The sequence below is a fragment of the Sturnira hondurensis genome, unplaced genomic scaffold (genome assembly GCF_014824575.4).
Source record: "Sturnira hondurensis isolate 20B ecotype Veracruz unplaced genomic scaffold, ASM1482457v3 Scaffold0006713, whole genome shotgun sequence".
Lineage (NCBI taxonomy): Eukaryota > Metazoa > Chordata > Mammalia > Chiroptera > Phyllostomidae > Sturnira > Sturnira hondurensis.
This window is the reverse complement of record NW_028079344.1, coordinates 1,402,459-1,543,887: the sequence shown is the minus strand read 5'-3', so window position 1 is coordinate 1,543,887 and position 141,429 is coordinate 1,402,459. Positions and strand designations below refer to the sequence as shown.

At 39.6% G+C, this 141,429-nt stretch overlaps 1 protein-coding gene across 1 annotated transcript; it reads left to right on the top strand.

The window, feature by feature from the left end:
• Nucleotides 1-28,467: 28,467 nt before the first annotated feature.
• Nucleotides 28,468-95,393, top strand: AKAIN1 (A-kinase anchor inhibitor 1). The gene is made up of 2 exons (XM_037050369.1): nucleotides 28,468-28,635; nucleotides 93,751-95,393. Exons 1-2 carry the CDS (start codon nucleotides 28,620-28,622, stop codon nucleotides 93,942-93,944), a joined length of 210 nt encoding a protein of 69 aa, XP_036906264.1. The 5' UTR covers nucleotides 28,468-28,619; the 3' UTR covers nucleotides 93,945-95,393.
• The last annotated feature ends 46,036 nt before the right edge of the window (nucleotides 95,394-141,429 follow it).

The window sequence follows — 141,429 nt, the reverse complement described above, 5'->3', positions numbered from 1 at the left end:
CTTGTGAATTTCTTGTAGGGGGTAGTGCTAGTCAGGTTCATGGGATAGTTGGGGAAATAACTCCCACCCCTAAGCCACACAATTCAGTCACTGACACTCCTTGAGCTTGCTCAGACCTCTGTACCACAGCCCAGACAGCTGACTTTTTAGCAGGACAGCAGCTTTGCAGGGTAGGTCCACGGGAGATCAGAGGGTGGGGTTATCACATTCCCACAGGCTGAAGCTGTATGGAGGGGTGTGCTCTACTGAAGGAAGATGGCATCTGTGGTGTGGCACAGTGACTCAGCACAGGGGGTCCCAGCTATTGTTCCCTCCTTCTTTTCAATGCATTTCTTTAAGGCACAGATTTTTGTGGAGAAAACTATTGCATAGATTTTTGGATTTAAACCAAGTCACAAGTTGATATTTCATAAGTAACATCTGCTTTTATGGCTATTGCTACTACTGCTTCTAATTGCTGTTCATTGAGCAAGCATTGTACTTTGTCATTTGTTATATCATTTAATTTTTTCCAAAAGCTATGTATTCAGTATTAATTTTTTCATTTTAGCACTTAGAAAATAGAAGCTCAGTAATATGCCCAGATTCTCATACCTAGATATCGAAAACCACATCTGTTGTCTTCCTAACTTTTCTTTCCCCTATTCCTCATAAGCTTTCTATAGTTTGTCATATGAACTCAAATTGTATTTTCAATTGCATTTGTATTAGGTGATAAAATGATCAGCAAATGCTCATCCAAAATGTAAGGATATTATCCTAAAGATAAGATAAACCATGTATATTGCTTTTCTTAAGCATAGACTCTCCTATAGAAAGTTGATAAAATATACATTGATTTAGAAAAAAAATAGAATATAATACTAATGTTTTCTTTGGCTTGGCATTAAAGGTTCAAATTAAAACCTAATCTTTGGGGACTTCCGGCCAAGACGGAGGCATAGGTAGACACATTGTGCCTCCTTGCACAACCAAAGTTAAGAACAACAAAAATTTAGAAATAAAAAAACAACCAGAACTGACAGAAAATTGAACTGTACAAAAGCCTGACAAACATTCATCCAGACTGGTAAGAGGGGCAGAGTCGGTGGCTGGTGCAGAGGGGTCACGGCCGGAAAAAGAGATGGCTGGCAGACCCCGGGCCCAGAGAAGCAATGAGCAGACCCAGTGAGGCATGGTCACATATTCTTGTGCAGAAAAACCAGGTGAAAACAGGAACAAGACAGATCGTGCAACCCAGGGCCCCAGCACCAGGAAATAAAGCTCAAGAGCACTGATTGAAAACACCTGTGGGGGTTGAGCTGGTTGATGGGAGAGACTCCCAGCCTTGCAGGAGAGTATATTGGAGATACCCACAGGGTCCTAGAATGTAAACAAGCCCACCCACCTGGGAACCAGCATGAGAAGAGCCAAATTTGCTTGTGGGAAGTGGCAGAAGGGACTGAAATTCCAGAAAGAGCGGAGCAAGCATCATTGTTTCCTCTCTGACCCCACATAGGCCTCACAACTCAGGGACTGTGTTGCCCTGCCCTGGTGAACACCTTAGCCTCTGCTCCTAACTACATAATAGGAGCAAAAAGACAAAAAAAAAGTGGCTCAAACAGAAGAACAGATCAAAGCCCCAGAGCCAATATTTTTAAGGGACCAAGAGAGAGCCAACCTATTAGATGCAGAGTTCAAAGCACTGGTGATCAGGATGCTCACAGAATTGGTTGACTTTAGTTGCAAATTAGATGAAAAAATGAAGGCTACACTAAGGGAAATGAAGGAAAATGCACAGGGAACCAATAGTGATGGAAAGAAAACTGGGACTCAAATCCATGCAGTGGACCAGAAGGAAGGAAGAAACAACTAAACAGAAAACAATAAAGAAACTCGAATTCAGAAAAATGAGGAGAGGCTTAGGAAACTCCAGGACATCTTTAAACATTCCAACATGTGAATTATAGGGGTACCAGAAGGGGAAGAGGAAGAGCAACAAGTGGAAAGGTTATTTGAACAAATAATAAAAGAGAACTTCCCCAGTCTGGCAAAGGAAATAGACTTCCAGGAAGTCCAGGAAGCTCAGAGAGTTCCAAAGAAATTGGACCCAAGAAAGAACATACCAAGACACATCATAATTACATTATCCAAGATTAAAATGAAGGAGAGAATTCTAGAAGCAACAAGAGACTGTCCACTTTGAGGGGACAGTCACCTACAAAGGAGCTCCTATCAGACTGTCAGCTGATTTCTCAGAAGAGACCTTACAGGCAAGAAAGGGCTGGAAAGAAGTATTCTAAATCATGAAATCCAAAGACCTACATCCAAGATTGCTCTATCCAGCTAAGCTTTTATTTAAAATGGAAGGGCAGATAAAGTGCTTCTCAGATAAGGTCAAATTTAAGGAGTTCATCATCACCAAGCCCTTATTATATGAAATGTTAAAGGGATTTATCTAAGAAAAAGAAGATAAAAAATATGAACAGTAAAAAGACAGCAAACTCACAGTTATTAACAACCACACCTGAAATAAAAGCAAACTAAGCAGACAGCTAGATCAGGAGCAGAGCCACAGAAAAGGAGATCACATGGAAGGTTAGCAACAGGGGAGTGGGAGGAGGCAAGGGGGGGAATGTACAGAGAATAAGTAGCATAGATGGTAGGGAGAAAATAGACAGGGGAAGGCAAGAATAGTATGGGAAATATAGAAGCTAAAGAACTTGTGACACATGGACATGAACTAAAGGGGGGAATGTGGGTGGGAGGGGGTATGCAGGGTGGAGGGGAGTGAAGGGGGGAAATGGGACAACTATAATAGCATAATCAATAAAATATATTAAAAATAAAATAAAATCTAATATTTGGAATAAATTATATCATCTTAGAAGTGAGCAAATATTTCCATAATTCCTAAAGTGGACCCAGAACCACAGATTGTGAGGGGCATGAAACAAGGTCCATACAGAGTTTCTAGAAACTGAAGTTCTTGCCATGGAAATGGGATTTAGACCTGAGGAGAGTGAGATGAACAATGGGGGAGTACTTGGTTAAGGGCCTGTGTCCCCAGACGCAGTGAGGACTTAGTCAGTGTTTCTAGAACACTTAGTCAGTGTCCCCAGAGCAGCCATAGCCTGGTCTCCAGCAGGTGGGAGCAGTGTGATCTGGGGTGTCTACAAAGGGGATCTGAAGAACAAATAGGCTGTGTTCTATTAGTTTCTCTATGACTACTGTTCTAATTTTTGTGTTGAATGCTTACTGCATGTATTTTGTTGTATGTTTACATATTACAGTTCCTCATCATTTAAAGAGCCAGAGGTAAGTGTGTAATAGGGTAGTTCTTGGCATATAATAGGTACTCAAGAAAATATCTGTGGAGGTTCTGGGAGGAAGATGGCAGAGGTGCGAATGGAAGTCACACAAACCTCCCAGGACCAATCTGGAATTACAACTGAATTGTGGAGAAATCATCTGGAATAAGCAACTGAGCAATAGCAAGAGAGAAACCTTATAACCTAGGACAGTCAGAAGAATTAGCTTCAGCACAACCTGACTGGTAAGGAGTGTGGTGGAGACTCAAGAAGGCTGGCTGGGCACCCACAGGTGGCAGAGCTGGAGGGATAATTAAATGGTTGGTTGGATCCCCTGAGAAGTATGTGGTCTAAACCCTAAGCTGGGATTCCTAGCCCAGAGCATCAGATCCCAGAAAGTACAGATAACAACCAGTGGCAAAAAATGGCAGGGCTGCTCTCTGCCAGAGACAGATGGCTGGAGACTCAAAGAGCTATTTAAAGGGACAACACACAAATTTACATTTGTAGGCACTTATTCAGGGCTCAGGTAAAGGTAGAGGGGGGCTGAGTGAGCTGGAGGTGCCTGAGGAGAGACTAGAGATGGAAGCCTTGGAGAGAGAACTGAGAGAGTAGATGCCAGGATCCTGATGCTGAGTCATCATCCCTATGGCAACAGCCATCCTGCTCAGGCAGGCCACTCCCTGAGTGGCAGCAGCCTGAGAGGAAGTAATAGCCCTGACCCCAGCAGTTGTTCTGCCCCATGCTACAGTGCTTAAACCTGACTGCTGAGTGCAGAGTGACCAGATTAACAATGAAAGAGCCACCCACAGACAGTAGATCCCTGGAAGTCTCGAACTGTCTGTCTAAGATCAGATGGGGTCAACATCTGACATTACCAGAGGCGGATCCAGAAAGAAAAAAACAGTGGTAAATACTAGAGACTATCAAGACAAAATCCACTGTGGTGTTCTCCATGATTTGTGATATTTTCTTTCCTGCATAGCTTTTTAACATTCATTTCTTGACCACCAAGTTTATGCGTACTATATCACTAGATTTTATACCACACTTTATTTCAATTCACATACCTTGCTCTCCCTTCTCTTACCCCATTTTACCTTCTTTCCTCTCATTGTTTTTATTTCAGATTTTGTTTTATCGTTTGCTACAACCTGTTTTTATTCTGCACTTTTACTATTTCTTCTCTGTCTAGACACATGAAACCAATTTTCTAGTCAATGGTCATCTCACATCCTTTTTCCCTGCTCTTAACAAACCTGTGTTTTCTTTCCATCTTTAGCAATCTTTGCTAGTTGGTTGTGGGTAGGGTAGATGTGGCAGTTTTTTTTTATTTTATCCCTGGATTTTCATTAATTTTGTATTTCAAATTTCAAAATTTGCTGGCCTCTTTTCTTTTTTTCTCAGATTGTTAATTTTGCCCTGTCTTAGCCTGTTTTTTTCTTTTATTTCTCTTTCATCCTGCCCTTTTATTTTTCTTTATTCTCCTTTTTTCTTTTTCTTTTCATATCAAATTTTAATTTTTCCCTGTCTTACTCTGGTTTTTGTTTCTCGCTCTTAGTATTTCCTCACCCACTATCATTTCAATATCACTTCCCATTCCTCTAGGCATCTCTTAAGCTTTCTGTGTTTCTTTTTTCCTTCTTATTCCCATACTGCCTAAATTAATTTTAGCTCACTGGTTGTTTATGGTGCTGTAGTGGATCTTTCCTTCCAATTTGGCTCCTATATTCTTATTATTTATTTACTTTTTTCCTTTCTTTTTCTTTCTTTTCTCTCTTTATTTTCTTTTAATTTCTGATTAAGCCTAATAGTATATACTTCTCTTCTCATACTTCATTCCACATTCTTCATTCCCTTTTTTATTCATGACATAAATTTTACTTCCTCTCTTCGCATTGTTTTGACTACTAATGTTTATTAGTGCTCCTCCCTGTACCCTCTTCAAATCATTTTTCTTGCGTCATCTCATATCTGCTCTCTTTCCTTATAATATTCTTAGTCTCTTTATACTCTTATTGGTACTGGTTCATTTGCTGTTGATAGTGAGATCAAGGAGGGGAGTTATTTGTGTGTGTGTGGTTTGTTTCCTGGGCTGTGTGGTTTTGTTCTGATAACATCTGCACAACAGCACACAAGATGTAGTAGACAGAGTGACCCTCAGTCAGTGAGCTGGAGGGAAGGACCCATCAAAGAATGATCCAACAATCAATCAAAAGCCAATTACATCCATAGAGCCAACATAAATGGCATAAAGGGCATCCCAAGAGCATCAAGTTCAGATCAAGGAGACGGCACCACTGAATCTGACAAGTCTCCTACTATAGAAATTTACACCATAAAGTCAGGAAGTCGAAACAGATCTATTTAAGAAGCAGAGCAAACAAGAAGAGTCTCACAAACAAGGGGAAGACAAAACAACAACAACAACCTTCCATCAAAAGGAAAGGAGGAATACTCAGGGTGCTAAATGAAATAGAGGCAAGTCAACTATCAAAAATATTGAGTTCAAAACAGTGGTTATAGGCAGGACAATGAGCTCAGGGTCTGGGTTCTGGGCCACATGCCCACTGAGGGGCGTGCAAGAGGAAACTGATTGATGTATCTCTTACACATTGATGTTTCCCTCTCTCCCTTCCATCTCTCTAAAAGTAAATAAAATCTTTTAAATAGACACTAATTTTCATTATGTTTAGATATAAATGAGTTATTTTTAAAGAATATGATAATAATGTGATTATGTTTAAATATTTAAATCCTAAATCCTTAATTTTTAGAGATACATACTGAAGCAATTTCAAGTGAAATGATGTATTTGAGGTGGATTTTAAAGTATCCCAAGGTGGGAGGGTTGGGGGTATAGATCCAAGTGTAGATGAAACAAGATTTGCTATAAGTTGATATACATTGACACCAGGTAAGGGAAACATGGGAAGTGGAATTTATGATGGTATCTATTCTACTTCTTTATATGTTTGGCAATTCCATAATGCAAATTTAAAAAATATATACATATATAATTTATTTTTTTGAAAGACTTAATTTACTTTTGGAGAGAGGGGAAGGGTGGGAGAAAGAGAGGAAGAGAAATATCAATGTGTGAAAGATACATTGATTAGTTTCCTCTCACACATCTCCAACTGTGGACCTGGCCCACAACCCAGGCATGTGCCCTGGCTGGGAATTGAATCAGTGACCTTTTGGTTCCCAGGCCAGCACTCAGTCCACTGAGCCACACTAGCCAGGGCCATATATAATTTCTAATAGTATACATACACGCATGCATGCACACAGAGAAATATACTGTGTAACAAAAGATGTGTGTGTCAGAGACAATGCTAGTATTCAACAAGCCCTATTTTATTTATATAAACTATTTTTTAAAATCAAACTAGTTGATTGCATTCATTAAAAAATTCATTTTTACTCCATAAATACTTAAAAATATCTATAATTTTACTATATGCTAAGAAAATGCTGGGCATTCTGTTGAGGTTCTCAGAGTTGCTGAAGGAAACAAGTAGATAATTACTATCCAGTGCAATACTAGCAATGATAGTGATAAACACAGGGATTCTTGGGAGACAGGAGGGCATCTAATCCTATAAGATTGTAGAAAGCTTCCAGAAGGGGGCCTGGGTATTTTCTGGAAGAATAAGTAGAAATTAGCTAAGTGAAGTCAAAATATGAGTAGGTGATTATAGGCAGGAGGAAAAATGTGAAGATATTATTCTAGGAACATCAGGGAATAACATTTGTGGCAGGAAACCAGGTAGTTTAATTTTGCAGGAACATGAAATACAAGGCAGGAAGTAGTGAGATATAAAGTTAGACAGTAGATGAGGCCAGATCAAATGTGTAGGACAATTTAGAAGTTACTTGGATCTGTTGCCTTATAGACAATGTGGCATTATCAAAAGTTTTAATTTTTTCTTTGGAGAGGAGTGACATAGTTAATGCATTCAGTGTTGTATTCTCTCCCAGTAACTCTGGTAATTATGTGATAAATCAAGGGTTAGTTGAAAAAAGGGCCCACCAGCTGTTTTTTGAAACAAAGTTACTGTCATTTATATTCTGAGACTATGTTGAGCAATTGTGAAAGACGAACATAAAGGAAATGAATATAAATAAGCAGGTGAATATAAAAACATGAGACCAGGAGACCAGTTACAAATACTATTGCTGATAGTCCATGTGGAAAATAATGAGAGTTTGATTAGGCAAGGGTGTAGAAATGGAAAGTAGTTGGTAAACTTATGAAATATTTAGAAAATAAAGTCAGCCAAGTTAAGGGGCACTTGTAGACTTCCAGCATAGATGAGAAAGCAATTGAGAGAGACAGAGTGATATTACAGGAGAATGTTAAAATGGGAGGAAAGATGACAAACTTTTAGATAAAGTGTGTCTAAGGTACCCTACCTCCATTCACCTTTCCCCTCATTCATGAACCTCAGAAACGAAGTTCTAAGATTTGGGATTGGGATTAGGGTGGCTGTTGCATTATGGTAATTACAAAATTATTCCGTGGTTTGTTTTCAAAGATAGGCCAAAATATCCCCAAATCAAACATAACCCCATCTCATCCTCATTCTACATTGCCTCTTCCCAAGTAGACATCAGGTGACATCTGAAACCTCAACTCTGTTGCAATAAAGTCATCTGCTTCTTTGGACTGAATAATTCCCTCATCAAAGAAGTTGAAACTGTTTTAGCCTATATCCTCATGTTCTGGCCTTTGGGTGGGTTCATTGGTCATTGTCCTCCTTGTACCACACGTATGGTGAAGCCCAACCATTGCCTTTCGTGTTTATGAGAAAAGGAAACGTCACTTGGGAGATAGGAGAGCAAGATCAGCAATCAGTCCTGCGTAGGTTTTTTGTCTTTCTTACTTGAGGTTAAATTCTGGCTCTATCATTTCCTGACTGTGTGATCTTTGCAAAGCTACTTAGTGTCTCTAGGCCTCATTTTCCTAGTCTCTAGAAGTAGAACAATAACAGCACTTACCTCAGGAATAAATAAGATAAAAAGAATTTAGCATGGAGCTTGAGATAGTCATTTGACATGTGTTTATTAAATGACTGCTGTATAACTAAGACCATGCTATGTACTATGAATATTGTGATAATGAAACAGGCACAGTTTCTGCCCTTATGGAAATAACAGTGTAGCACCAAACAGGTAATTTGACATTAAACAGGTAATTAAACAAGTAACTAAAATAGCAAATTGTGGAAAGTGATGTAAAGGAAGTGAATCTAGGATGCTGGCAGAGGATAAATGGTGCATGTGTATGGGGGGTGATGGAGGGGTTGGATATACTAAGGTTAGTTAGACAGAAAAACATCTCTCAGAGGAGTAATAGTTAAACTTAGACTTGGATGAGAGAGGCAGCTATGCAGACCGGAAGGAGTGGCATTTCAGGTAGCCAGAATTGCTGCGGGCATGTATGAAACAAGCACTCAAAAATGTTAGTAAAGCTGGTAGAGATTCATACACTACACCCTCCGATGGGAAAAAACAAGATTTTTTAAAACAACTAATGTTATCTTTTTTCATTTTGTCTGATAGCAAAAAACTCAATTTAGTAACTTCTAGGCAGAATTAGTTAAAACAATTGATTATTTGGTCATTTCAGAAAACTCTTGAGTAAAATTTAGAATTTTAAATACTAGCTAATACAGGATTTCTACTTTGCACCTTTCCCCTGAGGTGGTTGTGTCTAGATTCAAGGGGTGGGGACAGTATCCAGTTTGCAGACACTAGCTGTGCCCTGGCAGTTATTAAGGTGTACTGTTCTTTGCTTTTGATACTTGATCTGATCCATCATCTTAGATGGCCATGTCTCATTCATCATGGCCTCTGGTGCATCTGGAGCTTTCCTTATTTTGACCTCAAGACCTATACTGGCTATGTGTCCAAGCCTTTCTATGTATATGAGAATTCTATGCATTGTAAGGGATGCAGAGGTGGACTCCAAGTTCATTTGCCCAGACATTTCATTACATTATTGCAATTTTATCCCTCTGATATCAGCCTGGAAATTTTCATGAGGCTCAAGGTCTTTCTGAGCTATATATACCCTTGGAAGTACTGAGTGAACTCAAAAAGAATCTAGAGGACTTGCTAGAAATTAATGATAGAGATTTATTCAAGTGTCTTAGAGTTTTCAAATTGGGAACACAGCTAGGCAAAAAACCAGAAGCATTCCAAAGAAAAAAGAAAAGTTGAAAGTTCTTATAGCAAAAAGTTCATTCTTGAGTCCTACATTCTTAGCCCTAGGATTGGTTCAGGATGGTTATCAGTCAGATGTCAGGCAGTCAGGATGAACCACCAGGATGCCAGGTGGTCCTGAAGATGGGTGCCAGGAGGTCTGGTCATGTCCGGTGATAGATAATCTGAATAATGGATGTCCGGTGGATGTACTTGTGAGTCCTTCAGGGAGTAATTAGATGTATACTCAGGCACTGAAGAAGGACTGGAAGTTAAAAAAATGTTTAAGTTCTCAGGCTAATTAGAACAAGAATGAAGTCTCTCCTCATGCGTCAACATTTCTAATGTTAATAATTTTAGCAGCTTAGTTAAAATAATTCTATTTTATATATTCTCTGTTGAGGATAAGTAAGAGGCCACTTATTAAGCCTGATAAGCTCAGAGGAGGCCTGCACAAATGACTTACAAACTCAGACACTGAAATTAACCACACAGGGTGGTTTCAACATAACAATTCTTAACTAAAAGTGGGACATGGTGGGTAGTCATGTGCTAGGCCTGTAGCTTTCTTGACAAAGGTTAGTCTTTACCTTTGAAATTGTCTGTTGCCTTTGTGCATCTAAGATAACATAGCTTCGAAAGGTCAGAGTTATTTTCTTTTTCAGACCCCTCAGTGTACAAACACAGACACCAGAGCACTAGACTACATTGTTATCTTGTTGCCCACATACCATCTCTATGTGCTGTAACTGTTAACTATCCTGTGTCCACCAGTGTAAAGGAAGTATTGTTATAGAACCTCATCTATGCTGTTCAGTAGCAGTTGTGGGGTTTAATTGCCTGCCACCAAGAAGTGTGACTCTCAACGAAAGAGTTTGGTGAAAAAGGAGCTGTTTACTTAAAGGCTATACAGATTTAGAACAATGGCAGATATCTGCTCCACCCAAGGACGCATAGTCCTGCCCTCCTTTGCCAAACCAGGCCAGTTTCAGCATATACCAGTCACTGATCTTTCAGAAAAGCAGGACTCTGCAGCTCAGCTGTCCCGGTCACAGGTCAGCTCCCAGCATCTCTCATGAGTCCAGGTAGCTAGGCAGGTCCCATGCAGCACCCCCAGCTCTGCCGCCATTTCTTCTTTTTTTTCCACTCCAGACCACATGGCTCCTTCCTGACTCCTGATGGACCTCTTCTCTTACACTCTAGACCTCTTGGCAGACCCCATTTTCCTTTAGCCCACCCTCATTTAAATGCTTGGCCCAGAACTTCCTGAGTCACCTTGTAAGAGCTGCCAGACTGCCCTAATAACCTAAGGCGCCAAGGAAGGTTAGAGGAACTGGGGAATGGAGATAAAGAGCCTGCTTAATCTTAAGGCGTTAATGACAGTTGCTCACCACTCAGGTTTGCCCGCCAACAAGAGCCCCCACCAATCAAAACCTCTGCCTTTGTTCAATCGAGCCAATAGCTAACCGCTACATCTGCTTCTGTATCCCCAGCTTGCTTGCCTGCTCTTATAAAAACCCAACAGTCTGTAAGCCAGGCGCGACTTCCATTTTGGCGGCTCTGCGTAGCCGCGGGACTGCGGTCTCATGTGGGAAGTTCGCCCCTGCGCAGGTTAAAACTTGGCCAATAAATATACCATCAAGTTGCTCTCAGTTTCTGTGGACTCCTTTCACTCGCAATTTGCATATAACAACCTCATATCTGTCCCCTTCTATGATGTGTCATTTTTGCCAGTTCCCCTGTATCTTTTATCTTCCTTTGGATGCCATCTTTAGTCAGGGCAAAAGTTCCCAGCCATGCATGGACATCTGGAGTGGGCATCTGCCCCTCTGCCTCTCGTGCACATACTAGATAAGGTCCCCCAGCTATATCACAGTCACATACACAATTTGCCCTAAGTGGCAGCCCTCTTCCCTTCAGGAAGGCATGGCTATTAATTTGCCTTTGTTATTCAATGTATCTTAAATGCCGTACCATCTACTGTTCTCTCAATCAAGGATTGTGGGGGTTTTCTCCTGTTTTGGGGGGGCCTTAATTTACCACCAGTGATTTCTGTGTAAGCCCATAAGTATCCTCCTTTGATTCTGTGGACACAAACAAGGGGCCACATACTAAACCTGACAAGCTCATGGGAGGCCAGCATGACAGCCTGACAAGCTCAGAGACTGAGAGAAACCACATAGGATCGTGCGAACATAAAACTTCATAACTAAAAGTGGGGGATAGCAGGTAGTCATGCCACAGGCCAGTATCTTCCTTGACAAAGGTCAGCCTTTGCCTTAAGGGGCAAAAGCCTATTGTCTTTTTGCATCTGTGATAACATAGCTTTGGAATGTCAGAGTAATTCCCTTTTTTGCCCCCAGATTCCTCTGGGCACAATCTTCCACCAGAGCCCCAGAGCTCCTCATGGTTATCTTGTTGTCCAAACACCATCTCTCTGTGCTGTAAATATTACTTGTTAACTATCTTATACCCACCAATATAAAAGAAATATATGCCTATCATTTTACTCTTTAATCTCAGAGATTTTCCCAGTTTTGCTTTCTCCCACCTCCATAATCTACCTCTGGTGAATTTTATATAACCCCCTTATGTCTTCTCCTTTGATTGTAACATGAAAAATGAATTGCAAAACTACCATTCTCTGGAGCGTTTTCTCGATCCCTTGACATTTTGCTTCTGGGCAATTGTTGTGTTTGTCTCAGATAAACTCTTGTAAGGCTTTTTCTTAGCCTGGGTGTTCTTTCCTGGACACTATCTTTACTCTTCCGTCAGAAGTTAGGTGAAATCTTGTGATTTATCCAGATTCATCCAGGTTCTCAGTCATTTCCCCATGGACCCACCTCTCCGTGGGCTGGCCAAGGTTGGGACATACCATTTTATAGTCTTTTTTGGAGGCTCTGCTAAATCTATTGTCTTATCTATTCCAATTAAAAACAAAAATCTAACCACCAAGTCCAGAAAGAGTTTTCAAAGAAAATGAAACAAATGCAAAGTACTTCCTTGGGGGTGGAAAAACTGGCTATGCATTTACTGGCTTTTCTCTGCAACTCTTAGTAATTTAATGTTGAGGCTAGGACTCAAAAAACTTTTTGTCCTTCTGCTCTTGTAGTTCATTAAAAGCCTTGGTCAGGGCACATGCCAGGGTTGCAGGCCAGGTCCCCAGTAGGGGGTGCATGAAAGGCAACCACACATTGATGTTTCTCTTCCGCTCTTTCTCCTTCCTTTCCTATGTCTAAAAATAAATAAATAAAATCTTTAAAAAAATGAATAAAAGCCCTGGCTTCCAAGACTGCTTTCTGTTTTGCATTTCAAGCACTTATTTTAAAACTCAAATGTCAAGATTCAGCTTTGTGCCTACCTTTATGACATAAAATGGTATACAAATCAACTACTAACTCTGAAAACCATCAATTTCCAAATGTGATCATGCTACTTCAGCGTTATTAGCTTATTAAAATATCTTTAAGCTATTTCTCTTTAGATTTACCTAGGAACATCTCTCCCTGACACACCCCCTGATGGAAGCCAAGCTGTATGTTTCATTATCTGCACCTCTTTGTCTACCCCAAATCCAGGATGACTGCAACGGACCTGACACTTCACTCTCAGGGTTCTTTAACTTCCTTTTTGCTAATCGTTTAGCAGTCACTCACAGGCACACTCTCAAGACCCTGTTGTTATCTAGCAGGGCTCCAGAGTTCAACTCTCAGACTCAGAAATCCTGCCTGCAGTCCTGCTAGCTCTCTTCACTTCTCTGTGCTTGTGGAGCTAGTCTTTCAACCCCACAACTTCTTGTCCAGAATGGTCTCTAATTTTCATCTTTTTAAAGTTCCTCATGGCTTAATTTCTCTCCCTTCTCCACTTGGATCTCATTGGTTTAGTAGCATTCTTTATCTGTTAAAGGAAAACTCCAACAATCATAAATTTTAAAAACATGTTTACTCAATACTAGGTTTACTCAATGATTCATTTATAGGGCAGTATCCAGTCTAACAGAGAGAAACAAGCTCTCAAGAGCTGTATTATGCATGAGTTTTTTTTTTAATAGAACAAAGTGATCAGGTAAAGGAAGTTATAGGGGGCATTTGCTGATTGGGTAAAGCAGGTTTACTTTCCTTAAAGGGAGTGAAGGGAAGTCTTGAAGCTGGGTCTGGTAACTCCTCCTGGGCAAGCAAGCTCTGATTGGTTGACTTAGGCGTTCCTTTTCCAGGAGAGCTGAGCATAGAAACTTAGGTAAATTTCGGTTTGCTGATGTGGTGGTGACTTAGCAGGTGTGACCCCATCTTTAGCTTTAGTTGGTTTAGTACACCTGCATCCTCACTTTATGTGACCACACCACTTGGTACTTCTGTGGATAAATATTTGCAGGCCTCAGATGGGTCTATCCACCTTCCACTTTCTGATCATTTTCCTGTTTCTTTTTTATACTAGGCTTTAAACTAGTTAAGAGTAATGTGTGTCATATGACTGAATTTCCAGTGTATATTACTGTTCTTAGTATTGATCCCCTGATCAATAAATGCTTGTTGAATAAATTAATGAGGCAAAAGGCAATGTGTATTTTTATCTTAGTTTTAAACATTTTACAAATATTTTTAGTTCTTGAAATATTCTATTTTAGGATATTCTCACTCATATTTCTATTTATTAGAAATATCAGATTGTTACAAACTGATTTTTAGATTAGCTTTATAGCAGTATTAATTTACAAAGTAAAACGTATTCATTATAAGTATATAGCTCGATGAGTTTTAACACATGTATACACCCACATAACCACCACTAACAGGAAAGATACAGAAAAATTCCATCATCCATAAAAGTTCATTTGTGTCCCTTTTCAGTCAGTCCCAATACACTTCCTCATATCCCCAAGCTCCAGTCAACTACTGATCTGCTTTCTGTCAGTATAGCTTCTTTAGCCTTTTCTAGAGTTGAATCTTTTTTCAAAAAAGATTTTATTTATTTATCTTTAGAGAGGAAGGGAAGGAGAGAAAGAGAGAAACACCAATGTATGGTTGCCTCTCATGAGTCCCCTAATGGGAACTGGCCTGCAACCCAGGCATGTGCCCTGACTGGGAATCGAACCGCGATCGTGTGGTTCGCAGGCCCGTACTCAATCCACTGAGCTACACCAGCCAGGGCCTTTTCTAGAGTTTAATAAAAATGAAATTATATAGTATGTACTCTATTGTACCTGGCTTCTTTTTCTCACTAAGTTTTTGAAGTTTATGTGTTGCTTCTATATGCCACACTTTGAATAGCCATAAAATATAAGTGGACCTGAGGATATTTTTTTTACTTCTGGCTATGATGAATAAAGTTATTGTCAATGTTCATGCAAAAGTCTTTGTGTAAACACAGCTTTCATTTCTTTTGTATAACCATCTAGGAACGAAATGGATGGGTCTTAGGGTAAGTATATATTTAATGTTATAAGAAACTATTGAACTATTTTCCAAAATGGTTGTAACATGCTACATTCTTATCAGCAATGTACGAAAGTCTAGTTGTTCTACTAGAATGAAAAAATACTTGACATTTTTAGGCCTGTTAATTATCTCCATTCTACTGGGTATGTAATGATACCTCACTGTGGTTGAAATCTAAAATATTCTGATGACTAATGTTGAGAAATCTTTATGTACTTATAGGTCACTAGTAATATATTCCTTTTGTGAAGTGCTTGTTTCAACATTTTGGCAAGTTGGGTCAAAGACCCAACCCCTCAGTTGGGTCTTACTGAGTTGCAAGAGTTATGGATATATATGTTAGATATACATATTATAAATAGTTTCTCCTAGTCTGTAGCTGGCATTATCATTTTCTTAGCAGCATTTTGCAAATAGCAAAAAATTTTATTTTGATGAAGTCCCATTTATCATTTATTTTCTTTTGTGATTCATGCTTTTGTGTCTTATCTAAAAAGTCTTCACTTACTCTAAGTTTTCAAAGAATCTCTCTTATGTTATAAGGTCAGTTTTAAAGTTGGTTAAGAACTAACCAATGAGTCAGTATTGCTATGAGTTTAGCTATCATGGTTTGAAGAGTAATACTTCTGATAGCAAAATCCCTATATAGTATACTGTTCACTCAATCAACTGTGAACTGATCACTTCAACAGAGATGAAGCTCTTTGAACAATATTTTAAAATTAATAAGCATCAGATCTAAGATGTCAGAGGAGTAAGTGGAAGCTACACTAATTTCTTACTAGGACCAATCTGGAATGGCAACCCAGTTGTAGAGAAAGCATCCTGAATAACCAATGGGACACTAGTTGGACAAGGCTTATAATCAACAACAGACAATCAACAACAGACTCTCTTAACAGAGAGTTTAGAGTAATGATTATAAGGATATTCAACAGTGTTAAAAATGACATAGAAACCATAAAAAAGAACCACTTGGAAATACAGAATGCAATATCTGAAATAAATAATACAGGAGAAGGAAGAAACAGTAGGTTAGATGAAGCATAGGACTGAATCAGTGATTTGGAAAACAAGGTAGAAAAAAAAGTACCCAGACAGAGCAGCAAAAATAAAAAAGAATTTAAAAACACAAGGAGAGATAAGAAACATTTTGGACAGCATAAAGCCTAACAACATCACATCATGGGAATACCACAAGGAGAAGAGTGAGCAAGGGATTGAGAACTTATTTGAAGAAATGACTGAAAACTTCTTATCTGGTGAAGGAAAAAGACACACAAGTCTAGGAAGTGCAGAGTTCCAAACAAGTTGGACCCAAAGAAACCTACACGAAGACACATTATAGTTAAAAGAACAAGGTTTAAAGACAAGGAGAGAATCCTAAAAGCTGCAAGAGAAAAGCAGGTAGTTACATACAAGGGAGAACCAATAAGACTGTCATTTGATTCCTGAACAGAAACATTTCAGGCCAGAAGGGACTGGTGTGAAATATTCAACATGATGAAAAGAAGGGCCTACCATGAAGTCTACCTTACTCAGCAAGGCTATCATTTAAAATCAAAGGAGAGCCCTGGCTGGTGTGGCTTGGTGATTTAGTGCTGACTTGCAAACAAATGGGTCACCGGTTTGATTCCCAGTCAGGACATATATCTGGATAGTGGGCTAGGTCCCCAATAGGTGGTGCCTGAGAGGCAGCCCCACGCTGATATTTCTCTCTCTTGCTTCCTCCCTTCCATTTATTTTCTCTATAAATAAATAAATAAATAAATCCTTAAAGACAATTAAAAAAACAAAGGATAAATAAGAAACTTCTCAGACAAATAAAGCTAAAGAATATTGTGAACACCAAACCAGTACTGCAACAATATTAAAGGGCTTGCTAGAAGAAGAAGAGGAAGAGGAAGAGGAAGAGGAAGAAGAAGAGGAAGAAGAGGAAGAAGAAGAATAGGAGGAAGGAAAAGCAGAGGAAAATAGTATAACAATAAAATGCCACTAAATACATATCTATCAATAATCATCTTAAATGCAAATGGCTTAAATGTTCCAGACAAGAGAAATAGGGTAGCTAAATGGATAAGAAAACAAGACCCATATAATATATGCTGCCACCAAAAGATCTATCTCATATTGAAAGATACACATAAACTAAAAGTAAAGGGATGGAAAAAGATATTGCATACAAATGGAAAAGAAACAAAAGCTGGGGTAGCAGTACTTTATCTGATGAAAGTAGACTTTAAAAGCAAGAAACAAGGAAGAAAATTACATAATGATGAAAGGGAAAATCCCACAACAGAATATAAGCCTAGTAAATATTTATGCACCCAACACACTAGCACCTAAATGTGGGCATTTTAGCGCCCCATTGAGTTCAATGGATAGATCTTCTAGAGGAAAAAACAACAAGGAGAGTGCAGCCTTAAATGAGACACTAGATCAAATGTATTTAATTAATATTTTCAGAGCATTTCATCCCAAAGCAGCAGAATATATACACTTATCAAATGCACATGGAATGTTGTCTAGGATAGACCACAGGTTAGGACACAAAACAAGACTCAATAAATTAAAGAAGATTGAAATCATATCATGCACCTTCTCTGACCACAATGCTATAAAACTAGAAATCAATCAGAAGAACAACACTGAAAAACATGCAAAGACATGGAAGCTAAATAACATATTATTAAACAATTAATGAGTCAACAATGAGATCTAGGAAGAAATCAAAAGAGACTTTGAAACAAATGAAAATGAGGACACAGCAATGCAAAATCTGTGGGACACTACAAGGCAACCCTTAGGGAGAAATTCATAGTATTACAGGTCTATATGAAAAGATAAAAATAGAAAAGAAAGAAAAAGATAAAATAAACAATCTAACTTCACACTTAACGAAACTTGAAAAAGAAAAACAAAAAAAGCCCAAAGTGAATAGAAGGAAGGAAATATTAAATACGAGAAAGAAGGAATTAGGGTCTATAAAATGATACAAAAAATCAATGAATCCAAGACATGGTTCTTTGAAAAGGTAAACAAGATTGAAAAACCTTTAACTAGACTCATCATGAAAAAAAGAGAAAGGACCCAATTAAGTAAAATCAGAAATGAAAGAAGAGAAATAATAACTGACACCAAAGAAACACAAAGGATTGTAAGAAAACATTATGAACAACTATATGTTAGCCAACTGGATAACCTGGATGAAATGGATAAATTCCTAGAACATAGAGACTTCCAAAAATAAATCAGGAAGAATCAGAGAATCTGAATAGACAGATTATACCTAGTAAAATTGATGCAGTAATCAAAAAACTCTCAACAAACAAAACCTCTGGGACAGATGTCTTCACAGATGAATTTTTCAAAACATTTTGAGACTAAATAACACCTCCCCTTCTCAAACTACTTCACAGAATTTGAGAGGAGGGTAGACTCCCAAACTCATTTTATGAGACCAGCATTATCCTAATTCCAAAACCAGATAAAGAACACTACAAAGGAAGAAAATTATATGCCACTATCCCTGATGAAAAAGATGCTAAAATCCTTAACAAAATAAAAACCAGATCCAGCAATACCTTTAAAAGATCATACACCATATAAGTGGGATTATTTCCAGGGATGCAGGTTGGTACAATATTCACAAATCAATAAATATGATACACCACATAAACAAAATGAAGGATAAAATATGTCATCACATTAATAGATGTAGAGAAAGCATCTGATAAAATCTAGCACCGGTTTATGGTAACTGTCAGCAAAGTGAGATTTGAGGTAACATACCTAAACACGATAAAGGGCATATATGACAAACCTATTGCCAGCATCAAACTCAATGGGTAAAACTGATACAGGGTGCAGCCAAGGGGTGGGGGGGAGCAGAAAAGATTTGGAATGGTGTCCAGAACTCAAAGTGTACAGGAATATTGGAGGAAATATTAAGATGTCCTCTCCTGCCCCCCCCCCCCCCCCCCCCCCCNTGGAGCAGGGCCATTGAGAGCTGTTTTGCATAGCAACAGTTTTGCAGCTAACCTCTGGAGTGGTCATTTAACATATCTATAACCTTTAACTGGTTTCATAGATATGTTAAATAGCTGTGGCCAAGTTTTGGGTGAGGGAGAAGTGAGTGGCTGCTACCCAGGATGGAACCCGGGGGCTGCTTCTCTGGGAGAGTGCCTGTGTGAGAGCCATGTGGCTTTAGCAGAGTGAGGACCCCCTCTTGGCCAGGTGAGGGGGGAAGCCACGCTGTTTTGGAAAGATGTAGACACCTGTAGCCATTAGGGGGGAAGACCACGCAGCTTTGCCAGAATGGAGATCCCTGCGGCTAGGTGAAGAAGAAAGACGCACTTTGGTGGAGTGCGACTTTGGTAGAAGAGGCCCACGCGGCTTTGGGGTGCTCCCTTTGGCTGAGTGGCCTGGAAACCAGGAGAGACTGACTGGAACTTGATACAAAGAACTCTTGCCAGTGGAAGGTGCTGCATGACTTTGGATTAGTTGGAAATCTTGCCTGGACAGGCAGGCGACACAGCTCACAGTGCCAGCAACCTGAAAAAGGGACGTATGCTCTTTTCCTGATTTAAGGTACCCGGAGTTCGGACAGTGGGAGAAGGGAGTGCTGTGTGTGTGTGTGTGTGTGTGTGTGTAGGTGTATACCCTTAAAGACTGATATTTTAATGAAGGCACTAGGCCTGAATAGCATTAAATAAACATTTTGTTTCCTTTTCACAAATCTCTGGCATTGAGAGATGTCTTTCCAATTGTCGGTGGACAGAAGAGCCCAATAGATATTAGTATACTGTCCTTGGGAGGGGCCCCTGTTTTCTGAAGCAGTTTTTGGCATCCCTGGGCCAAGTATTGCCCCCCCCTCGGGCCCTTGTTCGGTAACAAAACTACAAGTGTTCCCCTTAAGACTGGGAACAAGACAGGGATGTGTGCTTTCACCTCTCTTATTCAACATAGTTCTGGGATTCCTAGTCACAGCAATCAAACCAGAAGAAATAAAAGGCATACAAATGGGTATGGAAGAAGTAAAACGGTCATTATTTGCAGATGACATGATCCTGTATATAGAGAAACCCAAGGATTCCACCAAGAAACTAATAGATCTGCTGAACGAATTCAGCAAAGTAGCAGGATACAAAATTAATATTCAGAAGTCAGTTGTATTTTTGTATGCCAATAATGAACTAACTGAAAGAAAAATTAAGAAAACAATCCTATTCACAATTGCTACAAAAAGAATAAAATATCTAGGAATAAACCTAAACAAGGATGTAAAATACCTGTATTCTGTGGGTGCAACTTTCTTCACAAATCCCCCCGTGTGCCATGGATGAGAGTAAATATGACCAAGACATGATGTGATCTGCTTAGGGAGGAGAAGTGGCTGTTTTCCCAGAGGGAAAAGGCTGTGGGCAGTTGCCAGTTTCTCCAAGGAGAAAAAGGACCCGAGCCCCCTCCTCCAGGGCTTGTATTGGGTTCTAATACACAGGAATGCAGGGCGGCAAGGATCAAACAGTAGATAACATTTCAAAGAAATCTGAGGACTTAGTCAGAGTCTGTCCAGAACAGAGTTTTAGGGTTTCTTGCTCAAACCCTTAACATATGAATGAAAGCACTCAGCAGAGCAGATTACACAGGTTTATCAGGAAGTGTTTGTGATGCCAGATTTTCCCCAGGACATCCTCTAGCAAGGCACGGAGCTGAAGCTGTCCCCATCAGGTATTCAGGCTTAAGGGGATTAGGGCCAGGAAATGCTTCTCCCATAGAACTTGGGGGCTAGGGCTTTGTCAAAGCTGGGGGCGGGAGTGAGACACCATTCTGGAGACCATTCCAAATCTTTTCTGTCCATTGCTCTTTGTTGCACCCCCCAAGTCCTTCCATGAAGGCCTCCCAAGTGATCATCTGGTATAGGTTGCTTCCCCACTGTGAGGGGTCTAACCTGTCATTGACTTCCTACCAAGCTTTGGGGGCAGGGACAAGCTTTGTCTCCTGCAGCTGGCATTCCAAAGGTTGTCCCTTTCCCTTAGCCAGAAGGGGTAGAGATACAATTTCTAGAACGAGGCAGAGCGGTCTACAACAGTATTCAGAAAATTATAAGACACTGAAGAAAGAAATAGAAGAAGATACAAACAGGTGGAAGCCTACCAGGTTCATGGATAGGAAGAATTAACACCATTGAAATGACCATATTATTCAAAACAATCTATAGATTCAATGCAATTCCTACCAAGATTTCAAGATGTATTTTTCAGAAAGCTAGAACAAGTATTTAAAAAATTTATGTGTAACCACAAAAGGCCATATATAGCAACAGTGATCTTGAGAAAGAAAAACAAATTTGGAGGAATCATGCTGCCTAATATCAAACTATACTATAAGGCCATAGTAATCAAAACAGCATGTTACTGTCATAAAAACATCAGCCACATAGATCAATGGAACAGAAGGAGAGCCAAGAAATAAACTCACACATTTATAGTTAATTAATATTTGACAGATGAAGCAAGAACATACAATAAGCTAAAGAGAGTTTAGTTAATAAATGGTGTTGGGAAAATTGGACAAATGTGCAGAAAAATGAAACTACCTTATTACATCACACACAAGAATAAATTCAAAATGGATCAGATTTAAATGTGCAACCTGTAACCATAAAAATTGTAGTAGAAAACATAGGTGGGAAATCTTGAAAATTGCTTGTAGCACTATTTTATTAGATATATCTCCCAGGTAAAAGAAATAAACAAATAAACAAATGGGACTAAATCAAACTAAAACATTTTTACACAACAAAGGAAATCTTCAACAAAAATATAAACACAATCCTCAGAATGGGAGAACATCTCACCAATACATCTGATAGTTATTAATATCCAAATTTTATAAAGAACTTCCAAAACTCAATACACACACACACACACACACACACACACACACACACAAAACCCAATTAAAAAATGGGCAAAGGACCCGAATAGACACTTATGCAAAGAAGACATACAGATGGCCAATAGAGATATGAAAAAGACTCTGAACATCACTAATCATCTGAGAAATGCCAATTAAAAGCACAACGAGATATCATCTCATAGCTGTCAGAATGGCTATCATAAATAAATTAACAACAAGTGCTGTCAAGGAGGGGAGAAAGGGGAACTCATTTACACTGTTGGTAGGAATGCTCATTGGTGCAGCCACCATGGAAAGCAGTATGGAGATGCCTCAGAAAAATTAAGAATGGGTCTGCTTTTATCCAATTAAAAAATGGGCAAAGGACTTGAACAGACACTCCGCCAAGGAGGACATACAGAGGATCCAGAGACACATGAAAAGATGCTCGATATCACTAGCTATCAGAGAGATGCAAATCAAAACCACAATGAGATATCACTTAACACCAGTCAGAATGGCTACCATGAACAAAAAACAAACAACAAGTGTTGGAGAGGTTGTAGGGAAAAGGGGACTCTAGTTCACTGTTGCTGGGATTGCAGACTGGTACAACCACTATGGAAAGCAGTATGGAATTTTCGAAGAAAACTAAAAATGAACGTGCCTTTTGACCCAGCAATTCCACTGCTAGGAGTATATCCTAAGAACCCTGAAACACCAATCCAAAAGAACCTATGCACCCTGATGTTCATAGCAGTACAATTTATGATAGCCAAGAGTTGGAAGCAGCCTAGATGCCCATCGGTAAATGACTGCTTCAAAAAACTATGGTACATTTACACAATGGAATTCTATGCTGCAGAAAGGAAGAAGGAGCTCCTACCCTTTGCAACATCATGGATGGAACTGGAAAGCATTATGCTGAGCGACATAAGCCAGGCAGTGAAAGACAAATACCATATGATATCACTTTAACAGGAATCTAAACAACAAAACAAACAAGCAAGCAAAATGTAACCAAAGACACTGAAATACAGAATGTGCTGACAGGGTCCAGAGGGGAGGGGAGAGAATCACAGGGGAAAAAGGGAAGGACTCACATGAACAAGTATAAAGGACATATGGACAATAACTAAGGTGGGGGGCAGAGATGGGAGGAAGGTGGGGAGCACTGGGGGGTGGGGCAGGGCTGGGAATACAAGAAAGAAAACTGTATTTGAACAAGAGTTAAATAAAAAAAAAGATTCATCAGCCCTGGCCAGGTGGCTCAGTTGGTTAGAGCACTGTCCTAATGTGCTAAAGTTGTGGGTTCTATCCCTAGTCAGGGCACATACAAGAATCAAGCAATGAATGCATAAATGAGTGGAACAGCAAATCAATGTTTCTTTCTCACTCTCCCTTCCTTTCTCTATAAAAATCAATAAATTAAAAAAAATCCTTTAAATAAAAGATTCATCATTCAAGGTTCTTAGCCAACCTATTCTGAAAGTTAATAAGTGTCTTTTTCCAACCTGCTGCACATACTCTGCTGCCTGTGAAGTTGTCCTGAATGAAAATCTTTTCAATAGAAATTGACAATGAAAATGGTGGAAACATTTTCAACATGTGACTAGAGAATCTCCTAATCTATGACATTGGCCAGATAATTTCATGTGACTTGTCACTGGCCAGTGGAGTGACATAATTATAGATTTGTTGTCTCTGCCTTGTTTTGCTCTGTGAAAGATGAGCAGAGATGACACCAGAGTTCGGTTTTCAAATCCCACACTGATTTAAATATAAATGCAGATATAATGTTTTATAGTTGAAAAGGACCTTAGCAATCAACGAAGGATAGACTTGAGACCCAGCCAGGTAACACAATTTGCCCCCAGTTACAAAGACAGAGTATCAAGCTGAGACACAGGTGAAGATTTCCTGGGTCTTAGCCCAGTGCATTCCCAGCACACCATGAAGGCATCAGAATTTGTTTTAATGGTGTGAAGTAAATACGAAAGTATTACATTGTAATTGTCAAGAGTCTTTGTGTACTTCCATAGAACATGTTTTCCAAATGATTTTGGAAGCTTAAGTTAACACCGGCTGCTTTTAAATAAACGAAAACATTATTATTCTTAAAAAAAAAAGAATGGGTCTGCTTTTTGACCCACCTATCCCACTTCTGAGAATATATCCGAAGGATCCAAAACACTAGTTAAAAAGAACATAAGCACCCCTATGTTCATTGCAGCATTATACACAATCACCAAGATATGCAAAAAGCCCAAGTGCCCATCAGTAGATGAGTGGATACAACAACTATGGGATGTTTACACAATGGAATACTACTCTGCCATATAAAAGAACAAAATTTTGCCTTTTGTGAGAATATGGATGGATCTGGAGAACATTATACTAAGTGGAATAAGCCAGTCAGAGGAAGACAAATACCACATGATTTTACTCATATGTAGAATCTAATGAACAAACTGAACTAACAAGGAAAAGGGGGACAGACCCAGATGGAGAGCAGGATGACAGCTGGTAAGGGGGAGGAGAGGTTAGGGGATGGAGGGGTTGAGCTAAAAGGAAGAAGAACTCATGAACATGGACAATAGTGGGTGATTGCTACCTCAGGGGTTATAAAGTGACTAAATGGTAATGGAAAAATATACAGTAAAATTTAAATAAAAAACTAGTAATTATTTCTAAAAGTGACAATTAAATTTATTCTCAAATACACAGCTCAAGTGAGCAGAAAATGAGAACACCCAATTTCTCATTTTGGAGTGTATTGAGGCTTTCCTATTTGTCAATATACTTTTTTAAAAAGTTTGTCATTCTTATTTTCTTTGTTGTTTTGTTTAAAAAATAGTTTTGAGTCTCTGAGAAAGCTACTTTTTGTGTTTTGTATCTTCATTTCTTTATATATTCTCATCCCTGACAACTTTTCCTATTTCCCACCTCTTTTCTTTCCCCTTCCCACATCCTTTTCCTTTCTCTTTTTACTTCTCTCTTTACCTCTCCTCTTTCCAGTCTATTTTTTCTCATTGATTTTCTCTTCTAAAATGACTTCGTGAAAAACCTATACATATATAAACAGATACTTTTATGCATTCAGAATTTACTGAGTAAAGTTTTATACCATCTACTCACAATTTTGAAGATAAGTTGAAAGTTGAGTTGAATGCTCTATGCTTCTTAAAAACTAACCAGGTAGGTTTTAAATTGAATTTTGTCTTTAACGGATTCTCTCTCTACTACCATCTAGTAGAATCAACAATTTACTTGATGATTTGGGAGAACTGTTATTAAGTATTCTTTCTTTTTTTAAGAAAAAGAAAAAATATGTATTTTTTAGAGAGGGGAAGGGAGGGAGAAAGGGAGCGAAGCATCAATGTGTAGTTGCCTTTTGTGTGCCCCATCCTGGGGGCCTGGCCAGCAACCCAGGCTTGTGCCTTGACTGGGAATCCAAGTGGAGACACTTTGGTTCACAGACCAGTGCTCAGTCCACTGAGCCACACCAGCCAGGTCTGTATTTTTTTCAATAAGGAAGTTTTGCTGATGTTCCCTTTCAGAAAATATGGCTCTTTAACAGTCCATTTAAAAATATCTTGCAAGTTTCATAAACTGCTTTGTAAAATAAAACTTACAAAGATATTGTACCCTACTCTTTAAGCCTGCAAAAATTCTTTAATATTTCCCATTGCTTTTCTTAATGCAGCAAAGTCATTATTTTTATTCTCCTTCCCTACTTACCCCATCATTTGTCTACATTTTTTAGAAATTTTCATTTCCTTCTCTCCATATATTTTTTACTCTATGTCTTTACAAATGGGATAGCACAAAGATTAGTTTTTCAGTGTCTTCTTTATTATCTTATTAGTTTTTCAATATCTTCCTTATATCTTAATGTAAATTGAACATGTACATTTGAACATTTACATTAACATATAAAAATCTCATAGCATTGCTAGGGTATTTAAACTAAAACAACAGAATAATAACTTCAGTAGTAGTAAGACATGGAGATAACATTGTTGAATGTACAACTGACTTACGAAATAACTGCAAAATAAAATATCATTAAAGTTTCTTGGTGTTATTGGGGATAAAATTAATTGCTCTTACTAAAATATAAATAAGCAAAAACTGAATAAGGAGTATTGAATATTATCCTTTGTCTGGGTAGCTGTGGTGTTTTGGCTAGAGAAAATGAAGAGATGATGGGAGAAAGCGATAATGGAAGGAAGAATGTTGGAGAAGAGGTGAGGATGGGCCTGGCAGAGTTTTCTCTTCTGTCTTGACCTGTTGAATTGGTTTTTACATGACCTCCTATTGCCACAGCAGGTGAATCAAAGGAGCTCTGGGACCATTTTTAGGCTTTTTTTTCTTTCTCCTGCTCTCTAGCTTGAGAGTCTATGGAAATCCTTCTGGGTTCCTTCCTTATATAAAAGTTAGAACTATGTGCTCTGAGGTTGCAAAGAGAAGTTACTATTTTATTTCTGAATGTTGGTGAATCTAATGCATTCCTACTCAAAATACAGTCTGTGGACCAGCAGCATCTGCTGCGGGGACATCGCCTGGGAGCAGGTTGGACATGCAGAATCTCAGGCCCCACTCTTCTCTACTGAACTATAATCTGCGTTTTAACAAGATTTTCACGGGATTCACGTGCACATTAATGTTTGAGAAATACTGATTTAAAATATCCCTATACGATTTTATTTATTCCCAGGGTGCCAGTAATTTCCTGGACTGAGTTTAATTGAGGTTGTGCTTGCTCTTAATTAATCCACAATCACATTAAATGCCAACAACAAACATTAGAGGTACATTAATCCTTATATTAGATGATGCAGTGAAATAATTTATCCAAGATAACATAACCAGTACGTAGTGAAGAAGTTATACATGAGTCTGATTAGTTTCCAAGTCTCCTTTTTCTCTACACTCTGTTGCTTTTTCTTGAACTTATTCATAAGTGATTGTTTATGCATTAGGAGAATAAAATCCATTACAAAATAAACATTGTTAAGGAGAGCCTTATTGAGTATATTAAAACAAAGAAATCTGTCATTCATTAAAAGATTATTTCAACTAGTCTTTCATACTTATGATAATAATGCAAATAAGACAGAATGAAGCCTCATTGGTCTCTGGCTTTGGTGTAACTTGGGGAAATGAGAGGACTGCATCCTGTATACCCACTCTGCAACCTGCCCATCAACTGACTTGCATCTTCTTGCTGCTGAGACAGGTCCCATCTGTTCAAGCCTCTGTTGAGCCAGGTGCTAAGAACAGTACTGATTGTGTTATGTTGAGGCTGTCCATATGTCTTCATGCAAACCATAGTTCAAGAGCTGTAAAGCTATCTGCATTCTCATCAGATTATTTTGAACAAAGTCAATGCCAATAGGCTATTTGAATGCTTTATATTTTTAAAAGAATGTAGAATTTATGGCCACCAACCAAATTATTAAGAAAAAATATTTTTTTCAGAACAGCTATACTTTACAGGGAGATGAGCAAGTGAAGAAACTCTATAAAACACTGGAGATGGCCCTGATCATACTTTGTTCTTGAAGAACTCCATTCAGCTGCAAAAACAGGATTAAACCCAAAGCAACTGACATCTGCTTTGAGGCTAGAGGTTGTAGCTCCACTTTAGCTCTGTGGTTGTAACCTAGATGGACTTGTTTCAAGCTGGTTAACAGCCAGTGGGGGTTGTCTGTACTGCACAAGAATTCCTCGGGGAACTAGACAGTGCTTTAAAATGAGCAATGGATTAGAAGCATGAAGTGAGTGTGGGGCATGTCCCAGTACCTTAGAGTAGAACTGGATGTACACATGATGGACACAATTTTCAGTCAGGTAAAAGCTAACTGTGAGGGAAGCAGTAATATTTCTTGATAGGTTTCGGGCCTGTTTTCACACTTCGAGGGACTCTTGGCTCATCCTTTCTTAGGGAGTGTGAGTTTGTCAGTGGAGGAGAGCAGCCTCACCAAGGTCTTTCCTTTTGGCTGTTGGGCCCTGCTTTCTCTGAAGTGATGACCTTAGGGCATCCAAGCTTAGGGGCTTTTAGAGCCGGATTGGCTGCCTGGTAGGGGGCCTGATAGCCGCGTCCTCTCTAGGCTCCACAGTCACCCTGTCCTTCCCTACTGCTGTCTTTCTGACATTAGCACTAAGCTGGGACTCTGGGGTGAGGGAGGAGTCCCGAGCCCCCAAAACTGATTAACTTGGAGGTCCCACCCCTTTGTTCAGATGCAGCCCAACTCAGAGTACTCAACCTCGAGAGTAAAGCTTTTTGCATTAAAAAAAAAATAGGAGGGGGACAAACCCATTCTAAATGTCAGTCCAGTATCCACAGGGGCTAGCGACAGCAGGTAATTAGAAGCAATTAGCTGTCCGCCTGCCGGGAAGTCGGGCAATTACCTTTTTCTCTCTTCCTCTTCCGTCCTTTTTTCTCCCGTAGTAGCAGTAGAAGTGCTTTGCTCTGTAAGCAGCTATGTACGCTGAGTTGGCATAGGAATGAGGGATGAATTGAGCAGGGATTCCGTCTCCTCCTCCTGTCGCTGCAGTGGCCGCCGGCGGAGCAGTGCATTGTGGAGGCTGAGCGCGCCACAGCAGCTGGAGCTGCGGCCCTGGGATCGCGCGGCGGGGAGCTGTCCGAGGTGCTGACCGCCCCGACCCGCGCCTGGCGCGCGCACCTGCACCGGACCCCTCCAAATCCTAGCCTTCCTCCACACCCCGTCTGTCTGTCTGCCTTTCTTTACCTAGGGCGTAACGGCTGGAGGAAATCATGGTGTTCGCTCCAGGTACACCTGCACCTTGCTTTTTCACCAGGTGTCCGGGCGGGGAGCGGGTAAGAGGGGGTAGAAAGTAGGGAGGGAAGGCCTTTACCTTACGGCCGATCTGCGCGTTTCGGAGTTACGGTCTGTGAGGGAGGAGGGGGTGATTGCCGCTGTGCGGAGTCTTCGTCCCTCTCCCCAGTCCTACCCCATCTGTCCTCTAACAGTCTCCACACCGTCCTGTCGCTGCTCTTCCCACTTAGCTCCTCTACATCCCATCTGAGCTCAGGCACCTTGAGAACGGGCACCTTTGCCAGCCGCACAGGCGCCTACGCGGGCTGGAGGGTGGAGACATGGGGCGAAGAGTAGTGGGCTTCGGGCTAGTTCAGCGGCAATCTCCTTCACCGCCACTTTCCCCTCTACTAAAGTGGCAAACTGATCCGGTTTCTCCTGACCTCCTGAGTGGAGAAGTGGGTGAAGCCCAAGAGAGTGGGCCGAAGGGCCGAAGAGCGATACTCCTTAAGGAATTAGACCTGAAACTCCCGCGGGCCGGCCGAAGGCTGCAGCACAGAGGCTGCTACTGCGGCGCAGTTGGTAGTTGCAGTCTTTCTGGAGCTGGCAGTGAAAGACTTTGGTCTCTTCGGTGCTATCTGTGGCTACAAGTTGGGGAAGTCAGATCTGTCTGCATTTGACTGGCTTACCAGTGTGTGCGTGTGTGTATGAAGACATGGATGTGTGTTTCAGATGAGGTTAGGGGGGAGTTAGGGAACAGCTGGAAAAGCATGGTCATTGTTAATATATTGAGGTCGTTCTAGGGGTAGATACAAAGTCTTTCCCCCCCTTCTCTTAAATTCCAACCCCCGCTTTCATTAAGAACTGCTGTGGGGAAAAAAGAAGAGTAAGGGAAAGAGTAGAGGGGCCTAGAACCCTTTACTGTGTGTCATGCTTTAATTTGAAAGGTTGTTTTGCATTTGCTGTGGCCATGGACCTCAGCTGGTTGAGGAGGAAAGGTATTTTTGAAAAGGAAAAAATTGAGTCTGGGCTTCAGAAAATTCAGTCAGGGAAACTTGAACAGAGGAAGTTGCATCCCCTCCCCTACACATTACGATGCTAGCTGGGGAAGCAGTAATGTGTTTCTGTCAGTTTTGACACTCACCACAAGCTGTGTGACTCAGAAGAATGAATGCCTTAGAGAAAAGCCAATGAGCTCTATCACTGCCCCCCAAATAATTCAAAGGAATAAATTGTTCTGCATAGTGGGGGACATTCAATCAACATGGCATCAGTGAAGCTGGAAAACAACAGTTCTTTGATGTGCATCTAAACTATTTAACACTTGCACTTTTACGCCCTTAAAATGAGTATTTTATATTTCAATTATTCTCTGAAGTAAACAATATTATATCTATTTTACTACTTCCAGGGAAGAGGCTGATTCCAGAAAGTTTTGCCAGCCTCAGCTAGAGTTTTCTGACCTCAGATTCTATCTTTCCTCCTATCTCTTAGAGCCCATCTTCCTGAAAAGAAAAAAAAAAAAAAAACACTAGTTCTAGAGGCACCTCCTTTTTTGTTCAAGGTCAGATGAAGCCAAGGGGAAGTGTCCTTCTATTTCCAAAGTGGGGAATGGGCTGGTGTTGTCCAGAGTGAACACTGTTGGGTGATGTTAATGCAGCATTTTCTAAAAGCATTATTGTGGGTGAAAGCCTNAGATTCTATATCTTTCCTCCTATCTCTTAGAGCCCATCTTCCTGAAAAGAAAAAAAAAACAAACACTAGTTCTAGAGGTGCCTCCTTTTTTGTTCAAGGTCAGATGAAGCCAAGGGGAAGTGTCCTTCTATTTCCAAAGTGGGGAATGGGCTGGTGTTGTCCAGAGTGAACACTGTTGGGTGATGTTAATGCAGCATTTTCTAAAAGCATTATTGTGGGTGAAAGCCTGTGCAATGAGCAGCAGGAAATTTCTGGAGTTGACTGATTTGGCTTAAGCAGATTGCTCTTTGGATGGTGCTTTACTTTTCCATTTTTCTTCTAAGTTTTGCATTAGTTCTTTTTTTTTCTTTAGGGAAAGTAGAAGTTATGAATAACGGTCAGACATGGCATAAATTTTACCTAGATATGTGAAAAATCTTTTGAGTCATTTCTTCATTATTGAGTTTCTCTTGAAAAATCATAAACATTTGGGGCCAATAGAAACAGGGTGCTAAAATATGTCAACTTATCTTCTCATCTACTGATCATATCTTTCCTAACTCATACACTGATATTACTTGAAATAAAATCAGAACAATTTGAACTTTCCCAGCTTTTCAGCTTTACAATCTCACTTCTAGAACTGTTGCTCTTCTAGATCTTTATAATCTGGGGTATCTAGATATTTTGTAGTAGTCCAGGGAAATATCCCCCAGCTCTTTCTCCAAGCCAGTTTAATGTTCAGGAAAGAAGGGAACAGATGAATGTGTTATGATCACTCCAAAATTCATAAAATGTGTTTGATGATCCAAGATAAATAAAACAACAGACCAACTATGAGCTATTTATAAAATTGGGTCAGTGAGTACTGTGCTTTTCAAAACCTACTGTAGCTTTTCAAAATTTGATAAGGGAAATAAGAATCCTGAGGTTTAGTTCAGGCTTTCCCTAGGTGGATTGGCCACCCTTTGAATAGTCTGCTGACTTTTTGCTTACATTAAAGGTAGAAGTAAAAAGTGACAGATTCATGGAGCAAGTTTCATGATGTACAGATGTACAATGGAATGAGAAAGGGATAAAATGGGGCTTTATATAACTCTAGCTAGGATTCACTCATCATAAATTATAACATATTCTTACATTGTCTAATTTTAGTTTACAAATTGTAAACTATAGGGATTAGGCAGAGTCTTTGATGGTTTCTCACTTTACATAGGGCAGACAATTTGATTCTATACTTTCCGCCTTCTTATACCATTCCTAGACTTTGTAATTTAGGAGGATTTTAATTTCATGCACCCTAATTTTTAAAACCCTTAACGGTGAAAGTCTATGAATAATAATCATTTAAGGACTCAGTTAATGTGAGCCTATCACTCATTTCTTCTTTCTTCTGAAAGAATTATACAAAATTAATAATAGTTAAAAGAGGAGTAAAGTATAAATATATTAATTTCTATATAAGTATAATATATTTCTAAATACTGGGTTAACTAAATTAAGCTGGGGCACATGGCTGAGGTAAAAAGGCCAAAATGAGGTTCCTTGCTTTCTTTTTCCAAGTTTCTTATCTACTCCTCCTCATTCCTTCCCCTCAAACTGAAGGTGGCATCTTTCTTTCTGGAGAAATATGAGGACATTAGAAACATACCACAGTAGCCAAAGGAAAGCAGATGACATAACCAATATGGAAAAATTTTTTGGCTCCTGTACATATTACTAAACTGACTCCAGCTACTTAGTCTGTGGTTGTAACAAAAGCTTCCATTTGGGAGGGACAAAAAGTTCTACGAAAAAACATCTGGACTTCTTCCCACTTTGTGCTCAGTTTTGTGGGGAATTCTTAGCAATTTGGAAAAGTCAAAGTGAAAGAAAGGAGAAAGACCACTAGATGTTGGTGTTGAAAGTAAAGAAGTCTACAAGAGCATGTGAGGGCAAATCTTGGCGTATTGCAGGAAGAAGAAGGATATGTTCAGAAATGCAAATGTCTTTTCAGTGCCATGTTTCACCCAAAGAATTCCAGACTGAACAATCTAATTAGCAACTCTTGCTCCCTAGAGGAAGAGCTAGCAAAGAACAGAGTGTGCGGTGGAGAGTGTGGACAGAGTTTTCCTTATTCCTGGACCATTCCCAACTTCTTCCAGTGACTGGTATACACTTCAGGGATTAATGCATCTCCTGTGGATGGACCTAATACATTTTAACTTGTTTGGATTGTCTTCAGGTATGATGTATTGTCTATAAAAAGGTCTTTCTTCTCCTGCACAGGAATTAGGCAGGGTATTATAGTGAGGATATCATGGGGAATAAAAAGAGTGTAATTGTGAGCAATCAGATGGCAATCACCTTGACTTCTAAGATTAAAATTAAAAAAATTTAGCAACAATAGTTAGAGAGCTATCAAAAATATTTAACAAAATATTTACTACATGATAGTTGTAGCTTTTATTTTATATAAACTAATTCCTGACAAATCAATTAATAAGTTATATAGCAGACTATCTATCTTATCTCTAAGGTTCACAATCTTCCCACCCAAAAAGTTGTCTTCTGTTGGCATAAATTTTTTTATTTTTATTAAGTTATTATGAAAAAATTACATACAATTAAATTTACTTTTTGATGAACAATTCTAGGAATTTCAACACATATATAGAGTTGTGTAATGACTATAGAACAATTCCATTGCTCCCCCAAAATTATATCCAGTTGCCTCTTTGTAGTCAAACTGTTCCCCCTCTACCTCTATCCCTCCATTACTACTGATCTGTTTTTCATTCCTATATATTTGCCTTTTCCAGAATGCCATGTAAGTGTAATCATGCAGCATGTAACCTTTTGAGACTGGCTTATTTCACTCAGTATAATGCCATTGAGGTTCCACCTATGTTGTTGCACGTATCAAGTGTTCATTCCTTTTTGTTGCTGAGTAGTATCCCATTGTATGCATGTGCCCATAATCATTTATCCCTTTCCCCATCAAAAAACATTTAAGTTATTTTCAATTTTTGGTGATTATGGATAAAGCTGTGATAAACACTCCTGTACACGTGTGTATGGACATAGGTTCTCATAAGTCTAGGTTAAATACCTAGCCCTAGTAATACTGAATCTGAGCTCTACTGTTCTTCAGAAGGACTGTTTCATTTTGCATTACTACCACCAGCAACGTATGAGAGCTGCAGCTGCTCTGCATCCTTCTCCTTCTGATAACAGAGTCATGGTATTTATTGTCACTTTAATTTGCACTTCTCTAATGACTAAGTGGTTTTGGTAGTTTTCTTTTAGGTGCTTATTTGCTACATGCATATCTTCTTTGGTAAGATGTTTTTTCAAGTCTTTTGCCCATTTGGCGGGGGAGGTATTTGTTTTTTCATTGTTGAATTTTGAGAGTTCTTTATGTATTCTGGATACAAATCTGTTGTTGGATGTGTGATTTTAATGCCGTGGAATTTATCCTCTTTTCTTTTATAAATTTTGCTTTTGATGTTATATGTAAGAACCTTTTACATGACCCAAATCAGGGAAATTTTCTCCCATGTTTTCTTCTAAAAGTTTCATAATTTTACATTTAGATCTAATCATGGGATTCGTTGCCCACCCTCATGACTTCATCTAAATGTAATTGTTTCTTAAAAGCCCCAACTTCTAATATCATCACATTGGAGGTTAGGGTTTCAACATAGCAGTTTTGGAGGGACACAAATATTTAGTATATAATAATTTGATTTTTGGATATGGTGTGAATTGTAGGTCCAGTTTAATTTTTTTTGGTAAATGAATGTCCAATTGTTCTAATACCATTTGTGGAAAAGATATTATTTCTCCATTAAATATCTTTTGCACCTTGTTAAATATTAATTGGCTATTGTGTAGGTCTATTTTTTAAATTTTTATTCTATTTCATTCATCTACATGCCTGTCCTTCCACTAATACCACATATATTGATCACTATAGTTTTATAGTAGGCCTTAAAAACAAGCAGTGAGAATATCTCAACCACATTCTTCTCTTTCAAAATTGTTTTAGCTATTGTAGTTCCTTTGCCTTTACACATAAATTTTAGAATCAGCTTGCCTATATCTACATAAATCCTGCTAAGATTTTGATTGGAATTTCATGAGCTCTATTGATTGGTTCCTGGGGAATCAATATCTTAACTATGTTTAGTCTTCAATCCATGAACATGATATGTCTCTGTTTAGGTCTTTTTGATTTCTTTCATCAGTATTTTGTAGTTTTTAGATTCTAGATCTGATATATATTGATAGATTTATACTTAGTATTGCTTTTGGGTAAAGCTACTACAAATGGCATTAAAAATTCAATTTTCAAAAACTAATTGGTAGTATATAAATATGATTGATTTTTACATGTTGACCTTATTTCTTATGATCATGCTTAGTTTTTGCATTAGTAGCTATTTTGCAATAGCTACGTAGTTTTGTAGTAGCTATTTTAAAGATTTCTTAGAAGTTTTTATGTAGGCAATCATGTTGTCTGAAAAACAAGGATCATTTTATTCCTTTTGCAGTTTTCTGGATTTTTTGCATTGACTAAGGCTTCTAGTACATTAGTAAATAGAAATAGTGAGAGTGGACATTTTTGTCTTGTTCCAATCTTAGGGGAAATCATGCAGTCTTTTTCACCATGAGGTATGATGTCAGCTGTAGGATTTTTTGTACATGTTCTTTACTGTGACAAAGAAGACACTTTCTAGTTCTAGTATGTTGCTAGTTCTTTTTTTTTAACTCATCTATACATGTTGGGTATTGTCAAATGCTTTTTCTCCTTGTAATGATATGATCATGTGGGTTTTCTTCACTAGATGGATAATATGGTGAATTACAGTGATTGATTTGAATGTTAAACTAGCCTTACATTCCTGATATTATATCACTTGGTCATGATATTCCTTTCATACACTAAAGGATTGAATTTGTTAATAATTTGTTGAAGATTTTTTTGGTCAATATCCATGAGAGAGACTGGTCTATAGTTTGTTTTTTCCTGTACCATGTTTGTTCAGTTTTGATATCAGTGTAATGCTGTCCTCATAAATGAGATGGTAAGTGTTCCTTCCTCTTTGACTTTCTGGAAGAGATGGTGTAGAATGGAATAATTTTTTCCCCTTAAATGTTTGGTATGATTTATCAGTGAAACCATCTGGGACTAGAGTTTTCTTTGTAGAGAGCTCTTTAAGCATGAATTCAATCTGTTTAATTGACCATTTTGATTTAAAGGTTTAATAGAACCATTTCGTTTATCTTGGGTGAGTTTTGGTGTTATTTTTAAGGAATCAGTTTATTTCATCTAATTTATTGAATTTATATGAATAAATTTATAATATCCTTTTATCATCTGTTTAATATGTGTGGGGTCTACGGTAATATCACATTTTTGTTTCTGATACTTGTTATTGTGTTACTTCCTTTTTTTGTTAGTTTGGCTACAGTTTTGTCAAATTTTTTTGTACTTTCAAAGAAAAGTCTTGGTTTCTTTGATCTTCTTTATTCCTTTTCTTGTTTCAATGTCATTGATTTCTGCTCTTTATAATATTTTTCTTTNTGAATTCAATTTGTTTAATTGACCATTTTGATTTAATGGTTTAATAGAACCATTTCGTTTATCTTGGGTGAGTTTTGGTGTGATTTTTAAGGAATCAGTTTATTTCATCTAATTTATTGAATTTATATGAATAAATTTATAATATCCTTTTATCATCTGTTTAATATGTGTGGGGTCTACAGTAATATCACATTTTTGTTTCTGATACTTGTTATTGTGTTACTTCCTTTTTTTGTTAGTTTGGCTACAGTTTTGTCAAATTTTTTTGTACTTTCAAAGAAAAGTCTTGGTTTCTTTGATCTTCTTTATTCCTTTTCTTGTTTCAATGTCATTGATTTCTGCTCTTTATAATTTTTTTCTTTTTACTTTCTTTAATTTTATTTTGCTCTTCTTATTCTAGACTTAAGACTAAATTTAGATTGTTTATTTTAGATCTTTCACTAATATAAACATTTTGTGTTATAAATTCCATCTAAGCATTGCTTTAGTGTATCTTACCAATTTTAATATATTTTTATTGTCATTTAGTACAAAATATTTTATGATTTTCTTGATATTTCCTCTTTTTCCTAATAATTATTTAGAGGTATGTTGTTTAATTTTCAGTTATTTGGGGGGAATTCTCAACATATCAATGTTATTGATTCTAGTTCAACTTTTCTCTCTTTTTAAAAATTGAATTTATTAGGGTGACATTAGTTAACAAAACCATAACAGTTTTCAACTATACAACTCTATAACATCATCTGCATGTGTTACACCCAAAGTCAAGTTTCTTTTTGTCCCCATTTATCCCTGCTTTGCTGTCTCCCATCTTTTCCAACCCCATTTCTGACAATTACCATACTGTTGTGTGTGTCTGTTTTTATTTTTTTGCTTAATCTCTTCACTTTTTTACCCAGCCCTTTACCCCCACCCTGCACAGCTGTCTGTCTGTTCTATGCATCTATGAGTCTGTTTCTATTTTGTTTGTTCATTTTATTCATTAGACTCATGCATAAGTAAAATGACACAGTCTTTTTCTTTCTCCAAATGACTTATTTCACTGAGCATAATACTCTCCAGGTTCATCTATGCTGTCACAAAGAGTAAGATTTCTTTTTTATGGCCAAGTAGTATTCCATTGTGTAAATGAACCACATATTTTTTTATCCACACATCTACTAATGGGCACTCGGGCTGCTTTGAGATCTTGGCTGTTGTAAATAAGGCTGCAATGAACAGAAGGGTGCATATATTCTTTCAAATTAGTGTTTTGGGGTTCTTCAGGTATGTTCCCAGAAGTAGAACCATTGGGACATACGGTAGTTTCATTTTTAATTTTTTGAGGTAGCTCCATACTGCTTTCCTAAGTTGCTGCACCAATCTGCATTCCCACTGAGAGTGCACAAGGATTCCCTTTTCTCCACATCCTGTACTTGCTGTTTGTTGATTTACTGATGATAGTCATTCTAGCAGGTGTGAGGTGATATCTCATTGTGGTTTTAATTTGTACTTCTCTATTGATTAGTGATGTTAATCATCTTTTCATTTATCTACTGGCATCTCTATGTCCTATTTGGCAAGTGTCTATTCAAGTCACCTACCCATTTTTTAATTAGATTATTTGCTTTTCTGGTGTTTCATTTTATAAATTCTTTATAAATTTTGGGATATTAACCCCCTGTCAGATATATCATTGGTGAATGTTTTCTCATTCAGTGGGTAGTCTTTTCATTTGGTTGGTGGTTCCCTTTGCTGTCAAAAAGCTTTTTGGTTTGATGTAGTCCAATTTATTTATTTTTTATTGTGTTTCCTTTGCCAGAGGAGGTGTATGTAAATATTGTTGTGAGAATTGTATGATATTTTACTGCCTATGTTTTATTCTAGAATTTTTATGGATTTAAGTGTAACATTTAAGTTTCTAATTCATTTTGAGTTTATTCTTGTGTATGGTGTAAGAAAGTGGCCTAGTTTCATGTTTTTGCATATTTTTTCCAATATTCCCAACATCATTTATTGAACAGACTGTCTTTATCCTGTTTGTGTTCTCATCTCCTCTGTCAAGTAATGTTAATTGACCATGGGGCATAGGTATATTTTTGTGCTGTCTATTCTGTTCCATTGATCTATATGTCTGTTTTTTATGCAAGTACCATGCTACTGCTTTGTGGTATAATTTCATATCAGGGGGAGTGATATCTCCAAGTTTGTTCCTCCTGTTGTTGTTTGATGTCTTTTATGGTTCTATATAAATATTTGGAATATTTGTTCTAGTTTTGTTAGATATGCCATTGGCATTTTAATAGGAATTGTGTTGAATCTATAGATTGCTTTGGATAGTATGGACATTTTAATGATGTTAATTCTTTCAGTCTATGAACATGATAATATATTTTCACTTATTTGTATCTTTCTCAATTTCTTTTTTTAGTATCCTATAATTTTCTGTTTGCAAGTTTTTTACTTTCTTGGTTAAATTTATTTATGGGTATTTCATTTTTTTGATGCAATTGTAAATAGGAGTCTTTTCCTAGTTTCTCTTTCTGATAATTCACTATTGGTGTATTAAAATGCCACCAATTTCTGAATAATAATTTTGTATCCTGCTACTTTATTAAATTCATCGATCAGTTCTAGGAGTTTTTTGTAGAGTCCTTAGGGTTTTCTATGTACAATATTGTGTCATCTGCAAATAATGACACTTTTACTTCTTTTCCAATTCAGATGCTTTTTAATTTCTCTTGTTTGATTGCTGTGGCTAGAACTTCCAGTACTGTGTTAAATAAGAGTAGTGAAAGCCAGCCAATATGCCTGCCTTGTTCCTGATCTTAAAAAAATGATTTTTGTTTTTCTTTTTTGTTCTTGTTATTCCTTCCACCCCAACAATTTCTACCTCCCATCTTCAATCCTACCCTCTTTGGCTTTGTCCATATATCATTTATAAATGTTCCTGAAACTCCTTCCCCCATTTCTCCTGTTATTCCCTCCCACCTCCCCTCTAGTTACTGTCAGTTTGTTTTTAATTTCAATGTTTCTGGTTATATTTTGCTTGTTTGTTTGTTTTGTTGATTAGGTTCCACTTATAGATGAGATCATATGGTATTTGTTTTTCACCTCCTGGCTTATTTCACTTAACAAAATGCTCTCTAGTTCCATCCATGCTATCACAAAGGTAGGAGTTCTTTCTTTCTTTCTTTCTTTCTTTCTTTCTTTCTTTCTTTCTTTCTCTCTCTCTCTCTCTCTCTCCTTCCTTCCTTCCTTCCTTCCTTCCTTCCTTCCTTCCTTCCTTCCTTCCTTCCTTCCTTCCTTCCTTCCTTCTTTCTTCTTTCTGCTGTGTAGTAGCACTATAATTTAGCTATAAATTCAGTTTGGGACCAGAAGCAAGTGAGCACAACTTCCACCCACTCTTCAGCCACTTGGAATCCTGATCTGACTATTCTTATTACCCAAATGAAGGAACTTTAGTGCTAGTTTGAGGAGAGACATCCTCCACAGCCTGCACACTTCCCTTCCCAGCAACAGTGAGATTCTGGAATTAGGGGCATCAGATCCACTAAAAGCAAGCTAGATTCAGTTGATTGGTATCTCTGGTATTTCAGCCAGTGTTATCCTAGATCTTAGGGAAGCATAGTCCAGTTGTGGAGCTGGCAAGTCTAAAATCAGTAAGGATGCCAACAGTGTGGAAACCCACACAGGGCTGCTATGTTAAAATCTTGTAGTAGAATAATTTCAGTTTTTCCCATTGAGTATGATGTTAGTTGTGGGTTTGTCATATATGACCTCTGTTATATTGAGATATGTTCTCTCTGTTCCCATTTTCCTGAGAGTTTTTTTTTTCCTGAGAGTTTTTAAATCATAAATACTGGATTTTATCAAATGTTTTTTCTGCACTTATTGATATAATCATGTGATTTTTTTATCCCTCATTTTGTTTATGGGGTGTATCATGATTGTTGATTTGCAAATATTGTACCAACCTGCATCCCTGAAATAAATCCTACTTATCATGGTGTGTAATCTTTTAAAGCCATTGCTGGATCTGGTTTTCTACTATTTTCTTGAGGATTTTAGCATCTATGTTCATCAGGGATCGTGGCATATAAATTTCTTTCTTTGTAGTCTCTTTATCTGGTTTTGGAATTAGGATAATGCTGATCTCATTAAATGAGCTAGAGAGTCTTCTCTCTTCATGACTTATTTTGGAATAATTTGAACAGAACAGGTGCTAATTCTTTGAATGTTTGGTAAAATTCACCTGTGAAACCATATTGTCCAGGACTTTTACTTGTCGAGAGTATTTTTGATTACTGCTTCAATTTCAGTAGTTGTTATCAGTCTATTTAGATTTTCTGGTTCTTCTTTTTTTAATTGTTATTCTTACAGTTGTCCCAATTTCCCCCCTCTCCTCATTATTCTTGATTACTTTTAAAAAACTGTATATTTCTAGGAATTTATCTATTTTGCCCACGTTGTCCTATTTATTGACATATAGTTGTTCATTACATTTTCTTTCCTTTGTATTTCTGTAGTGTCCATTGTTACTTCTTTTTCATTTTGATTTCATTTATTTGGGTCCTCTCTCTTTGTCCTTGATGAGTATGATGAAATGTTTGTTAATTTTGTTTATCTTTTTATTTCAAGGAAACAGCTCTTGGACTCATTGATGTTTTGAACTGTTTTTTAGTCTCTATGTCATTTATTCCTGCTCTAATCTTTATTATTCCCTTCTTTCTACTTATTCTGGGCCTTGTTTACTGTTCTTTTTCTAGTTCTTATAGGTGTAGAGTTCTATTGTTTATTTGGGATTTTTTTGTTTGTTTCTTGTGGTAGGTCTACAATACTATGAATTTCAGTTTTAGGACTTCTTTTGCTGTGTCCCATAGATATTTAGTTGTTGTGTTTTCATTTTCATATCTTATGGTAACTTTTGATTTCTTTCTTGATCCCATTGTTAACCCATTCATCAGTTTAGTAATACTTTATATACCCTTCATGACTTTATTTTTAATTTTTTTTCTTGTGGTTGGTTTCTAGTTTCATACCACTGTGCTACAGATGAAGAGAAGATGCTTGATATGATTTCAGTCTTCTTGATTTTATTTTGATTTTTTCTGTGTCCTAACATGTGATCTATCTTAGAGAATATTCCATGTGCATTTGGAAAAATGTGTATTCTACTGCTTTAGAATAAAACATTCTGTGAATATTTAATTTATTCCATCTTCTCTAGTTTGTTATTTAATGTCACTCTTGCCTTATTAATTTTTTGTCTGGGAGATCTATCCACTGATATCAATGAGGTGTTAAAATCCCCTACTATGACTATAGTACTTTTGATCTCTCCCTTTGTGTCCACCAAGATTCTCTTTATATATTTAGGTGCTACTATATTTGGGTGCATATATATTTACAAGGGTTGTATCCTTTTGTTGGGTCGATCTCTTTAGTACTGTCTAAAGACCTTTTTTTTTTGGTCTCTGTTATGCTCTTTGTTTTGAAGTCCATTTTGTCTGATATAAGTATTGCTACCCCAGCTTTTAAAAATTTTTTCATTTGCATGAAGCATTTTTTTATCTCTTCACTTTCAGTATGTTTGTATTTTTTGTTCTGAGGTGGGTGTCTTGTAGATATTGGTCATATTTTCTTAACCATTTAGCTACCCTACACCTTTTGATTGGAGCATTTAATCTGTTTATGTTTAAGATTATTATTGATAGGTATTTATTGATATTTTAGTTTATACTTTTGTCCTCCTCCTCCTCCTTCTTCTTTCTTCTTGCAGGCCCTTTAAAATTTCTTGTAATACTGGTTTCATGGTAATTAACTCCTTTAGCTATTTTTTGGGGGGTCTGGGAAGCTCTATATTTTGCTTTCAATTCTAAATGATAATCTTGCTGTATAAATTAGTCTTAGTTGTAGGTCCCTGATTTGTATCACTTTGAATGATGTGTGCCAATTCCTTCTGGTGAAAAAAATTATGTTGAGAAATCAGCTGACAGTCTTATGGAAGCTCCTGTATAGGTAACTAACTGCTTTTCTCTTGATGTTTTAAAGATTTTCTCTTTATCATTAACCTTTGCCATTTTAGTTATGATGTGTCTTGGTTTAGGTCCTTTTTCAGTTCATCTTGTTTGGGACTTTCTGTGCCGCTTGGACTTGGGTGTCTTTTTCCTCCACCAGCTTAGGAAAGTTTTTGGCCATTATTTCTTCAAAAAGGCTCTCAATCCCATGCTTACTTTCTTCTCTTTCTGGTACCCCTCTGATGCAGATAGTGTTATGCTTGTTGTTTTCCCAGAAGTCTTTACACTTTCCTCATTTTAGAAAAAGTATTTTTTCTTTTTGTTGTTCTACTTGGGTGTTTTCTATAATCTTGTCCTATAAATCACTAATTCAGTCCTCTGCTATACCTAACTTGCTGTCGATTCTTTCCAATGTATTCTTCATTTCAGATATTGTATTAATCATTTTGACTGTTTTTATGGTTTCTATGTCATTTCTAATGTTTAATATTTCTTTAAGTCCTCACTGGGATCATCAATTCTTCCCCTAAGTCTGTTGAGTGTTCTACAACCATTGTTTTAAACTCTGCATCAGGTATCTTGCTTGCTTCCATCTCATTTAATTAGTTTTCTGGAGATTTCTCTTATTCTTTCATTTGAGTCATATTTATTTGTCTCCCCATTTTGTCTGTCTTTTTGTGTTTGTCTGTTTTTCTTTCTGTATTATGTAGATCTGCTACGACTCCCAATCTTTTTATGATGACAGTATTATGTGGGCGTCTTGTGAGGCTCAGTGGTGCAATTTTCCAGATCCCCTGAGGTAAATGCTCCAGGAATGTTTACTTTTGTGGGTCATAATCACTCTCCTGTTATAGTTGAGTCTTGAATACTGTTGGCTCTATCATGGGTGAAGTTAATACACAGGCTGGCTGAGTATAAGGATAGATCTTGATCATCAGGTATGAATCACTATGCAGGGGCTGTTCTCTTCAGTGGAGCTGTTCCCAGCATGGTCTGTGCTTGCCAAAATATCCCTTTGGGTATACTGCCTGTGTGGCTAGCTGGATAATGCTCTTGTGTAGTTTGAAATCCACCTCTGGTTGTGCTGGTTTTGTGTCAATTTTGGTATAAGTCAGTAAGAGATGCTAGCTATAACTGGTCTTGGGCTACCTGTCTCAAGCTACCACACTATTCACTGTTTGTGGCTACATCTACTGGGCCTGTATGTGCATGGGAGTGGCCAGCTGTGCATAGGGTTTGGCTTCCTGCAGCTCTGAGATAGGGGCAGATCAAAACAAGTTTCAAGGTTCCCTGAGGTCTGCCTCTACTTGTTGGCTACTCTGCTACCCCCTCAGTTTGTCTGGTCTTCTTCCAGAGCTTTCCAAAGAAAAACTGTAGAGTGAATGGAGGCTGGCATGACCCACAGACCCTTCCACAAGGTGTGAGCTCAGTATGGTGGAGCAACCTTGGTCAGGAGGATGGGGCTAGTGGGTTTCCTTTTGGTCGGGCATTCAATGGGGAAAAAGTGGCTCCTACTCCAGAGCTACACCACCTAGTCTTTGCCAAAGTCTCCAACTCTAGCTCCCCAGGAGGAATGCACCATATGTTCAAATTGCGTGCAGACAGCTTCCCCCACTGTAGGAGCAAGCTCAGCAGGGTGAAGCCACCAGGACTCAGGAGAACAGATTGAAAGAGTTTCCCATTTGGGGTGATGCCAGCAAAGCCTGCAGGAGTGGGTCAAGCAGATTCCTTCCCCTTTTCTCTGCAGCTGCATAATCCAGTGCCTGTCTGAGTCCTGGACAAGAGCTTCCCAGAGATCTGCTTTGAAGTTCCCAGAACTCAACAGCGTGCTCTTCCCACTGTGGAAATGAGCCCAGCGGGTGGGGCCACCAGGCCTTGGAAATAGAGATCATAAGGGTCTCCCATTGGAGATGGTGCTAGCTGACCTGCAGGAGGGGGTCAAGACTGGCTCCTATTTCATATTCACAGAGCTTAATGACTGTCTGAGTGTCCACCTAGAGCTTCTCTCAGAAAAGAACACTCAAAAGTCCCTGTTGGGTGCAGCCAACATAACTTTCTGTAGGACTCGATCTTGGCATGGTAATGTTGTCAGTAGTTGGAGGTCTGCACTAGTGCACTCCCCAGTCTATTGCTGTAAGAATAAGTGTGTTCAATTCTGGGAAGATGGCACCTGAGGGGGGGTGGGATAGGGACTCAGGACAGGGACCTCAGTAGCTGAACCTCCAGATATCTCCTTGGGGCCGCACCACTCAAATCTTCTCTTTATGATCCCTGTGTGCTTTGAGTCACCTTCCCTTTACTGGAGCTCCGGGTGAGTGCCTGGGAGCAAGACCCTGTGTGCTGGCCCTTCAAAAGAGCACCTGGTTTTTTAGAGGTGCTCTCCTTTTCCAGGCAGACAGAATGCTTGCTGTCTGCAGGCTCCTCTTCCCAACCCTGGTGCTCTGAGTTGGGGATCCCAGCATGAGGTTGAGACCTCACACTTCTCAGGAGGGACTTTTGAAGATGAGATATCTTTTCATCTTCTCATTCACCACATGTGAGTGTAGGGTCCAGCCCTCACCACATCTTTGCCCTTCTTACCAGTCTCTATGGAGCTAATTTTGTGAATCCTTGGTTATAATACTCCATTCAGCTGTTCTTCAGTTGAGTATTCAGGCTGATTGCTATAAAATTTTGCTGTAAATCTTGTTTGGCACCAGGAGGATATGAGTGTAGCACCCACCTATTCCACATCCATCTTACAATCTGAGTTTAATTTTATTATGGTCAGAGAATAAACTTTTGATGATTTTAACTGTTTTTAGTTTGGTAAATTATATTTATGAGACAGAATATAGTCTTTTTTAATTTTATTTTTCAATTACAGTTTACATTCAATAGTTTGCATTCGTTTCAGGAGTACTACATAGTGGTTAGACAATCACATACTTAGCAAGATGGTCCCCCAATATTTTGGCAGGCGAGAATTCTACCACTAAACCACCAATATTTTGATTACCCATCCCTACCATACATAGTTACTGTAATATTGTTGACTATGTCCCTTATGTTGTACTTTACATTCCTGTGACTGTTTTGTTACTACCAATGTGTACTTCTTGATCCCTTAACCTCTTTCACCCAGTCTGCCAACCCCATTCTCCTCTGGCAACCACCACCAGTTTGCTCTCTGCATGTGAGTCTGTTTCAGTTGTGTTTCTGTATTTATTTGGTTCTTTAGGTTACATCTGTAAGTAAAAGCATATGGTATTTGTCTGTCTGATTTATTTAACTTAGCATAATGCCCACTAGGTCCATCTGTGCTGTTGAAAATGGTAAGATTTCATCCTTTTCTATGGCTGAGTAGTACTCTACTGTATATATATGTACCACAGTTTTTTAATCCACTTATGTTTTGATGGGCACTTGGTTGTTTCCATATTCTGGCTATTGTAAATAACGCTGCAATGAACATAAGGGCACACATATTCTTTTAAATTAGGGTTTTAAATTTCTTCAGATAGATACCCAGAAGTATAATTGCTGGGTCATAAGGCAGTCCCACTTTTAATTTCTTGAGGGATCGTCATACTGTTTTTAGAATATGGTCTATCTTGGTGAATCTTCCATGTGCACTACAAAACATGCGTATTCTGTCTTTTTTAAAAAGTGGATGGCTGTATAAATGTCATTTTGATACCATTGGTTGATAGTGTTGTTCATTTCTTCTGTATCTTAGCTCACATTCAGTGTTCTCGGTCTATTGATTGCTAAAAAAGAAATACTGAAACCTGTAGCAAAAACTGTAATTTTTTTCTTTTTGTTTTATTACCTTTAGCTTCATGTATTTTACAGCTCTCTTATTGCATGCATATACATTTGAGATTGTTATGCCTTCTTGACCCTTTTTAAAATTATTATTTATTTATTTAGAGAGAGGGGGGAAGGGAAGGAGAAAGAGTGTGAGAGAAACACTAATGTGTGGTTGCCTCTCATGTGTCCCCTACTGGGAACCTGGCCTGCAACCCATGCACGTGCCCTGACTGGGAATTGAACCAGTGACCCTTTGCTTCACAGGCCCGTGCTTAATCCACTGAGCTACACCAGCCAGGGCTTCTTGACCATTTTATAATTAAGTAGTGTTCTTCTTTATATCTAGTCATTTTTCTTGCTTTGGCATATGTTTTGACTGATAAGAACATAGCCACTTCAAGCCCTGGCTGGTGTAGCTCAGTGGATTTAGCACGGGCCTGCGAACCAGAGTATCGCAGTTCGATTCCCAGTCAGGGCACATGCCTGGGTTGCAGGCCAGTTCCCAGTGGGGGACAAACAAGAGGCAACCATACATTGATATTTCTCTCCCTCTCTCCTTCCCTTCCCCTCTAAAGATAAATAATAAAATCTTTAAAAAAAAAGAACATAGCCACTTCAGCTTTCTTTTGATTAGTGTTTACATGATACAGTTGACCCTCCTTATTTATGAAATACATATTTGTAAATTTGCCAATTCACCAAAATCTATTTTTAAAATAGATTAGTCACAATCAACATGTGCAGCACTTTGTCATTCAAGGGTATGCACAGAATAGCAAAAATTATGAGTTGCCTGACATGCATGTTCCTAGGTAAGGTTGAACAAGGCAATGTTTTTTCTCCTTGTTTTAGTTCAGATACTGCAAATAAACATTCTTTTCATGGTCTATTTGGTTTTTCACACACTTGTACTTTTTTGTGTGTATTTATTGTTTAATGCAGCCCTTAATTATAGTGGGGTTGTTGTCTAGTGTTTTTAAGTGCAAGAAGGTTACTATGTGCCCTGTGGGGGAAATTGTTGAACAAGCTCCAATCAGGTATGAGTTACAATGCTGCCAGCTGTGAGGTCAATGTTAATAACCACATATATTACATAAAGTGTCTTTGAAGAGAAACACTTGTAAAACAAGGTTATGTATTGTTCTGTTGACAAAAATGTTGTAACCAGAGGCTTGCAGGAACTGTAACTTGTAATTTCCTTAGGAACAATGTTTGCATATTTGCTAATTTAGTTTTTGTAGTTACTTTATAGAATGTAACTATTTTGAATTATAAGAATAGACTGTATATCTTTTGCCCTTTTACTTTTAAATTACCTTTATCATTATATTATATATTATTGTAAACAGCACGTTGTTGGGTCTTGCTCTTTAATCACATGCATCAAGGTGGTTTGAGTTAGTTAAGACTAGGTGCCAAGGTGTCTTTTTCTATAATTCTGCATTTTCTATTTTCCCTTTATCATTACAATTAAATAATATTTAATTGTTTAATTTTTTTGTTGTTATGGTTTTAGACATTTTAGTAAGCATAAATAATTTAAAAATCACAATCTTATCTAGCAGTAACCACTGTTAAGTTTTTATGTGTAACTTCTCAGACTTTGTATCCATAGATATCTTTCCCACAAAACAAAAATATTATACCAATGTGTATATTATTTTTCATATAATTGTTTATACAATGCACTGCTATTATCTTCTCTTATTATTCAGTTGTCTTTTACACATAATTAAAAATAAAGACATACAACAAAAGATGTCATGATTCCCATTTTTACAGATGATGGAAGTAAAGCTCAGAATGCCTGACAATTTTAGGTTGCAGAACCAAAATTTGACATTGCATCCATTTCTTTTCTATTTACAACATGGTTTTTAAGTAAATAGCAAGGAACAAATAATTTGTAGACTAAAATTAGAGGCAAAGGAAAAGATAAATCTTACCTCCTTTGGAGAAAATCTGTATATTAAATACTTCTTCTTCCAAGTTAGAATTTATAAGGGGTACTCTCAACCGCACAAAAATGAACTCTTTTCTTCCACACATACTGGATTCTTCATCTTCTCCAGGATTCTGCTCTTAGTGATGGAGAGTGAAAGAATGGAGAGCTAAGATTGCCAAAAGTTGAGCAGCAGAATAAAAAATTCCAACCTATTTATGCAGTGCTTTATAATTCTTAAAGCACTTATGTGAAGTAAGCACAAATATGTAAGATATTTCTTGAGTTGAGAATAAATGGTATTGGACTAAGTATAATTTCTGCACTATACAACTGATGAAAGTATTTCAGTTATTCCACAGCAATTTAAATATGAGGCAAAGTTGATTGTGGCATAAGGATGAGTTTGGGGACAGATAGGCCTGGGTTCAAAGAGCTCACCTCGGCCATGTCTACACTTAGTGGAATAGGATAAGTCATCTGATCTAGCTGATTTGCTTACGTGTAACATGAAGAGCATAATATGTATTTCCAGAGTGGTGATGAAGATAAAGATGAAATAAATGACTCACGGTAGGCTAAGTGGTAGCTATTACTGATGTAACTTTTTAAAAAAGAAATGACTAATAGTGTGTTTTTAATGTATATGATTTTAAGATTGGACCATCAGTCTTGGGGAGCTACACAGTTGATTCTTTCTGAGGAATATGACTGACTTACTGGTTTGCTACTGTATACTACCTGGGTAGAGTTTATGAAACTTTAAAGCAAAATGCTATGACAAGCTGAACTTATGGTAAAGCAGATGCCTGAGTGCATCCTAGGATGAATAAGTTATGAATCATGGAAAGTTGCTCTTTAAAAGCTGGCAGCTGAATGCTGGCAAGCAGATGGGCAGCTTGATTATCTGAATGATTCTGATCTTGTCTAAATATAAAAGCAGAATGATTTTCTGGTGAGGGTATAATGCATCATGTTTTTAATATTTAATTACTTAGGGTAAATTTGTATTTTTGGATTTGAGGTATTGTTTCACAATCTCTGCCTTTTTTATCTTGCAGACATAAGTCCCAATTTTGTGACCTTATGCCATAGCTATACACATATTTTTAGATACTGTTCTTGGAATATTATCTTTGGGCCTATGTGAGCCTCTTTAGGAAGACAGCTTTTTTCTTCTCATAGAGAAACCTTGTTGGTGAAACAACCATACAGTCAATAACTAGAAATTAGGAGGGGGTTGCAGGTTTTTTTTAAAGTTTCCCTGATTTGTTATGTGATTTGAATTAGTTAATCGGCTTCTGTGCCCCTTTCCCAATAATTTTTAAGTCATCCGCAGTATCTTAGAGGATTATTATCTTAGTTCTCAGTTACAGACATTTATTGGGCGGAGGAGATAAATGAAGAAAATGCAAGGCAGCCACATTTGTAGAAGAGCTACTGTGTGCTAGGTATGTCACATGACATTTTAAACAATTAAAACAAAACTTCTGGCCAAGATGGAGGCATAGGTAGATACACCGTGCCTCCTTGCACAACCAAAAGAAGGACAACAACAATTTAAAAACAAAAAACAACCAGAACTGTCAGAAAATTGAACCGTATGGAAGTCCGACAACCAAGGAGTTAAGGAAGAAACATTAAACTTTCCTGTGAGGCTGGGAGTTCCTGCTCCTTCTCTGTTTCATCTGGTCTATCTACGCATGAATGTGGGACCCCGAGGTCTGCCTGCTGCTCCCTTGATGTCCAGCTGCAGCCCTGGGTGCCCCATTTCACAATCCGCCACCTCGCTGGGTCTGCCAGCCTCAGCCTTGCCGTGAGTCCTCTCCACCCCGGCTGCCCGACTCAACCCGTCTAGCATAGATGGTGGGTAGGAAATAAACAGGGGAAGGGTAAGAATAGTATGGGAAAAGTAGAAGCCAAAGAACTTATATTTTTAAAAAATTATTGTTGTCCTAGTACAGTTGTCTCTATTTCCTGCAACACGTCCATTGCTGTGTCCCTCCCCACCTTCCACCCTCAATCCTACCCTCTTTGGCTTTGTTCATGTATTCTTTGTATATGTTGCATCATAACCCTTCCCCTATTTTTCCCATTATCCCTCCCTCCTTCCCTCTGGTTACTGTCACTTATAAGTGAAATGTGACATTTTTTTTAAAAGCATGGGACAAGTTTATAAAAGTAAATGCCAAAGAAAAACTATTTATCTCGAGGATAAAATTTAATATCATGTTCCAAATGGTCAGGTATGATCTATTTGCTGAGACTAGTAGAAAAAATGCAATGCTTTCTCCTATTCCTTTAAAAACTATTTTTATAGTTTATTTTTTCTTCAGTACTTGATTTGTTTTATTTTATTTATTTTTTAAATATATTATATTGATTCTGCTACTACAGTTGTCCCATTTCCCCCCCTTAACTCCCCTCTACCCTGCCCACCCCCTCCCACCCACATTCCCCACCTTTAGTTGATGTCCATGGGTTGTACATATAAATTCATTGGCTTCTACATTTCCTATACTACTCTTACCACTCCCATTTGTTTGCCACTTACCATCTATGCTATTTATTCTCTGTACCTTTACCCCCTCTCTCCCCCATCCCACTCCCATGTTGATAACTTTCCATGTGATCTCCATTTCTGTGGTTCTGTTCCTGTTCTAGATGTTTGCTTATTTTGCTTTTGTTTTTGTTTTAGGTGTGGTTGTTAATGATTGTGAGTTAGCTGTCACTTTACTGTTTATATTTTTTATCCTCTTTTTCTTTGATAAATTCCTTTAACAATTCATATAATAAGGGCTTGGTGATAATGAACTCCTTGAACTTGACTATCTGAGAAGCACTTTATCTGCCCTTTTATTCTAAATGAAAGCTTTGCTGGATAGAGCAATCTTGGATGGAGGTCCTTGCATTTCATGACTTTGAATACTTCTTTCAAGCCCCTTCTTGCCTGTAAGGTCTCTTTTGAGAAATTAGCTGACAGTCTGATGGGAACTCCTTTGTAGGTGACTGTCCCCTTATCTCTCGCTGCTTCTAAAATTCTCTCCTTCATTTTAATCTTGGCTAATGTAATTATGATGTGCTTTGATGTGTTTCTCTTTGGGGCCAACTTCTTTCACCCTCTCTGACCTTCCTGGACTTCCTGGACTTCCTGGAAGTGTATTTCCTTTGCCAGGTTGGGGAAGTTCTCCTTTATTATTTGTTCAAATAACTTTTCCACTTGTTGCTCTTCCTCTTCTCCTTTTGGTTTTCATATAATTTGTATGTTGGAATGTTTAAAGGTGTTCTGAAGATTCTTGAGCCTCTCTTCATTTTTTAATTCTTGTTACTTCAGTCTTTTCTGGTTGGATGTTTCTTTCTTCCTTCTGGTCCACACCAGATTTGAGTCCCAGTTTTCTTCCTATTACTATAGGTTCCCTGTACAATTTTTTTTTTCACTTAGCATAGCTTTCATTTTTTCATCTAATTTGTGACCAAATTCAACCAATTCTGTGAGCATCCTGAGTACCAGTGTTTTGAACTGTGCATCTGATAGATTGGCTATTTCTTTGTACTTTAGTTGTATTTTTTTCTGGAGCTTTGATTTGTTCTTTCGTTTGGGCCAATTTTTTTTTGTCTTGATATGCCTGTTATGTAGTGAGGAGTGGAGCCTTAGGTATTCACCTGGGCGAGGTAGCCCATCTCACTGTGTTGTGACACCGTACATAGGGAGGGGCTCCGAGAGGGAACAATGCTGCTTGCTCAGCTCTCAGATGGCTTTCAGTCACTTCCTCTGCTATCCACAGCAAACTGGGCCCTTTTGGTGCTGATTCCCAGGTGGGTCGTTTTGTGTATGTTCTAGGACGCTGTGGGTCTTTCCAGTGAACTCTCCTGTGAGGCTGGGAGTTTCTCCCACTGCTGTAACCCCCACAGGTTTTTTCAGTCAGATGTTTTGGGGTTTTATTTCCCCTCCCTGGATCCCTGGGTTGCATGGTCTGTCTTGCTACCCAGTTGTTCCTCCTAGTTTATCTACATGCAATTGTGGGACTACCCAGTCTGCTAGCCACTGCCTTGCTACATGTCCTCTCTGTTTCTGCTGCCCTTCTCTGCCATTCCTACCAGTCTGTAGAAATGTTTTTTTCTTTCACTCCTTGATTGTTGGACTTCCATACAGTTTGATTTTCTGGCAATTCTGGTTATTTTTTGCCTTTAAACTTATTGTTGCCCTTGTTTTGTTTGTGTAAGTAGGCAAAGTGTATCTACCTACACCTCCATCTTGGCTGGAAATTCTTAAAGCAAGCATTTTCCTTGCTTTAAGCTCAAATTCATAAAATTTATTATTTAAAATGAAAGGAATAGTGCTTATTATACTCAAGAAATATACTCATATTATAAATGTAACATCTCTTTTCTGAAAACCTCCCATTAAAACGAACGTATATGATAGGCTTATTTGGTATTTAGACAGGAAGCCTCTGTGGAATCCATATTTTTGTGTTGTCTACCAGAAGTTGTTGATTTTCATCTCGGTGGAATTTATTTCTAATTTTCTTGTGTATTTATTTTTGCCTTTCCATTTTAAGTTTACATTTTTGTGGAAATAAAAAATAAAATTTCTATTTATTGCAGTGCCTTAGATGAGATTTTGATCCCCACTAGCCAGGGAATTTAGAATGAAGTTTCTTATAGCTTTAATTGCAATCTGACTCATGCTTCAGAATAGATTATTTTACCATATCCTCTAGCCTGCTGTACAAGTCAATAAATAATAGTTGTTTTGTCCTAAAAATAACTAATGTCAAGAAGAACACTTTTAAAGCTTTATTTATCTTGCCATTCTTCCTTGTGTTTACAGGGCAATGCTAGTTGGGAGGAGCTATTGACAATTAGACTGGCATTCAGTACAAAGACTATGTATGACCACTCCTTCACCTGGCACCTTAGGTCAGAGCAGTTCACTTAGTGAAGGTGCTATGTAGCCTGGACTGGGGAAAGAAACAATGTTAGCCTTGTTGGGAATGGAGCTGGGGATATCAGAGAAGGCCATAAATTGGTGAGTGAAGGTGGGGTATAAACACTTTATATATTTTCTTTCATTTATTTACTAATTTACTTAACACATTCATTGTCTGTCTTCTCTGAGCCAGATGTTCTCCTAGGTGGTGGGCACTAAGCCTTACTATAAAGAAGTACAATACACTAAAGAACCTGGCTGGGTAGTCAATAGGTTGGAATGGACTCTGCAAATATCAAGGTTGTAGGTTTGATTCCTGGGCACATACAGAAATCAACCAATAAGTGCATGGATGGGTGGAACAACAAGCTGATCTCTCTCTCTCTCTCTCTGTCTTTCCCATCCTCTCTCTTTCTAAAATTAATAAATAAGAATGAAAAAAGAAGTACACTTAAAGGTTACAGTTCTATTGTTGAAAGGCAGAGAGTAAAAGGGGATGAAAAGAAGAGATGGGTCGTTTCTGTTGGGGAGGAGGTGACTGTCTTGCCTGGGTCTGATTCCTGCCCTGGGAGTGGTTGCAATCTTACTCCAGCAGAGAAACCCTCTTCTACTGACCATTCTTGAGTGCCACTGGGCCAAACCAAAGGACCTTGTGTGTGAGTGCTGGAGTGTGGGACGGGGAAACAGGAACTAGCAAGGGAGAAAGAGTCTCTTTTGCTTTGTCCTTTTAGGTGTACTCTATAAAGAAATCATCCTTGACAGGTGTGAGGTGATATCTTGTTGTGGTTTTGATTTCCATTTCCATAATAGCTAGGGAAGTCAAGCATTTTTCATATATCCCTTGGCCATATGCATGTCTTTGGGGAAAAGTATTTGTTTAGGTCCTCTGCCTACATTTAAATTGGATTGTTTGTTTGTTTGTTTTTGTTGTTATTGAGTTTTATGAATTCTTCATATGTTTTAGATATTAACCCCTATTGGATGTGTTGTTTGTAAATATCTTCTCTCATTCAGTTGCTTGTCTTCTTCTTTTGTTGATGGTTTCTTTTGCTCTGCAGAAGCTTTTTAATTTGATATAGTCACACTTAATTATTTTGCTTTTATTTTCCTTGCTTTAAGGTCAAATTCATAAAGTCATCTCTGAGACCGAGATCCATATGCTTATTACCTGTGTTTTCTTTCATTTTTTAAAAATTATTTTATTGTTGTTTGATTACAGTTGTCTGCATTTTCCCCCCATTTCTCCCCTTAACCCACCTCCTTCCCTTGCTTCCACTTCCCCAACTTGGTTTTGTCCACATGTCCTTTATAGTTGTTCCTCAAAACCCTCCCCCCCATTATCCACTCCCATCTCCCCTCTGGTTACTGTCAGATTGTTCTTAATTTCAATGTCTCTCATTATATTTTGCCTACTTTTTCTCTTTTGTTGGTTAGGTTCCAGTAAAGGTGAGATCATATGGTATTTGTCCCTCACTGCCTGGCCTATTTCACTTAGCATAATGCTCTTCAGTTCCATCCATGCTGTTTCAAAGGGTAGGAGCTTCTCCTTTCTCTCTGCTGCATAGTATTCCATTGTGTAAATTTACCATAGTTTTTTGATCCACTCATTTACTGATAGGCACTTAGGTTGTTTCCAGCACTTGGCTATTGTAAATTGTGCTGCTGTGAACATTGATGTGCATTGTACTCTTTTGGATTGGTGTTTCAGGGTTCTTAGGATATAATCCCAGCAGTGGAATTGCTGGGTCAAAAGGTAGTTCCCTTTTTAGTTTTACCTATGTTTTCTTCTATGTAATTTGTTGTTTTCAGTCTTATATATAGGTCTTTGGCCTATTTAATTTTTGTATATGATGACAAACAGCAGGCTAGTTTTATTCTTTTGCACATGGCTTTTCAATTTTCCTAGCACCACTTATTGAAGAGACTTTCTTTCTCCATTGTACGTTTTTGGCTCATTTGTCAATTTTTTTTTGCCCATAGCTCCAGCTGGGTGGCTCAGTTGGTTGGAGCATTGTCCCATACACCAAAAAAGGTTTTGAGTTTGATCCCTGCTCAGGGCACCTACCTAGGTGGTGGGTTCAATCCCCAATCAAGGTCCATAAAGGATGCAACAAGTCTATGTTTCTCTCTCACATCTCTCTCCCTCCTCTCTCTCTAAAATCAATACACACATCCTCAGGTGAGGTTAAAAAAAGTTATTTGCCCATGTACATGTGGGTTTCTTTGTTGGCTCTCAATTCTGTTTCTGAATTGATCTGTGTGTCTGTTTTTCTGCCAATACCATGCTGTTTTGATTATTGTCACATTGTATTATCATTTTAAATTAGGGAGTATGATATTTTTAGCTTTGTTCTTTTTTATCAAGATTGCTTTATCTACTCAGGTCTTTTGTGGTCCCATACAAATCTGATAATTTTTTGTTTGATTTCTTTGAAAATGCATTTGGGCCCTGGCCAGTGTGGCTCAGTTGGTTGGAGCATCATCCCATAGACTGTAAGGTCTCCAGTTTGATTCCAGGCCAGGGCACACACCCAAGTTGCAAGTTTGATTCCCAGTTGGGGTGCAGGAAAGAAGGCAACCAATTGATGTTTCCCTCTCTCTCTCCCCCTTCTTCTCTCTGAAAGCAATGAAAAGAATGTCCTTAGGTAAGGATAAAAAATAAATAAAAATGCATTTGGAATTTTAATGGGGATTTCATTAAAGCTGTGCTGGTATAGCCACAATGGAAAATTTTATAGAGGTTCCTCAAAATCTTAAACATAGAGTTACCATACCACCCAGCAACCCCTCTTCTGGGAATCTCCCTGAAAAAAAATTGAAAACATTTATTTGCAAAGATACATGCATCTCTGTGTACATTGCAGCATTATTAATTATGGCCAAGAGATGGAACCAACTGAAGTGCCCTTCATTAGATAAGATATGGTACATGTATACAATGGAATATTACTCAGCCATAAGAAAAGATGAAATACTGACATTTATGACAACATGGGTATATCATAAGAATATCATCCTAAGCAAATTAGGTCAGACAGAATAAGTCAAGAACCATATGAATTCACTCATATGTGGTATATAAAACTGAAAGCAACAAATGAACAAACAAGAAAAACAAACAAACAAAACCTCATAGACATGGACAACAGCTGGTGGTTACCAGAGAGGAAAAGTGGTTGGGGAAGGTGGTAAAAGGTAAAAGGGGCCAAATAGATGGTGACAGAAAGAGATTTGACTTTGAGTGGTTTATACACAACACAGTATACAGATGATGTATTATAAAATTGTATACTTTAAACCTATATAATTTTATTAATCAACGACACCCTGGTAAATTTATATTTATTTAATAATTTTATTGTATTTTCCCCAACAAATTTAATTAAAAATATTATCTCTATTACCTTTAAATGACAAGAAAATGCCCTCAAGGCAAGGGCATATTAAAGACCTGAAAGGAGACTTGCCAAGGGAAGCGGATGTATTTGATCTGGGCCTTATTCTGGCCCCTGAAGTGTATCTTCTGCTTGATTACCTCCCTTTAATGATTATGGCTGCTGGCAGGACAGGACAGGGTGTGCTATGTTCCATTTAAGCATAGTAGAAAGTCTTTTCCTGTTTCTTTAAGTATAGTTAAGTCTGATTTTTATTAAACACTAAGGGAGAACTCACAGAAATTAGCATAAAATAATTAAAAAGTTCAGGATTTTGATACAATTGTAGATTTTTTTACTTCTTAGTTCCTGTTCCAGCTCACTTCATTACTATCCATGTTGTAGCACAGGGGTTCTCAGTGCTGGATGCACGTTAAAATCATCTGGGAAGCTTCTGAAATATATCATTTCTCCAGGCCCAACCCACACTGGTAAAATTAAAATCTACAGTGATGTGTCCTAAGCCTAAGTGTCCATTAAAAGCTCTCCAGGTGGTGGATTGCGCATTTGGGCTGAGAACCACTGATCTAACTTCAAAAGGCAAGCACAACAGGCTGGCAGCTCACCTGATTCTTTACACTGTTGCTCCTTATATGTATTCTCCAAACAGGGCATGTATTATGCAAGTGCTTGGATAAATGAATGAATGAGCAAATGGTCATCTTTCACTTCATAGTCATCCTATTAAGGTTTACTTTGGGGTTTTAACCCCAAAGAAGATTCTTACTTTACTGCCCACATGGGATCTTTCTACCTTGTTCCTACCCTCGTTCAAGGAAGATACCTTTTCTGGTCACTGGCAGGACTGTAGTCTTCTTACTTTTTAGAAACTGGTCTTGTCTCATTTGTTTATGGTTATATCCCAATCACTCAATGACCACTGCAGTCACAGAACCAGGATTACACGCATGAGTTAGCAGAGGAGCCAGTATATCTGTGGGCAGATGAGTCCTACAGTGGTTAGGCTTGGGGTCCAAGCCCAGTTAGCACAGTCCTCCATTGCAGGGCAGAAGGCACATGGTCCCCAGAGGAACATCAACCTGGGATTTGCACTGAGGACGTGGGGGATGATATCCCTCTTGCCTGGTGCTTTGCCTGCAAGCATGATTCTTAGATTGGTAGAGAGTCACAGCTGAGGAAAAAATAAGGCAGAATCCATGACATATGTCCTTGTGATTCCTCCTGGCAGTGTCAACTCTATATCCTCTCCAGTTACATTCTGAGTGTTCCTACAATAATCTAGGTCAAGTGGAGAAATAAGGACAGTTTCCTTGGTTTCACATTTCAGAAGAGCATATTATTACAAATTTCGAAACTAGAACAAAAGAATCAAGGTAAGTATATTATCAAATCGGTTTTTCCTAAGGCTTAAAACATATTTTATTACATTATTTAACTTAGAAGCAATTTATATATGATAAAATAACAACAGTGTTTAGTATTTATAAGGTATTACATGCAACATTTCAGACTATTGCATTAGTCTGAAAATAAATATTTAAAGCCATTTAATGTGTCGTGTGCCACTTTGCTTTGGGAATCCTAGGGCTGCATTGCCTAAATTTTTTGCTAACTTCCATAAAGGGTAATTATATAGATTTGGTCTTTAACATGATTAGTCTTCAAGTCTTAAAAAAACACAATTCGAAGTTAATGTATGAAGTATACAGGCAGAATGGCATTGGAAAACATTACTTGGCTTGAAATCAGAAATTTGTCTTTGAAAAACTCCAGAAAACAAGAACAAAAAGGCAAGCATAGAGTCCCTTTAAATGTGGGGGTGACTGCAACAGTCATATGCCCATGACACTGGCCCTGGGTACTGACATCTTGTCACTAGGAGCTAGGGGATGCTGCTAAACATCCCGCAGTACCCAGCACAGACACCCACATGAAAACACTGTTGAAAAGGTTGGTATTCTGTCTCTGAAAAGCATCAGAGGCCTGTACACAAGGCCAGTTCTCTCCTTTTCTGAAGAGTTTTTCCTATGTTCCTATGGTTGGGCCTGCTCTGTGTTCCACGATGGCATGGTCACTCCACCCCAGACAACCAATTCTTGTTCTTTGGGGTACTGTTTATTCTGCAATGATCGGGCCCTCTGTGCTTCATCTGAGTGAGCAGTTTTGCTTATAGCTCTTTGCTGTGATTTTGCTGATGAGGCCGGACAAGGTTTCCAAGGTGAAACTTGACCTCACCTGGACGTGTTATGTGGACCTTAGGGTCTCTGTAGGCAGTGTCTCCTTGAAAGGGAATCCTCATGGGCACTGCCTCTCCCACAGGGAAGGACATTAGGATGGGTGGCCCCAAGGAGCTTGAACCTTCATGTGCAATGGTTCCTGGGGGTGTCTTAGCCAGGCCGGATTATCTCCAACACCAGAGTCCCAGCACTATTGCAACTTCCCTACGAGGTTGCAAGCTAAAAGAAAAATGTTTGTGAAAGAAACTCTGGGTTGGCAGCCAGGAATCCTGGGACAGAGAGTGAAGAGCAAGTGTGGAATGAATGCAGGGGGAGAACTGTGAGCAAGTGCTCAGAGCATCTTTCTCGGATTTTGGTCTTCAGGTGCCAGGAAGAGTGTTGGGGGTAGGTGAGCAAAGAAACCAGACAGCGCAGAGTTAATCCCCCAACCTCCTTTTCTGGCCCGAATTTCATTTCTGGGTCTCTAAACCACGCATAACAGATGGAGATAGGGGGTTGGGATTCTACCAGAAAAGGACCAGGCGAGACAAATGCTCTCATAGTGTTTGCTGTTGTTGCTTACCACCATCACTGTGTTTATTGATCACCAAACCCACTACGATTCTGTACTCTTCAAGTTCAAGATGATTCCTGAGACTTATCTCTGAATTCCCAGCATCTATAACAGAGCTTGGTTCATATTAATTAAATATTCACTAGGCAAACATTACATGCCAGACCTGAGCTAGCACTCAATTTACGTGACCCTTGTCCCCCTGTCCTTAGGGGTTTAGCATGATTAGATGCAGTGGCTAGAAAAACGACACCTGGCAGTTGTCTTGACTATATTTTCTCCTCCAAAGAAAAATACGTAATTTTATTCCAACTAGACTATAATAGAAGTCAACCCTCATTTCTGATTTGGCTCACAGGGGAGTTGCCAGCTGCTTTTGTTGGGCTTTCATGTTGGTGATGGCTGGTCTTCTTTTTGGACATGGGGAAAATGTCAGTATCTTGAATCAATGATTTGGGAAACAAAATATATAAAGATACTGGGAAAGCTAAAAAATATAATACAACATACACAAAAAAAACACCTATAATGTCCCAAATTTAATATTTAATTTTTTTGTTTAATTTGACAAAAGGCTTTGAGCCATCGTGTTTATTTGGTCCTGAGGGAATTCACATGCATTATGCATCCGTGTTATGGTCAGTAAAAGCAAGTTCTCTCCTGGGAAAGAGTCTGAGCATTATCATGATTCGTAATTAGGATGGTTTATTATGCCCTTTATTTTGCACATAATAATATCAATTTTCAGGATTTCACTGACTAAATAATTTTAACCAGTTGTAAAATGAAACATTTCTCATTCATTAAATAAGACTTTTCACCAAATCATTTATCTTGCTTTAAAATAGCTAATTATGCTGTAAACTTTAAAACAAAGAATGTGTAATTTAGTTGCCATCCCCATTTTGTTCTATCATACCTCTTCATTCATTGGCAAGACTCTGATTTTTATAGACTTAACATATTCCTCAGAGGGAGTTTTATAGATATCGTATAAATGAATTGAGTCAGGATCTGTAACAATTGCTTCTCCCAGCTGTAAAATTCCAAATTCTTTTATTCTTGGGAAGTATAAATAGAAGAGGCCAAAACAAGACTCTTCTCTGATATGAGCTTTTGTTTTTCCTAAAATCAATCATCTTAGTTTTGGGTAACATGACTTCTTGAGAGAAAATACACATAATTATATACAAATTATATAAAATAAACAATATATTCAATAATCTGGTTAGCTAAGATGCCTGTGAAATGTCACAAGAAATAAGTAGGTCTATGAATCAAGGTCTAACCATTTTTTCAATAATTACTTATTAGATGAAAGTACAGCATAATGTCTACAGGCTCAGCCTCTGGAGTTAGACTGACTGGGTTCCAATTCTGCTTACAAGCTGTGTGACCTTAGGCAATTTACATAGTCTCTTTTTGCCTCAGTTTCCTCATGTGTAAAGTGAAGATAAAACACTACTAATTTTGTTCTAGTTATATATCACAACCTAACAAACCATTATAAAATTTGATGGTTTAACAACATGATGCCATACATTTTGGTCATGAACCTTCAGTTTGGGGTAGGACTGTTTGGCAAGGCTAGCTTGTCTCTGTTCTGCCTGGCATCGATGGGAATTAGTTGAATGCTGAGGGTTGAAATTATCCAAAGGCATGTTGACTTGCATAACTGATGGTTGATTCTGGCTGTTAGATAAGATCTTCACTAAGCGCTGTGAGTTTAAACCCCTATGTGTAGCCTTTTCTGCGTGGCTTGGTTCCCCTTACAGCATGGTGGCTGTGTTCTAAGATAACTGTCCCAAGGGCAAAAAATTCAGATGGAATCTCTATACTTACCTTTGTCCCTCTATGACCCTTCTACCATATTCTATTAATTAGGACAGTCACAATTCTCACATGAGTCCAAGGGAAAGGGAAGTAGACTCCATCTGTTGATGAGTGATGCAATATTCTGAAGACATGGGAGAAAAGAGGTACTGTGGGAGCCATTTTGGGGAATACAGGCTTCTACTTAGCATGGTTTTCATGAGGATTAAATATCAATTTACTCATAAAATGTTTAAATATGAGTGTGCCATTGTTATTAATGAACAGGTACAGTGTGCTCAGGGACGGTACAGATTCCTTGATTAGCAGACTCAGGATTCAAGAGTTGTCAGTCCAAACTCTAATTTAAACATTAGGAAACTGAAATCCAAATGTTAACTTGCTCAGTTATCTGTTGAAAGAACTGGTCCATGAGGCCAAAATTGTGAGTACTTGTTACTTAAGGTCAGATTATAGAGGGTGGAAACTTACAGAACTGGCAGTCATGGAAATAGACCTCTAAATAATTAATTAAGTCAAGTAATGAGTGCTCTGTTTTCAGAGATCCTTAAAATCTTATTTGAATATACACCTGATCATAAAAAGGGACAAGGCTTTTCTTTAACTTGTAGTGCATTTGTATTGAGTTGTATACTTGTTTTTTTCCATTTGTAATTGACAGGATCAGATCAAATTCTGCTAAAATTGCTAGTACCACATATTGCCACATAATGCATAATAAGAAGTATTTTTTGTTAAAAATTAGACTATTAATATCCCAAATGTGTGAATTAGTCATACATAAGGTGTGCCAGTCTTATGTATAAATATAATTGTACTCAGTGTAAAATGTCAAATGGCTCCAGTTAGTGGAACTTTAGGCCAGTGAAGGACTAGAGGCTGCAGGTGAAGAGTAACTGTGATTGTTGGCATTGATAATAGTAGTATATGGTCAATTCAACAGGTTTTAGTGAAAGTGTACTCACTTCTTTCCTAGAGAATTAGGTATGTCATTTATTATAAAGCTTCGTATTTTTGCTGTCCCTGCTCTGAATTTCACCCAACCCCTCTGTGATGCTCAATTCTATCTGTCAACTTCTCCTGGCAATGGTGACCAGATTTTGGTCAAACACCAGTTTAGATGTTGCTGTGAAAGTATTTTTTAGATGTGATAAACATTCAAATCAGGAGACTTTGAACATAGCGAATAACGCTCCATTATGTAAGTGGGCCTCATCAAATCAGTAGAAATCCTTGAAAGAAAAGACCAAGGTTCCCTGAAGAAGGAATTCTTTCTCTGGACTGCCTTTGGACTCAAGCCTGCAACATCAACTCTTTCCTGAGTCTCCGGCCTGCTGCTTGCCCTGCAGATTTCAGACTCTCCAACCCTCACAACCATGTGAGCTAATTCCTTAAAATCTCTCTGCTCCCCTCTCTCCTTCCACACCTCCCTCTACCTCTGTCTCTATCTCCATCTCTATCCCTATCTCTTTCTAGCCATACCTCCAACATATTGGTTCTGTTTCTCTGGAGAACCCTGAGTAATACCCCTCCTTTAAGTCCCTTCTGTAGCACCCCCATCTTTAAAAAATTATTACTTCATGTAAAGAGACAAGCACTTGTCCATTATTCACGTCATCTGTTCATGTCATATGTCTACAGGGTCTAGATTAGGAGGCAAAGCCATAAGAAAGTGCTCACACTAATACAGAGATCCAGAATCTGATAATAGGTTTCAAGATAAAGTAGCATTTTAAACAATGTAAGATATGAAAATATGGAGACAGTATCCTTCCTGGTAGCAGGGAGGAATGGACGTGGGCCTTGTAATTGGGCAGCTTGGATTTGAACTATAATCTACAACTTAACTGGCTATTAGCTTTGGAAATATACTTAAAATATACTTAATCTTACTGAGCTCCAGTTTTTTCTCATCCGTAGAATGGTAAATGATAACCCATCTTTTTGAGGGTAGTAGATAATACAGGTGCTCAATCAATGCTGGCTACTTTAGCTGTTTTGGATATTAAGAAAGGCTGTATTAGGGCAATGGCAAAATAAGGAGGTGAGTTATGTTTTTATTTATTGCTTCTTTCTGCTCTGCTAAATAATTTCTCAAGTTAACCTCCTCCCTCTACTTCACCCAACCCTGCTTGTGGACTGCTCATTGGCAACAAGATATAAATGATAAATAAGAACACATTGTTACCCATTGTTAGTAATAGTGCTTAAGAAAAAGCAAAAGTGGCAGAATTCTGGCATTAACCACAATATGGGGAATTCAGGTTCAGATTGGGTTGGAGAGTATGGGACGGTAATGGTGGTTTCCTCTGCATTCATCTGTGCATGTGGTCCTACCTCTCTGCCTGTGTATAGGGAAACCAGCCCTACTTCCTAAGGGTGTTTGGAGGAGTAAATGAGATAACTCATGAAATATTCTTGCTGTGCCAGGAACCTAGCTCGTGTAAAGATCAGCTGGAAATAGTAGCAGCAGGAGCAGCTGTGGCAGCAGTCATCTGTTACAAAGATTTGCAGAAAGTTCTTCAGGTGGGATAAAAGTATGAGAGAAGACCACTTAGAAAAAGAAATGTGGTTTGTATTCCTGTGCCAACAAGACTACAGACAAAAGCTTTGCATTGTGAATTAGTGAAAAATAAAATATTTAAGGTAGAGATAGGGCAGTGTGATAAAACTCAAAACACTCTTACATGTACATTATCACCACTGTTTGGCAATGGCTTATGAGAATCTGTCCAGCAAAACATTACTTCTGTTGTAAATTCAATTGCTATACATTCTTAATGGGATGGTGTTGCCTGGTATTTCTGTGAAGTTAACAACGTTGTGTGAAAGAGTCCTAGGTTTGTCTTGGTGTCTACCTTCACCTAACTGACTCAGGCAATTGCTGACTGGTCTAGGCTACATGGATCACTAGATGGATCCATCTAGTGATGGATCCATTTCTGTTGCCAGTGATTGGTTCAGGAGTGGCCATATGACCAAAGGGATAAGAGAGGAAGCCTGATGGTTGAGATGTGTGGGGTGGGGGTGGGGTTGGGGGGTCAGGGGGAGGTGAGGTGGGGGGAAGAAGGAAGGAAAGCACCTAGTAAAAACATTCCTAGATCTCAGAAACAGTCCCGGGGAAGGAGTCCCTGTTTTGTTTCACAAGGATGTGGTGCCTGGATTTATTGTGGTTATTTTGTAGATGTGAGGGAGAGAATAGCTGTCATTTTATTATTATTATTGGCTTACTTTTGCCTGGAGAGAAAGGCATACTGTCATTTTTATTTTATTCTGGGTGAGGAAAATTTTTATTCTGCCTCTATAAAACAGCAGATTCTGATCCCGTAATCTCTCTTCTCTTGGGCTGACTGAGTCCCACTTTCTTGCCAATCCTTTTAGAGTATATTCCAGGCTATGTCTTTTTCTATTTTCTGTGTCTGCTCAATACTATGTGCTTTCTTTCTTCCACAAATTTGCAGAGATCTCTCTTCATTGGTGCCCTCTGTTTGATTTTTTTCATGGTTGTGAGTCTATTCCTTTTTGTATTTTTATACATCGGGAGGAGCACAAGCCAATGCTTGTGTTTAGTTGATCACTATGACTGTTTCTTCTGTAAATTGCTCATTATAATTAATGCATTTATATTGGGGTTATTGTTGGTTTGAAAGACCTATCTACATATTAAGATAACTTCTTTCCACATATATAGCATACATTTTTTCTAGTTTTGGCCTTTTAAAATTATTTTTCTTTTATTTGATATACCAAAAATTTAATGCTAATGTAGTAAATTGTATCAATCTTCTCTGTGGACTTTTGTGGTAATTGATGCTCTGTGATGGACTTTTTATCCCTTCAAGATCCAATGTATATTCACTATAGATTTTTGATTGTCCTTCCCTCCCTTTCTTTTTTTTAATATATTTTATTGATTATACCATTACAGTTGTTCTATTCCCCCCTTCATTCCCCTCCACCCGCACACTCCCTCCCCCACCATTCTCCCCCCTTAGTTTATAACCACGTGTCTCAAGTTCTTTAGATTCTATATTTCCCCCACTATTCTCACCCTCCCCCTATCTGTTTTCTACCTACCATCTATGCTATTTTCTGTGCCTTCTCCCCCCTTCTCCCCCTCTCACCCCCCTGTTTCTAACCCTCCATGTGTTCTTCATTTCTATGGTTCCACTCCTGATCTAGCTGTCCTCTTGGTTTGCTTTTGTTTTAGGTGTGGTTGTTAATAACTGTGTGTTTGCTGTCCTTTCACTGTTCATATTTTTCATCTTCTTTTTCTTATATAAGTCCCTTTAGCATTTCATATAATAAGGGCTTGGTGATGATGAACTCCTTGAACTTGACCTTATCTGAGAAGCACTTTATCTGTCCTTCCATTCTAAATGAAAGTTTTGCTGGATAAAGCAATCTTGGCTGTAGGTCTTTGGATTTCATGACTTGGAATACTTCTTTCCAGCCCCTTCTTGCCTGTAAGGTCTCTTTTGAGAAATCCGCTGACAGTCTGATGGGTACTCCTTTGTAGGTGACTGTCCCCTTATCCCTTGCTGCTTCTAGGATTCTCTCCTTCATTTTAGTCTTGGCTAATGTAATTATGATGTGCCTTGGTGTGTTCCTTCTTGGGTCCAACTTCTTTGGGACTCTCTGAGCTTCCTGGATTTCCTGGAAGTCTATTTCCTTTGCCAGACTGGGGAAGTTCTCCTTTATTATTTGTTCAAATAAGTTTTCCACTCGTGGCTGTTTCTTTCCCCCTTCTGGTACCCCTATAATCCGGATGTTGGAACGTTTAAAGATGTCCTGGAGGTTCCTAAGCCTCTCCTCATTGTTTTGAATTCTCATTTCTTCATTCCTTTCTGGTGGGATGTTTTGTTCTTCCTTCTAGTCTATTCCATTGATTTGAGTCCCTGTTTCCTTTCCATCACTATTGGTTTCCTGTGCATCTCCCTTCATTTCAATTAGTTTAGCCTTCATATGTTCCTCTAATTTGTGACTTTGTTCCTCTAATTTGTGACTATAATCTACCAGTTCTGTGAGCATCCTGATAAATCGTGTCCTGAATTGTGCTTCTGAGAGGCTGGCAATTTCTCGGTCGCTTAGAGTTATTGGCTCTGGGATTTTGAGTTCTTCTTGCGCCATCTTTCGGGTTGTTCGTGCCTGTTCCATAGCAGGATCAGAGCCCTAAAGTGTTCACTAGAACAGGGCAACTCAGTTGCTGGGCTGTGACGTTGTATGTGGGGGTGGGGTCAAAGAGGGACAATGGCTTCCCTCTGCCGCCTGCTGCCGCAACCCCCACTGGCACCGCAGCCACCACCGTCACCAGGCCCACGTGTTTTGTTCCACTGCACGCGAGTGTGCCACCGCCGTCAGCCCTCCACCACTGGGTTCGCCCCCTGGGGCCTGTGTGGTCTGTCTCACTGCGTGTGAATGTGCGACCGAGGTCAGTCTGCCCCACACCCCAACTGGTTCCGGGCTGTCTGCGCGTCTAGGTCAGGGGATCTGTCCTGCCCGACCCAGCTCTGCTGCTGGCTCCACCTCTCTTACCATCCCTCTTACCGTCCCCGTTGAACGGTTCGTAGTTGTCGGACTTCCGTATAATTCCGTTTTCTGGACTTTGGGTGTGTCCTAGTTCTCCAAACCTTTGTTGTGTTCAAACTTGGTTGTGGGAGAAGGCACAGTGTTTCCACCTGTTCCTCCATCTTAGCGGAAGTCCCCCTTTTTTTTCTTTTTGGACTGGATGTGGTGAATTTAACTAATGACATTGTTCAGTGCATGGCATGCCATTATCACTGGTCCATGCAGAGGCCGTTTGTTGGTTTATCATTCCTCTCTGTTCTTTCATCCTCCAGCCTCAGCACACTTCTCTCTCCAGCCACATATGCTTGTTGTCGTGCAGCTAGTTCATGTTCTTTATTTTAAAAAAACATTCACCAATTTCCTCTCCATCTGGAATTAGAGATTTAAAAAATTTGAGACATCTGATTTTCTCAGTACCTTTCTCTATTCATTTGAACTAACATCTTTTCCGAATGCCAGTTACCAGCCTTTATAACCTGTTCCATTGATCCATCTGTCTGTTTTTGTGCTAGGATCACATGGCCTTAATTATGACATAATTTTAAAAATGCTTTAGAATTCAAGAATGAAAACCACATGTAATGTTATTTCTGTATCATTTAGTTCTTCTTAAATACGGTAAATGAAGGGAACAATTCTTTAATAATTAGCACATCTATGTATGTTAGCAGAACACACTGCTAGTCCCTGCCCCCCAAGCTAATCCTGTGCTGTTTTGCAGATGGCAAAAGACATTACGGAAGATGTGACTCTAGGAGCAGAAGTGTATTCAAAAGAAGTGCCGATATTTGACTCAAAACAAACAGATGCTCACATGTTTTTATTAACTTTGGTTTAGAATTACTTAAGGTGCCTACTGTGATTAAGATTCATGCAACCTTAAATTGTGCTTTGTCAATTTGTGAGAAAGTAATTTCAAATGCTATGTTGAGCATTGGTGAAATAGGAACTTGGAATGAAGTCAGGTTCTGACCCTCTTTCTCTCAGTATTGAGCAACTCTTCTATCAGGAATTGCTTTTTATCAATAGCTCTTGTCTTTTTCGCACACTTGTCTTTGGATGTGGTTTGAATATGGTTCTTATTTCATGAAATATGTGGAAATACTGTGTTGGTCCCGAGGCTCAGATTTTCTGTTTGGGGGACACAAAATGTTGCCTTGTTCCATGAAGCAGCAGTGAACAGTACAGTTCTATATGCTTCACATGAGGGAAGAAGGACAGGGAGAAAGAATCTAGTAAAGACATTTTGCAGGCCTCCTATGGCAAAAGAATAGGGAAAAAGTGGGCAAGTTACTAGTGCCTCAAAAATCAAATTTATTATTTCAAAAAAAAACCCCTCTAGCATTCCATGTGGTGAAACAGCAAAATCCAAATGATTTGCTATAAGATGTGAGCATTTTAATTCCTACCAATAATCAGTGATATGATAATGAATTAGAGCTGAGGCTTACAAATAGACAACCATATGATGCTTAGTTAATTTGTTATTTAGTTCAGGGAAACTTCTCACTAATAGGTGCATAGATGCTTATAACCTTTCTGGGATATTGAGACTATATGTATATATATGTGTGTGTGTATATATATAGTCGAGAAAGAGAGAGAGTCCAGAAACAGTCTAGCCATTGATAGTACAATAAGAATGGTTTTCAAGGCATTGATGTAACCTGGCAAGTCAAGGAGACTGCCCCCCATTACCCCCCTTTAGTTCATGTCCATGTGTCACAAGTTCTTTAGCCTCTACATTTCCCATACTATTCTTGCCCTCCCCATGTCTATTTTCTCCCCACCATCTATGCTACTTATTCTCTGTAACTTTACCCACTCTCTCCTCCCCCTACTCCCCTATTGCTAACTCTCTCTGTGATCTCTATTTCTGTGGCTCCACTCCTGATCTAGCTGTCCACTTAGTTTGCTTTTGTTTTAGGTGTGGTTGTTAATAACTGTGTGTTTGCTGTCCTTTCACTGTTAATATTTTTTATCTTCTTTTTCTTAGATAAGTCCCTTTAACATTTCATAGAATAAAGACTTGGTGATTATGAACTCCTTGAACTTGACCTTATCTGAGAAGCTCTTTATCTGCCTTTCCATTCTAAATGAAAGCTTTGCTGGATAGAGCAATCTTGGCTGTAGGTCTTTGGATTTCATGACTTGGAATACTTCTTTCCAGCCCCTTCTTGCCTGTAAGGTCTCTTTTGAGAAATCCGCTGACAGTCTGATGGGTACTCCTTTGTAGGTAACTGCCTCCTTATCTCTTGCAGTTTTTAGGATTCTCTCCTTCATTTTAATTTTGGGTAATGTAATTATGATGTGCCTTGGGGTGTTCCTTCTTGGGTCCAACTTCTTTGGGACTCTCTGAGCTTCCTGGATTTCCTGGAAATCTATTTCCTTTGCCAGACTGGGGAAGTTCTCCTTTATTATTTGTTCAAATACGTTTTCCACTCATGGCTGTTTCTTTCCCCCTTCTGGTACCCCTATAATTCGGATGTTGGAACGTTTAAAGATGTCCTGGAGGTTCCTAAGCCTCTCCTCATTTTTTTTGAATTCTTGTTTCTTCCTTTTTTTCTGTTTGGTTGTTTCTTTCTTTCTTTTGGTCCACTCCTTTGATTTGAGTCCTATTTTTCTTTCCATCACTATTGGTTCCCTGTGCATTTTCCTTCATTTCACTTAGCATAGCCTTCATTGTTTCATCTAATTTGTGGCCAAAATCAACCAATTCTGTGAGCATTCTGATCACTAGTGCTTTGGACTGTTAATCTGATAGGTTAGTTATCTCTTGGTCGCTTAAAAGTATTGGCTCTGGGGCTTTGATTTGTTCTTCTGATTAAGCCATTTTTGATCAGGTCGCACCTGTTATGTATGAGGGGCAAAGCCTTAGGTGTTCACCAAGGTGGGGCAACCCCTGAAGCTGGGTTGTGATGCTGTATGTGGGGATGGAGTCAGAGAAAGAACAATGGCGCTTGTTCTGCTCTCTCTCAGATTTCAGTCCACTCTGCCATTTCCCACAAGCAAATTGGTCCCTTCTGGTGCTGATTCTCAGTGGGTGGGCTTGTGTACATTCTAGGACCCTGTGGGTCTCTCCAACAAAGTCTCCTGTGAGGCTGGGAGTCTCTCCCAGCACCTCAACCCTCACAAGTTTTTTTAATCCATGCTTTTAGGCTTTATTTCCCATCACTGGGGTCCTTGGTTGTGTGGTCTGTCTCACCGCCCGTTTTTGACTGGTTTTTCTGCATGGGACTGCAGTCAGCCAGCTGCCTTGCGAGCCCCACTGGGTCTGCTCATTTCCTCCCTGAGCCTGGGGTGTGCTAGCCCCACGCTGCCTGTGCACCCAAGTCTGCCAACCACTGCTTTTTCCTGCCATGACACCTCTTTGCTGTCCACCAACTCTGCCCCTCTTATTGGTCTGGAGGGATGGTTCATTGTTGAACTTCTATACAGTTCAAATTTCTGCCTGTTCTGGTTATATTTTTGTCTCTAAATCTTTGTTGTCCCTAAATTTGGTTGTGGGAGGAGGCAGTGTTTCCACCTATGTCCCTGTCTTGGCCAGAAGTCCTGAACGACCTGGATTTCTTTTTTGATCCATTTGTTAACCCATTCATAGTTTAGTACCATGTCATTTAGCCTGCATGTCTTTGTTTGTTTTTCTCATTTTCAGGTTGATTGATTTCTAGTTTCATACCATTATGGTCAGATAAGATGCTTAATATTATTTCCATCTTCTCAGGTTAATTGAGACTTGTTTTGGTTAGACAAGTACTCTATCCTTGAAAATGTTCCCTGTGCACTTACTTAAAAAGAATGGGGTGAAATGCTCTGAAGATAGCAATGAAATCTATCTACTCTAGTGTGTCATCTAGGGTCACATTTTCTTGTTTACTTTCTGTCTGGAAGATCTGATCATTGATGTCAGTGGGTCTCAAAGACCTCTGCAATAGCAGTAATAACAGTAATACTGTCAGTTTCTTTCTCTATGTCCCTCAAGATTTGCTTTACATATTTAGGTGTGCCTACGTAGGATGCATAAATATTTACAAGAGTTATATTCATTTGCTGGATTACTCCCTTTATCATTACCAGCACCCTTTTTTGTGTCTTACAGAGCCTTTGTTTTACCGTCAGCTTTGTCAGAAGTATTGCCATCCCAGCTATTTTTCTTTTCCATTTACAGGAAATGTATTTCCTATCCCTTTTAGTTTGTGTGTATCTTTTGTTCTGATGTGGATCTCTTGTGGACAGCATATATATCTGTCTTGTTTTCTTATCCGTTTAGCTACCTTATGTTTTTTGATTGGAACATTTATGCCATTTAAAGTAATTATTGATTGGTATGTATTTATTGCCATTTTATTTTTTTACTACGTCCCTGTGTTGTTTTTGTCTGCCCTCCCTTTCCTCTTCCTCCTTCTAGCAGGCCCTTAAACGTTTTTTAAGTACTGGTTTGGTGGTAACACTTCTTTGGCTTTTTCTTCTCTGGGGAACTGTGAGTTTGTAATATGTGAAATTAATTATATTGAGGTATGTTCTATCTATTCCCGTTTTGCTGAGAAGACTTCAATTTTAAATGATATCCTTGCTGTGTAAAGTAGTCTTGGTTGTAGGTCCTTTTTCCCCCCTCACTTTAATACTTTATTCTAGTCCCTTATGGTTTCAAATGTTTCTCTTGAGAAATAGGCGGACAGTTTTATGGGAGCTTCCTTGTAAATAACAGTCTTGCTCTTGCAGCTTTTAAGATTCTCTCTTTATCTTGAACCTTTGCCACTTTAACTATAATGTGTCTTGGCCTTTTGGGGACCATTTTGTTTGAGACTCTTCACTTTCTTCACTTGTATGTCTTTTTGCTTCCCCAGGTTAGGAGAGTTTTGGTCATTATTTCCTTAAATAGGCTTTTGATCCCTTGCTCTTTCTCTTTTCTGTATGGTACCCCTATGATGCAGATGTTGTTATTTTATGTTGCCCCAAAGGTCCCTTAAACTATCCTTAATTTTTTAAATTCTTTTCTTTTTCTTCTCTGGATGTTTTTTTTTCCTGTCTTGTCTTCCAAATTCCTGATTTGATCCTCTGCTTCATTCAAACTACTTTTTATTCCTTTCAGTGTATTATTTGTTTTAGATACTGCAGTCTTCATTTATGACTGGTCATTTTTATGGTTTCTATGGGTTTTTTTTCATACTTTCAAGCATCTTTGTAACCATTTCTTTGAACTTTCTTCTCAATAAATTGCTTGCCTTTATTTCCTTAACTCTTTTTCTGGTGAATTCACCTCTTCTTTCATTCGGGGCATATTTCTTTGTTTCCCTGTTTGGTTGCCTCTGTGTTTGTTTCCATGTGTTAGATAGATCTGCTATGGGTTGGCCTTATAAAATGTAGTATGTGTCCTGTAGGTTCTAGTGCTGTGGTCTCATTGGTCACCTGAGCTGGATGCTCCAGGAGTGTCACTTGTGCAAGTTATGTGTGCTCTCCTTTTGTAATTGAGTCTTGCTTGCTACTGGCCTGTCAATGCATGGGATTGACCCTCAGGCTGGCTGACTGTCAGGCTCAACCCTTACCATAGTATGTGAGCTGCTGTGCATATGCTGACCACACAAAGCAGAATTTGCCTGAGCAGTGTTTGGGGCCCACAATGATCACTCTTTGGATGTGAAGCTTATTGGATCCTGCTCTGATGTTGTATCAAGGTGACCAATGGGTGTATTGGTTCTGGGCCTATTAAGCAGACTCTGATACAGGCCAATGTTAGGTGCTGCCTGTGAGTTACCCTTGGCAACCTGTTTGGAGCTACAAGTGATCCACAATTTGTGGGTGCCTCTGCTTGTCCTAGGTGTGTACGTGAAGGACTAAGCTGCACACCAAAGCTGGCTTTTACCTGATCTGGACTTGGGATCAGGTCATCAAAAATCCCAAGGCACCCCAAGATCCTCCTCAGCCTGCCTCTGCCTGCTGGCCACCTGTTAGACTCAGTCACTGAAATAGCCTCTGGTTGTACTTTTCTTTTTTTTAAAATTATTTTATTTATTTTATTTTTTTAAATATATTTTATTGATTATACCATTACAGTTGTTCTATTCCCCCCTTCATTCCCCTCCACCCGCACACTCCCTCCCCCACCATTCTCCCCCCTTAGTTTATAACCACGTGTCTCAAGTTCTTTGGATTCTATATTTCCCCCACTATTCTCACCCTCACCCTATCTGTTTTCTACCTACCATCTATGCTATTTTCTGTGCCTTCTCCCCCCTTCTCCCTTTCCCATCCCCGTTTCTAACCCTCCATGTGTTCTTCATTTCTATGGTTCCACTCCTGATCTAGCTGTCCTCTTGGTTTGCTTTTGTTTTAGGTGTGGTTGTTAATAACTGTGTGTTTGCTGTCCTTTCACTGTTCATATTTTTCATCTTCTTTTTCTTATATAAGTCCCTTTAGCATTTCATATAATAAGGGCTTGGTGATGATGAACTCCTTGAACTTGACCTTATCTGAGAAGCACTTTATCTGTCCTTCCATTCTAAATGAAAGTTTTGCTGGATAAAGCAATCTTGGCTGTAGGTCTTTGGATTTCATGACTTGGAATACTTCTTTCCAGCCCCTTCTTGCCTGTAAGGTCTCTTTTGAGAAATCCGCTGACAGTCTGATGGGTACTCCTTTGTAGGTGACTGTCCCCTTATCCCTTGCTGCTTCTAGGATTCTCTCCTTCATTTTGGTCTTGGCTAATGTAATTATGATGTGCCTTGGTGTGTTCCTTCTTGGGTCCAACTTCTTTGGCACTCTCTGAGCTTCCTGGATTTCCTGGAAGTCTATTTCCTTTGCCAGACTGGGGAAGTTCTCCTTTATTATTTGTTCAAATAAGTTTTCCACTCGTGGCTGTTTCTTTCCCCCTTCTGGTACCCCTATAATTCGGATGTTGGAACGTTTAAAGATGTCCTGGAGGTTCCTAAGCCTCTCCTCATTTTTTTGAATTCTCATTTCTTCATTCCTTTCTGGTGGGATGTTTTGTTCTTCCTTCTGGTCCATTCCATTGATTTGAGTCCCCGTTTCCTTTCCATCACTATTGGTTTCCTGTGCATCTCCCTTCATTTCAATTAGTTTAGCCTTCATATGTTCCTCTAATTTGTGACTTTGTTCCTCTAATTTGTGACTATAATCTACCAGTTCTGTGAGCATCCTGATAAATCGTGTCCTGAATTGTGCTTCTGAGAGGCTGGCAATTTCTCGGTCGCTTAGAGTTATTGGCTCTGGGATTTTGAGTTCTTCTTGCGCCATCTTTCGGGTTGTTCGTGCCTGTTCCATAGCAGGATCAGAGCCCTAAAGTGTTCACTAGAACAGGGCAACTCAGTTGCTGGGCTGTGACGCTGTATGTGGGGGTGGGGTCAAAGAGGGACAATGGCTCTCACTGGTATTGCAGGGCAACTAAGTCGCTGGGTTGTGATGCTGTATGTGGGTGCGGGGTCAAAGAGGGACTATGGCGTCCTGTCCGCCGCCTGCTGCCACGGCCCTCACCAGTGCCGCAGTTGCTGCCGTCACCGGGCCCACGCGTTTCGTCCCACTGCACGGGAGTGTGCCACTGCCGTCAGCCCTCGCCCCCTGGGGCCTGCGTGGTCTGTCTCACTGTGCGCGAATATGCGCCCACGGTCTGCCCCGCACCCCAACTGGTTCCCGTCTGCCTGTGCGCCTGGATCGGGGGCCCTGTCCTGCCCGACCCTGCTCACTGCTGGCTCCGCCCCTCTTACCGTCCCCTTTGAAAGGTTAGATGTAGTCGGACTTCCGTATAATTCAATTTTCTGTCCTTTGGTTGTGTCTTTGTTTCTCCAAACCTTTGTTGTATTCAAACTTAGTTGTGGGAGAAGGCACAGTGTTTCCACCTATGCCTCCATCTTGGCGGAAGTCCTCTGGTTGTACTTTTCAATAGTGTGTTAGTTCCACAAGATGGGGTTAGAAGAAGTCTAGAGGGCGTGGCTATTGCTTACCCCTAAGATGATTCTGCAGGAAGGGGATGCTTTACCCAAGAAAGATGGCATTTGTGGTGTGGGAGAATGACTCAAAACAGGGATCCTAGCAACTGTCCCCTCAGCTCGTACCCCAGAGCCACAAACCCAGACTATTCTCCTGTGCTGCTAGTCCACTCCACCCTCCCTCTGCTGGAGCAGTGTAAGTAGCTGTGAATGAAAGTTTGGGGGTTGGCCCTTTAACAGAGTACATGTGTCTCCAGTGGACTCCTGTCTCTCCCTGGTAGACAGAAACCCCTCTGCTTTTCACTACCAGATATTATGTGGATACCTCTTCCTAGCTCTGGAGCTCTGGGTTGGGGAGCCTGATTTGATGTTTAGAACCCACATTTGTCAGGAAGAACCACCTTGTGCAGCTGAGATACCTCTTTGGAACCTCAGGTGCCACCTGTAGGAGTGGGCCAGCCCCTTACGTGACCCCACCTCTTCTTGTTATAAGACTTTTTAGCTAGTCTTCAGTGGTTATTCAGGATGATTGTTCTATAATTTAGTTTTATCTCCAGTTTGTTCCTGGGAGGAGGTGAGTGTAGCTTCCACTTATTCTGCTTTCCTCTTGGATCTCTGCCATCTTCTTTTCTAATGAGCACTTGCACTGATCCATATTTCCTCAGTTGGTGTCCATGTTCTACACCCTGTTCGGCTGGCAGATTGGAGTAAACCTAAGAGAGATACCAATTGTATACAGCCAGAAATGAAAAAAATGAATTGAAAATTATTGAACTAATGGGCTAGAAAGTTGAAAATTGATTCAAACCATTTTGTTATCTTTAGACATAATGAATAAACATTAGTGGTTTTTTACTCCAATTCTTTAATACCCATCTAAAAAGACCAGTGATGTAGCAATTTCTTTCACCCATCAACCCTGGGAATATAGGATTAAGTTGTATATTATAAATATGTGACATAAATGTTACCAGCTATGCTTTGTATAAAAGATAGCACTAGTATACTATATATTTCTTATCAGGCAGGTGCTGTAAATATTTTCAAGTGTGATAAAGTTTTGTTATACTATTTACCTTCAACCCCTCCTTTCTCTATGACCACTGGGGTGTACACTGAAGAAAACTTACATGACTAAGAGATGCTATTAATTCTGGCAGGGAATGGGGACTTCTGGCTCATCTCAGACTGTATGATCCTGACCTGTTTAAGTCTGTGCAAAACAGCTGAGTTTATTGGATTAGAGATAATAGAGTTGAAGTTAGAGACACATTTTTACTTGTATTTTTCTAGAATTATTCTTTTCAGTGAATGAAAAGTTTATTTGATTAAATAAACAAAAATTGTCGTATATCTGCAATCCACTGGTGGCTTTAAGTTCTGTTAACCCTACCTCAAATCACAAGCAGTGAATTAATTGCTTATTCATCTACTTCACTGAATTCTAGCCTGTTAAAACAACTTTAACAGGCTAGAATTAACTTTGTAATAATAACGGGCACTAATTAACTTTGTAATAATAGCATATTTATTAGCATATATTTTAATAATTTATCATCTTGCTATGAATTAATTTTTTGCTCCCCTTGGAGTAACATGATTTTATATCAAATTATTTCCATGTGTGTTTTAAAGTCAAATATGAGTAAGGTTTTATTTGTACTGTCCTTTTTTTCCACCTTGATCTAGATTTTCTGCACACAGAGAATATTTTTCAAATACAGGTACAATGTTTGCCTATGATATGTTTTCAAATGTGTAATGATATTTTCTGTTCATCTGATAGGACTACATTCCCCCAGTTTTCTAAAAAAAGGATAATTGTTGTATTTTCAAATTTCTAAAATAGACTGCCCAGTACATTATGTGACTTACAAAAAAGTATACCAGATGGATGCAAAAGCCATTGAGTCATATTGTTCAGTCTTCTGAACACACATATTGATAACATTATCTGCCAGCATTTCTTTTCTGTCATTGCAAATGTTCTACCTATTAATGCTTCGTGAGATTTAGAAATGTATCTTCTAATTTTCTTATTTTTTAAGATTTTATGTATTTATCTTTAGAAAGAGGGGAAGGAAGGGAGAAAGAAAGGGAGAGAAACATCTGTACATCAAGAGATACATCGATTGGTTGCCTCTCATAAGCCCCCAGTTGGGGACCTGGCCTGAAACCCAGACATGTGACCTGACTGGGAATTGAACCAGGGACCCTTTGGTTTGAAGGCTGGCACTTCATCTACTGAGCCACACCAGCCAGGCCTCTTCTAATTTTCTAATTTCCTGGAATTCACTTTGGTTTACACCTATTAATTCCAATCAAATATTGAAGTACATAGCTTGAAGGGTGCCAAGAAGACAACATGACTTTCATACATGAAGAATTAAAAGCATATATATGAGAGGACATTTTTCCACAGATAAGAATTTCAAATTTGTGGGTATTTCTAGACACCAATATCTTTGGCCTCAAAACAAAGTAGAATTAGAATATTTTCTACTTATTTCCATCTTTCCATGATCCAAAAAATATAAGAAGCAGTGCCATTTCCCTTTAACAAAAGGTTGTTCCTTACACTGTTCACAAACCTGATTCCTTCAACAGATTCAACTATAATGAAAGAGGAAAACCCTGGAAATGGTGCTGATCTCCATAGCCCTGAGAGGTGGAGAAGTGCTAGACGAAGCAACAGTCAGAATTTTAAAATTAATGGTTAAAACTTTGCTGGAGATTAATAGTTGGCAATCAAATTCAGTAAATGGAGGAGGCACACCTTGCCCTTTGGGACTTGAAGCATTTTCTTGACTGTCTATTAATTAAATAAATTTTAAAATTTAGCTACTCTCTGTGGGTATAGACTAAAGGTGAGTCTTAAATATCAGTGTGGCCTATCAGAAACCTGCAATAGAATTAGCTGCAGTTGTGGCTAAATATGTAAATTCCTGAGCTGCATCCTGTACTGTCTTCACTGACTATAGATCCTAGTGGTTCTTCTAATGACAGATTTTGAGAACCACACACCAACCAGATGCTCAATGACCTGTGTGAGGTCTATCACAAATAGCTGACATTTTCTGTAACAGAGTGTCCTCTTTGTCACTTTTTTTGCTTTGTTAACTGCTTTCTACCACCTGTGCTATGATGGGGCAAGCCCTTCCTCCTTTTCTTTTTAGATTTTATTTATTTATTTTCTAGAGAGAGAAAGGGAGGGAGAAGGAGGGAGGAACCTGGCCCACAACCCAGGCATGTGCCCTAACTGGGAATTGAACTGGCGACCCTTTGGTTCACAGGCTGGCACTCAATGCACTAAGCCACACCAGCCATGGCACCCTTTCCTCTTTAACCTCTAGTAGTGCTGCTGTTAGGCCTTTCTGAAGATAAATGTGTGTGAAATGAGAATTCTGAACTCATGGAATTATTNGGGAGAAGGAGGGAGAAAAACGTCAACATGTATTTGCCTCTCTCATGCTCTCTGCCTGGAACCTGGCCCACAACCCAGGCATGTGCCCTAACTGGGAATTGAACTGGCGACCCTTTGGTTCACAGGCTGGCACTCAATGCACTAAGCCACACCAGCCATGGCACCCTTTCCTCTTTAACCTCTAGTAGTGCTGCTGTTAGGCCTTTCTGAAGATAAATGTGTGTGAAATGAGAATTCTGAACTCATGGAATTATTTACCTATGCACATAATGTGTATATCACATCCAACTCTTCACGGCATTTTAATATTTCTTATACATTTTATCCTTATATTTATCTATGAAATATGCCTTGGAAGACCTTACTATTGTGATTTGAAAGATGAGCTAAAGTAGGCTAGGGAATTAAGAGGCTTGCTCATAGAACCAGATTATATTCTGTGTCCTCCATGAACATCTTGAAGACCAGGAAATGTGAACTATCTCAATACTCCTAATGCCTAGCACATTGCCTGGACATAGTAGATGCTCAATAGCAGTTCGAATACATCCATGTGTATCATTTTTCTTTTTTGGCAGGCCCAACCCTTCAGGACAAGGGAAAGAAGAGCAGTCAGAGCAGGGAAGTTGCTTAGATTGTTGTAAATCCTTATACAGGGGACCAGGAGATGAGATCTACCTGCCACTTTAAAGAGTATAGCAATGTAAACTTTTGCATAGTAAAGTGGTTGTAGTGTATGGCTTGTATAATCAATTCATGTTTACTACAGTTTGCTTGCTAGAAACTTTTTAGGGCACTATCTACATTGTTAATTAGATGCATGTAATTTTATTTTAATTTGCACCCTGTCTTTTCCTCCCTGCCTCTACCTCTCCTTCTCTCCCTTATTTCTTTTTCCATGTCTGATTCTTAGAGCAAATGCTCAGTACATTCACTGTGCCCTGACTTGGACTTTTGATGCTGGCAGCCAAAACTCCCTGAGAAGCATGATGAGACACGTGAAATTACCTCCTGTCACAAAGCTGTAACAAACACTTCTAAAGTCTGGCTTTATTTTCCGTCTGCTTCTTTTTCCTCCTCAAATATCATTTTTAAAAAAACACATAAAACATCTGATCTCGTTCTTCACTTCCTTTTCTATTTCCAGCCTCCTGTTCTCTTTTTCTAATGAACCCCAACACAGTAAAGGGAGCCAAGATTCTCATGGTTATATCAAAAAGGTATAATAAAAGGTATAATATATACTAGAATTTTGCTCAAGAAAACTCATGGTTGAGGACAAAGTTTTGTATTTCTTTGTCCAATTTGTAGACGAAGCAACATGGACTTCCCTTCTCATCCCTCTGCTTTAAAGAACTAATCAAATGCTTTCATGTGTGCTACGTGAGGAAGCCGAGGCTGGAGCAGGTGAACGCAGAACGGCCCAGAGATTCACATGCAGGGCCTCTGGGGCAGGGTCTTCTCAGCACAGGCTGCTGGCCTCTGAGTCAGTGGGATCTGACTCACGATGTGCCAGCGTGTGCAGGGTTCAGGGAGTTTATGAACAGAGAGAGTGTTTTCGTGGCAAATGGTTGGCCAATGGAACAAAATCACCTGGGAACGTCACTGGACCTACTTGAAGGGGGCTTGTTTTCATACCATTGTGTTCTGAAAAGTATTTAAAACCGAATGGAGAGAACTCAGAACTGACCATCAGAGTGGCCAAGAGGGATGCAAAAGGGGAGAATGGAGAAAACCAGGAAGACAAGAAATGAGGGACACAAACTTAGTGTAATGTTTCAAAAAACGGTCATTGGCCTAGTTATATGTGGCTAGAAACTGGGCCAGCCTTTCTGATATTCTTGCTCCAGCGTGCTTTCTGGCTGTTTTTCACATGGAGGGTCTGAGCTCCCCAAAAGAGCATCTCCTCAGCCCTTTCCTCCTCGCTTGGACTCCAATTGCGGCAAAGTGGCAAAAGGTGGCAAAAGAGGCCGAGAGCAGGGCATTAGGGGAAGGGGAGAAAGGGGGGAAGAAAGATAGACTGAACTGAAAAATGGAAACTGGAAAACCAGTGCAGCAACCATTTGTTGAACAAACACTGAGTGTCCCCTGGGAGCCTGTGCTGTGCTAGGTCCTGGGGACAGAGCAGTGAGCAAGACACGTGGGGGTCGTGCCTCGGGAACGGATGTTTTAGTTAGGAAATATGGATAATAAGCACAGGGCATGCTGAGATTAGCCGATGGGATGTGTTAGGTTCATTTCTGACAGCTGCACATTTATTTTCTCTCGATGAGAGACTTACATAAGGCTTCCGTTCTCAGTACCAATGTCAGGAAGAAGGTACAGGCAGGGTGGCTACAAGTGGTTGAATGCCACAAAAAAAGGTTTTGAATTTTAGACAAAGAAAGACTGCTTGGAATCCATGCAGATCCCAACTCTTTAAATTTTGTTTACTTAACAGACATTTCAGCACTGCTTACTTTAACACAGTTTTAAGCACTTAACAAATATTCACTAAGCCTTTATAACAATATTATGAGGGAGGGACTATTATTGTGCCATTTTGTAGGCGAGGAAACTGGCTTTCCCAAGGTCCTACAGTGCCATGGACCGCAGTGAGATCTCGCGATGCCTTTACCATGTGAAGACACGGTGAGAAGACTGTTATCTGTGAACCGGGATTCAGGCCCTCCTCATCAGACACCAAACCTGTCAGCACTTTGTTATTGGACTCCCAGCCTCCAGAACTGAGAAATAAATATTTAATGTATAAGCCACTCAGCCTACACAGTAGCCCAAATAGACTGACACAGAGTAAGTGCTATCAGGGCATTCCTACACTTAAAGCTAGATCTTGTCCATCTTCATTGAATACAAAAGGAAGTGAGAGAAAGAGGGAGTGTGTGAGGTCAGATAAGAGACATGTGCCTGGTCGTGCAGGGCCCTGAAGGCCATGGTGACAGGTTGAGCTTTTGTTCTAAGTGCAACAGGAGGCCAAGGAAGGCTTTGAGCTGTTGAGTGACATTGGATTTCCATTTTGCGAAGGGTACTCTGGCTGCTGTCAGGGGGTGGGGGCAAGTAGAAGAACAAATAGAAGATATAATAATAAAAGAGTGATTTGGTATGAAAAAAAATCTTAGGAAGCAAGTGGGGTCATACAGTTAATGTGTGTTTCATTTTGTGTGGAGAAGGAAGTCATCTTTGGGCTCCATGACAGCTGGTAGCCCCTTGCCTTCCTGAGGTGAGGCAGCAGCTGGGGGGTGTTGTGGGGAGGACTCCAGAGCACACAGTTCTGATCCCAGCTCTGGGACTCGGACTAGGACCCCGAGTGTGTGACTCCATGCAATATTCGGGCCTCCATTTTTTTCCCACTTGAAAACTGAGAGAGTTGTTTCTTTATCTCTGGTATTCTTTTAAAGCCTTAAAATGTTTTATGGTAGTTCAGCAGTGAGAAATGTTAGGCATCATATCCCCCCTGAAGATGACAATGTGGCCTATCTTACACAACCCTGGCACACTTAGGCACTTAATAGATGTTTCATGCATGACTAGGTATAGAGCAGGGTGCCAAACTCATTTTCACGGAGGGCCACATCAGCCGCGCGGTTGCCTTCAAAGGACTGAGTGTCATTTTAGGACTGTATAAATGTAACTACTCCTTAACAAATTAAGCGAGAACTTGACGCAGCCGCCGGGTAGAAATTAGGTGCTGGGCTGGATAAAACAAGGTGGAGGGCTGGATTCGGCCTGCCGGCCTTGTGCTTGCCACCTGGGGGATAGTGGGTAGAAGCTGAGGACACCTTTTGCACAGCTTCTTGTTCCACACCATGCCCTGGCTGCTACTACATCCATCACTGGGAATTAGTTTCAAACATCTGCCTGATTTTTATTGCTTCTGCATCGTCAGCCTGGTGTGGGAACAAGAAAGACCCTGGTAGCCACAGAGCTGTTTCAAGGGACAGAGACACTATGCTTCTCTACACTCTTGTGGTTGGAATATACAGTTTTCTCTTAGCCCTGAAGGTTTCAAACGGAAGCTGTCGGATTAATGCGATTAAAACTTATCTAAAAGTATTTCTGAATTCACGGCTTCTTTTTGTCATTGTGTCACGAGGAGATATGTAAAATATTTTGACATTACCAAGGAGTCGCCTCAAAAGCTGGGAGGCTGCTCCTTAGAGGAGGGTAGAAGAGACTCCACTTCCTGTCACAGCGCAGTCTCCTCGAGGTCCCTGCTCTGTGCGCACACCCTCCAGGGAGGAAGGCTCTCCTCTGAGACACCGTGTAGTTACATTCTCGACGTGTACTCACTGACGACTTGTCACAGCTAGGATCTGATTCCCTCTTAGTGAAAAAATGGTGATTGTGAGGATTAGGCTGTTCGTTTTAGGGAGGGCAGTATGAGAGGGTTTGTGGTTTTTTCGGCATTCATTTAAAATCACTCAAAAAGCTCATATCAATTCATTTCTCCCTCCCGCTCTCCCTGTGTCCTGCACCCTCTCCCTTTCCACAGTGTGTAGGAAGGGAGAGCGAGCAGGTGGTTTTGCCTAGGAACTCTGAATCTTTTGTTAAATATTTGAGAGATCTTAAATATTCTGGCAAAGTTATTTTCATCTGAATCAAGACAGGGAACTTCTGGACTGCATTTCCAGCTTCTGCAGAACTCTTGGGAGGACATATCTGTAAATGGCCTCGCTTGAGTTTTTGTGGTCAGAAAGTACCATGATGTGCTTAGTTGCTCCAGGTGTCTTTCGTAAGATAAAATCACACCCGTGTCTCATGCACTGACATATCTACACATTCACACGCACTCATGCACTTTTACACTTGCTCACACAGAACACACGCATAGTACCTCCCTACAACCCCTCCCTTCACACACCCCAGGAACCAAGGCAGCTGGCTTTCAGCCATAAGACGTCCAGTCCCTGAGGCTGTGGCAACCCTAGGAGTGGCCACCAAGGGGCAGCAGAGGCTGCAGAGGCTGCAGAACCTGGCAGCAGCACCGCCGAGGAGGTGATGAACTGGCGGGGAAGCTTCTGAGGGTGGAGGTAGGGTCTGGGGGTAAAAAACCTGGCTCTGAGGATGGGAAAGAGTACCTGATCCCCAGGGTTCCAAGGTTTGTTCTGCGTTCTATTCAGGTCTAGTACTGTCACTTTCTTTAACACACAGGCTCACAGGATGCTTCCCTTTTTCTGTTGCCTAAACATCTGACTTCTGGATTCCTAGAGTCTCCCTTTCTGGCATATCCCTGGAGCGGAAATGCAGGGACCCACAGTTTGGGCCTGCCAGATTTGTTTGGTGGCTGCGTGAGGGGAGGATGGGCACTGGGTGACACAGCCCCTCTGAAGATGTGAGCTGGCGAGAGAAGGTGAGAAGAGGGCCAATGGCTGTCTTGAGGGTGGCTGAGCCCCATCTCCATTCCACACCCTGTTGTCTGATATGGGAAATGGGCATCTAATTAGTCCTGTGTAAAGTGTCACGCGCACTGGAGTTTCAGTACACATTCTCTAGGAACCTGTGGATTGGGGCTCCTCAATCCTCCCTTCGTGGAAATTCTGGGGCTGCCACTGACAGCTAGCAGCTAGGAACTGGGGAGGAGCTTGATTTCCTGATTCTCCCAGGACAAAAGGAGAGAAACCTGTGGTTAAATTTGGCAGAAATCTATGTGGTCATTACGACAGCCCTTGTAATCTCTCTGACTCAAAACCCAATCTTCACTGAGTTATTTGTTACCCCGGTGCTCAGAAAATTAAACACTTAAGTATCTCTAAGATAGCATTTGTTCCTGCCCCCCTTCTTCAGATGAAAGACCTTTCTCCATGTGTGTATGTGTGTTTGTGTGTTTGTGTGTGCCTGTGTGTGATGGCTATTGCTTTCTGTGTCCTGTTGAAGAAGCCTTTGCTTGCTCCCTGGTCATAGAGGTATTCTTTTATATTTTCTTCTAAAAGCTTGATAGTCTTTAAAGACTATTTTCTTTTAGAGCAGCTTTAGGTTCACAGCAAGGTTGAGAGGCAGGTACCGAGACTTCCCACACACCCCCTGCCTCACACATGCATAGCCTCCCCCATTATCAACACGCCCCACGGAGACGTGCATGTGCTCCAGCCAGGGACCCACACCGGTACACGTCATCACCCCAAGGCCGTAGTTTTCATTAGGGCTCATTCGTGGTGTGGTGTGCATCCTACGGGGATAGGGAGTGGTATTCACCATTATAGTGTCACCAAGTATTTCTGTTGCCCTAAATGTCCTCTGTGCTCCAGATTGTTTTACTTTTCAAATGAAGATGTGAAAGTCACCTGGGACTGATTTTATTACCTATAGTGTGAGGTAGTCCAAGTTTCTGGTTTTTTTGTATGAAACATGACTTGGCCATCCTTTCCCCACTGTACTACACTCTCCTGTTTTTCAGAAATCAGGTGACCACTTATGTGTAAGGCTGTTTATGGACTTTTCATTTTATTTATCAATTATTCTATCCCTAGGTCAGTATCACACTTCATTAGTTACAACCATGTGCACCATAATGATGCTACTGTCAGTGATGGACCACGTATACAACAGGAGTCCTATAAGATTATAACAGAGCTGGAAAATTGCTATCACCTAGTGACATCGTGGCCATCCTAACATTGCCCAACCCATTACTCACGTGTTGGTGGAGAGGCTGCTGTAAGCAAACCTGCGCCGCCAGTCACATACAAGTATAGCTCATACAATGGTGTACAGCACAGAAAACCAGATAATGATAATAAATGACTATGCTACTGGTTTTTATATTTACCATTCTATATTTTCAATTGTTATTTTAGTGTACTCTTCCTACTTATTAAGAAGTTTGCTGCAAAACAATGTTAAATTACTCCTGCAGCAGCCTCACATGTCTCGTGTTTTTCATTTCTCTTGACTGTGTCATTTCCTCTTGTGCCTGATTTAATGTCCTGGGGTTTTGTATAGTAACATGCTGTGCAGCTCTGTAGCAATAGGCTATGCCATAAAATCTGGGTGTGTAGCAGTCTGTGCTATCCGGGTTTGTGTAAGTCACTCTAAAATGTTTGCACAATGATGACATTACCTAACATCCTTCTCTCAGACCACACGCCTCCGCGTTCTGAAGTGGCACTTGACTGTACTAAGGCTTTACATCTGATATTGAAAGCTGTTCAATTAGGTCCTCACTGTTTGTTGTTCGTTTTTAAAATTACCTTTGGTCTTCTTGATCGAAATACGCAAATTTGATTTCTAGAGTAAAATTATCTTTTCCTTTTCAAGTTTTATTGGGACTATTCCTTACAGATTTCCTAAGTGTAATGCATCACAGCCCAGTTACATGGAATACGTTAAATTGTCATCTTAAGTAATGCAATAGCCGTGCAAGGTGAAAACTTTCTAGGTCACTGTGAGTAAGTGTGTTGTCACATGTCTGTCCCGTCTCCTGAGGCCAAAGGTAAAATTCCCTTTTCTTCTCCCATTGGCTTTTCCAAATTTCATCTGCCTTTCAAGACCTGCTCCAAATCCTACATTGTCCCGCCTCGATTACATAATTCTCCTTGGACTGCTCCGGTCACCCTGTGTGGCACACATTTTGTAATGCACTGCAGAAACTCAGAAAAAGACCCGCTGCCTCCCAGCCTCCCAGGCCTGCGCCGTCTGGGCTGGCCTATTGGCCTAATTTCCACAGCACCATCTCCAGCCTCCCCTTCCCATTCCCCATCGGGCCCCCAGCCAACCAGGCTGCCTCGTTCCCCACAGGGACCTGCTGGGGACACATTTCAGGGGGCAGGGTTTGACCTTCTTGCCTGATGGTTCTTCCTTCCCTGCTCCCACCACCTTCCCTTTATTGATTAAAGCCTCATTAAGCCTTAAGTCCCCTGTCTGGGCTTCCTTCCCTGACTCCCATATTAGATCAGTTCTCGAAATGTGTTCCCTGTGTTCCTTCTTTGGCATGTGTCACAGCTGAAAATTATAAACCTGTTTGACTATTTAACACCTGACTCTTCCATTAGTTTGTAAAATCCAATAAGGCAGGATCCATGACTGTTTTGCTCAATATTTTAGTCTCTAATACCCAGCCTGGTGTTTGTTGTATAGTGAGTGCTCTGTAAATCGTTTATGAATGAATACATGAATGAACGAAGTTGGTGTAACTCTCCACCATACCCTGCATGTGGGTACTCAATAAATATCTTTCTGGTTTCTCTCACCTTGTCTTACAGGACATTGTAATGCACACTCCGTAGAGTTTATGAGAGTACGTCGCTGCATTCTGAAATAGTGATCCTGGTGGTTCTTCATGCCCTGCATCTGATTTGCTAGGGGTGGTGGTGGTAATAGTGGGGCATCACTCAAATGCCCTTAGAAGTGTCCGATACCTGTTAAGACCTGTCTTGCCTTCTGTGTCTCAAGCCTGCCTTTCGGAAACCCTAAAGTGCTGCTTCTGATTTGGTTATGGTACATGGGGCTGCAGCATGGCTTGGAGGGTTTGCTAACAAGCTGAAAGCCCAGTGACTTCTGTGACTCGAAAGTCACACAAGCTAAGTCACACAACTTTAGCTTGCTTGGTGGTAAAGCAGGGCAACCAGGATGACTTCATTAGCTGTTGGTGTAGACGAATGAGATTTAACATCCGGTCCTTCAAGAAAAATTCCTATAGTTACAGAGCTGGAAAATAGACTATCATTCCATTAATTAAGAGACCAGAATTAGTTCTTATTCTCTGTGTTCCACAAGCCAGTCATTGATGAATGATAATACTGTTTTATAGTCTCAAGCAATCTGAGGAGAAGATAAAAGTATGCTCCGTGGTTACTACCAGCAGTGACCAGAGAGTGTGGGCAGGCAGTGGTGGCCGAACCCTGTCCTGCCCGGATAGGGACTTCTGTAACTTTCGTATTTAGTTATCCAGTGGGGAGAGACAAGTGATAGAGATAGTGGTTATGAAAAAACCCTCTGCCACATTCTTTGTGTGGTTGAGGGAAAATAGCTAATTGGATTCGGCCTCACAATGGAACACTGTGATCTTTTCTAACCCCCCTCACTGGAATGCAATAGGGTTAATGTAACAGAGGCAAATGCCACTTAGGTTCTTAAGGAAAAATGCAAATTTTTATCAGGAGGATCTTCCTATGCTTAATAGAAGCATGGTTTTAAGGGATATAAGTAAGGAATTAAGACCAATTATTAACCACATTGCATTTGAGTTCCTCAGAAATTTTCCACCAGGGCAGGTGAAAATGGCACGTGGAACAGCAGGTTTTGAGGGGAGGGTGGAGAGCATGGGGCTCAGGGAGGTCTGAGGAAGGCTGGCCCCATGGAATGGGTATCACAGGGAAGTCTGAGGAAGGCTGGCCCCAGGGAGTGGGTGTCACAGGGAGGTCTGAGGAAGGCTGGCCCCAGGGAGTGGGTGTCACAGGGAGGTCTGAGGAAGGCTGGCCCCATGGAATGGGTGTCACAGGGAGGTCTGAGGAAGGCTGGCCCCATGGAATGGGTATCACAGGGAAGTCTGAGGAAGGCTGGCCCCAGGGAGTGGGTGTCACAGGGAAGTCTGAGGAAGGCTGGCCCCTGTGGTCTGGGTGTCACAGGGAAGTCTGAGGAAGGCTGGCCCCTGTGGTCTGGGTGTCACAGGGAAGTCTGAGGAAGGCTGGCCCTGTGGGGTGGGCTGGGTGCCACAGGGAAGCATGACTGCAGGGATGTGTGTGGTGTTCGGAGGGGAAGAAGTGATGATTCCAGGTGAAAAGACACTGAATGAAAATTAAGTTACATCACATTTGTGACTTCAATGTATTTATACTGAGCGTTTAGAATGTAAAGCTAATTAAATCAATTTATCACCTTTTGTGAAATGCCAAAATGATCCTGTAAATGCTAATTAGGCTGGAAGACATTTGCATCATTTAAAACTAGGCAATTGGCCACGTACACCATGAGGGTGATTTATTAATTTCAAATAAATGTAGTGTGTATAAGTAAGTAGCGAATCTCTGGATTTCTCTGGTTTCTGCCTTCTGTCAGGCTGTTACTCCCTTTTGCACACTGCACTTACACTAAGGGTTTCCACCAGGATGTTTCACATACCCTTTCCTTTCAAGCGAATGCCATAGGAGCACCAGCCAGTCAGACAGTGGACGAAGCCAATCCTGTGAATGCTGGGTCTGCCCCCACTGCCTTGCCTGGCAGGTGCCTTGGGGCTTCCTCCTCCTAAGCAGCTGTGCTCTTGCCTCCTGATCCAACCTCAGGCCACAGGTGACTGGGCCGGCATGAGCCACAGACATTCAATCTGTGGCTGGCCGAAGAGATGGCCTGGCATGAAACATTTTCAGGAATAATGGTGGTATGCTGAGTCTTTCTGGTTCTCTCTCAGGAATATCAACTGAAGGTTTGGCAAAAGTCAGTAATTTGCTAACAGACCCTTACCTGAAACGCCCTGAGACAGGAGGAAGTAGATAAGTTCATGGAGCACTACAAGTCACAAATAAGCAGAAACAAGTGCAGCAAGTGCCATGAAGTCAGAGAAACTTCAGAAAAAAGAGAATTGCTAGATGGTAGTGGCTGATGGAAAGTTGAAACTCTCTAATGGCAGAGGAGAATCTAGATAATCCTATTACTAGACTTATATTGATTATTCCAATCACTGAATTGTAATACGAGATTAAGCCAGATATTTCTATGATATCTAGGACACATGTATCCTCATAGTAACTTCCCTACCCCTCAAAAGAGAGTATCTTTCCTGCATGTCAAAGAGCCTAACACACAGTAAGTATCTGTGGTCTACACAGCATCTTTCTTCCAGTTTCATTGAGATGCAATTGGCACACATCACTGCAAAAGTTTGTGTTCAGCACGATGACTGACATATGTTGTGACATGATTACTACAAGTTAACATCCATCATCTCATATAAATAGAAGAAAAAATGAATTTTCTCCTTTGATGATATCTTTTGTGATTTAGTCTCTTAGCAATTTTTAAATATGCTATACAGCAATGTTAACTATAGTCCTCCTGTTGTACTTTAAATTTCTACTACTTGTTTATCTAAAAAATGAAAGTTTCTATCTTTTGACCTCCTTCACCCAATTCCTCCATTCTGTATCGCCCACCTCTGGTAATCACAAATCTTACCTCTATTTCTGTGAGGCTTTGTTTAGATTCCACATTTAAGTGAGATCATACAGTATTTGTCTTTTTCTGTCTTATTTCACTTTGCATATGTCCTCAAGGTGCATCCATGTCGAGAAAAATGGCAGAATTTCCTTATTTCTATGGCTGAATACTATTCCATTATATATTATCTATCATGCTTTTTAAAAATCCATTCATCCAAGGATGGACAACTAGGTTATTTCTATGTCTTGGCCATTGTAAATAATGCTTCTATGAACATGGGGGTGTAGATATCTGTTCCAGATAGTTATTTTTTCCTTCAGATAAATACCCAGAATGGAATCGCCAAACTGTATGGTATTTCTGATTTTAATATTTGCAGGAAGCTCCATACTGTTTTTCATAGTGGCTGTACCAATTTATAATCCTACCGATTGTATACAAGGGTTCTCCTTTCTCTACATCCTCGCCAGTGTTTTCTTACCTTTTTTGGTGAATGCAGTTCCAAAAGGCATGACATGATGATCTAATTGTGATATTGATTTGCCTTTTCATAATAATTAGTGAAGTTGAGCACCTTGTCATGTATCTGTTGGCCATCTGTATGTCCTGTTTGGAAAAATGTCTACTTAGGTCCTTTGCCCGTTTTTTAAGAGATTTTATTTATTATTTATTATTCATTTTTATTTTTAGAGAGCAGAAGGGAGGGAGAAAGTGGAGGGGAGAAATATCAAGGTGTGGTTGCCTCTCAAGTGCCCCCTACTGTGGACCTGGCCTGAAACCCAGGCATGTGCCCTGACTGGGAATGGAGCCTGTGACCCTTTGGTTCACTGGCCGGCACTCGGTCCACTGAGCCACACTAATCATGGCTTCTTTGCCCATTTTTTAATTGGGTTATTGTTTCTCTGTGACTGAGTTTTATAAGTTCTTTATATATTTTCAATATTAAAACATTTTTGTCCATTCTGTAGGTTTGCTTTTTATTTGGCTGATAATTCCTTTTCCTGTGAAGAAGGTTTCTAGTTTTATGTAGTCCTACTGGTTTATTTTTGATGCTGTTGCTTGTGCTTTATGTCATATCCAAAAAACTGTCACCAAGACCTATGTTAGGGAGCTTTTTTCCTAGGCCTTGTTTTAGGAGTTTTATAGTTTCAGATCATATGTTAAATCTTTAATCCATTTTTAGTTAATTTTTGTTATTGATATGAAATATAGATTCAGTTTCATTCTTTTACATCTGCATTCTCCATTGAGGATTCTTAGTTCCCTTGTCAATTGTTAGTGAAATATATATGCTTTGATTTATTTCTGGGCTCTTGGTTCTGTTCCTTCAGTTTATGTGTCTGTTTTTATGCCAGTACCATTTTATTTAGATTAATGTACGTTGATAATATATTGCAGCTTGAAATCAGCAAGTGCCACGCCTCCTGCTTTCTCAGGATTGCTTTCACTGTTCAGGGTCCTGAGTGGTTCTGTGTATAATTTTGTTTGTTTTTATTGTCTAAGTGCTCTGGGTGGCTTTTAGCATCCACCTCACTCCTCTCTTTCCCTGTTCCAACTGTTGCCTTTTTGTTTTTGTTTCACACCCTCCACTTGCAGACAGACTTCACGACTCAGAGTAAAGCAGTAATAGGAACAGTGAGGTCTAAACCAACCTTGCAAGTCACTGAAGAGATCCGCTGGCATAGCTTGGCACAGAATGACTTTGACTTTCTTACCAATTTTTCTTCATAATGGATAAATAAGGACATGACAATTTAACTCAAATATTAGGCCACAGCTAAATTTAGAGTAGATTTTCTTTTTTTCTCTATTATTAAGGAATCAACTCATTCTTATCTCTATATTCTTCCTTCCTCCAGCCAAAGACTGTATACCACAGGGTCTTTTAGAGCTTTAGAACATTCCTGGTTTGGTAGAGACACTCTTTCCAAGAGCAAGCACGAACACAGGGGGCGTTGTCTGTCCACGCACATCCTGTCGAGGGCTGCACAGAGCTCCCTGAGGCTCAGATTTGACCTGCTCCAAGTGCATAGCCTCCCTTTTCAATTGAGCATTGGCCCTTGCATGGAAGTAATTTTTTTTATTTATTATTTATTATTTATTTTATTATTATTTATTTATTTATCTTTAGAGGGGAAGGAGACAGAGAGAAACATCAATGTATGGTTGCCTTTTGTGGGTCCCCTGCTGGGAGTTGGCCTGCAGGGAACCAGCCTGCAACCCAGGCATGTGCCCTGACTGGGAATCGAACCGCGATCCTCTGGTTCACAGGCCCTCGCTCATTCCACTGAGCTATGCCAGCCAGGGCTGCATGGAAGTAATTTTTTAAAAATCCTTAATTGCTTCTTTGTTTTAGCATTAAAGCTTCCTTAAGTTTTAGTAAGACATACGGTTGCCCAGCTTGACATATTCCCCAGCCTCCTGTGTGGCTGGGTGTGACCACCACAGGACTCAGTCTCCCTCAATAGAATGGGAGTGGAGAAATGTTTGCAACATTTATGACAACTCTTTAAAAGGAAACTGCTTGCCTTCCATTTTTGCTTTGGCTGCCGTCCAGCTCCCAGTGGCATATTAGTTAACCAGCTCCACTCACACAGTGGGCGATATAGTAGAAAATGGCAGAGCAACAAGATGGAAGGATGTAGAGTCCTTACATAACCTGGTGGGGCACAGTCGCCTATATACTGGGATACCTCGGAGCTGTTACACGAGAGAGCGGTAAACATCTCTCCCTTCTGTGAGCTGCTCTAGGTTTGAGTTTCTCTGTTACAACAGTTTACTCTATGCCCCAATCGATACAAAATGGTGGACACTAAGTGCTCAGGAACTACACTAAGTGCTGAGGAGTTGCTATGTCACTTAATTATGTAGCAACNATCTCTATATTCTTCCTTCCTCCAGCCAAAGACTGTACCACAGGGTCTTTTAGAGCTTTAGAACATTCCTGGTTTGGTAGAGACACTCTTTCCAAGAGTAAGCACGAACACAGTGGACATTGTCTGTCCACACACTTATCCTGTCGAGGGCTGCACAGAGCTCCGAGGCTCAGATTTGACCTGCTCCAAGTGCATAGCCTCCCTTTTCAATTGAGCATTGGCCCTTGCATGGAAGTAATTTTTAAAAAATCCTTAATTGCTTCTTTGTTTTAGCATTAAAGCTTCCTTAAGTTTTAGTAAGACATATGGTTGCCCAGCTTGACATATTCCCCAGCCTCCCGTGTGGCTGGGTGTGACCACCACAGGACTCAGTCTCCCTCAATAGAATGGGAGTGGAGAAATGTTTGCAACATTTATGACAGCTCTTTAAAAGGAAACTGCTTGCCTTCCATTTTTGCTTTGGCTGCCGTCCAGCTCCCAGTGGCATATTAGTTAACCAGCTCCACTCACACAGTGGGTGATATAGTAGAAAATGGCAGAGCAACAAGATGGAAGGATGTAGAGTCCTTACATGACCTGGTGGGGCACAGTCGCCTATATACTGGGATACCTCGGAGCTGTTACACGAGAGAGCGGTAAACATCTCTCCCTTCTGTGAGCTGCTCTAGGTTTGAGTTTCTCTGTTACAACAGTTTACTCTATGCCCCAATCGATACAAAATGGTAGACACTAAGTGCTCAGGAACTACACTAAGTGCTGAAGAGTTGCTATGTCACTTAATTATGTAGCAACCACCCTAAGACAGGTACTACTTGCCCCTTTTACAGGGGTGCTAGCAGGCTTGGGGAAGCAAGGTGACTTGCCCAAGGTCACCTGGCTTCACGTGTCAGAGGGAAACCTGGGCTCAGTCGGAGGTATTTTGAAATACTCATTCTTAATTGCTATGTCTCTTAATATTACTGCTCATTCTTTTTCTACAGAAAACATTTAAAGGATTCTTCTCTGCTGCTTTAAAGTTTCAGTCTGTTCTACTTCTGAACTCCTTCTCTGCTCAGTTTGGTGCAGATTGAGGATTTTCTCCCACTTTTTAGGGTGGGGAGCAAAATGTGTATGTTCTCTGGTTTTGAATAGATTCCTCTTGCCTTATTTATTAGATTGCAAATTCTTCAAGAGATGGTTCTAGTGACACAAATGCTGCATAAATGATAATTAGGTGTCTAGAGGGATAAGCGTTGTCTGTTTTCAGAATAACTCAATATTCTCTTGCGTGGTGTTGTTCCAACGGGTGTATAAATTCTCTTGTTCGTGAATCAGTTCTGGTGAAAACCACCGTTTGCTCATTTAAAATGCACTTTCGTGGTGGCAGAATATTTAAATAGAAGAAACATCTGAAAGAATGATTTTGGGCAAGGAACTATGCCCATTTTATTTGTCACTATAAATATAAGCAGGTGGAATTTAAAATTTTCACAGTTGCACTGTAGTCAAATGCTAGATTCATGATCATTCTCCTGTGTATGAGTTAGTAATATGTTTTCTGCACAGCAAAAGAAAATCCAAAGTAACACTGCCTTAAATAAGATATATTATTCTCACACAAAAGAGGCTTAGAGGTGAGCAGCCAAAGACTGATATGGCCTAGTATGGTCATTGGAATCTCAGGCTCCTTCTATTTTTTCCCAAACCCACGAACATGGTTTCCATTCTAAAGGTCCCCTGGTGGTTAGCAAGAGCCCCTGTGCTGATGACAACCATGTGTCAGAGCTGCAGGCAGCAAGAGAGGAAGAGGGTGGAGGACCTTTATCTGCCTATTCCCTTTTAAAAACCTTTCCTGAATTTTCACTAAACAAACTTCCACCCATTCGTGAGAATTTACCTATACCTAGATACATAGCTGGCCAAATAAAATTAAGGTTTTGTCTTTTTTTTTAACTAAGGAAAAGGGAGAAGAGTTAATGGTGGGTAGATTGCCTTGTCTTCTAATTAGAAAATTCCCACTATTTTAGATCAGGGATTGGTCAGACTATGTCTCATGACCACTGCTAGCAGCAGAGGAGTCTGGGATGTTGAGAATATAAGTTGGGCACATTACTGGGGCAAACAAATGCAGAATCTGTTGGAAAGGGAGAAGGGGAAGCAAGAGTGGTGTGTGCTATGGAAGGCTCCTCACAATTAACTGGGCCACCTAGCACATTCTTACAGGCTCACCTTCCCGTTAGCGTTTCTTACCTGCCCTCTCCTGTCACAGTTCCTGAAATTAATTGTGTTGTTTTCACCTACTTTCATGTTTTTGTCTAGGTGAGAAAACTGGAAATGAGCCTGAAGAGGTGAGGTTGCAGAAAGCCAGCAAACAGATTGTGCAGAATGCCATCCTGCAAGCTGTGCGACAGGTCTCCCAGGAGAGCCAGCAGAAGGAAGAGAGAGACAGTGATAATGGGGGCGGCTTCCAGCTGGGTGTGGGGGAATTGACCAAGAAGCATGAGAAGAAGTAACACAGTGGATTTGGTGCTTGTCACATGCTTGTCTTCCAGACTTCCTCTTAGTATAGGATGCGTCGCCATAATGTTGCCAGTAAAGCAAACCAAAGTGTCATTGGCACCTAGCTGTAAAATGAATTCATACTAGCCCTTGGTTCAGAAGTACTATTTTCAAAAAGTGCATTAGACGATTCTGTTTGTATCAATGCAGTGCCTCTGACACACTGTGGGGTGAGACAAGACACTGTAACTGCAAAATTAGTTTTGCAGCACAATTTATTTTAAAATTGTTTTTAACAAAATAGTTCTGTCTTATTTTACTTCTGCCTTTATGCATTCCTTCTGTGACCTTCACCAGCAGTCTCTTTTGCTGTAGTACTGAGTATAGTATTGCATTCATTATATTTTTGAAGACTTGCTGGAAAAGAGAAAGAATGAAGTTCCAGTCACTTTCAAATATGGAGTTGAAGGTCAAATTAAGCAGAGGCAAAGTCTAACACTGGATCTTATCAAGGCATATATTTATATCGCTTTTTAAAAAGGATAAATTTAGCTTTTTAAGAACTGTCTTTTAGTTTCAGTTGTTTGATAGTTGGTGTTTACTCTCTGTGCAGAAATCATTTGGAAATATTGTGGCTTTTTTTTCATCTTAAAATTAAAATAAGACAAGTACATCCATATACATAAGCTGTCAGTGACTCAGTTCTTTAGCAGCCCCATCAGTAGCCACTAGAATTATAGATTCCACCCTAGAGACGCACTGTGGTCTGCTTCTGGGGTGCAGTGTCTCTGGAAAGGTCTGCGGGGCCTACAAATGCCGTGTTGCCATCAGCTATGCATTTGCACTAGTGCATTGCTAGTAAGAACTTTCCTTTTCCCATTCAAAAATTAGAATTATTTTCTTGAGATTATGAAAATAGTATATATCAGAAATGATTAACAATTAAAATGGAGAGGCCATTAAAAATACAGTTTCTGAAGCATAAAAATACAGTGGGAGCAATAAAGTGACAGTGTTGCGAATGCAGTGACAGTGATGTATTTGTGTATGAATAAAGCTCCCTATTGCAACAGTGTGACTTCTGCTTCACTTCCATGTGGATAATGCAGATCTTTCTGGGGTTTTTGGAGTCCCATTTCCTGGGCTTTATGACCGTGTTTGAACTGCTGTTACTGAGTGAAGAGGAAGATTTTGATCTGTGTAATAAACTTTTGGCTTCAGAGTATCAATGGTTACATTTGATAGTTTTTAAAAAGCCAAGTATTTGCAAATAACATATGACTATATTAAGACATAGTTTTAAAATCCCAATGTTACATATTTCTCAGAATGGATACTACTGATGGTGATACAGAAATGAACACAATCTCTTATCAGCTCTGCTGGACTATTTCACAATGTACACATGGAGCAAATTCATGGGGGGAATGGCTGTGGGAGAAAGCAGAGGGCTTAAAATTTAAATATGGTTTATTCATAATTTTTTAAAAGATTTTATTTTTTTATCTTTAGAGGGGAGGGGAAGGAGAGAGGGAGAGAAATATCAATGTATGGTTGCTTCTGGTGTGTCCCCTGCTGGGAACTGGCGTGCAACCCAGGCATGTGCCCTGACTGGGAATCGAACTGTGATCATGTGGTTCGCAGGCCCACACTCAGTCCACTGAGCTATACCAGCCAGGGCTATTCATACAAATTTTTAACACAACTCATGACAATTAAAGAAAGAGTTTAAGCTGAGCTGATGGAAAATCACTGATGTGACATAGCTGCACAGTGTAGGTGGTAGGAATGGAGGTATTAAGGGAAATTATTCAGGAGTATTCATTAATAAAATACAAACCCAATGCTTGTAGTTTGCGAGTACTCTGGCACTATGTCTACTAAGCCTTCTGGATATAACCAACCTTGGACCTTGCTGTCATACAGAAACATGCTTTCTTTCTTTTCTGGCGTGTCTGTGCTAACACATTGGGGATCTTTGGAGACATCTGGCTAACCTCTGTATCGAAGTGTTATTTTAAATAAAATATATCCAACTTTGAAATATGTTGTCATTTTAAGCAAAAGTTTTCTGTGTACTACTGTTATGGATCACTCCATACATGGATCTTGTGGGGGCCCGCCAGGTCATAAGGGGACCAAGGACAGAGTTCTCCACTGTGAGAATGGTGGATGAACTTGGTTTCTGGTCCCTGGAGCCGGCGGGTACCTTGACACTTTCCTAACCTTCTAGTTCCCAGCCTTGAAAGACACAACAAGACCCTGGCGCAGGTGTCATGTTCCCAGATGGTTATGAGAACTTCTTGCCCTTTTGATAGCTTAAGGGAGTGCTCGAACTTTGAAAAACAACATTGTTTCTAGTTCCCTGCAGTCTTGCTTTAGGCATTAACAGTTTGTATTTAAGACAGCTGTTCCTTGAATAAATTCGCCATTTTGCCAGCAGAGCTTATGGTCCTCTCCATTTTTTAAGTCCCTCACCTCACCTCGTGACCACCCTTGCTGCTGCGGACGGCGGCAGAGTGGCGCCGGAATAACAGGGACCCGGAAAAAGGGGGTCGGAATAACAGGGACCCGGAAAAAGGGGGTCTGGGGGGACCTGAAGAGTCCTAATCGCGAGGATAGAGGAGCCCGAGAGGACCGCTGCTACGGGGGCCGGTAAGTTAAAAGTAAAAGTAGCAGGGAGCGGGGTTGGAGAGTTCATAATCATGGGGATTTCACATTCATCAGATCGGGGACTTTTTGAACAAGTCCTTTGCTCCCTATTGAGGGGGCGAGGCATTGCTACCTCTAAGAGTCAAATACATCGTTTTGTAGATTTTATTCAACAAGTTTGCCCCTGGTTCCTGGAAGAAGGTACTATTAATATGGAAATTTGGAAAAAGGTAGGAGAACGCATTCGTGAACACTACCGTGCTCACGGTCCAGAGAAAACTCCTGTTGATGCATTTTCTTTATGGACATTAGTTAGAGATTGTCTTAGGGGAGATTCTGAGTTTGAAAAATGGGAACGTGGGACTCGCGGTAGTTTGCGAGCCACTCGTTTGGCAGAGGATCTTTCTCGCCCTCTACCTCCAGCGCTGACTGCCCCGCCTCCAACGCCTCGGTCTGAGGAACCTGATCTTAAGGCGGCAACTAATTTTAAGGTGGCGACTGATTTTAAGGTGGCGACTATTCAATCGGGGCTGCCAAACCCTGACGAAGTCGATTGGGGAGATTTAGCAGGTCAGGCAGAGCCCAGATAGCTCAGTCGGTAGAGCATCAGACTTTTAATCTGAGGGTCCAGGGTTCAAGTCCCTAGATGGTATGATCCTCATTCTCCTAAACTGTTAGTGTCACATTCCTTATTTGTTCTTAACTTTTTAACTTTAGATGTAGAGAGACGCTCTGCAGCTGATCGGCATTGGGGGCCGCATATGCGACATTACCCGCTGGTTTATTAGAGAGACCCCGTAGATGGGTCTCGTCATGGACCTGACCCCTCCCATGGGGCAGAGGGCATGTTTGTGTTTTTCCAACAGACGCAGAAGCCCCTCGTTAGCTTCCCGAACGCTGTGTCAGACATGCCCAGAAGCAAGATGAGCTGGCTGCGGAGACGGCTAGCACGCTTGACAATACAACCTTGCCTCAACCACCCGGAGCGAGCTCGGAGAAGAATTCAACGCCTAGCGATTTTGCTGAGCCTTTTGTAAATGCTGAGAATTCAAGTGAAGACTGAAGAATATTGGACTTTTGTCCCTAATCCTCCCATGATACATCCTGTAACCTGGAACGATAATGACTTTGTCCCTGTTTATGTTAACAATACTAAGAGTTAAACTCGCTTGAGGTTCGATCTTCTTTAAAATGTCATTTCATGTTTTCCCATATATGTGTTACCCCTTTTCTTATAATTCAACTGAGTTTCCATGGGCAAAGGTTCGCAATCATTTGTTAGGGATTTGGCATAATTGCAATTCTTCTTTAGACCTTGTTACGTTACATAGAGAGATTCAAGATTTGATCAATGCCCCTCCTTTAAACATAGATATTGCTCGAGATGCTCAGAATTTCTTGTCCGCTTTATCCAAGCAGTTTCCCTCTTTTGGACATATTCTTTATAATTGGATAGGTTTTGGTATCTTCGTTATTCTGCTTTTGTTGTGTATACCTTGCATTATTCGGCTTTTTATCAAACAAATCGGTGGCTTATACGTAGACCTCAAAAAACATAAGCTGAACATGACAAAGGATGTAGAGCCAGTGCGCTATATAAAATAAAAAAGGGGGAAATGTGGGGGCCCGCCAGGCCATAAGGGGACCAAGGACAGAGTTCTCCACTGTGAGAATGGTGGATGAACTTGGTTTCTGGTCCCTGGAGCCGGCGGGTACCTTGACACTTTCCTAACCTTCTAGTTCCCAGCCTTGAAAGACACAACAAGACCCTGGCGCAGGTGTCATGTTCCCAGATGGTTATGAGAACTTCTTGCCCTTTTGATAGCTTAAGGGAGTGCTCGAACTTTGAAAAACAACATTGTTTCTAGTTCCCTGCAGTCTTGCTTTAGGCATTAACAGTTTGTATTTAAGACAGCTGTTCCTTGAATAAATTCGCCATTTTGCCAGCAGAGCTTATGGTCCTCTCCATTTTTTAAGTCCCTCGCCTCACCTCGTGACCACGCTTGCTGCAGCGGGCTGCGGCAGGATCTTACACTCATATGGCAGGCACCATGAGGCACCAAGGCTGTTTATCAGATTCCTAGATATCATGACTTGGGAAGGTGCTTCTTTAATGGACCTGCACTGTGACTGTCTGAGGAAAGCTGGGGTAAGATGGGTCCTGAGGCTGGAACAGAGAAGGATGTTTACTAAGAACTGGCATTGGATCTCAGAAAGTAAAGACAAGTACACCCAGGAAGTTGAGTGTATTCTGTGATCTTTCCGAGATGGAAAGTCTAAAGCAAGTAACTGAGATAAAGTTTTGGAAAAAAGAAAGTTTAGCAACCCCTGAACTCAATAGGTAGGTGCCATATTAACAGAATCCTAAGAAGCTCAGACATAAAAAGAAATACATCTGTTAAAATTTTACTGGTATCTCAGTATAAAGATAAAGTTATTGGATTCTGAAGGGGCCCAGAGAATGTCATCTGGCATAGGAAAAGGTGGGCTTCTCCTGGTTATCATAAAACAGCACACAGCTTTCACTTTTAGGAATTAGTGAGAATACTTATTTAATGTCTTTTATCATCTTGATTTATGTGGCAAAGCCTAGATGGCAAAGCCTATGTGGCCTCCCCACATAGTATTCACTTCTCACTTTCCATGCATCTGGAATAGAACTGAAGGAAGGTCCTCCCATGTTACTTTACTTTTCCATGATTATCTATCCGGTGTGAACAGCATTGTAAATAGATACACAACAACTTGCTGCTTTCTGGGCTTCATCCTTTCTTTTTTTCTCTTTTCTCTCTCTCTCTCTCTCAGCTACCAGTCTTCCCTTACAGTGGAAGGGAATAAATAAATCAGTTTTATTGATTTATTTATCAGTTTATAAATAAATCAATCAACCATGTAAAAATACTCATTGAATTTATGCCATGTGGGGTATTTTTAAAGATTTAGGTCTCTGTGCAAAACAACACAACAGAAGAGGGGATTTTTAATTCATCCACTATAATAGCTACTGTAGTAAAACACAGTAGAGAATGAAATCTCTGAAAAATCTGGTAACTAGTTTTGCCATCATACTACCCAAACACTAAAGATTAACATGCATGGAGAAAGCGGAAGCTGCAATAATAATACCTTTCTCAAGGGTGAGAAAGTTTTCTAAAATCTATCATTATAATGACTTCATTTGTCTCCTTGCAATAAGGCGCCACCAGGAAGATCTCATTCTCCTGTTGCAGATGACATCACACTGAATCCCAGAGGGAATAAGAACAGGGTGGGGTGAAAGCAGGCTTACAGTTGTTCATATGGAAAATAATACAATAATTAATAGATAATAATACAAGAATAAACTGTGTGTTTTGTATACTCACGACTGGAAATCTACTTTGGCTCACCGTGCACATCCTAGGTGGTGAATAGTGAGTACTATGGGGCACAAGAATCCATGCATCACTGATCTTGAACTTTGCGAGGAAACTTTGTGAATTATCAAGGGAGCTTAAGAATATAAATTCTAGGAATAGCTATATTAAGATGGAAGAATAACACTGCCTTACAGAATGCCTTTTTGTGTAAGAAAGGTAACACAAGCAGTCAAGAGCCAACAAAAATTATCATCAATAGAAAAGGCTCAATCCATTGCCTGGTGGGGGTTACCAGGTATGAATGCTCAGGAAAGAACAGGCAGCTCCAGAGGAAATAAACTGGACGATGCCACCGCAGAGCACGGCAGGCAGGCCTCTCCTCTTCCTTCTGCTCCTCGGGAGCCACAGAGGTTAAGTCCACTGAATCCTGACCCCGTGTGGAGAAAGATGAGTGAGTGGGTGATTTTTTCATTTGTCTTTTGGCTACGGTGTGATGAAAATGACTGTTGGGGAGAAATAGAGGAAATAGAAAAGGGGCTTCTCTCAGAAGTAATAGGCTCATTTTACAGAAATGAAGTAAGGCAAGAGAGAGAAAGTCCATATTTAAAAAATCCCCTCATCATATTCTAGGAAAATGAATACAAAATGCTTAACAGCAATACTTCCAGAATAAAGGAATAGTTCTTCAAACTTCTAGGCTTACAGTGAGTCATTTACAAAGGTGTTAGTTTAGGCTGGCATGAGACAACTCATGGCAACATTGAATATGCTAACATAAGGGAAAAGAGGCTACAAAGCAGCTCTGAAGGAAGTGTGAAGTAAGGGTATTATTACCAGCTAAGATGCCACTCAAAATAAAGATAAGCAATAAAACAATAATTCTTAAGTGTTACCAGTACTCAAGGGCCTTTCTTGAAAATAAAAACCTACTTGACCATGAACTTCAGCCCACTGAAACATTAATCAAAATAATGTAGGCATGGGGGAGCTGTGGCAAAAGGAGTGGTGAGGGGCAGTGCCTTTGATTAAATACAAAATGAATATTACTTAAGTTTAAAAATTAGGCTAAAGAATGGAAATCATTACATCTTGAAAATATAAAAATATAACTAAAAAATCAGGAGGTGGGGCAAGGGAAATGACATTATGCAAATGCCTTCATCTGTTAGAGAAGAGAGAAATGATTCAATCTTAAGTTGGGTGACCTAGTTAAAAAGCCCCAAGGATACTAACCTCTTAGTGGGTTTTGTAGTCCCTTTTCTTAACCTTAGGGGAGTATATTGGAAAATAATATCTTATAATCAAGATTTATTTAAAGTTTCCCCATTCCTTTAGTTTCCATTTAGTTTTTTCTTTCATTAAATTAAAAATAAATTGTCATATTTTATATAACCTATATATAGTTTTGTGTATAATGCCTGATGACATTCATGACCACTATTCACCTGCTCTTTTGATTGGGCTGAGCAGGACGACTTTTGCCCAACATGAAGACTCAGGGTGACCTTTCACTGTGAAAAGTGATTCCTTTGATTATTAGACTTGGCCATGGATGGCTCATAGTATAAGTAATAAGTAAGGGTGGGGAGCTTTATTCCTACAGTGCTTTTCAGTTTTTAAAGCAAATGACTATTGTACAGTAGATCCTCTCCTAGTTGATTTCTACTCAACCAATTAACCAGTGCTTCCCCTCATGCCTGGACTTGGTGTCCAAGAATTGATTCTCTTGCATAGCCTTGTACTAACGCTCCACCAAGTTAGATGTGTAGCCACTGTTGGCGGCCATGAATATGCCCTCAGCATTTGCCATTCCCCGTGCAAAGATAGCTTCTTATTGCAAACACCTGTCACTTTAGGCCTGTGGACTTTTTCTGGCTGTGTCCTCAGTCTATATAACTGGCAGGTTGGAAACACCAGGGAGCTGAGTCTCTAATGATGATTAATAAAAGCTGGTGCTTAAATACACCAGCCCCCAGCCTCTCAGGTAGACTCTGCAGCATGGTCCACTGTGGGGGCGACTTTCCTTACAAGTCCCCCCGTGTGCCACAGATGAAAGTAAACATGACGGAGACATGATGTGATCTGCTTGGGGAAGAGAGGTGGCCAGTTTCCCATAGGAAAAAGGCCTTGAGCAGTGGCTTTTTTCTCAGGGGAGAAAGGAATTGTGCCCCTTCCTCCAAAGGCTTTTATTGGGTTGTAATACACAGGAATACAGGGCAGCAAGGATTAAACAGTAGATAGTCTGAGTCAGAATCTAGTGGGAACAGAGTTTTAGGGTTTCCTGCTCAAACCCTTAACATATGAATGAAAGCACTCTTAGCAAAGCAGATTTCACAGGTTTTTCAGAAATTCTTTGTGATGCCAGATTTTTCCCCAGGACATGCTCTAGCAAGGCAAGGAGCTGCAGCTGCACCCCTCCCCATCAGGTATTCAGGCTTAAGGAGATTAGAGCCAGAAAGCGCTTCTCCCAGAGGATATGGGGACTTGGGTTATGTCACAGCTGGGGGACGGGGTATGGCAAGAGTCCATTGCTCCCTCTGTTGCAGCCCCCCTGCCCCCAGTCCTTCCATGAAAGCCTCCCAAGGGGTTGGGCCTGGCTTAGTTTGCTCCCCGCTGTGAGGAGACTTACCTGTCAAGGACTTCTGACCATGCTTTGGGGGCAGGGAGGAAACTGAAGCAGCATTTGCTACCAGAGACAAGCCTTGTCTCCTGTGGCTTGCATTCCAGAGGTCTCTTGCTCATCCTAGCCATGGAGGGTAGAGTTACAATTCCTGAAACCAGGCAGAGCAGTCCACAACAGCCCATAGACTCCTAGCAGTAGCCAGCCTGATGAGTCCCAGGTGTGCACACTCCTGCCCTTTTCTCCTTCACTTCTCCTTCCTACTGGTGCTCTCCAGGGTGAGCTCCCAGATGCACTATTTTCACTCCAATTTTGTGTCCCAGTCTACTTCTCAGTGGGCCGAACTTAAGAGAGTAATATTACACTTGTTTCTCATCAAGGAAATCTGAGGTTACTCTGATGTGTTTTGTTGCAAGGAAATTGGACCAGTCCTTCTGCAGAGGCAGACAGCCCCAGCTGATACTGAGCAGCAGCAGGCTTTTCAAAACCAATCCCCAAAGTAATAGACTGTGAGTCAGTTAAAAATCGGATGTGCTGTGTGTTTTAATTTTTTATGGATATGTTGATTGTCTTGAGACTGATTTGTCTCAGTTCTGTTTTCTATGTTGGCTGATGTATAACCACTGGATCCATGTAAACATCAAATAAACAGGTGCCAGAGGATTCTCTGTCAATGAAAAGTACTTGAGAAAGATTGCCAGGTCATACAATTTATGAATCTAAAGAACTGATGTTTGACACACAGGAAACAAATTTTAATACCAATAATTTTAGCAGTACCTTCCTGGCTGAAATTAACTTAGGGGGGCAAGTCTTGGGAGAGAGTGATCATTTAAGTTTTACTTACAGTTTTGCTTATGCTTTACAAATAAAGATTGCCCTTTGAAACCAGGGCAATAAATTCATGAAGGGCTATGATTTGCTTCGGGTTTTCAAAAAGTTCAAAGGTCATGGAAAAAGCCAGTACTTTCAAGTCACAAGAGCGCAATCTGTCAGCCAGGTGAGCTAAGTTTCAGCTCCAGGTACAATCGCTAACAACACCCCCTGCTGGCCCTTCACATCTGTCACAAAGTGAAATCATGTATTTAATTTTTAGGTTATTTCACTTCTGTTTCTACAGCCAAACTGTAGGCTTTTGAAAGCAGGTCATGTGCCTGTCTTGTTTGAAGTATAAACTAATACGTTCTCAAAACAGAGCAAGTGCCCATTCATTAGTTGTTGAATGAGTGAGTGAATTACCTGCATACATTAACAAGCTTCTTAATTTTTCTGACTTTTGGTTTCCTCATCTGTGAAACAGAAGTTGTAAAACACTCAGCTTCTTTCTAGATCTAAAGTTGAGTCTATGTGTTTTGTGTTTTTATTCAAGTTTCACATAAGTATACGGCTTGATGGATTTTATGTATATAAACACACACATGCAGGCAAGTTAGTGCCACCAGATTGATATAGGACATTTCCAGCACCCCAGTATGTCTTCAGCTGGGCCCTGCCCATTGATACCTCCCCAAAACTAATTCTGGCCTGTGTAAGCATAGATTTGTTTTGCTTATTTTTGAACAACATATAAATGGAATCATGTAGTATACTTTTTGGGGGGGTATCTTTTTTCCTCAACATGTTGTCTGTGAGATTTACTCATGGTGGTGCAAGTAGTAAGAATTTGTTCTTATATTTGCTGTGTATTATAGCGTATGCACATGCCACTATTTATTCATCAATTTGGCTGGAGTTTACCCTCAAGTTTGGCTGATACAAATAAAGCTGCAATAGATACTCTAGTGGGTGCTTTTAGGAAGGTATATGCCATCTCCCTTGGGTAAACACCCAGGAGTGGAATTGCTGGGTCACAGTGCACACATGTTTACTTTCCTGGATTCTGCCATGGAGGTTTCCAATGTGAAAGTCCCAATTCCTCCTCCCACTGACCCGTGAGGATTCTACTGGTGTCATATGGTTGAGGCAGACCCCACCTTCTAAAGAAACTTTTTTCCTAAGCATTATGAAATTATAGGAAATTTCACTCTGTCGTTCAAACTCTTTGGTTCCCCAACCTCCTATTTGTAGTGCCAAAATTTGGCGAGAGTCCTTAGGGGAAAAATTGGCCTCATTTTGGGTACTTCAAGTTTCTATTCCTTCCACCTGACTGCTGGAGTCCTTGCTGATTTCCTTTTCCTCCGGTCCTCACCCCCAGTCAGCCAGGACCCCCGCTCCTCCCTCTCATAAGAAAACAGTTGGCGACAGGCAGCTCACTCTGGAATTCCAGTTAGTGTAGTTCCCACCATTGCCACCATGACACTCTGATTTATTTGAAGTATACCTTCTGTAATTTGCCCACTCTTTTTTGTTTCTGTGTACTTTTAATTTATTTTTATTAAAGTATAATTAATATACAATATATTAGTTTCAGGTTTACAATATAGTGATTTGACATTCATATTCCTTATGATGTGATTTACACAATAAGTTTAGTGAACAACTGTCACTGTACAAAGTTATTACGACAATATTGACTACATTCCCTATGCTCTACATTAATTATATCCCTGGCTTTTTTCTAATAATGGGAGCGTTGTGCCTTTTAGCCCACTTCACCTTTTCAGCCATTCCTGTCCCCTATGGTAACCATCAGTTTGTTCTCTGTATCTGTAAGTGTGTTTCTGGTTTGTTTTGTTTGTATTGCTCTTGTTTAATTTTTAGATTTCACACATAAGTGAAATCATGGTATTTGTCTTTCTTATTTCACTTAGCATCTTACCCTCTAGGTCCATTTATGTTGTTGCAAATGGCAAGATTTTATCCCTTTTTATGGCTGAGTAATATTGCATTGTATGTGTTGTATACACATATACATAAAATCAGCGGTGTCAAACTCATTTTCACTGAGGGCCACGTTAGCCTTGTGGTTGCCTTCAAAGGGCCAAATGCAATTTTAGGACTGTATAAATGTAACTACTCCTTAACAGTTAAGTGAGAGCTCGGTGCTGCTGCTGGGTAGAAACAGGGTGATGGACCAAATAAAATAAGGTGGAGGGTTGGATTCGGCCTGCCAGCCTTGTGTTTGCCACCTGTGCATAAAATTGTACCTTCTTTACCCACTCATCTGTCCAGGAACACTTAAGTTGCTTCTGCATCTTAGCTATTGTATGTATAGTGCTGCAGTGAACATGGGGGTGCATACTTTTTGAATCAATGTTTTTGTTTCATTTGGATAGATACACAGAAGTGGAACTGCCAGTTGCATGGTAGTTCTATTTTTAATTTTTGGAAGGCCCCCCTCATACTTACTTAATTTTTTTTAGGGTTTTCCATAGTGACTGCAGCAATACACAATCCCACCACCAGCGCATGCTGGTTCCCTTGTCGCCACATCCTTGCCAACACCTGTTACTTGTTGACTTTTTGATAGTGTTTTGTTCTGGTAGGTGTGAGGTGGTGTCTCATTGTGGTTTTAAGTTCCGTTTCCCTGATGTGTAGTGCTGTTGATCACCTTTTCATATGTTTGTTGGCCCTCTGTATGTCTTCTTTGGAGAAGTGTTTGTTCATGTCCTTTGCCCCTTTTTTAATCCAATTGATTTTTTCTTATTTTCTTTAAAAATATTTATTTATTTTTAGAGAAAGGGATGGAGAAAATGATGGCAAGAAACATCATGGTGTGGTTGCCTCTCTGTGCACCCACAACTGGGGACCTAGTCTGCAACCCAGGCATGTGGGAATTGAACCAGCAACCCTTTGGTTCGCAGGCTGGCGCTCGAGCCACTGAGTCATACCATCTGGGCTCTTTTCTTATTTTTTTTTTTAATGTTGAAATTTTTCCACTCATTTTTCTAGCTGCTGGAGTGGGAGAATTGGGCTATATCTTTCCCAGAGGCAGAAATCCTCTGCTCCTATGAATTATTAAACTAGACATGTTGGTGCTAGTGATATTATAGCAGTTATGGATCGCACTTGTGATATTGAGATCAAATATAATAGTGAAACCCCAATTTTAACTTTCAAGTTTTTTAGAATTATAACATTGGAAGCAGTATGGAATGACAAATCTGCTATGTGCTTTCTGATATACAGCGGTTTGCAGCGAGGAAATTTTGATAGGATTATAGTAACTAAACTTATGCTTGAGATGGATAATCAAGGAGTCCAGTGCTATTAGCTAACAACTCTTTTAATCTCTGGTCAGTTTTGTCTGATTTTCTGCAGATCCTCTTGAACCTCTCTGCAAAATTCTCTACCTTCTCCAAGCTTCTGCCTCATCGCCATCTCCTAACAATTTTGTATTTCACTATGAATGGAGAATAGGTAAGAAGAGAATGGAAATGACACAAGGTGAAAATGAACCAGGAAAGGAGTAAGGTTTATGCTCCAGGTATAACTATGCATGCATGTGCATATCCACATGCACACACATATGTTTTTGTGTGTTCATGTGTATTTTTGTCCTAAGTCCACATTTAGGATTAAATTAGTTTGGTTTTGGTTCTAAAATAAAAGTAGTCCTATTTTTTAACAAAACTTCGTGTGAGTATTAAGCAGATATAATTTGCATAAAAATTAGGTACTTTTACTTTCATCCTTTTCAGGCACCGGTGCTGTGTGGCGTCAATGACAATTAAATGTAGCTCTAAGTATATGATCTCCTGATTTCCTGAAAACTTGCCAGCCAAGCTTCCAAAGAGAATTTGAATTGAGTGATAAACTCAGAGTTTTGCTATAATTTTAGAAAAACAAAGCAAGACATAACAAAAACCTTATGCAGTAAAAAGTCTCTCCATTATCTTTGTAAAGTAGTCTTCCTTTTGGGGTAGCCCAATATCCCGATTTGTCTCAACTTATTTTATTTTTATTAAATTAAAAGTTTATTGAAATTTAGAGTTCATGCTGAAATAATATAATTATTGAACTATTATGAATACTGCTGCTGCTATTTGTTCAAAAGTAATTAATTTGTGACTTTAAGCAAATAAACTTATCTTTCTGGTGCTTGTTTTTATTATTTCTGAGAGAGAGGCTCATTAAAGTAGTTCCACTTACTATTAGTCATGTGGGTATGTGATTGGTGTCTGAATGTTGGTGTCATTAAATTCAGTCCTGGGTGGGTGGGGGTCCCAAGAACTGATTGAATGGGAAGCTCTCCCAGCAAGTCTATCAGTGCCAAGATGACTATGTGGTTTCTTACCCTAGTGACACAGGCAGGATAAGCATTTTTCCCTAGACCAGTAGAAGGCCTGCATACCCTGCTGTACACTCGCTCTGTGTGTGTGTGTGTGCGTGTGTGTGTGTGTGTGTGTTTCTTAAGCCCTTCTCAATCTTGGCTTTCAAGAGTAGAGGTAAACCTTAGAAAGGCCTTCATATCATGTGCATGAAAAGGTGAGGATCCTCAAAAGTAAATACAATTTTTCTCCAATACAGTTCTATTTATATTACCCATAAAAGCTACATCCAGTCTCTTGAAAGCTACATCCCATGGTTAACAATCTAGTTATATATTTGTAAAGATTTCTTTTTGTCCTTGACCCACAAGAAAAGAGTTATTCAGAGGTGGAGTGAAAAGAAGCGCTTCACACTCCCTCTAGAGGGAAAAGTGTGCTATTAGTGATACTTCACATGATCATTTCAGGAAAATGTGTGAATGAGTATGCTTAGTTACAAAAGCTCTAAGTATCAAACAAGTTAATTTAGTCGAGAAGCTATGATACTAGGACCTATGTGAAAATCCTAAAATGCAAGATGGTTTTAAAGTGTAGGAAAGGCAAGGGAGGTAGAATATTATTTACGCAAATGCATATAATGTAAAGGAGAAACCAACAGGTTTATTATGATAGATACAAAATGGTGAAGGAGGGCAGAAATGATTCCATGGATAAAATAATTCTTCACTGGAAACCTTCATGAACTAGAGACATGGGAGAAAGGAGAAAAATTACTGTTCGAATAAGCATTGCAAATTATTATATTTTTCCAAGTTTCAAAAAATACATTTTTCATATAGAAAAAATACTTTGTAAATTTTTGCTTTCCTGTACCTGCTCAGTTTCATCTCCTGCCCTTCTACCTAACTTCTTGCTCTTGCTCTAAAATGCTTGTAGTTTCTCTGACTTCACACTTTTTGTCTGTGATCCTGCAGTCTCCTCTGCCTAGAACACTTTCCCCTACTCCTTTTTTCTTGGAATCCTTTGTTTACTTTTAAGTACCAGCTCAAGCATCTTATTTTTCTAGAAGTTTTTCTCGTACCTCTGCACCTTCATTCAATCAATGAGACTGATCTAAACATGTTCTTCATTGTGCCCGAAGCCCCAGGCTGTCTTAGCACCTACCATGTATCCTTGCAATTGTCTACTGACATCTCCCTGCTGGATTATAAATCCTTCTATGACAGGGAACACGTCTTAACCATTCTTGTATTCACACGATGTAGTATGGCACCTTGACTAGGGTTTGTTCTCAGTAAATGTGGAACTAAGTTGTACTTTTAGACTTTCCAAGGTATAGTCCAAGCTGCGTTGTACTTGAGGAATGGAGCGCGATGCAGGGAGATCCTGCTCAGCCTGGCCTTCGTTTATTTTGCACATGTGATATAATGGGTGAGCAAATATTATTACCTCTATAATGATCTTTGGTAGCTACTAAGAAGTAGATGAAGACTAAGGTTTTCATTATCTTGCGAGACAAACTACTAATGTCAAAGGGGTATTCAACGGCAGTCCATACCTCAAATCAATGAGTCGGAGAACTCTCCGGGAAAATGCCGATGTTTATATCTGCTGTAAAGGTGAACACTTTTTTGTATTACTACAGTTGAGAGTGATCGGACTCCAGTTCTTCAGCAGCCACATAGAGGGTTAAAGGGATCCTCAGACCTAACAGCGGTTCTCCTTCTTTTTGTCATTTCCAGTAATGTCGGTCTTTCCTATATTGCTCATCCCTAACCCCACCTATTCTGCTATCATTAAAAATGCCCCTCAAGTGTACTGAAGACATTACTAAACCAAGGAGAAGAACATGACTTCTGAGCAGAAGGCAAAAACTGCTCAGGAGAGTCTCAGTTGTGATTTATGTAAGACCCTCAAAACAGAAACCAATCAAAGGCTGAATTAAGATGAATTTGTTGGATCCTTTAGAAAAACTCTAACTGTACACACAAGACAAAAACTACTTATGATTTCCATGGGGTGTGTTCTGAGCTTTTGTATGTTCCTTGAATTGTTTTCTCTATCTGAGAACTTAAAATAGTGGTTTAAATAACTTATTTAAACCGAAGTGGCAAAACGAACATTCTGCTACCAAGAAATCACTTTGAAGAGATGAGTAGACGTTTTGGAAAACAGAAGGATGAATACTGCTAGGAAAGTATTAATGAGCTTCATTTTTCTGATATATTATTATTATTTTAAAATACTTTAGCTTACCTAGATATGTTTCATCTGCTACCATAGGGCACTACTTTGGCTTCTAGTTTTTTCCTTAGTCTTCACCTTCTGGTCTTTTCATTTAAGTGCTCATGTGACTTATAAAAATGATAATAAAACAGCTACAAAATCCAAGAAAGCAGTGACTGGGACTCCCGTATATGGCACTCGGTGGGCACTCAATACATATATATTTGGATAAATAAACAAATTAATAGAAACGCTAACAAATTGATGAATTAGCAGTTATGATGTATCAAAATCTGTGGTTGGTTTCTTCCATGCACGAAATACATCCTTATCTTTCTATAAAGTGTGTAACTCAGTATGCCCATTTTCAATTTGGGAACTTGAGACATAGAGAGGTTAAGTAACTTGCCCAAAACCATCCTAAATAGATGGTGAGATCAGCATCTAAAGTAAAGGGCCTTGCTCTTTGCAAAATCGTGACCACAGCCTGCTGAGGAGGAAGCACCAGTGGGGTGGTTGGAAAACAAGGTCCCGGTTTTTTGCTCTGTTGAACAGCTGAGTGTCCTCGCTAGTACAAGTGCAGGGTTACAACCTCCTTCCTGCATTTTTGCCAGATTGTTGTCAGGATTAGGTTTGGACCAAGGTGATTATAAAATATCTGGAAAGAAGGGTATTTTTGAAATGCTAGGTAGACAGAGATGTGGAAGTTAGGAGTGTATACAGGGTGAACTCCTTGTCTCAGAGCTGACTCAGCTAAGGAACCCGAGGAAGGCTCAGGGGAACTGCAGGCCTCCCTGCGAGCCTTGGTCAGAGTCAAGGGCCCTGCGAGTGGGACGTGGGAGGAAGAGGAATCCCTTTGTTTTTTAAGTAGAAAGATTGGTGTATGCAGAATCTCTAAACTGTACATGTATAGTTACAAATGTTAATTAGCCTTGGAAAGTCTTGATTAATACAATAAAGTATTTTCTTAATAGGACTTAATAGTATATTCGTAATTTAAATGTGGTCAGAGGGTGTTTTTAGGTGTAGAATGATACTATCTGCTAAAGCTTATTCCTTTCATCCTGTACCTGAAGCATATCTCCGGGTTCCTTCCAAATGTGGCATAAAGTTAAAAGGTTCCTCTCATTTAATGTAGGATGCAGGATTACTAACAGAATTATAGAGCTGCTTTCTCTCTACCCTGTGCCTCTTATCCTCCTGCTTCTTTTTAAAAGTGAATTAACATGCAGTTGAGATGGAATGAATTATAGCCCATCAAGAGATATACTTTCATAGCTCCTGGAATAAAAACTAATGGGAAAATAAGCTTAATTGAATCTCAATTTGCCTGGAAAGTTAGTCTGAAATTGGGTTTTGAATCATTTTAATTTAATGTGGAAGTTCCAGAGTTCAAAATTATGGTATATTTTGGTTTTAGTTGTCTTATATTATTTAGTAAAAATTTGACAAATTTTTAAGCTATGAGATTTACTTGTAGCAATAGTAATGATATTGACTTTCATAATTTACAATTAACCATGTCTGGTCATAAAACATAAAATATTAGAACTGAAGGGGACTTTCAGAATAGTATTTCTCAGAGTTCTGCAGAAGCCTGGTCTGTAAGATACTTTGGAAAAGAAAATAAAACAAACAGATAAATAAACATTCCTGCTCTCTTTGCAATCAAGTTGAGAAACACTGCACAGCATAGCTCACTCTCTGAGACTGACAATACGTAGGGCTTATCAAAAACTCAGACATTCTGCAGTGAATGTATTGATCTTTGTTTAACTACACCCGCGGTATCTTTCACCATGAAGTCTTTCTAGCCAAACAGCCATTAGCAACTGGTAGGGAAAATACTTTGGGGTATTTAGTTCCTGATTGAGTGGCTTACCCACAGCCACACAAACTCAAGGATTTTGATTCCCAATCTATTTACAGCTAGCTGATGTTCTTACTAAAAAGAAAAGAAAATGTGAATGTGATAGCCTACTTTTAGGGAACATATGCTTGCTAAGTAGTGATTGCTTTAAAAAAAATACTCACAAACTTTTTAATAACCTGTTTTAAAGAGGTCTTTAAACAGGAAAAGTTCATTCATTTTTAACAAAACAGGAATGGTTTGTGTGACATAGATATAACCTGGCACCCAAGGAGAGTGGACTGTAATGCACATGTGTGAACAAATGATGACTTCACGGTATTAGGCAGTGGGGGCAGTAGACTCCGTTGAGTGAGCATGTGTACTGTGTGGCCGTCTCATTGAAAATGACTGAGTGAATAATGAATATGCATCAAGTTTTGCATTAAGCTCGAATATTCCTCTGGGGAAACTTGAGATGATTCAGAAGGCCGCAGATATGGGCAACTGGTGACTGGCAGCTTCATCATGACAAGATGCCCACTCATGGGTCACATCTCCTGCATAGGTTTTTAGTGAAACATCAAATCACCCAGTTGACTCAGCCCCACTACAGCCTAGATTTTGCACCCTGTGACTTCTGGCCTTCCCCCAAACTAAAATCACTTCTAAAAGGGAAGGGATTTCAGACTGTCCATGAGACTCAGAAAAATAGTATGAGGCAGCAGATGGCAATTGAGAGAATTGTGTGGGGTCCCAAGATGCCTACTTTGAAGGGGACTGAGGCATCATTGCCCTATGTACAATGTTTCTTTTATCTTGTATCTTCTTCAATAAATGCATTTTTCTTGTACATGGCTGGATAGCTTCTGGATAGACCTCATATTGCTGGTTATTGGTATCAAGTTCATCAATAAATGTAATGAGACATTTGTCAATTTTAATCCTGATATCTTTTTCATTTGTTTTGGTTTCTTGAAGATTGTTGGTATCATGGTTCTGTAAACACATATTCAAGTGTCATGATATGAGTCTTCTGGTTTGGATATTTAAAATCCTTGGAAGCAACAAGTTATTCTGATACAATCACCTTCTATATCTTGGTTTCTTGATTCTTCTTCCTTCTTTAACTTTTGTTTTGTCTTTTCTAATCCTCCTTCTTAAAAAAATAGAGTATTAGTTTTATTTCAGTTTAATAAAACAACATTAGTGGTGCCTAATATATAATACTTGTATATTGGCTTTTGGCACTTTATATGAAAACATTAAATATTTAAATATTTTTGTTTATGGTATGCCCATAATTTGAATTTAACCTTGTAGCATTTCTAAACTTTACCCTGTAAAATTAATTTATACATTTAGATTAATTTAATTCTTTTAAAAATTGCTTTAAAAAAGTTTTTCTTCTCCACATCCTGTTCTGCAGCCTCCTTGGCCCTTTTGCTGAGATGCCAAAGAGCCAGCATCAGGGCAGCCCGTGTGGAGACTGGAGAACCACTTGAATTCCTCCTCCTCTGTGATGACCCTGGCTTCCTCCTTCTTGTAGACATTCCATATAGTCATAGCTGGTTCTCTCAGCTACGTGGCCAGTTGAGATCCTCAGCAGAATTAGCTACTATCTTGGGGTCTCAGGGCTTCTTGGGGAATGGTGTGAACCAGGAGCTGTATTCCTAAAGCTGGCACACATTGGCCTGCAGGGGCTTGTGGACTTATCCCGCCTCCTCTGATCCACCAAATTGCCAGTGGTCTGGACCACCTTTTTGTGGGTGCCAGTCACCCCTGACTCCTCCTTCAAGCTGAAGCTGCAGCTGGTTCACCCTTTGGTGTGGTACTTCACTGTTGGGTGCTTCACTGTGGACCAGATGGGTCCTGGTGCGGGGCGATGTGGCATGCTTTGGCTTGCAGGGACCATCTTCCACTCCTGCTGGTTAAAGCACATGGCAAGGCAAGGTGCCACAGCCAGTCCTTGTGGAAGTGGGTCATTAGGGTCGGGCCAATTGGGCTGGGCGCCATGGCTGTTGCCTACCAGCCTTCTTTGAAGGAAAAGGACAATTTCTGATTCTTTTCAAGTGTTAGTATCCTCACTGCCCAACAGGTGGGAACATTGATATAATGCTGAATAAATATCACTAGCATTAACAGAAAATATCTTTTGTATAAATAGTAGTAGGGTCATACCTGCGATACCCCTGAAATTCTTAAGGCAAAGCCTCCCCAGAACACATCAGAGATGAGATAGTCCACAGGCCAGCAATATAACATAAGACAATTTGGAGGGCCCTTAAATGACATTTATTAGTGAGAAGCCATAAAGCCTGATGCCCAGAGGGAATACAGTGCAAAGTCAAACAGTTTTGAGTAGGTATTTGGCTGGTCAAAAAGTTTGTTTGAAAAATCAAATCAAACGAAATCCATTAAAATGGCTCTAGTAGCACTTAGCTGTCTTTAATTTCATTCAAAACCACTTTGTTAGATTGTATTGTGATAGTTGTCATATCAGTGTGCATTTAAAAAACTTTTCAAAGTTGAATTTTTGTGGAGCCATTTTAATATAGAAGATGGAAGAAAATAGGCAACACTTTTGGCATATTATATTTGTTTCAAGAAAAGTAAAAAAACTGAAACACACATGAAAAGATTTGTGCAGGGTGTGGAGAAGGTGCTGTGACTGACTGAACATGTCAAAAGTGGTTTGTGAAGTTTTGTGCTGGAGATTTCTCACTGGATGATGCTCCACGGTTGGGTAGATGAGTTGAAGTTGCTAGTGAGACATTAATTGAGATCAATCAACGTTATATCATGCTGGAGATAGCCAATATACTCAAAATGTCCAAATCAATAAAGTTATTGGTGAAAATAAAAAATGTGTCTTTATTTTACAAAAAAATACAGACTTTTGGCTAACCTAATACATTATGTATAACAAGTCCAGAATACTGCCCCTGAGTAGTGAAACTGTTACTTTACTAATTATTGATAGATAATTAGTGGTCAACCCAGAAAACTTCAGAAAATTTGGCAGCTTGTTGCCATAGAGGGTTCTGTTGTGTGTGAAACGATGAGACATGGGAGTGAACGAGCCTGATAAACTTAAAAAAGAAGCTGCTAGAAAAGAGGGGCGAGGCCAGAGGTGTGGGATACAGACCCAAGTTTCAACCAGGAATTGTTTGAGACCTACTTAGCTGAGGCAAGGGGCGAGTCAGGAGCACTGACTCCAGGTAGCATAGCTACAGAACAGTAAATAACAGTTCTTAAGCTTTTGCTGTTCCAAATATTTTCAGAGTATAATTTTATTTAATCCTCAGCACAGCCCAGTTTAATATTATCATTATCCCCGTTGTTCAGTTTTGAAAGCTGAGGCTCACAAAGGTAAAGAGATCTGTTGGAGACCCTACAAAGCAGCACAGCTGGAATCCAGGTCTGAGTCTGTTGTCTCCAGAGTCCAGAACCTCAGTCAGGTCCTGGCTGTGCTATGAGCTTCTAAGACTGGCCAGGCAACAGATGACCCCAACTGCCCAAGATTTTTAAACAGAAAGAGTACACCAGTAGAAACATTTGGCAAGATATTCACTCTGTAACCATGTTCTGAACTGTAAGCTAGGCTCCAGGGCTATAATGAATTAAGCACAATCTTTACCTTATGGAGGTCCCTATCTAATGCCTGAGACAAGTACCTTCAATGTATTTGGACAGGAGTGGGCAGGGTGGTGAAGCATTTGATTTTGCATGTCTTCTAACAAGCATCCCCTCCTCAGAGCCCACAGCCTTCATAACCTCGTGCTGTATATGATCCACCCATTTTCAATATGCTGCTGACCCCTAAGATTTAAGTTGGCAACTTGGCTCCAGAGTTTATTGCATGAAGGAGAGAAGGGTAATTATGGATAGATCCAGTTGTAGTGAGATGATGAATATGTGAGTAGGAAACAATACAACATTTTATAAATTTGCTACTTATCAATGCTTTTATTACTCGATTTCATGTATAATTCCCCCCTGATTTTAGCAAAAATCAGTCAGTCATGCTTCTATTCATCTAATTTATGATGAGTAAGTCACTCCCAGTTTTCTTCTTATTCATGTTTTTGCCTTTGGTAAAAAAAAATGTGAGTTGTATTTTTATTGCAACAGCTATACATATTTATAAAGAGAGAGAGAGAGAGAGAAAAGAAATCACCCATAATCCTATTGCTCAAAGGCAAAGAATGTTACTATTAAATTCTGGGGTTTTATGTACAGATATACCTATTTTAATTTTTTAAACAAAATTGGGACTTTTTTGTATGCTATTTTGTAGCTATTTTCCTCCTACTTGACACATATCATAAATGTTTTCCCTATATCATTAAGTATTTTAACTTTTGTGTTATACTAAGTTTTCTTGAAAGGGTATGTCACAATTTACTTAAGCAATCTTTTATTGAAGAAAATTTCTTGACCTTTATATTGATGATGTATCTACTATTAATCTACAATTGCAAGTAAATAATATCTCGTGTGCTTCATCTGATTAAGAAACAGTTAAGTTTATCCATGATTCTTAATGTTGTCAGGCTGGTGACTTGAACAGCTCTACCTACTAGATCCTGTTAACTTCTTTAAGATGAGAGGAGCCAAAGAGGGTCCACTTTAACTAACCTTTCTTCAAGGATGTGAAGCAAGTGAAAAAATGTCCAGGCAACTCTCAAACTTGAGAACTGGCTCACTTCCCTTGCTCAACACTAGGTGTCACTTGTAGCCATCGAAAAGCAGCATTTGACACTCTTCAGGGTAGGCATTTAGGCTTAATTTCTGCCTAATCTGTTCAGTGATGATCACTTACATTCTTTCTACTTTTTTTCTCCTCTCTGACTACCCTCTCCAGTACCACTGGTCTGGCTTAACCAGGGAAGTACCTGTCTTTCCTGTTTTTTCTAGTTTTTCTTTTTCTTTTTTTTTTTAAATTTCAATTTTTGTTTAATTCTTGTTCAAGTACAGTTTTCTGTTTTATATTCCAAGCCCTGCCCACCCCCCAGTGCTCCCCACCCCCCTCCCATTTCCGACCCCCACCTTAGTTATTGTCCATGTGTCCTTTATACTTGTTCATGTGAGTCCACCCCCCTTCCCCCTATGATTCTCTCCCCTCTCCCCTCTGGTCCCTGTCAGCCTGTTCCGTATTTGAGCGTCTTTGGTCATATTTCGCTTGCTTGTTTGTTTTGTTGTTTAGATTCTTGTTAGCGGCGATATCATATGGTATTTGTCTTTCACCGCTTGGCTTATTTCGCTCAGCATAATGCTTTCCAGTTCCACCCATGATGTTTTTCTTTAAAAAGAAAATCTCTGAAATATTAGTTTTCCCTTCCCTCTTACCTTGTTAGTTCAAACTAGGAAACAAAGAAAAAAACCCAAAACTTCAAAACCTGCAAAATAAACAAATGAAAACTAACCAACTAACCAGCCAAAGGAACAAAAAAGCAAAAAATAAAAAAATAAAACAAAAAAACAAAACCCAGGATTCAAAGTGCTACAGTGTCCTAAGTTTGAGAAGTTCCAATTCAGTTGTAACACCCAATGTGGATAAATATAACTTTATTTTAGTTTTCTATTAAATAATGAACATGAACTTCCAAAAAACATGTTTATGTATTATCCATTTGTAGATTTGTGGAGCATCGTTGAACCAAAGGTCAATTGTTTTGTCTTCATCTTGTTAAGTTCTACACTCCCTCCCAGGGTGTGTATTTGCATACATGGAGAGGAAAGCTTCTTTCAGGGGCACAATAAGAAGGCATATGCTACATGAAACCTCTTTTGATGGCTACACATGCTTAATTTCTTGGGCTATCAGATCATGAGAATGATGGTGTTGAGTTTTTTTTTTTTTAACAAAAGGGCTGTTGACATAAGAAATGTCCAAACCCATAGAGAATTTTTATGAGTTTATTTGAGCCAAGCTGATGACAATTGCCAGGAAGCAAAATCTCAATAGATTGAGAAAATGCTCCAGAGAATGGCAATTTTTTAAATTTTTTTAAATATTTATTTATGTATCTTTAGAGGGGAAGGGAAGGAGAGAGGAAGAGAGACATCAATGTATGGTTGCTTTCTCATGCATCCCCTGCTGGGAACTGGCCCCTGCCGGGAACTGGCCTGCAACCCAGGCATGTGCCCTGACTGGGAATCGAACCGCAATCGTCTGGTTCGCAGGCCCGTGCTCAATCCACTGAGCTACACCAGCCAGGGCTGAGAATGGCAATTTTGTACATTAAAGTCCAAGAAGGAGACATACAGAGGGTTACATGAAATTCCCTGGCAGTAGGCTGGGGAGACTGGAAAAAGCAAAGCCGGGAAGTCTCTGAGATTGGATGAAGAGTAAAATGGAGACACACTCACTTCTTCTCCATTGGTGGGTACAGGATAGGTACCAAGTAACATTTACAGCACGTGGAGATGGCATCTGGGGAAGAAGATAACAATAAAGGGTTCTGTGGTTTCCTGCTTTGGTGTGATTGGTTGTGTGCTCAGGGGTCCAGAAAAAGGGAACTGCTCTGACATTTCAAGTGTATATTACCTTAGATGCAAAAAGACAATAAACCAGCTTACTTATGGTAAAGACTGACCTTTGTAAGGGAAGCTACAGGCCTAGGATGCGACTACCCACCACGATTCACTTTCAGGTAGGAAGTTTATGTTCAGACCATCCTATGCGGTTATTTTCAGTCTCTGAGTTTGTGAGGCCACCATGCAGGCCTCCCCTGAGCTTGTTGGGGTTAGTACGTGGCCCTTTTTTCATTCACAGGGCAGATCGTTGGGAGCTGGCCTATGTTAATTAACTTAAGTTTTGCATTGAGGGGTGTACCGATTCCCTAACCAGTTCGCTTGCCTTTCTTGTTGGGACAACTAGATTAAATCCAATTGTTCAGGGAGATGAGTGTCTTTGTGCGTACATTTTTATTCTAATTCAACGTATTTCCTGAGGATAAAGTCCTATGAATGGAATTACCAGGTTAAAAGATATGCACAGTTTTAAAGAACTTAATACATATTACTAAATTGATTTGGAAACGGATCAACTGATTCTTAATGTAGAAGAGCCGTAAATCTGTTCTCCCGTGATCACTTTTTAATTCAGTTGTAGTTCAGTGACTCGAGATATGACCGCTTTATTTTATTTTATTCTAAGACATGGCCATTTTAGAGATGTTTGAAGGTGTTTCCTTTTTTTGCTGCAGATTTATGGGAACATTGTTCAGAGAAAATTGAATGGGACTGTGTGCAATAAATTATAAGGCTTTGGTTCCTAGTTCCCTTGTTACCTTACAATTTGTGTGATATGAACCTGCTGACTTTCTGGTTATATCATAATTTCCAAACATCCTTGGAGACTTTTTTTTGCAATTTTTTCCATCCTTGTCTGCTATGAGTTAGAAAGCAAACTTGAAACATTATTAGTAAGTGGACAGATTTTAAATTAATTTAGTTTGTTTTCTTTCCTTATTTGATTTGTAGATATTGAGACTCAGACATTATATTTGGCTTTCTGATAATCTTTCTGGATAAGCTCTGAGGTTGGCATCTATGATACTTACTAAATTCTTTTTAAAGGGCTAGGAGATTAGGACGATTCAGACAGCCACGTAGAGTCCATGCACCACGTACTGGGGCTCTCAGACTCACAGTCAATGTTATGTTATTGTCCCGTGTCTGATTGGGAAAGTAGTTTATTCCTTTGATGTGTTTGAGCCAGTTATAGAAGATGCACTGGAAGTAAGAAAAAGATGCAGTAGACTAGTTACAATAATAGTCATTAAACTCTAATGAGAATTTTAGATTTACCTATATAATTACCTTAACATAAGCTATTAAAATCTGACAAAATAATGCATGTTCATAATAAAATTTTACCAAGTGAAAAAAAGGACAAAAAAGATGCAGTGATCAGAAATATTTTGTTTTTAGGTGAGAGAAACCCATTCAAACTAATATGAACACAAGGAGAAATATATTGCTCACATAAATAGGAAATCAAGAGGTTGATGAAATTTTAGAAAAATCTGGATCTAATAGTGATGTTAGGTCTAATGATATTTTTTCCAGAAAGAATATTTCTTGAGAAAATGTCTCTTTTCTCCTTTTTGTACTTTGTTTCCGCTTTCTTATGTTTTTGTTTCATGTCAGAAAGCTGTCTTAAGGAGGTGGCAAAACCACAACAAGAGAAGGTCACTTTGGCTCTGGCTGGTGTGGCTCAGTTGGTTGGAGTGTCATCTGTGCACTGAAAGTTTGCGGGTTTGATGCCCAGTCAGAGCACATACCTAGGCTGCGGGTTCAGTCCTCAGTTTTGGGTGCATATGGGAAGCAACTTATTGATGTTCCTCTCATATCAATGTTTCTCTCTTTCTGTCTACCCCTCTCTTTCTACCCCTTTCTCTAGGATGAATAATGTATCCTCAGGAGAGGATTTTTAAAAATGTCACTTCAGCAGCTCCAGATTAACAGTGGCTTTACCAGCTGACAGTGATTCCCCAGGGGAGAGAGTCCCTTTCCTGATGGCTTGAGGAAAGGTGCTAATGGGCCAAGGCAGAGCGTGTGCACATCCCAGGACTAGCTGCCATGGCCAGTGGTTTACCAGTGTCCTCTGGCTGCACTCATGTCACATGCCTTCCTTTGCACACAGTGATGAGAAGATCACACTACCTAAAGGTCATAGAAGGGCTACCTGGGAGATAGAGTGGCTGTGTTACAAAAGGAGTAGAAAGGGGATGTGTTCCCGGTGGGAAGAACAGTAACTACTCCAGTTACATACAGACAAAAGTTTATGATGAAACTATTCTGAGATAATCACCAGTCACATCTATTGTCATATCTTTCCAGTTTTTAAATGTATACGTCTTAAAAAGTTAAGTGGGGAGGTAGTGACTAAGGAGGGTCAAATACATGGTGACGGAAGGAGATTTGACTTTGGTGGTAAATGCACAATGTGATATGCAAATGATGTATTATAGAATTGTACACTTGAAATCTGTATAATTTTACTAACCAATCTCACCCCAATAAGTTTAATAAAAAATTAAAAGCAAGACAATAAAAAGTTAAACTTATGCTATATTATAGGTGACATTTTATTTTGTTTTGTTTTTATTTAACACCTTATTGCCAACTTTGCTAGTACCTACTTGTACATTCACATGTTTTTAATATCACCTAATTCTCCCATAGGTAGTTCTCTCCTTCTTCTACGTCTGGAGTGAAGAAGCTGTTGCATCCCCACTCGGTTCTTTACCACTCAATGAATATATGTATTTGAGGCTTCAAAATTACCTCCTTTCCACTCCAAATTGAAGTTGTCCGTATTGTCTCTTTGCGCATCATATCACCTTCATTACGATTGGCCTTGTGATTGTGGCAGGGGCAGCTCTTAGAGTCTCTCTAGCGTCTTTGTCAGTCCCGCTTACCACCCTGTCCCACATGAGGTCCGTGGCAGGACCAGGGTGAGGACAGGGAGCTACAAAAACTCAGCCATCAAAATATACAGTGTTTCCTGAGATAGTTTCAAAATCAAAATTGATGCAAAATTCTATGATGAACAAAATACAATTTTTAAAGGAAGGATCAGTATTATTGTTTTTGTCCCTTTGCCCCCAATGGCTCAGAACAACATCGATGTTGGCTCTCATTGCTGCCAAGGCCTGTCCACTGTGTCTCCCTCTGACCCAGGCAGCAAGCACTCAGGGACTGCTCCCTGTGCTGACCACACCAAGGGAGGGGGCTTTCTGTATCAACCATAATTAATTTTTTTTAAAAATGTATTTTATTGATTATGCGATTACAGTTGTCCCATTTTCCCTCATTCACTTTCCTCCACCCTGCACACCCCCTCCCACCCACCCACATCCCCCCCCTTTAGTTCATGTCCATGTGTCATACTTAAAAGTTCTTTTGGCTTCTGCATTTCCCATACTATTGGGAAGTATACTTTGTCAGATTGGGGAAGTTCTCTCTATTATTTGTTCAAATAACTCTTCCACTTGTTGCTCTACCTCTTCTCCTTCTGGTACCCCTATAATCAGGATGTTGGAACGTTTAAAGATGTCCTGGAGGTTCCTAAGCCTCTCCTCATTTTTTTTGAATTCTTGTTTCTTCATTCTTTTCTGATTGGACGTTTCTTTCTTTCTTCTGGCCCACTCCAATGATTTGAGTCCCAGTTTCCTTCCCATCACCATTGCTTCCCTGTACATTTTCTTTTATTTCATTTAGTGTGGCCTTCATTTTTTTCATCTAGTTGGTGACCAAATTCAATCAATTCTGTAAGCATCCTGATTACCAGTGTTTTGAACTGTGCATCTGATAGGTTGGCTATCTCTTCGTTACTTAGTTGTATTTTTTCTGGAACTTTGATTTGTTCTTTCCTTTGGGCCATTTTTTTTTTTGTTTTGATGCTCCTGTTACATAGTGAGGAGTGGGACCTTAGGTGTTTGCCAGGGCAGGGCAACCCAGTTGCTGGGTTGCGATGCTGTATGTGGGGAGGGGTCAGAGAGGAAACAATGGCACTTGGTCCACTGTCTGCCAGATTTCAGTCACTTCCCCTGCTTCTCATAAGCAAATTGGGCCCTTCTGGTGCTGATTCCCATGTGGGTGAGTTTGTGTACGTTCTAGGAGCCTGTGGGTCTCTCCAATTAACTCTTCTATGAGACTTGGAGTCTTTCCTGGCAACTCAACCCCCACAGGTGTTTTTAATCGGTGTTTTGAGGCTTTATTTCCCTGCCCTGAGAGCCTGGGTTGTGTGGTTTGTCTCACTTCCCAGTTTCACCTGGTTTATCTGCGTGCAAATGTGGGACCGCTGGCTGCCTTGCACATTGTGCCACTCTCCATAATCCACTCTCTCACTAGGTCTGCCAGCTGACACTCTGCGTGCCCAGGGTTTGCCAGCTGCTGCTTTGCCCCTCTCTGCCCAGGTTGCCTGACTCAGCAACTCCTACTGGTCTAGATGAATGTGTCTTCTTCAACTCCTTGGTTGTTGGACTTCCATACAGTTTAATTTTCCATTGGTACTGGTGGGTTTTTGTTTTTAAATTGTTGTTGTCCTTCTTTTGATTGTGCGAGGAGGCACAGTGTGTCTACCTACACCTCCATCTTGGACAGAAAGGACCCATGATTAATTTTTGTGCACGTAATTCATGTTGTTACACAATTAGAAAATACACAAAAAATATAAAAGAAAAATCACATATGATTCTACCACTAGAAATAATCATTGTCTCATTTTAGAATACTCTTCCAAATATATTCCTATTTATGTAGAAAATATATCTAAGTGTACATATATATGTATATAAAATATCTACATATATATTGTATTGTATGTACCAATACACACTTTTTAATTTTAAATATGTAGCAAACACCTGTGCGAATAAATGTATACTTACATCATAATTTTTAATTTTCTTTGATTCTTTAACTATGCCACCCTTTATTCTCCACATTCTGTCAATGCCCAGCTTTATGTGATGCAAATTCTCCTCCTCCTAATCTCAATCCCAGCAAAGACCAATTACTTGTAGGTTAAGGTGGGAGGGCTGGAATAAGTAGGTACATTCTTGCAAAGGCAGAAAATGTATTGACTTTAAAGGCCTAGAACCTATCTGGGTCATGTCACAAAGGAGGCAATGGGGAGGAAATGATTGTTTAGGTTCTAGCTACTCACCGTCATCCATTTTACAGACCCTTGACTCTGTTATTTTCAGTCCTGGCATGTGGTAGATTACATCTCCTCAATAATTTGTGGTTAGGTGGAGCCACATGACGTGTTTCAGCTGTTGAAATATGAGTGGAAGTAGTAGGAAGTACTTCTGCACTAGGAGAGCGTAAATCCCTGTACCATCCTGCAATCTCTACTCCTGGGCAGAGGAAAAAAAAATTCTTCTATTGAGAGAACAAAATCATAACAAAAGTTATGTAGCCTTTGCAGCTGAGAATATCACATGCATGAGAAATATACCTTTCTTGGTTAAATCACTGAGATTTTGAGGGTGATGTTTATCACAGCATAGTTTGTCCTATTCTGAATGAAATCAACCCCAGAGCTAATTTTTAGAAATTTACTAGTCCAGGAGCCCAGGGAGTCTTTCAGTGAATCCATGGGTTTTCCAGGTTCAAGGCCTGCTTGGAAAACCCTTTCTGATAAGGTTCTAGGTTCTATGAATTTGAAGCCCATAAAGAAGACAAAAGAAGTATAGAAATACTGGTTTCTTCAGGCAACTTCTATATTTGGTGAGACAAGGGTCTTGCAGAAGAATGGGTATCTGAATGCTAGGACATACTATTTCACAGGATGGAATTTGCGAACAGGACCTGGTGGTAGCTTAGACCACAGGTCCTGGGCACACTAAATGGCCAACAGAAATAAAATGTCATCAGTAAACACCACCTGATCTCCAGCTCCCCAGCGTGAGTCTTTCTTGTCTGTGAAAGACCAAGGATCTATTTTAGGGAAGAAGAACAAAAAGTTCTGCATTATTCCAAGAACTTAAAGCCTCAAAATACATAAAATTACTGAATCTAGACAAAAATATTGGGAAACAACAATTCCCTTTAGCTTTCACCTCACATTTTGACACTTTATATTATGTTTATCATTTAATGAGCGTCTAGGGCATGAGTAAACAAAGAAAAATATTTAACTTACTGATCCACAGTTCCTAGATGTGTCTGGGACATTTTTCCATGATTAGGCTGTAAGTTTCTTCAGGGCAGCTGCCTCTATACCTTTTTCATTATTGTGTTTACCTAGCATGTGACAGAATGCCTGGCATGTTGTTGGTGCAGTTTAAACAATTGGATGCATTTATGCAATTCTTGCTGGATACCTGCCACGGGAGAATCCAAATGTCAACTCTCCCTCAAAGATTTATGGCCCACAGATGTTCATGCTGTTCTCAGCAAAGGCACAACTTCCTGTGGCATGAAATCTTGGGCATTCCTCTCTAACTCCTACCAGGAGAACCCCAGGGGAAGAAGCGAGGTTCCAGAAACAGAAGGTAGAATATCAGCTGCTCCTTTTCCCAGCCATTGGAGTTTCACCTGTTTTAGTGGGTAGATAGTCTCGGAGATATTTTTGCCCTGGCTGTAGTAATGGACCATCTGCTGATGCAGATTTCTATTTTGGTGATGTTCATGGACAGGAGAAATGGTTTTAAGAGTTGAGGTAAGAAAGATATGTGGTGAGGACACAGGGAGATAAAAGAAAGATTGAGGGATGGAAGGAAGGGGTGAAGGAAAGGAAAGAGAGGGACCTTGCCCATTATAGATATGGATATTGGCTTGTGTGTATGTGTCAGCAGCAATGTGGTTGAGTGAAATTTTGAGCCATTTCTCAAATTTTTTATCTGGGTTGTAATGACTCAGCTTGGGTGGTGGTTGGAGAAGCTTTGGAAAAAGAATGACTCCAAAATATACTCTTTACTGAAGCTCTTACTGCTTTGATAAGTAAAGTGGTTTGCAAAAATTGTCCTTTTCCAGCCCAGGCTTAAAATTGTAAGTGTGCTCTGGTTTGTGAAATTTTCACTCAGTCACAAAAGACAGAATGAGTCATCACTTAGAAAATAAGACTCTTTTGGACTCTGAATGATTGTTTGCGTTTAAGCTTAAGGAGATGTTGAAGTTGTTTAAGTTTTAAAGCAAGGAACCAATTCTCAGGATTTGGAATTCTGGTTATGACAGAAAAGATATTTTTTACTTGGGTCTTTCTTTATAAATACCCTGCAAGACAGCAAACCTCATTACAGGCTGGTCTATGTGCTACTAGCTAGGTGGAGCTGCTGTGGATATTGTTTCGAATCGCGAGTAAGCACATGGGAATTATATGGTGGATAAAATACATTGTTTAAATTTGTAATCTACGGCAGTAGCTGTTTTCCTCCAATGTTTCCTCTGATTTTGGTTTAGTAGCAAAGCTATATGAAAACTGTGTTTTATTGGTTTATAACACATGCCACAGGAACGTTCATGCAGGACTCCACACTTCCTGCAAAGTTACTTCAGGGATTTCTGAGAATCCTCAAGTGGCATCCAAGTCCTCATCCACAGGGCTGTTCAACTGCCACAAGGAGACTGGCCACGGGTGACTCATTGTTTGCACCAGGTGTCACTGCTTCTGCCAGGCACGGCAGCTGCCATCTATTTCAGTGGTTTGTTAGTAGTATCCAGCTTCATCTTGAATGTAGCTTGCCAAGAAGTAACATGTGGTTTCTGTTTTTATAGATACTAGGTTTTAAATGAACTATCCAGTGCCAAACCCTAGAATTTGCAGTTCCTCATTTGTTGTTTTAGGCTGCAGGCATCTTCCTTTAATCTCATATCAAAACTGCATTTTTAGAGCCCAATTGATGATGACTGAACTGCTGTCTTCTGTTTTGTAAGGAAGACCCTTTATCGATGCTCCTCATTCTTCCCTGCCCAGGTCAATTCTATGAATGGCTTTCCCCTCCTTAGTTTCTTAGTTTTATGCAATTGCATGATTTTAAACCACTTCCTGTCACTTTCCTTGTTATTGAATTAACCCCTGGGTCAGTCAGGTTATCCTGAGAAACAGTAAATGGGGGGAAGGAGAGAAAGGGGGAGAGAGGGAGAGGAAATGTAGCAGGAGAGGGAGAGACATTTACTTTTAAGGAATTGGCTCACGCAATTTTGGAAGCTGCAAAGTCTGAAATCTGTAGGGGCAGGATGGCAAGTTGGCAACTCAGGTGGAATTTTGATGTTACAACTTTGAGGTAGAATTTCTTCTTATGGAAACCCCAGTCTTTGCTCTTAAGGCCCTTAACTGATTGGATGGGGCCCAACCACGTTATTGAGAATAATCTATTAAAGTCCATTGGTGGTGGATGGAGATCACATTTACAAAATGCCTTCACAGAAACATCTAGCCTGCTGTTTGAACAAACAGTTTAGTACCAGGGTCTAGCCAAGCCGACACATAAAAGAAACCATCACAGCCCCCTTGTAGTATTCTTTCGTAAGTAGGCTGGCTACCAGAAAGCCCTCTCAAGAACATGTTCATTTGCTTTGTCCAGATTTTGTGCTTATTATTCTGTCAGTCAATACCCAGCCTATCATGAAATTAACAATCTCAGATACACACTTCCATCAACTTTCCTCAAATAATGTGGGTATTCCAGGGAGAGAAGGCTACTTGACATATTACTGAAGAAGTTCCTTTTACGTGAGAGGTGCACATAGAAGACAGAGTTAAGCTTGGAGATTAAGTGCTGTAGTCATAGCTCCCATTGCCAATGGACTGTGTTTTAAAGACCAGTAGTGATTTGTTTCTGAAACTTTATTTTTTATAAAGAAATGGTGGTTAGTTATCTAGCACATAAGAAAATGTGTAGTTCATGATATATGTGCTATATAGTGGTCTTCTAATGATTCAGAAGACTATATCTATATATATAATAATGTTCCAATAAACAAATACACTTGGAATGTCTATATGGAGAATTATAATGCTCTTCTTCACAGACAGATGGGATGTTCCTAACTAGACTGGGAGCATAGGGGCCAAGTCTTGTTTGCTATAATATTTCCCCAGTGGCAGCGTAGTGCCTAGCACACCGCTGGTTTTCAACCAATGCTTGTTAATTCAGTAAATGGCATACCAGAGGCATATATTCCTCAGCTCTTTCCCAGTATATTCTTGCAAATGGGATTATTGATTCCCTGGATAGGGGGTAAATGCCTCATCCAGCAAGGCATTCTTAGTGGTGTCTCCCAAGACGTGAACAGGTGTTGTGGCAGATGAACCTAGACAGCAGGGTTGGGGCCTCCAGGGCCCATAGGAGGAACTGAGGGTCTGCACCTCCTGCCAGCATTTCATTCTGAAGGTCACCCTTTATCCTTGAATAAGTACAAGATCCTTTGGGGGAAATAAAATACAATAAGTAACAGAGAAATAAAATGCTTTCACCTAAGACATTTTACACTTCTAGTTTTTTGTTTAGAATATGATCTAGAGACTTACAAATGCAAGGAGAAACCATACCCCTAAGATGGGACTTAAAATAAGTCCTACTATGACAGAATGCCAAAGGTCAGTTTGGGACCTGGAAGAAGTTCTGGAAAGTTCTGTATTCATTCCATAGTTTGCTATTTTTTGCCCCTTCATTTTTTGTTCACTATCTTGGCTTATTTTGTGTACATGTTTCTCTCTTTCTTTCTGAGGCTAGGGTTGACATGTATTTACTTTACTCATATAATTTCTAGGATGGTGCTTTCTTAATAAATGTTAAATGCAAATTTTAAAATAGACCTTTAAGAAAAAGGAAAACATATAGGTGATAAGCAGACTTTGTTAACTGCCTACTCACCAACCATCCATCTTGTTTTCCTCGATGATAGAACCTCCGTTTTTTTCAGGGCTTAACTAGTAAAGAACTCAGGGAAAACAGGCTCATCTTCAGGGAAAATTGTGATTGGGTTAAACAAATATTATTTCAATGCCATTTGTTGCCAGTTATTGGTTTAGTGATCCAATTCTAGTCAGTGAGATCTAGTGGAAAGATACCCGGAATTTCTGGGAAGGCCTTTCCTACTATCATAAATTGTAGCAAAGAAGGAAATATTTTTAAAAAAATTTGCCTTTGGACATTTTTCTGTGACTACTTGGAGCTGTGGCGGTCATTTTGTGACCTTGAAGAGAATAGTTAGGCCCAGTTAGAGTGCTAACATTGTTGAGCTGCTCAGCTAAACCTGCGGAAACTCCCGGCTCTGAATTTTTATTTTCATACATCACTTTTTTTAAGTCACTCTAAATAACTTGCATCCAAAAGAATATGGAAACTTGCACCCATAACTTGCACTCCCCAAAATTCAAACTGATACAGAGAAGCATGTTAGGTACATTTTTTTGTAATACAAAAATATGAATATTTCCTAGAACAGTTTTCCCGTAGGGATCATTCCCAACCCTGCTCTGGCCCTGGGAAATTCTAAGTGCATTTATTGACCTTAGAAACATTGTGTCACCACTGCTGCTTTGCCCCCCAGGTTGTGGACTTAGGAAGAAACTTCCTACTTGACGAGAGATCTCAGAAATAGAAAGAAGCAAAAATCGTAACAGTATCCAGACATTATTAAAATTATGTAACATTTTCCCAATGTGAAAAGATAATTTTAGATGTCTTGGTTTTAATATACATTTCATTTGGATTTCCTAATAGGTGGCCAGGAGGAAGATATCGAGTAGAAATAATTCTTTATAAACAATGCCTTTTGTACTCTACAACAACATTAAATGTTTAAGATAGAAAAGTCATCCTCCAGATTTGGCTTCTTCATCAATACCATCTTTTTAAAAAGCATTACACTCGGAATCAATTTGTGGAATAGAAAAGTTGAATCTCTAAACCTGGGTCTTCATTTGCTTTTTTTAACCTGCTCTAGCTTTGATTCTTTCCCTGACCACTTAAGTGCAGCCACGCTGACTGGTGGGTTCACTTATTTCTTACCCCTTTACTGTTCAATGTAATGAATCTTTTACTCCATTAGGTTTTATGCTTTCAATTCTGCTCTAGCTGAAGTCCCTGTTTTCTTCTGATTTTGTCTGTCTAGGTGTTTTAGGCATACTGTCCCCTAGAATCTCGCCCACTTTTCTCAAGCAAAACCTCAGTCAGTTCTTAGTAAGCCCTAAGAGATAAAAATGAACATAAGGTATTTAGGGACATATACTCTGGGTGAGCTCATTAACTGCCTCCAGGTTAATGATATTTGAAGCAGCCTTGAAAGTGGCACTCTTTCTTCCTAGAGATAGAAATGAATAAGCCAAATGCTCTTTGGAAGACTACAAAATGGTTTTCGAGCTTCCTTCCATAGTTAAAAAGAAGCAAATCATGGAATTATCAACCTAACGCTAGGTCTTCTAACTCTACAATTGCAGATATACCATCATATCTTAGGCTTGTTTCCTGATCCGTGGTCATGGAAATACATTTTTCTGTGGTTCTTTCTTTGAATCCATAGCATCACTGACAAGAAATTAAGCTATTATTTGCCCAGGTCATGACTAAAAACAGCTCAGTTCAGCTGTGTATGTGTGTGTGTGTGTGTGTGTGTGTGTGTGTATATATATATATATATATATATAATGTATATATATATAATGTATATATTGTATATGCATACATATACACATTATAATGTTTAAGTTTTGTGTTATGTGTATATTACTAAGTTTTTCCTCTAATGACATCATGCCATGTCTATGGTGTATCTACCTCCCAAGTTCTCTCCAGAAATGTTCCCCAGAGTGGAGCAAGCGAACACAAAACTTTGCTTTGCTTCACATGTCTTTACTTCCTTTATATTAGCCATTGGGCCTATAAGTACCAATAATGTATGGTATTTATACCATACATTACTTAGTTACTTATAATAAAGAACTCAACTCCACTGCTCAGAATTCGCTTGTTAACTAGACTTGCCTCGATTTTATCATCACAAGAGTACAGATGATTCTGGGGTTTCCTTCTCCCCATGCGTCTCTTTCTCCAAGGGGTCTCAGTGACTTACATAATTTTTAATATACATTTATCAACTCAATTGTATTTCTACTAACTACCTTTCCTGTTTTCAATGCACTAGGTTCAATTTCTGATAAAAATTACCTTTTTAATAGGAGCAAGGATATTTTCTCTGTGTGCCTAAGGATATTAAAAGGGATATAATACATAATAATACTTGGTCCATGGCTTTATACTTTTTCATAGATAAAATAGTATTATGTGTAATATTGGTTGTTAGCTACTTTCATCAGGATTTATTTTTTATTTCTTTTGTTAATACCTAGTAGTTGACCACCTAAGTCAGCTTTTTGTTTGTGTTGTGTTTGGATAAGAAGCCTAGATTTTGAGTCAGAAGAATCCTGGATTGTATTCCTCAGCCTGGCTTTTACTAGCTGTGTGAACTTGGACAAATTACTTGATCATGTATGAGCTCTCTAAAATATGAGAATATTATTGTTTTTGCTAGAATTAAAACCAGTCAATAGTAAAACAGAATGCAGGGTGCCTGGTGTGATCCCTACCTCATTTCATAGACAGTTATTACAATTATCTTGAGTTTCTTTTTTAAGCCAATATTTTCCTTTTTCTGTGGTGGTGGAGGTTTGTTTTCAATATGTTTGGAAGAGGGTGAAAATAATTATCTATACAGCTCAGATGACTCTCCTTCGTTTTCTCACCTTAAAGCTGAATCCATTTTTGTGCTTAATTTTGATAAGTTCCTGCGTGTTTATCTGGACAGCTGGCATGAAACCTGGGACAGAGTTGGCTTGCCTCTTTCTTTCAAATTAATTGCTTAACAAGTTCTGATTTTTTCTAGGTTTCTCTCATCTCTGGTGTTCTTTTTAAAATTATTTTTATTTTTATTATTTTTTAAAATATATTTTATTGATTATACCATTACAGTTGTTGTTCTATTTCCCCCTTCATTCCCCTCCACTCTGCACACTCCCTCCCCCACCCTTCCCCCCTTTAGTTTATGACCACGTGTCACAAGTTCTTTAGATTCTATATTTCCCCCACTATTCTCGCCCTCCCCCCTATCTATTTTCTACCTACTGTCTATGCTATTTTCTGTACCTTCTCCCCGCTTCTCCTTCTCCCACTCCCCTGTTGCTAACCCTCCATGTGATCTTCATTTATATGGTTCCACTCCTGAGCTAGCTGTCCTCTTAGTTTACTTTTGTTTTAGGTGTGGTTGTTGATAACTGTGACTTTGCTGTCCTTTCACTGTTCATATTTTTCACCTTCTTTTTCTTAGATAAGTCCCTTTAACATTTCATATAATAAGGGCTTGGTGATGATGAACTCCTTGAATTTGATCTTATCTGAGAAGCACTTTATCTGTCCTTCCATTCTAAATGAAAGCTTTGCTGGATAAAGCAATCCTGGATGTACATCTTTGGATTTCATGACTTGGAATACTTCTTTCCACCCCCTTCTTGCCTGTAAGGTCTCTTTTGAGACATCTGCTGACAGTTTGATGGGAACTCTTTTGTAGGTGATTGTCCCCTTATCTCTTGCTGCTTCTAGGATTCTCTCCTTCATTTTAATCTTGGGCAATGTAATTATGATGTGCCTTGGTGTGTTCCTTCTTGGGTCCAACTTCTTTGGAACTCTCTGAGCTTCCTGGATTTCCTGGCAGTCTATTTCCTTTGCCAGACTGGGGGAGTTCTCCTTTATTATTTGTTCAAATAAGTTTTCCACTCATGGCTGTCTCTTTTCCCCTTCTGGTACCCCTATAATTCAGATGTTGGAATGTTTAAAGATGTCCTGGAAGTTTCTAAGCCTCTCTTCATTTTTTTGAATTCTTGTTACTTCACATTTTTCTGTTTGGTCATTTCTTTGTTCCTTCTGGTGCACTCCATTGATTTGAGACCCAGTTTCCTTTCCTGTGCATTTCCCTTCATTTCAATTAGTTTAGCCTTCATATGTTCCTCTAATTTGTGACTATAATCAACCAGTTCTGTGAGCATCCTGATCACCAGTGTCTTGAACTGTGCATCTGAGAGGTTCGCTATTTCTTTTTCGCTTAGAGTTATTGGCTCTGGGGTTTTGAGTTCTTCTTGAGCCATATTTTGGACTGTTTGTGCCTGTTACTATGAGGAGCAGAGCCCTAGGTGTTCACCAAGGCGGGGCAACTCAGTCGCTGGGTTGTGATGCTGTATGTGGGGGCGGGGTCAAAGGAAATCAATGGTGATCCCCTCTGCCTCCTCCCGCCGCTGCTGGGGTCTCGCAGTCCGTCTCACTGATCACTCCTTTGCTGGGTTTATCTGTGCATGCGAATGTGCAACCATGCTCAGCCTGCCCCGCACCCTCACTGGGTCCGAGATGCTACCCTGGCTGCCTGTGTGCCTAGGTCACCTGGGTCACCTGGGTCACCTGGGTCAGGGGATCCTTCCTGCCTGACCCTGCTCTGCTGCTGGCTCCGCCCCTCTTACCGGTCCCGTTGAACGGTTCGTTGTTGTCGGACTTCAGTATAGTTCAGTTTTCTGTTCTTTGGCTGTGTCTTTATTTACTAAACCTTTGTTGTATTCAAACTTGGTTGTGGGAGAAGGCCCAGTGTTTCCACCTATGCCTCCATCTTGGCGGAAGTCATCTCTGGTGTTCTTTTCCTACTGGTACCCCCAATTCAAGACCTTATTACACCATATGCTTAATGTAGTGCATGTGCTCTCCTCTCTTATAGCCAGTCTCCCCTTTATCCACTTTTTACACTTACCAGAAAACTATTTTGCCACTTCCCTACTCAAAAACCTCAGTGACTTTCCATTGTCTTTGGAATAAAGTTTAAATTTCTAAATGAATTTCTCTGTGAACCTGGAAATCCAAGTTCCATATTAGGTCTTCCACTTTCTGTGTTGTTACTCTTCTGCATGAGCCCGCTGCAACCACCAGACTACCTTAGCTTCTCTCCTCTTTCCCAAATTTAAATCTGCTTATGAAATCCTGAACCCATGAGAAAGCATTCCCAGAAAACCCTGGCCCATAATCTTCTTCTCTTCTCTAAACTCATGCAGTTATTGCTGTGTTGATGGTGAATGTTTTCATTTACCACATATATTTTTCTTGCCCTTGACTCCCTTATTAGATACTGAATCACTTCCTTATTCCAGTACTTTTTTCTCTATGTCTCTGTTGTCTTCTCATCTATGAGTCTTTTTTCTTTACCTAACCTGGACTCTATAATTAATTATCTAAACAGTACTTCCACCAATATATTAGTTCCTTAAATACTTTTCTTGTCCCATCTTCCCAGTAAAATTTAAATTCTGAGTTTACTTACTTCTTTTACACACTGCATCCATACAGCTGAACACTGTTGGAGAGAAAGCTGCAACCCTACTTTCAAAGGCAGCAGGGAACTTCAGTACCTTTTGTTTAATCTTATAGTTAATTTAGCAAAATCAACTCCAGCAGCTACCCTTCCATATCTGCATCATTCTCAAGCACCCTGCTCTACTCCAAGCCCACCCTCTCAGACGAACTTGCTTCCAACTTCGTAGAAAACATGGCGACCATCCGACATAACCTTTTCTTATTCTTTCTTCCTATTTCAATACTATATACATAAATATATGTTCACCAATAGTTACCTGCTTTCCTCTAGCCTTGGAGGATCAGGTATCCCTATTCTGACTGAGGTTAACTACTTCACCAGGATACTAGTTACGATCCCAAAGCATCATTCCAGAATCTGGCTGTATCAATTATTCTTTATTCTTCCTCTCTCTCCTTCTCTTCTGGTTTGTTCCTCACACACTACAAGAATGCTCAGGATTTTCACCGGTATAAAAGACATATTTCCATGACTCTACATCCTCTTCTCCCCCAATTTCAAAACATTTCAAAACACCTTGTTTCCAAGGCCTCTGTTCTCATTCATGCTAAATACTCTATTGGGCTTCTAGAAGCAACACTTGACTAAGCCCACCTTCATGATAGCATACAAACACTTCCTATTTCCAAAGTCAATTGTACAATTTCACATCTTATCTTGCTAAATCTCATTGTTAAATTTCATATATTTTTAACTTAAATTGTATGTATTTCTTCCCTAGGAATTCTGTTGTTAAATCCTTTGAATAAGTACTCTCTGTATGACCTAATTGTTCAACTTACATTCCTTATAATAATTCTGAAAGATAGATATCATTAACCTCATTTTACACAGAAAACCAAGGCTTAGGAAGGTTAAGTGATTTACTTAGGGCACCTGGAAATGGGATAGCCAGGGCTAGCATCATGGTTTGAACTCTTCCAAAGTCCAATTCCTTCTATGGCCAGGAGCCACTTCCCAAATGCCATTCATGGCCAATTCTTGGGATATGCACCCTTCTTTATCCTCCTGGTATGTCCTACATGTGTCTCTATTATTTCAGTGAACACATTATATTCTGTGAATAAATGAGCTGTTTGTGTCTTTCTCTTTGTCTATAGGTTTCCTCACTGAGGAGAGATTCATATCCCAGTCCTGTCTGGTTCAGTTCTGACATATGCTTTCTGAATCCTCCTTGATGGTAGACAGCCTATCCATACATTCCTCAGGATGTCACACAGGATCTTGTGCATAGTTATGTTGCTCACTCAGTTATTTGAGTAAATGAAATATTTCTTGTCAAGCACACAAAGCTTCCACAAAGACAGGTACTTTTCTAGGACCCTTTAATAACTGAAGACTATTATGGCTGCAGCTCCCTTCCTTGATCTATCTGTCTGATATGAGATAGTACATTTTATATCTGGCTAATGATTGTGCAAGAAGATGACCAGGCTACTATCTGAGGAAAGACTAGCACCAAGACAGATGGTTCTTTGGAAAAATGAAACTGTTGCTCTCTCCTTTTTTCTTATTTTCCCTCCAAAGCATTTCCTTAGACAGATATAAATTCTGGACCTCTGGAAAATCAAGGATTTTTCACTCCATGAAGAAATTTTCTACCTTCCTACCACATGCAGGAGTTACAGCAGAAAGCATTGAGGGTCTAGGAATCTGCTTGCTGGCCTTCGGGATTTCTGCCAAGCTCTGTGATCTCTAAAAGCCAGTGAGCCCCTTTGCTGGGACCCTAAGGCTCTGGACTGCTATGGAAACCTGTAGGAAGCAGCACCTCACAGCAAGCAAGGTCAGACAGGCTGCATGAATGATTAGTTAACTCTTGTCCTTTCTTCTGTCAACACAGTTCTTCTCACTTTTGCATTTTCACTCCTACGAGTAAGGATCCTGTTTTCTGTGAGCTGAACAGAAGTGGCTGAATGGCCATCTCTGTAAACTTCACCATCTCTATAAAGTTCTGGTCTTCTTTTTTTTTAATTTTTATTTTTCTCTTGTTCAAGTACAGTTTTCTGTCTTGTATTCCCAGCCCTGCCCCACCCCAGTGCTCCCCACCTCCCTCCCATCTCCGCCCCCAACCCCAGTTATTGTCCATGTATCCTTTATACTTGTTCATGTGAGTCCTTCCCCTTTCCCCAGTGATTCTCTCCCCTCTCCACTCTGGACCCTGTCAGCACATTCTGTATTTCAGTGTCTTTGGTTACATTTTGCTTGCTTGTTTGTTTTGTTGTTTAGAATCCTCTTAAAGGTGATATCATATGGTATTTGTCTTTCACCGCCTGGCTTATTTCGCTTAGCATAATGCTTTCCAGTTCCATCCATGATGTTGCAAAGGGTAGGAGCTTCTCCTTCTTATCTGCAGCATAGAATTCCATTGTGTAAATGTACCATAGTTTTTTGATCCAGTCATTGACATATGGGCATCTAGGTTGCTTCCAACTCTTAGCTATCGTAAATTGTGCTGCTATGAACATTGGGGTGCATAGGTTCTTTTGGATTGGTGCTTCTGGGCTCTTAGGATATACTCCCAAGAGTGGAATTGCTGGGTCAAAAAGCACGTCCATTTTTAGTTTTCTTAGAAAATTCCATACTGTTTTCCATAGTGGTTGTACCATTCTGCAATCCCACCAACAGTGAACTAGAGTCCCTTTTTCCCCACAGCCTCTCCAACACTTGTTGTTTGTTTCTTTGTTCATGGTAGCCATTCTGACTGGTGTTAAGTGGTATCTCACTGTGGTTTTGATTTGCATCTCTCTGATAGCTAGTGATATCCAGCATCTTTTCATGTGTCAATGGATCCTCTGTATGTCCTCCTTGGAGAAGTGTCTGTTCAAGTCCCTTGATCATTTTTTAATTGGGTTGCTTGTCTTCTTTGAGTGGAGTCATGTGAGTTTTTTGTATATTTTGGAGATTAAACCTTTGTCTGAGGTGTCATTGGAAAATATGTTTTCCCAAACTGTTGCTTCTCTTTTAATCTTGATACTGTTTTCCTTGGCCATGCAGAACTTTTAAATTTGATGAGATCCCATTTGTTTATTCTTTCCTTTATGTCCCTTGTTCTAGGGGACGTATCAGTAAAAATCTTGCTGCATGAAATATCTGAGATTTTCCTGCCAATGCTCTCCTCTAGGGCTTTAATGGTTTCACGGTTGATATTTAAGTCTTTTATCCACCTTGAATTTATTTTGCTGTATGGTGTAAGTTGGTGCTCGAGTTTCATTTTTTTGCATGTAGCTGTCCAGTTCTCCCAACACCATTTGTTGAAGAGGCTATCTTTACTCCATTTTATGTTACTGCCCCCTTTGTCGAATATTAATTGACTGTAGAGAGTTGGGTTTACTTCTGGGCTCTCTGTTCTATTCCATTGGTCTGTGTGCCTGTTTTTATGCCAGTACCAGGCTGTTTTGATTACAGTGGCCTTGCAATACAGTTTGATATCAGGGATTGTGATCCCTCCTACTTTGTTCTTCTTTCTCAAAATTGCAGCTGCTATTTGGGGTATTTTATGGTTCCATATAAATTTTTGAAGTGTTTGTTCTATGTCTGTGAAATATGCCATTGGTACTTTCATAGGTATTGCATTGAATCTGTAAATTGCTTTGGGTAGTATGGACATTTTGATGATGTTAATTCTTCTAATCCATGAACACGGTATATGTTTCCATTTGGTTGTGTCTTCCTTGATTTCTTTCTTCAGTGTTGTGTAGTTTTCTGCATACAGGTCTTTTACCTCCTTGGTTAGGTTTATTCCCAGATATTCTATTTTTCTTTTTGCTATATCGTATGGTATTTTTTTCTTGATTTCTGTTTCTGCTGCTTCATTGTTGGTATACAAAAATGCCTTTGATTTCTGGATATTGACTTTGTATCCCGCTGTTATGCCAAATTCATTTATTAGTTCCAGCAGTTTTTTGGTAGACACTATAGGATTTTCCATGTACACTATCATGTCATCTGCAAACAATGCCAGTTTTGCTTCCTCCTTTCCGATTTGGATGCCTTTTATTTCCTTTTCTTGTCTGATTGCTGTGGCTAGAACTTCCAATACTATATTAAATAGAAGTGGTGAAAGTGGACAACCTTGTCTTGATCCAAATCTTAGTGGAAAAGCTTTTAGTTTTTTCCCATTGAGTATGATGTTGGCTGTAGGTCTTTCGTATATGGCCTTTATTATATTGAGGAAATCTCCCTCTATTCCCACTTTGCTGAGTACCTTTATCATAAATGGGTGTTGTACCTTATCAAAAGCTTTTTACACATATATTGATATGATCATGTGGTTTTTGTCTTTGCTTTTGTTTATGTGGTTTATTACATTTACTGATTTTTGGATATTGAACCACCCTTGCATCCCTGGGATGAATCCCACTTGATTGTGGTGTATGATCTTTTTGATGTATTGTTGGATGCGATTTGCCAATATTTTGTTGAGGATTTTAGCGTCTATGTTCATCAGTCATATTGGCCTGAAGTTTTCTATCTTTGTTGTGTCTCTATCTGGCTTTTGAATTAGGATGATGCTGGCTTCATAAAAAGAGTTGGGGAGTTTTCCCTACTTTTGGATTTTTTGGAATAGTCTGTGAAGAATCGGGGTTAATTCTTCCTTAAAAGCTTTGTAGAACTCTCCTGTGAAGCCATCTGGTCCAGGGCTTTTGTGTGATGGGAGTTTTTTGATTACTTCCTCAATTTCATCTGCTGTTATTGGCCTGTTCAGGTTTTCTGCTTCTTTTTCATTGAATTTTGGAAGATTATATTTTTCTAGAAATTTGTCCATTTCACCTAGGTTTTCAAATTTCTTGGCATACAGTTCTGCATAGTAATTCCTTATAATCCCTTCTATTTCTGTGGTATCAGTTGTAATCTCTCCTTTTTCATTTCTGATTGTGTTTATTTGGGTCCTCTCTTCTTTTCTTAATGAGTCTACTTAAAGGTTTATCTATTTTGTTTATCTTTTCAAAAAACCAACTCCTGGATTCATTGATCCTTAGAATTGTGCTTTTAATCTCTATGTCGTTTACTTCTGCTCTGATCTTGGTTATTTCCTTCCTTCTACTTGCTCTGGGCTGTCTTTGTTGTTGTTCCTCGAGTTCTTGCAGGCGCCAGGTTAGGTTGTTTGTTTGAAATGTTCCTATTTTCTTTAGCTAGGCCTATATTGCTATGAACTTCCCTCTGAGGACTGCCTTCACTGTGTCCCATAAGTTTTGGGTTGTTGTGAGTTCATTTTCATTTGTTTCCAGAAACTTTTTGATTTCTTCCCTAATTTCTATCTTGACCCATTCATTGTTTAATAGTATACCATTCAGTCTCCATGATTTTGGGTGTTTTGTTTTTTTTCCTGTGCGGTTAGTTTCCAATTTCAGTCCATTGTGATCAGAGAAAATGGTTGGTATAATTTCTATGTTCATAAATTTGTTGAGTCTCATTTTGTGTCCTATCATGTGATCTATCTTGGAAAATGTTCCATGTGCATTTGAAAAGAATGTGTATTTAGCCTCTTTGGGATGAAGGACTCTATATATATCAATTAGGTCCATTTCATCTAGAGTATCATTTAATGCTGCAATATTTTTGTTGATATTTTGTTTGGAAGATCTGTCCATTTTTGACAGTGGGGTGTTAAAATCCCCTACTATAATTGTGTTGCTGTCAATATCTTTCTTGAGGTCCTCTAGGATTTTCTTTATATATTTGGGTGCTCTATGTTGGGTGCATATATATTTAAGATGTTAATGTCTTCTTGGTGGATTCTTCCCTTGAGTAATATGAAGTGACCTTCTGCATCTCTCTTTATGGCCCTGTTTTTGAAGTCTATTTTGTCTGATATGAGAATTGCTACCCCAGCTTTTTTCCTTGTCCATTTGCTTGGAAAATTCATTTCCATCCTTTCACTTTCAGTCTGTGATGGTCTTTTGACCTGAGGTGGGTCTCCTGTAGGCAGCATATGTGTGGATTATGCTTTTTGAACCATTCAGCTATTGTATGTCTTTTAATTGGTGCATTTAATCCATTTACATTTAAGGTTATTATGGAAAGGTACTTATTCATTGCCATTTGTGTACCTGTGTTCCTCTCTGTCTCTCTCTTTTCCTTCCTTTCCTTAAAGCAGCCCTTTTAGTATTTCTTGTAGAGCTGGTTTTATGGAGGCATATTCTTTTAGACTTCTTTTGTCTTGGAAGCTCTTTATTTGGCCTTCTATCTTGATTGAGAGCCTTGCTGGGTACAGTAGTCTTGGTTGTAGGCCTCTGGTTCTCATTACTTGAAATATTTCTTGCCATTCTCTTCTTGCTTTGAACGTTTCCATTGAGAAGTCAGTAGCCAACCTTATTGGGACCCCCTTGTATGTTACTTCCTTTTTCTCCCTTGCTACCTTTAGGATTCTCTCTTTGTCTTGGAGGTTTGCCATTTTAATGATGATATGTCTTGCAAGAAGCCTCTTTGGGTTCCACCTGCTTGGGACTCTCTGTGATTCCTGGATCCGTGTGACTTTATCTCTCCTCAACTTAGAAAAATTTTCCGTTATTTCTCTTTCAAGTAGGTTTTCTATCCCTTGTTCCTCTTCCTCTCCTTCTGGTATTCCTATTATTTGTATATTATTATGTTTCATGTTGTCTTGCATTTCTTTTAAATTCTCCTCATTTTTCCTTTTTTAAAAATATTTTAATTTATTTTATCTCTAGAGGGGTAGAGAAGGAGAGAGGGAGAGAAATATCAATGGTTGCCTTTCTTGGGTCCCCTGCTGGGAACTGGCCTGCAACCCAGGCATTTGCCCTGACTGGGGATCGAACTGCGACCGTGTGGTTCACAGGCCCGCGCTCAATCCACTGAGCTACACCAGCCAGGGCTCTCCTCATTTTTTCTGATTCTCTTTTCCCTTACTTGGTCCGTTTGGGAGATTCTTTCTATCCTGTCTTTGATCTCACTTATGTGATCTTCCGCCATATTGATTCTATTTTTCATACCTTCTACTGTGTTCTTCAGTTCCGAAATTGTCTTCTTCATTTCCTCTTGGCCTTTACTGATGGTTTCTATTTCCTTTTCCGTGTTGGTAGTTTGCAGAGAGTTCATTGTAGCTCCCCTGTAGTTTCTGGTAGCTCGTCCGAAGCTCTTTGAATTTCCTGGTAACCAGTGCTTTGAATTCCACATTTGATAGTTGACTTGCCTCTATTTCATCTAACATTCTTTCTGAGACTTCCCCCTTTTCTTTCATTTAGGGATTGTTTCTTTGTCTTCCCATTGTTTGCGATACTCTTCTTGTTGGCCCCAGCTTCTTAAATTGATCTGTTCTGGTTCCCTGGGTTTATGGTGTGAACTGTGGTAGGATACCTGTGAAATTCAGTGGTGCAGTCTCCTGCAGGTATCTTGGTGTTCTCCGCTTCCACCTACTCCTTTCTTTATTGTGCGTGTGTGATCAGTTTGAGGGGGAGGCAAAATGGTTTATGATAGCAGAAGATTATTTTACATTATTAATAACACAGTCGGCAGAGAAGAAATAGATAATCTTTAGGCTATGTATAGAGTTAACTGTGCTCTTCAACCCAGCTTGCCACTTTTAGGAAAGGATGGACCTAAGTTAAGTCTCTTGTTGGGAAGGGGGGGGGCTTGTAAGTTGTATTTAGAAAGCAGTGTGGTTGCGGGTGGTCAGATTTTGAGGTAAGTTGAGAATATAGGTGAGTAACTGGGTGTAGCATGTGAGTAAATAGAGTAATAGAACTCAGGAACCTGTAATGTGGTCTAAGGTCCGAGAGATGTGTTATGAAGTATTACTGTTGTATAGAACAG